Source organism: Periplaneta americana, chromosome 10 (genome assembly GCF_040183065.1).
Source record: "Periplaneta americana isolate PAMFEO1 chromosome 10, P.americana_PAMFEO1_priV1, whole genome shotgun sequence".
Lineage (NCBI taxonomy): Eukaryota > Metazoa > Arthropoda > Insecta > Blattodea > Blattidae > Periplaneta > Periplaneta americana.
The window spans coordinates 18,732,712-18,876,890 of NC_091126.1; the positions used below are offsets into that span (position 1 = coordinate 18,732,712).

Here is a 144,179-nt window from a genome sequence, read left to right on the forward strand (position 1 = left end):
GCCGGTTTTAGTTTTCATTTTAAAATCAGTGCATGTCAGATGTTCACTTGCGTAAAATGAAATTTCAGAGTACACTATAACACTGCTAGTCCAAAATTCCAGATTAATCCGAATATGGGGAGGGAGGAGAAAAAGGAGAGAAAGAAAGAAAGAAAGAAGAGGATGGAAAGAAAAGTATTTTAACTGATAATCAATTTAATGTTACAGTATTCAGAAACTCAAAATATATAATATAAACTACACCTTTATTACTAATGAATGAGTTAGTTTTGTTTTCTATACTGTTATGAGTAGTAGGTTATTTTACGACACTTTATCAATATCTTAGGTTATTTAGCATCTGAGTGAGATGAAGGTGATAATGCCGGTGAAATGAGTACGGGGTCCAGCACCGAAAGTTACCCAGCATTTGCTCGTATTGGGTTGAGGGAAAACCCCGGATAAAACCTCAATCAGGTAACTTGCCCTGACCGGGAATCAAACCCGGGCCACCTGGTTTCGCGGCCAGACGTGCTAGCCGTTACTCCACAGGTGTGGACTCTATACTGTTATGATAATGTCAACTTCTTCTGATGAACAGATAATCTTTATGAGATAAACCTCGAAACTGAACAAAGCGATGGATAGTTAAAGGTGGATGGGAAAAGAGTAAGGTATGCTTGCATTCCAGTATCCTGCTTAATCCTAACAGGCCCTGGTCACAATTAGTTAGAACTAGCAGGGTTGTACTGTACGTGTGGATATTAGCACTCTGCAATAATGTAATTCAAACGATAATTGAGTAAGTTTGTGCATAGTTCCGTGTAGCACATGGCATACAGTGTGTTTTGACTGTATGTACATAAAAAGATAGATTAAATTTTATAGTACGTGTGAAGTAATCATTTTGAGACGAATAACTATTTGAGAAAGAGAGATATATTATATAGACTATAACAGTGAACTTTGTAGAAACTTGCAAAATAGTCGAAAAAAGAAAAGTAAATGAGTAAATTTGTGCATAGTTCAGTACAGCACAAGGCATACAATGGGCTTTGACTCTATGTCCATAAAAAAAGGACAGTTAAAAGTTTATAATATGCGTGAAGTTAACATTTTGAGGCAAGTGAATAAAAAGGAGGGAGAAAAAAAAAAAAAAAAAAAAAAAAAAAAAAAAAAAAAAAAAGACACACACACACACAAACAGGGTGTGTGTGTGTGTGTGTGTGTGTGTGTGTGTGTGTGTGTGTGTGTGCATATATATATATATATATATATGCGTTATACAGGCTATACTAGTGAACTTCATAGAAACTCGCAAAATGGTCGAAGAAAAGTGGAAAAAATTGTTCTCCCCACCTAGTGACATTAAAAACACACATTGACATTTTACTGCATTTGGGACACACGGACTGCAAGAGACCTATCTGAGCTGCTGTAGCATATTGGTCTGAGTGCAACCACTTATTTTATGCAAGAATATGCCGTTGAACAAACAGAAGATTAATAAATGACTGAAATTTGTGAAGTCTTTGGCGGTTACAGTGTGAGTCATGGTTTGTGGCCTCTGACGTTATCTGATTTGGGACACCTGTTTTTTTTTTAATATGGGAGAGAAGGTTAAAGACAAAGTAAAGAGTGTTTGTAGCACGAAAACACAATTTCATTCTTTATGAAATGTGAAATGTTTGGTACTCCTTATTGTTTTCTCATGTTAAAAGTCCTGGTAGTAGTTTAATAATTAACTTTATTTCGTAAGTGAATGAAAGAGGTTTTTCGAGTAATGTCTTTAATTTTTCCATATTCTCATTTTGAAACAGGCTGATGAAGAAAGATAGTATCTAATATTTACTGTATAATACCGGTAATACTTTAAGACACATTCAGAGTCGTTTCATTCAATTACAGCTGAGTATAACGTGGCTGTGACAAATTCAATGGCGTCCCTTCACTTTCAGTGCTGTATTCCCCTTCTGTTTTAGCTAATTCCATAAGTGCCATGGCACCCATCCATTTTAAATTATCTTCTGGCTGAAAATTATTTCCTGTTTCTGAGGGCCAAGAACCATACCTGTCTAGCGAGCTATTTTCTTCTGATGAGGGCTCAGAATCACCTTCCTTGTGAGCCAACATAAGTACAGTTGGTCTTGTCATATTGGCGTCTTTATCTGTTGAAGCTGAAGGAGTATCTATAGATGATAGCACTGCATAAGACACCGAATCTACACTGCTGCAGTCTACCTCATCTCTATCGTTCCATTGTAAAGGTTGGGCCAATTCCTGTTTCTCTCCCCAAAGTGACTGATCCTGACATGCTTCTCGTAGCCACCTCTTCTTAGGTTGTTCTTGACGGTAGGCATCAAGCTTCTTATGCTTCCACAGGTCATCCATATCTGACGTGGGATTAGGGGACAACTGTTCTTGCTTGACATTTGTTGAAATCTCATTGCCTGACAATGGCTGTTGCCAGCTTTTAACAGAACTGGAAGAATGGGATTTTCTGGGTGATTTGTGAACATTTTCCTGTTGTTCCATTTCATTTACCAAGCCTTTTCGGATTTTTGATTTTTTGGCTGGGGTTGGAGGAACAGAATCATTCTCTAATTCACACTTTCTTGATTTCGTTTTTCTTTCTGGTTTCTTAGATGGAGTTCTTTCTTCACGATCTTTTCTGTACCTGTAAGTAATACTTTCAAGTAAGAAATACACAATGGAATATCGAAGTAAGTGAATGATTATTAATGAATTTAAATACTATTATAGTCACAATCATGCCATGGTATGAAAGAAAAATTTCACAACCTCGAGCGGGAATCGAACCTGCGACTTCCTGTTCTCCGGTCAGGTGCTCTACCACTGAGCTATCGAGTTCGACTCACACCAAAGGCTTGGAATTATCCTTTCATACTGGCAACTCTGTTATAGAGTACTGTCCATAGCGTCTGATATAGTCAGCACTGCTTATGGGTGAGAAGAAACTTTACAAAGTACAACTTTACAAAGAAAGTAAAGTTTCTTCTCACCCATAAGCAGTGCTGACTAGATCAGATGCTATGAACAGTACTCTATAACAGAGTCGCCAGTATGAAAGGATAATTCCAAGCCTTTGGCATGAGTCGAACTCGATAGCTCAGTGGTAGAGCGCCTGGCCGGAGAACAGGAAGTCGCAGGTTCGATTCCCGCTCGAGGTTGTAAAATTTTTCTTTCATACCATGGCATGATTGTGACTATAATAGTATTTAAATTCATTAATATGTCACATGAACGGACGTATACACGTCATCCAACATCGTAAGATGAATGATTATTATTTTCTGCCTAAGCTTCAAGTTTCCCTTATTCTCACCCTTGTCAATTTATTTATACACTGCTTTACACTATTGAGGGTTTATTCTGATGGTCGTTGTTGAATCATGATTATTAGTCATTGTAACATTTCACTGTATCAGATTTTTGCTCTTCATCTGGGATAATCTAAAAGATATTCATTACTTGTGTACATAGCACTGGCACTGTCTCAAAGGTCAGTTAACCAAACCAGTTTTTTAAGACAAACTATTACCACAGAGGTCTACTTACAAATCTTCAGTCATATTGTGGATCAGTTAAAAAATGAGGAACTCAAAGATAAATTTAATTTTCTTGGAAACCATATAACCTCAAGAAATCTTTGGCTGCTTTTTTCATATGGGACATATTTAAATGGAAAGTAAACGAAAAATTGTGCAATTGCAAACATCATTTTTTTTTTATTTCATTTATTGTGTTCCACAGATCTTACATCAGCATTTTAGCTTTAAGATGTGAAACAAGTCAAAAGTTACACTATTTTTAAGCTAGTTATTTAACAACACTGTATTTAGCATCGATGGAGTTGGTGATAGCAAGATGTTATTTGGCAAGAAAAAGCAAAGGATTCGCTACAGAATATCTGACACTTGCCTTACAGTATGGGAAAACCTAGGAATATACCCAACTAGGTAAACAACCCAGGAAGGAAAGAAACCTAAGTGTGAGCACAGCTCTGATCAGCATGCAATCGCCTCTGCCAACTGAGCTACACCAGTAGGTCTATAAGGAAACTATACTCGACGAGATTGCATCCATTAGAGAAGACACTTCACAAATAGTGCATTATGCAACGAGCCTATAATGATAGTAATTAAGAAGCGAGTATAAATGTTTATGAAACGAGCGCAAGTGAGTTTCATAATTTTCATACGAGCTTCTTAATTACCATTATAGGCGAGTTTCATACGACTTTTTATGCTCGACCATATTTCTAACTTGAAATTATTCAGATGTATACATTTTATTTGTATCTGACAAGATCTGAAGTGACCTTGTTCTAGGTCGTGAATTGTGAGATGTGCGCAGACGCGAAAGTATTGATTTTTTTCCGAGGAACAATAATGTCATTGACCTTGATGTAATCCCATTAAACTTGATATAGCTAACCTTGATTATTGAATTCGACATTGAAAAACGAGATGACAAATTGAATTTATTTGAATATTATTTACAATTAACGCTAATTATTATAGTAACAGAACATAACCTTCTGCGACAGTATTGGATTTCAGCTTCCGTGACTTTTCGCTAATTCTCTTTCGATTGCATATCCGAGAATAATCAATACTTGCGGTTTTATAACGGTACAAAGCTGACTTGTCATTGGCTGAACACCTGTACTTTAATGAGTAGGTGTACTTTAATGACATGCATTAAAGGACTGCTACCAGGTGTATAATTACTACATTTCGGCACGGTCGAGCATAAAAAATATTTGGAATGCAGCACTGGGAAGCATTTGAATATCGAAGGGGACCACTTTTAGCATAAGAGCGAGAAATTTTTACAAGATTCTACATATGTTTACATACATTTTCATAGCTAACTGAACATATGTAATGAATTTATTGTGAAAAGTCTGGGACCTCTAGCAACATTACCTGACAATGAAATATTTAAGGAATTAGACAGAGACTACTAAAAAATTAAATTTTCATACAAAACTGTCGAATTAAAATTGTCATAAGCAACAATTTTATGTTTGGTACTATTAAAAGTATTCGGTGTACTTTTAAAGAATCAGATTAAAACAAATCAATGATGTGGCAGTTCAATCTGTAACACATATTTGTTGCATCATTGTAGAAATTAGTCCATTAACTATGGTAGCATTACTCTTTAGTCATCTGAGACGTAGATTTCAGAAATTCGATTAAACCAGATGCATTAAAAACTGTTGAAATCAAACATACCTCTCTAACCAGCGAAGGACATCACTGGACTGTTCTGGGTTGGAGGCAACAGGGCGCAAAACGAAATCATCACTACGACGCAGTGTTGCCAAAGGATGATCTGGACAATGTCTATTTGCATGTGTAAAGCGCATGCTGCACCTGCAAAATAAAATGATATGCAAATAAATGACAAATATAAAATAAACACTCACACAATTAATGTCATTTTAAAATAATATTATGGCACTAGATAGAATACAGTGCCATTCCCTGGTTAACTCGGATTGTCATAGTGCTTTGGCTCACTGGCTAATGCATGTGCTGTCTCGCATGTTTTGTTGTTGTTTTATAATGCCAGACGTTTGACAATAAAGTCATTTGACCTCTTGCACTCCAATACTTTTCAAAGATATTGTCATGGTCAGCCACTGAAGCACAGATTTTGAGGTGTTCTGAATCCATTTCTTGATCTGGATTGCACAATGGACAGTTAGGGAACTGATACATTCCAATTCTATGCAGATACTTGGCCGAACAGTCATGGCCTGTTGCCAATCTAAATGCAGCTGAAGACGATTTGCGTGGTAAATCGGGAATCAACTGTGGATTATGATGCAGAGAGTTCCATTTTTTCCCTTGAGATTGTGTTGTCAAATTTTGTTTGTTGAAGTCTAAGTATGTAGATTTAATAAATCTTTTCACAGAGTAATAGGTAGATTTAGTAACAGGTCTGTAAGAAGCAGTGCTGCCCTTCATTGCTAAAGCATCCGCATTCTCTTTTTCCAGGATTCCACAATGTGATGGTATCCATTGGAATACAATTCTTTTATTGAGTGTTATTGAGAGAGCATTTTAGTTATTTCTGCTGTTTGAGATGAAGGTGTGTATCTAGAGACTATTGATAGAATACCTGCTTTGGAGTCTGATAATATAACTGCATTTTTCAATTTATTGATGTGGCACGTATAGTCTGGAAATAATTAACCGAACTATATGATGTCTTCGCATCCTTCTGATGAATTTGAAATTACTTATCAGCCTATCCCGAGGTTTTAATTAGTGAAGTGAAATCTGGTTCTCCATCGTAAGTTGCAATTTGTAATAAATATTGATCTGTCAATCGGGAACATGCTTTACATTTAACGTGTTTCATTTTTTTTAAACTGCTCACATATATGTCGAGCCGAACATTGAAATAAACCTAGCACAAAATGACCTGAGGAGTGGATATTTTGAATTGTGGATACATTTAAATATATATAATTCACGTCGATTTTCACACCTACTCTTATTAAACGTATCACATTGTAGACATGTCACCTCCATGTAGTTTTGACTTGATTTTTCTCATGTCTACAGTGTAGGAGTTTGTAAACAGAGAGAAATTACTTCCCATGATCTTAAAATCTGTTTTCTACAAATTCCAACCTCAGTTTTCCGAACATATACTTTTATGTTCTCTTCTGAAATGTCCAATCCACTTAGGGTCATTAAACATGAAAAATAAAAAAAGCTTCTCTTCACTAGCATGTTTTCCAAACACCAATCGTAAGAACGAAAAATATAATCACATAATACATATCCACGCGCAAATTAAGTTACATGATGGGATGTATCAGTGAGGACCCCCAAATCTGTTATCCATTTTTCATTTGCCAATTCTGGAGGGAGTATGTATGATGTGTATGTACTCTGGCTGTCCTACATGCAGTGAGTGTGGGTGGAGGGATGCAGTATTGAACCTCCCTCTGGAACTGCCCCTGAATAACTATGACGTACACTGTGGCTTGCCACATGAAATACCGACCGCTGAAGTAAAGAAGTTAATTAGTTAGTGGGGTTTAAAAAGGGTGCATCAGCATCTATGGCTATTTGCGCCCTTATCTAAAATTCTTTACAGAACAGAGACATAATACAATAATGAGAATGCTTAAAAGAACTAAAAAACGTTGTCACGATTAAAAAAAGAGGTACACAAATGCAGTTTCAACAGGGTGATGCATATAATATTATAAAAATCTCAGACCTTAACTAGTATTTAAAAAGAGACAATAAATTAACAATACAAATGCTACCATAAATAAATTATCTGGCGTATTTCTAAAATACTCGGATGTAAAAGGTCCAAATGTCAAGTTTGTTAAAAAACTTATATGTAAAGGGTCCGGAGGATAATTAAAACGGGTCAATAAAAAAACTAAATCACTCTGTCAAGTCCAGTACTCGATAAAAATCTCAGGACTGCATTTGTACAATTAAAATAATTTCCAAGAGCGTCACGAAGAGTCGCCCGAATTCCATATTGCCGACAGACACGGTCGTACTTTCTACAATGCAATAAAAAATGTTCCACCGTGAGTGGAACATGGCATAGATCACACTCTGGCTGAAGCTCGCCACGTAGCAGATTGCCATGTGTCAGATGACAGTGGCCAATCCTCAACCGGGTGAGTAAAACTTCGTGTCGTGACGCTCTTGTGGACGAATCCCAAACTCGAACAGTATTCTTTATTCTTCGTAATTTGTTTTCCTCTTGTGCAGACCATTCGAAGTAAAGAATAAAGTGGGACCTGTCTGCATAAGGTAGGATGCGCGGAATTGTCTGTATGCCAGCATACGGCCACTCACCGCCCACCAACATATTTTGTTAGATAGAGGTTGGGATGGGACTGGTCTGTATAGGAACTCTCTGTATATCAGACTACAAACTTCGTCAGAAGGGAAAAGGAAATTAATTTATAAGCTTTTAAATGACAAATGTAAACAGTAAAAGTGGACTGCAAATTTACAGTATATTAAGCCTACTTTATTCTTCAAGCGAATGTGATTTCAACCAATTTTACCTAAGCTCCTGCACTAGTGTTACGACACGAGTCTCAATTCATATTTGCTACCAACTTCATGATGCAGTGCAGCATCCCACAAAATGAATTACCAAACAGAAGGGGGGCGGGAGGGAAGTAAAGGTACGATCACACGTCGCTATTTTTGCAGAGCTGCAGTACAAAAAACTGCGCAACTCTTGTACTGCGATGTGTGAACAACGGTGCAACCCGAAAAGTAGCGGCTGCCGAACCTGTTGCCCGCTACTTTTCCATGCTGCGCGCAACTTAAAAGTAGTGACGTGTGAACAGGGTTCTCAGGGTTGCAGCCGCAGCATTTTTGATATCGGTTTTGTTGAAACTTTTGCTGTGGTTGCAACCAGTGTTACCACCCAAATGTGTCAATGATACTTTTATTGTTTGGATATATTTTAATGTTAAATGTGATGAAAATAAATTATTTGTAACAGTTATTAAATACACAACACAGTCTGAGCATAATTGGTGACGATATAATTCATTTTTTAAATTTTCCATAGTGCACTTCTAAACAGGAGGGTTGCCAACATTGATTACGTGAATATACTGTTGATTATCATTTAAGTATATAGGAGTTTCTAAAAGCTTTATAGTAAAAATAATATCAATTTCTGAATACTAGATACGACAGAAAAGCAAATAATGGATAAGGAAGCTTTAGCATGACTTTCTTAATAATGCGAACATAACCACAAAATGTATATTGAGAAGTCAACACGGAGATGGGAACCTGCAGCATGACTGCGGCTGCAAAAGTAGCACCTTGCATGTGAACAGACTCGCAACCTCCAGTTGCAACTTTTGCAGCACTCGGGTTGCACAGCACGAAAAGTAGCATGCAGCGCGCTACTTTTGGCTTACGTGTGAACACGACACGCAACTTTTGCAGCTGCAGTATAAAAGTAGCACTGCAAAAGTAGCGACGTGTGACCGTACCTTAAGCCTCTGAACCAAATGTCGACACAAGTATTTTCGACTCAGTTTTGGACAAGAAATGAAGTTGTGGTGTTACTTTGCAGCAAACCATTATGTATAATTATACGTACCCTTGTTCTGAACACACAAAAGGTTTTTCGCCAGTGTGAAGTCGCTGATGTGTCTTCAATTGTCCACTCTGTGTGAATGCTTTTGTACATCCAGGATAATCACACATATATGGCCGCTCCCCTGTACAGTAAAAATTAACTTAGATAATATGATTGTCACTACTATTTTACAATATCAAATCACTGACACACCTTGTCATGTCACAACATGGAAAATTAAATTTTTCTATCAATTACTGAATAATAAGAATTTTATAAACAATTGTTTAAAGAATTACATACTGGTACTAATAAAGTGTGATTTTGTTGTTCTACTGTATTTTCAATATTAGGTATCACTATTATTGACTTTACACAAGTAAGGCCAAATTCAACAGTGTTCATAAATGAGATATTAAGCATACAAGGAAATAATTTATTACAGTTGTATGAACACTTTTTGTAAAATTAAATTAAAATTAATATAATCAGTTAAAAACCAGACATGTTTCGGAGGAATGCTCCTCCATCTTCAGTGGCAATACCACGACGCTGGTACAGATGTTCGACCGCGTATTGTGGCTTAAAGGAGTCTGTCGTGGTATTGCCACTGAAGATGGAGGAGCATTCCTCCGAAACATGTCTGGTTTTTAACTGATTATATTAATTTTAATTTAATTTTACAAAAAGTGTTCATACAACTGTAATAAATTATTTCCTTGTATGCTTAATAAGGTATCACTATAGTTAGCTGATTTTATGTTAATCAATTTAATTTACATGCTTAGGATTGGTTCAAGGCTTTACACTCGTGTTTGCTTGGCATAATTTGCTGTAACAAGACCGATATTTTGATAATTTGACCAGAGTCTGGTTGCCTTATGTGCTCAGAACTCTGCTGGCTATAATTCTTTCACCCACAATAACAATGGCAGTAACAATAATAACAACAATTTTGAGTATAAGTTTCTTCACCCTATCTCAACATACTTTTGTAGAAGGCAAAATCTCTGAACTGTAACTCCTGTTTATACCTAATTTCCTACAAGACCTATAAGAAATTACTTAGAACAGCACCTGTAACTCAGTCGCTCAGAATCTTTTCATCCTTGACTGTCTAACGGTTCAAATGCTAACTACTGAACTTGAAGTTCGAAGGATTCAAATCCAGCCATCAGTGGTGGATTTTAAGGCAGTAAGTTAGAGTTCACACAAGCATTTGGTTTCATGCATGACCTATAAAATCCTTACCATATATACCTCTGGGCGGGAAATAAAACAGAGAGGCCTATGTTGTAAATTTACAATACTTAAAGAATTCTCTTCCTGGTGGCTCCAGGCAAATAGTCGGCAACTTCTAGCCTATGTTGAATTTCAATGCTGAAAGGCTTCTGCGGTTAAAAACATCAAACAAACAAACGAACCTCCACAACCACGCTTCCCACTTCTACCTGTACTTCGCCTTGAGGAGTCGATTGACAACTTTAAGAGTTATATGACCAAAATATTTCAATGATTTTACAAGTCAAAGTGTAGATTTACAGTGTGAATATAATAAGAAAAATAAGTTCTCTTTAAGAGTTTCTACACAGGTGACAAAAACTGAGCCCAAGGTATTATGAGACATGTCCATATGCTCTAATATAGTCGTCCTTTTTGGCCTAGAGGTTACCTTGCTATTGCATCTTCATTTCACGGGTCAAACTTGGCATGGGGTCGATTACAAAGGAGTGATACAAATTCTTTGAAGAACTTCCTGTTGAAGGGAAGTAAATCCAGAGATCTTCCATGATAGATATGTGGCTTGTAAAATAACCATGATTCTAGCAAAATTACTGTGCAGTCTTTCCTCACTTCAACAATTACCAGTACGACTGCAGCAGATGTCTTTTCACGATGTTTAGTAAAATAGTAGAGATAGCTGATGGGCAAAGCTAAAATAAAGTAGAATAGCAGGATGCACGGGACCTAAAGGATTTACATTTAAAGTCATATAGATTTAAGCTGTCATTGTGATAGCATTATCTAAGATTTTCAGGTTTTCCGCAGTTTCACATATTCATGGTTTCTGCATACAGCAGTGTAAAACACATAAAAATGTATCAACATGTCTCTTGAGAACTACAGGAAAGATAGGTCACTGTTCATTAATAGTATCAACTCTCAATTGTAAATGAACTCAACTTAAGATCCATACTTACAATTGAGGGATTCGGGAGTAAAACATGGTAAGTGACACGTTAATGTTAGGTAGGTAAGCATTTATACATGCAACAGTTTGTATAGTTACAAAGAAAGTAAAATCTGCATACTTCTGCCGTCTGTTGAGATGTTGGAAAACTAACTACTGCATTAGATGCAGAATGTAAGATATCATATTATACACTACATATCTCATTTTTGACCAAAATGTCAGTTACCATGTTTTACGCCCGAGTCCTCAATTATTAATTCCCTATAAAAATTATCCTTTATATAATATTGTATTATTTCGACACTAACACTACATATTGTCAAATTCATTTCTGTATTATTATTGACCCTATGTTCACGGTAAAGTGTCAATGAGCAGGACTAGTTCAGTTCAAAAGGTAGTTTTGTTTTAAATTTCTTTGGCTATAAAAATGTTATGTTTTATTTAACGACGCTCGCAACTGCAGAGGTTATATCAGCGTCGCCGGATGTGCCGGAATTTTGTCCCGCAGGAGTTCTTTTACATGCCAGTAAATCTACTGACATGAGCCTGTCGCATTTAAGCACACTTAAATGCCATCGACCTGGCCCGGGATCGAACCCGCAACCTTGGGCATAGAAGGCCAGCTCTTTGGCTATATATGCTAGTAATATTTTATTTATGAGTATATTACTTTTTACAAAATGCATCTAAGATTTGCTGATGATATGAAGTTGTTACTAAGAGATATGCAACTGGAGATAAATGACAACTGTCAGCAGTGTGAGATGAAGATAAATGCAAATAAGACGAAGACCATGGTTATCGGAAGGAAAATACGGTAAAGGATGTAAATATGCGAATCCAATATGAACAAGTGGACAGATTCAAATACATGGGGTGTACTATTACCAGTGGCGTGCATTCCATAGAAGCAAGGTAAGAAGTGTATATCCTGGATTTATGAGAGAGAGAGAGAGAGAGGATGAAATAAACGTATTATTTTTGTACAGTATATTGTTGCTATCCTGAGTTGCAGCGAGTGTCCTCGATTGGGTCAGCGTTCATTATAAGTGGGATATAACAGTGTTTTGTCATTACAGTAATGGTGATTTCTCGGAGCTGTAATTTTGGAACTGTAATCACAATTGGAAATGGTGACAAAATCACAGGTCTTCAAATCACACCCCATCACTAGTGTCCATGCTATTTTTTTTTGGTATTCCTGAGTACTATCACCACCCATCGAGCACTGCACATCTGGTTATTGGCAGACAGACAGATCATTCCAAACTCGATACAAAGAACACTTTAAAGCAATAACCAGAGAACACAATATATCTACATATGCCGAACACGTAACTAATGCTAACCACACATACAATAACATAAATACAGACTGGAAATCCTACACATACAACCCAAAAACTCAACACACTAGAACGATATGAAATATACAGACACACTAAAACACACCCTAATGAAATTCTCAACACACAGATCAATTTCAGAACACACACACTATTTGACGCAACTCTTCATCACACGAACGCACTCACACAACAGGCAGCGAAGTTGAGATGGCGCCGAGACACAGAAGGCTCTGAGGATGGTGTCAAGTAGCACCGAAACAGGTGTAAGCCGCACATGCTTTAATTAACACGATTAAGATCGCCATTTAATCAAGAAAAATTAAGAAATGAAGCCATGCTCGAAAGAGTGAGTAAAAAAGAATAATGCTGAAAATGATCAGGAAGAGAAAAAGAAATTGACTGAGTCACTGGCTAAGACGAAACTGCCTAAAGAAGGATTCACTGAAAGGAACGATGAACGGGAAATAAGTTTGGGGCATTAAAGTATTAGATGACAGACAACATTAAGATATGGATCATATGTGAAGACTGAGAGAAAAGTGGAAAAGAGAGGAGATTAGAGATACTGAATTTGCAGTGAAGGACCTGCCTTTCGGCAAATGAATGAATGAATTTGTATATTGTGCCTTTATCAAGCACTGATGAAATTGGTAACAGGAGATAGTGTTTTGGCGAGATGAGCCTGAGGAATGGCCAAGAAATTACATGAAATTCACGTCAATTGAAGTGGAATTTGAACCCACGTCACAGTACAGCCTCGGGACTTAAGTGTGACTCGCCAATACCACGTTTGTGCCTCAAGCATTAGCGTGCTGTTCTTCCATCCAGGTGGTCGGGGTTCGATCCCCGGCCAGGTTGTGAAGGATTTTGTGATGGACAAAGCAGTAGTTACAGAGGCTTTCTCTCAGGATGCTCCCATTTCCGCCAGTCATTCTATCAACACTTCACCTTCCCCTCATTTCAGCTATCATCTGCAATTGTTAAAAATAAGTTGGGGTGAATGCTACCCAGGCCACCTATAGTCATTGCATACTTAAATAGGGCGCACAATGGGTAAGAACAAGTCTAAGTGCAAGGAAATGTACCAGCTCCTGAAAAGCCAAGCAAGACCACTTGGTTTCCTAGACAATATACAGAACCATAACAATATTTTGATTTAGAGCAGCTAAAAATCTTTTCTTCTTTCTCTCATAACCAAATAAGGATATGTTTCAATATGGAACATGACCACTTCTATTTAAACTTTTAAATGTCATGTAATATATACACTATTCTTCAAACTTGATATACTCAGTACAAGCTTCAAGCAGTGCTTTTTTCCTCTCCTTCCTCTAACAAATGAGCATTGATCAATAATAGGCTAATAGTAAGGTTTTTATATAGGCCTACGTCTTTTCTTCAATAATTTTTCGACACATTTAAATGAAGGGGATTTACAAGTGGTGGATAAAGCATCAAATAAACAGTGTACCGACTTTTAAGTGGTGGTTAAAGCAGTTAACAGTACCCATGCAAAATAATAAATAATAACAATTACATCTCAAATATGTGAGGATATGGCTTGTATACTTAAACATATAAATTTGAGCCCTCAATATGATTATGGAAATCATATAAGATTCAAAAACATGAATTAAAGCTGTTGTTAAGTCAATACTTTTAAATTCAATACGGAAAACTTGTAAGGACATATTTTACTTCAGAATGTCTTAAATGAGATTTCCCTTTTTAACTTACTTATTATTGAAATTAATATTTTTCCAATTATTGTAATATACAGTATAATTAACATTTGTCACCTCACATCAAAATAGACTCTCATTTGAAGTAAAATTTGTATCTTATTTCTACTCTCTGGAGTATCAATCCTTTAAGTATGAAAATAAACACACTTGAGAAAATTAATAGGCCCTCTATCACATTAGGTTTATTGGCCAATAAAGATGTGAAAATCGTACGAGGAGAAAAAGTTAATGTCAGATTTCACTGTATGCTCAGTGCATTAAAATTTAACTTTACTTAATTCAGTCTAAGACATTCTATATTTATTGTATGCATTTTTGTAAATTACATTTAGTCATAGTTCCTAATAAAAATACAGCAATTTGTCTTGTTCACCTAATCTAAACTAGCCTAAGGAGCGGGATAGGATGTAGAGCGGACTCTAGCAGTGCACAGCCCAGCTGTACATATGCGAGTGGGAGAAGAAAAAAATGTATGCACTGTAGAAGAATGGCAAGAGTAGTGGAGAACAGGTGGCAAGAGAGAGACAATAATATTTCCTTCGGATATCAAAGAAAACGCATGATGACCCTTACTTAAGCAGTTTCTGTCGTGTATAAAGATGTGGTATTCATAGCTTTCATTTTGCATTAAATAATAAAACAAAGGATGCTACAAAGTGTCAAAATTTGTATTCGGATAGCCCATGCAGTTCAAAGTATAGAGGTATAGTATTTGATAAGCTTTCGAAGTTACCAGCAGATGCATTAACACACTCAATTCTTCCACACAGTTTTTCATGAAATGCACTATTTACTAAAGGATTACTAATTTACATACCCCCTTCCCCCCCCCTACCTTCGTATATAATCTTTTGTGACAACTGCTAACAGTCAAAAGTCTTTGTTACTTTCAAAACTATGTCCTTTATTCTATAATGGTTATATTAACAGTCTTTCAATTAGACATAATGAATTGCACCCAAAGTTCAGACAAAAAATGTTGCAGAAAAATGTAAATTACCTTTTAAATATGTATTATTTGCGAACTCAAAACCTATTAAAATATTATAACTTACAAATATTTTCACTACGGTTTATAATTGGCATTGACAACATCCACCAACCAATGCCCAAATAATACTCCACACATAACCCATTGTAGATACATACCTGTATGTGTCCTGAGATGAGCCTGCAAGGACTTCTCTCTTGGAAACACTCGATTACAAAATCTACATTTAATTGCACTCGGGGAGGTGGAACCTTCTACCATTAAATTCGTAATTGCATCAGCTCTTGGTCTGCCTCTTTTGCTTTCATGTCTTACGGCAAATTCAGGTGAGCTGCAGGCACTACTCGGACTGAGCTCCATTTTCTGTGATTCTTCTGTCCAATTCCACGGATATAACATGCTATCGTTTGTAGACGGAGTTCTATGCAGTTGAGATACTATATCTTCACTCGATTTTAAACGTTTTGGAGTTTGAAGTTCCATATTTTCTTTATAAATTAGACACCTACCCTACACTTATCAAACACTCTGTTTCCATGCAGTACTTCATCCAACGTTGTTACCGCCAATACATGTTTACAAATTTACGCGCCCTTTCTGCAGAAATATTATTGGGCAAAACATCAATGTGGGAGGTATACCAGGACAGATCTTCTGCTGCGTACATTATTTGACTCTAGTAAAATTCAAGTTTAATAATTGCTTTAATATCTCTTTATATATTTAAATCGAACTACTAATTCCAGCAGCTTTATTTTATTGCAGTTTAATTGTCATTTAAAAAGGCATTTAATACAGTCCGGTTTCCCGCCAATACTTATACGATATTTGTGAATCATGAGGTACGGGGATCACATATATCATATCATGTAACATTTCATATAAGGACAACATTAATAATTTAAAGTGAAGAAAATAAGTAGATATTTTTTAAGTTTTCATTTTATTTCAATTATTTTGAAATGTAAACTATCTTGATTTTTATTGCTAGGTAAATAACATACCAAACACTACATGAGGCGCCAATATGTATTATTTGAATTTTAAACCTCGTGGGATAACCGTCGTAGTGAACGGGCGCCATATTGAGATTGAATGTCGAGTTTAGTAACGGGCTCGTAGTAGCCAAATTCTTTATCCGCTGACATCCTCATAAATAGGAGGATTTAGTAAAGATGGAAAACTCATACGGAATCGGCGTAACAAATCGCTACGCATTATTCCTTGATGACGCTGAAGATCCGTTGGAAGCGTTGAAAATACAAGAGGAAGAAAAGGAAGCGAAAAAGAAAACGAAGCTTTCTGAGAAAGAAAACAAGGGGAAGACTGAACCGAAGGGGAAAACTGCCCAGGTAGCACGTAAAGGAATAAAGGAAACCCAAAATGTCAAGACTTTGGAATCTGGAAAGTCTAAAGAAGGTATAGTGTTCCAATATTATAATGAAGGTAGAGTGTATAGCATTAAATGGAATGTCACTTGTTCGTAGATAATTACTGTGCCTGTGGATATTATCGAAGGTAAATATAATTGCGTTGCATGAAATGATTATTGATCTATTATATGAATTAGGAAGTAACTAGAATTTGTGTATGTATAGGTATCCATTCTTATATACATGTGTAATGTATATGTATATGTGCGCGCACTGTGCACTCCACATGGCCGCCCGTTTTATACTGAACTATTGATAGAATGTTGTGAATTCAAGTTTGAAAGTGAAGGTAATCGAAATACTTTGTTGGAGCAAAAGGAATTGGTATCAAAAACTCTGTATCCAACTAATACATTTAATTGCATTGAAGACTTCGCTGTATGAGAAATTGGACTTGTGTTGAAAGGTAAGTTATGTTTCACGAGAGTCTGTACTGCATGAAATAAAGTAGATATAAGAAGTTTGTACGTTGATATAAGTTCATTTGGTGTGACGGGAAACTAGTGAACAGATAGTTCTGGTGATTCGGAAGTGAAAATCGTTGAATTTATAAGGGATGTTTTCTGGAGACGGAGTATATGCAAGGCATAACAAAAGCCTAAACTAACCAAACCCGTCTTGTCGCAGATTCATATTATGCAAGGTGTGTAAGTGGAGTACGAACCGAGAACTCCCTTTGAGCTAGTTAAAGGCAGGAAACTAGTGCACAGGTAGTTCAGATGGTTTCGGGATGAATATCGTTGAATTTATCCAATTTATCTGTGGAGAGGGAGTTCGTATATGCAAGGCATAACAAGATCCTGAACCAACAAAACCTAACCTAACCTGTTAAAAGTTCGTATATGTAAGATGTATAAGCGTATGAAGGAAACTACCTCTGCGCTAGTTTAGCCAAAAACTTTTTGGAGTGTGCTGTATTCATCCTGTTCAGAATATTTCTATTTTGAATGAAGATTTAAAATGTGTTGTGTGCTTCGAAAATTTTGAAATTTATCTCAATTTTATCGTACCACGTGCAGATTCGTCTGTCAACATTTGTGTTTTGGTTGTTTCAGTATTGTAAACAATACATTACCTGATCTCGCTATAGGTTTTATACAACTTGAACATATAAATGTAAAAACTATAATAAATTAACGGGCCACTTTATTGGTGGAAATTAATAATATGAGCGTAATTTTTAAATTGCGATCTCATCAAATTTATGAGTAAACAATTCAAATTTTGGTAATTGTATACTTGCAAAGTTTGAGTAATCCAAATATGTTTGCACTGGAACGTTTTCCTCCCTCCCTCCCTCCACTGATTTTCCACAGTTTTGAAATAAGATTTGTGAAGCCAGTTTTCTAACTGTAATATATAACCTGTCCACACCTGTAGCGTAACGGTTAGCGCGTCTGACCGCAAACCAGGTGGCCCGAGTTAGAGTCCCGGTTGGGAAAGTTATCTGGTTGAGTTTTTTTTTTCCGGGGTTTTCCCTCAACCCAATATGAGCAAATGTTGGGTAATTATCCGTGCTGGACCCCGGATTCATTTCACCGGTATCACCTTCATTCTATTGAGATGCTAAATAACCTGAGATGTTGATTGCAGCGTCGTAAAATTATATAACCTTTGAATTTGTGTAATATGTGGAGACTGGCGAGACTAAATCAGAATTGCAATCCAAATATTAATTACCTATGTTCAGTCCCAGATTTTCAGGACTTAGTTTGGCCAGACATGAATATGGGTGAACACAATTTACCTGTGATAGCGGTATGCCTAGGTTTGGGATAAGGTTGGGTTTGGTGAGGGGTTAGATAAGTGATGAATAACATGGATGTGTAGAAATTATTACTAATGGAAACATTTCAGTGGGACCACATCTTAAGAAAATATTTCTTTCCAGCGAAAAAACTTTTCCTTTTGAGTCATTTACCTATCGAGGGCATCATGCCAGAAGGGTGTATGAACAAAATTGCAAGTTTACATTAGAGCCATTTAAATATAGAATAATTTTTCCTATTGTCTACTTAACAGGGTACTTGATTATTTCTCATTCCCATTGTAATTCTCAAATTATTGTTTTCGAACATAAACGAGTTCCATTAAAGTATTTCACTAATGCTGCATGTGTTAATATGACGTTCTGGTATGACGCCCTCGATATTTACTGCCATTTTGTCACGTGAATCGAATATAGTTTCTCCAATGCAATGGAAATTTGTTATGCAACTGAACATCTGCTGATTTCCAACGTGTATTTAGTGTGTGTATATGTATGACGAACTGTAATTACATAAATTAAAAAAAAAAATTATCTACATTCAATTCGTATTGCGAAATTAAATGAATGCTTAAACTGCAGATATATTAAGACTTTTTTTTTTTTTTTTTTTTTTTTTTTAAGAAATTGGGTTCTGCAACATGACAAACTCCTGCAGTCTGCATTAAGTATTAACATTTGTGACTATTTTCTTTTGTGAAGTCTTTAGTAAAAACTATACTCTTTGTTTCCTTGGGATTCAGATTCATTGGATTTAGGGGTTTATGTTATTAAATCTTTGGGAGGAGGGAAAATTATGCAATCCATATCTATCCCTATAATCTGAAAGAATGAGAAGTACCATAAACCTAGCGATAAGTGTGTGTCCACGAAAATGCACTCTGACATATTTAATCACAGAATATTTGTTATACTGTTAAAATAACCACTTGTGTACGAAAACTATTACACAGATTAATTGTAATAAATTTGGAAACAGGAAGACAGTATTTGGTTGATTTTAGTCATATTTTAAATCTTAGGCGTGTTTTATTCAAAAAAAAAAATGAAGAAATGTAGGCTGTAGTGCCAGAGATTTATGCATTATTACTTTTCTTTTCAATAGTAGTCTGGTTAAAAGATCATGTAACACGAAACTAAATTGCTTAAAAAAAAAAGTAGTAGTAACCTATAAGAAAGGAGTTTTACATTTTACATCAAGACTTGATATGAAAAGGTGAAGTTGCTGAACATCTCCCAAACAAAGAGCACTTGGTTTACTGCACATTATTTAACTCTAAAAATAAATATGTTGGGATAATTCATTGGTCGTCTACATAAGTGAAGAGTTGGTAGTGGTTGTAGCGATATTCGTGAAAGATCAGCTGTACTTCATTATAAAAATTGAAAAAGAGATAGGCGATGTGTTTGCCACTGCAGTGCAGTTTTGGGCCATTCTTGGATATCTCCCCACATCACATATGGGACTGAAGTCTGATTTGTTTCGTGGGTTAGATTGGTTAAATGAGGGGATAGCTAAGTGACATGAAGCTGAGGTATGGGAGAGGGTTAGTGATTGAGTTATGGGGATATATATGACGTGAGGCCAAGAAATGTGAAAAGTTTTCAATAATTTAAGTTTTCTGTTCCGTGTGTAGTGTAGGGGGAGATCGAAGTTTCACCCAGTTTTGAGTCTGAAATATGATACTCTTCACAATTTTCGATGATTGTGTTTCAGTGCCAAGTTTCTGGGTTTTAAGTGAAAATATTTCTGTGCAGAAGCATTTTTTCCTTCAAAATCTTTTTGAGAATGAATGTTCGTTTTATGTCTTTGGGCGGTGATATGGGTATAAAATTAGTTTGGCATATCCATAATATACTACATGGGTGCATTGAAATTAATTTGGTACAGCCATGTGGTAGTCCCATTGGTTACATAAATTTTTTCACATGTTACAGGGAGTATGTTAAATAAAAGTGAATCATCTTTACTGATATAAGCATCCCATAGTTCAAAATTATTTTTCCATTATTCGTATCTGTTAAATGTTTTATAAAAAACTCCCTTTCCATGCTAAACACAAAATGTTAAAAAGCAGATTAAGCAATTTTGGGATGCCTAAAATAATAATAATAATAATAAAAAAAAACTTCTGCACAGTGCAAAATAAGTTAAAATTTGTGTAGTTTTTCATAGAATAAGCAGTTTATAATTAATTAATTTTACTTTTGCAGTAGGTTGAGTCCTGTTTCAGAATTTTCTAAAAATTACATGTCATATTAGACCCCAAGTTAAGTGAAATTTAAGATAGTCCTTAAGTTCTAATTTTTAAGATACTTTCGAAGCTAGGATAATATTACAGTATGTGGAATAGATTGGTGTTATTTAAAAATTCTGAATAAGAAAATATCTTTATGCATTTTTCCAAGTTTCATGATGTACAATGCAAAGTGTGATTGTAAGTTTTCTGTAATGATTTGTCATCGGACGAGTATATGCATGCTGTAGAGAAATGAGTTCATAGTAAGTATGTAAGACTAAGTGTAGATTTTTTTTGCTTTTCCAAATTATGAAATGTGAATTGCATGGATTGTTCCGTGAATGAATATTTATGTTGACTGCAGTTAGGCAAATTATAAGTATTATTCAGCTCTGAAAAGTATAAAAATGCCTAACTGAAAGTTACATCTAAAGGCATCTTTACACTGAAGCAACCGTAGGCAATCACGCAGCATGCAACATGATCGTTTGCTCACTTTGACTAGAGCAGCAGCAGTCGCATATGGCTTGCAGCTCCTATCTGCCGGTTGCTTCAGTTTGCAAGCTTATCCACTGCTGTTGGGTTCAGTATTCGTTGCATGCAGCATGGTGAGTTAGGATACAAATAAAACAAAGCTTCTAATTGAAGAATACCACGAAAAACATATTCTGTGGGATTTACGAGATCTCAGTTACAAAGATAATAGAAAGGAGGTTAAGTTATGGAAAGAAATAATTTAAAGTTCGATTGTTCGGTAAAGGAAGTCAAAGAGAAAGTAAAGAACTTAAGAACGACCTTTCACAGATACAGGAAGAAAAAAATAGCAGGTCAGCTCAGGGTGATCATTGGGTGCATTTCACTTCACTGTGTTTTCTTCTTGAGGTTGACGTGCAAAGAAAGGGACTTTCAACTGGTGAGAATATTGATTCTGAGGTAAGTGTTTGTATTTAGTTTACATAAAACCACTACATCAGTGACCAATGCACTTTTACGTAAAATGAAGGTAATAGGATACCTGTTACTAAAGAAGTGCAATATCAGTAAAATAATAGAGGCGGTTTGGTTATTCATATTTCTTTTACACAATTTGAGCAACGAACGTTTTTCAGAAATACTTTAACCTTTAGCACAGTTCAGTTTTATTCCAAATTTCATAGGGTAAACACATCTAAAAATCATTTCTTGCCTTGGGACACTTCACTTGACACGAAGTAGGCTTTAAACTCATCCCCGACAACATTTGTTGTTTCTTTTGGTCATCAAGGAAGTCGAAGGTAGAATGCCTGTGTATCCTTGAGTTATATTTTGCCACTCCCCAGGAACAATTATTCCATCCTGTCTTTCACAGTCGAAACTTTCTGGAGAGAGAGAGAGCCTTCTTGACCCACTAATTTTTTTGAGAAAGCTATGTAAATACAAGAGACTATAACCATTTTTGTGTTCTCTACATTTAAAATTAATAGTTTTTGGAATACACAAAACGCCGAATACATTATGTGAAATGTGTTTTCGATAATCTGGCGACCATGGCAGGGCAATGTCTGTAATTTTACAGTGCTAAAAAAATGTTGCATATTGCAAGTATACATGGTATATATTATGCTATGTTAATCATGCTCACATATGATTTGCTCTTGGTACAATTTAAGAAAGGTATATGGAATGCGTGCTGGTTCGAGTCCTCATGGAGGAAGAAATCTTCTCATGAAATTTTGGTCAGTGTATGGGACTGGTGCCCACCCAGCATCGTGATGCACTTGGGGAGCTACGATAGGTAGCAAATTCCAATTGTGAAAGCCAGCTATAATGGCTAGGGGAAACATTGTGCTAACCATACGATACTTCCAGTCTGGTTGGATGATTGTCCACCTCTGCTTCAGCATGTGAACGTGAGGCCAGCAGCTGACTGGTCAGTCTGGGACTTTCAAGGGTTGTGGCACCATGATTATTATTATGATGTTGCTTTGAACTGAGCAAGGCTTTGTCGACAGGCAGGGTTGGCTCAGCCTGTCGTTTTTATCAAATTCACCTGTACACTTAGCAAGAGTGAATACAGTGTTCAGTGCACAGTAAACATGGCAAAAATGCTTATTTTTGTTGTGGACTGGTTTGGAATTGTGACTTTACTGCAAGAAGGCATGCGATAAGTGGACAATGGCAGGGATGTTCACATAGAATAACCAACAGGCAGGACCAGTATATGTTTGGCTTTTGGCCTGTCATAAGCTGAACGCCACAGCGACCACTTTGCATCCTGATTTGTTCAGGGCTATTGGAGTGTTTCAACACAATGGACTGCAGTCAAGGAGACCCTTGTGGAAAGCTCCACTCAAACCACAACACAGGACAGCATGTGTAAGATGGGCAACAAATCATAGAGATTGGTGCTGGGAATAATGGAATTGTACACTGTTTCCTGATTAAGTCTTCCATAAGCTTGCATCCATACAACAAAAGTATTAACGTTTGGAGGAAACCTTATGAAAGAGTTAGTGATTCTGTGATACTGGAATGTCATCATCACATTGGAAGCTCCATGTTTTGGGGTGGGATCATGTTTGGTCGATGTACATCCCTAATTCCCATACAGTGCAAAATGTCTGCTCAGGTATACAGAGATAAGATTCTCGAAACTGTGGTTGCAGGTTTTGCTGATAATGTGGATGAAGGCTTTATGCTAGTGGATGATAATGCTCGTCCCCATAGAGCAGAACTGTTAAGATTGTCTGGAAAGACATGGCATTCACAGAATGGAGTTCAGCATAGTCTCTGAATATGAACTGTGTTGAACATGCCAGGGAACAATTGAAGGCTATATTTGATAATGGAAAACCCTCCTGTTAATTGCCAGCAACTGATTGAATTTGCCCCAGAATGATCTGGTGACTGCACACTGATTGAATTTGCCCCAGAATGATCTGGTGACTGCACACTGTCTTGTTCAAGCATGTCTCTGAGCTCGTGGTGGCCATATGTCCTATTGAAGTTCCAGGAAAATGGAAATGAACTGTAAGAAGTGTTTTTTTTTTCTTTTATACAACATTCAGGTTTTCAGTTTTATGCTGTGTTTTTCCGTTTGCTTAAAGTGGTAAGTTAGAAGATTTTTCTTGTATTTTTGGATGTCCTTTGTAACTTGTAGTGTAATGACAGTACTGACTGCAGAAACTACAGTCAATTACAATATGTAGTACTTTTTTTGAGCACTGTATAATCTGGAATCTTATGTCCAAACAAAGATGAGAGTAAGATTTCATTAGGTTCTCACTGATGGCGGAAGCATCATCTGCTTGAATGACATATGGTTGTTGTACTTCTCTTCCTGGTAGAGGTTCGGGATAAAGTAGATTCAGTGTTCTCATCTCCATTTTTTAAAGAAAGTTGTCTCCCGAAATATACTGCCATCTGAGATTTTACCCTTGCATCCTGCATTAGCAAATGTGAAGCAGTAGTTGGCGTCGCAAATAGCTATTAAAACAATACTAAAAGTTCCCTTGTAATTAAGGTACATATTTCCGGAATTTGCAGGATTCTGCATAATGACATGTTTCCCATTGACCAATTCAACGCAGTGGGGAAAATTCCAGGCCACATTAAACACACTAGCAATTTCCCTCCAGCCATTTTCTATGTTAGTCATTTGAAATATTTATGCATATCAATTAATTGTCGAGGATGTTCATTTTTCATTGTTCCTCCTTTTTATAGAATGAGGACATGGTAGACCAAGAAGTAGGCCTAAATGATAGTGGAACAACTGGACAAGTATCAGTGTTCTCCAGAGACTCGAAATGAAGATGTGCTGCATCAAACAGTCAACTTCACGAGCAGCAGATAGGCAATTTGTGATACCTGCTTCAAAGGATAGAAAGCATGGCACTGATAGAGTTGAAGAGAACAGAAGAGCTCAAGAAGCCTATGAAATTCTCAAAATGACTTCCAAGTGTGGCGAATTTTCTATATATGGAGAACACGTGGGAAGTGAACTTAGAAAACTGTGACTGCACAGACCTTTGTAAAACATCATATAAAAATATATATTTTATTTGCTGTGACAATGGGGAAATTTGATGTGCTGCTATCCACACACACACGTCCTCTTGGTCTTCCCACTCCAGTCAAAGTTCTCCTTGACCTTCCCTGCCCATACCCCATCCCCTGCTCCAACCTCGTCTGTCACCTTGCACTCTGCCTTCTATTCAAAGCTATCCAGGCCCTCGTGCATCTCCATCAATCAGCTCTTCATTTCCTCAAAGTGAAATAGTTTCTTCTGGAATGCTAGAGAAAACATTAGAACGGTATCCAGAACCAAGACTAAACCTAATTTTAGGTTTGATATGGTTACTTTGGTTACTAACAGTTGGATTATTGAAGGATATTTTTTCATTAAAAATTTTGTTACTAATATTCTTGTATATTTAAACCAATGACCTTTATTTCACAAGAATAAAGTATTTACCTCAGTAAAATGTACTTACCTTTATGTAGTCCTTCAAAGCTTGACTAATGGCTTCACAGACCTTGGGGATAAAAAGTGATATCGCAGAGTCAGATATTCTGAACAGATACATCAGTGAACAGTATGAATCTCCTGTAACTTCAATGTGCAATGCAGTTTCACTTCAGCTGTTACACCATCTTGATAATTGGTATCAGATTTGGAATGAGCTACCCTGTTCAGAAGGTAAAATCGAAGTCCTCTTTGCTATTTATGGTAAAATTTCTGAACAGGTAAGCATCATCAGCAAGAAGTTTATTGAATACATTGCGAGGTAATAGCACTATTTATGAAAATCTGCCTGCACCACATCTTTCTCTGAATACGTTTTCTCCTATTCAAAAGGAGGTAGGCAGCAGAAACAACTGTCTGCACTGACATTTCTGCACAAACTCGCACTGGACATAAATGGGTTGGCAGTATGCTGCAACGATTGCTCCCAACAGCATGCTGTGTGGCAACATGAGTGGCAATGAATGATCTCGTGCTGTAGGCAACTAGGTTGTTACAAGTTTCCTCAGTGTGAAGACCTCTTTAGCCATAGGACAGTTCAGTTGAACTTTATTCTTTCTGAAAAGTAATATTCGAGTCATCGAAATAAATATTTCTCAACTGTACATATACATAAGTGTTGTGCTCATGGACAGGTTTTTCACTGCAAACCCAACATTCTTAAATCTTTCCTATTTTCTGCCTTCCTCTTAGTCTCTGCATATGATCCACATATTAGCTTAATGTCTATCATCTGATATCTTCTGCCCTGAATTCTTCCGTTCACCATTCCTTCCAGTGTATCCTTTAGTAGGCAGTTTCTTCTCAACCAGTGATCCAACCAATTCCTTTTTCTCTTCCTGATCAGTTTCAGCATCATTCTTCACCCAATCTTTCCAACAACTTCATTTCTTATTCTGTTTGCCCACTTCACACGCTCCATTCTTCTCCATATCCACATTTCAAATGCTTTACTTTGTCGTAATGTCCATGTTTCTGCCCCTACAATGCCACATTCCACAGAAAACACTTCACTAGTCTCTTAGTTCTTTTTCCAGAGGTCTGCAGAAGATGCTTCTTTTTCTGTTAAAAGCTTCCTTTGCCACTGCTATCCTTCTTTTGACTACCTGACTGGAGCTCATGTTACTGCTTATAGTACATCCCAAGTATTTGAAGCTGTTCACTTGCTCTGCTCCCTCATTTGAAATTCTCAACTGTATGGTCTAAAAGAATTCATGGGTCAAGTACTCTGTAATATTTAGATTTTTCGTGCCTCAAGTACTCTAATATTTTGTCTCACCGTGAAAGTTCTTTGGTCTTGCCTTGTAATTGCAACATTTTGAAGTGTTACTTGTTAAATTTATTTTTGTGCTCCAGTTTTTTTAATATTGCTTCATACTGTACTAAAAAGTTCATTTGTAACTGGACCACATTGTTATCAGCATAGATGATAATTCCATTGTTTATAGTTTCTTAACAAGATCTTTAATTGTGCATTTAAGTGATTCTGGGTGTCCAGGAAACTATCTTTGGAACTTTCCCAATTTTGTAGTGTACTTGACATAAATCGTACATAAATTTCCATTCTAAATTTTAATGAAATATAACTACAGTTTTCGCGCTATGAGAGGCAGAGAATTGTTCTAGGCAAGGCCATGAGAATCTGTGGTGCATGCACATAGTATTGTTAATTGTATTCCACGGCTCCCCTCTGCCCCACCTATAATATTTTTTCTGCCATTTTGTTATGCGACAACTGTAAATGAATAGAGGGACTACAACTAATGTTCAGACCTTTCATTTGCAAAAATATCACGGATTAATGTTCTCATGCAGGAACATGAACAGAAATTGATGTGCCAGTTGCCAATGAGGGACTATGTGCTTTAGCAAGTCATTAAGTGCTGGAAAAGAGATTACACCGAAAATTAATGTAATTGCTAATCCTATTTCAGCTCCTCCACTGACAATTCCCAATATTTTTGCTTTAAGAAAAGAGAAAAATGATAGTAGTTAATGCTTTAGTGGGGTTTCATTTGAGTTTATATATTTTTACAGTACAGATATTGCTGTTAACTTTGCTGAAGAGTATTAGTGTCCTTGGAGTGCTGTATATACAGACCCTTCAAATAAATGTTCATCTGTGAGTATGTGGCTGCATATGGTAGCTGGAAGCATGCTGTTTGCCGACAGTCTGATATTCATAGTCTTTAAAGTGTATATTTTGCTCATGCAAACAATTAGTATAACCACCTACTTTTGTAATAAATGATGTTGAAAATGATGTCCTTGTGCTCACACATCTCTTTCAGCTTTTAAGAGAATTTGCGTTAGCACACATTAGTTTTCCTCAAATTACATATTCCCTTATGACCCTATCTTCAAAAATTTCCTCAATTATTGCAAAGTGAGTTTCATGCACTGTAGTGGAATCTTGTTGGAAAAAATGCCTGCATACATTAAATGTCCAGATAATTGGGGGGTCTACTGTCACATTAACCATAAAGTGAGAAAAATGTCTGTTACGAAAAGGGTCGTTCCTAGAATTAGTCAGTGCGGCATTGGCTGGTGCAGTGTCACATCTATAAAGTTTAGGAAATAACAACAAATGGTGGGTATTGCTTAAAAAAGCATGAAATTTCACTGATCAGAATTGTGGCATAGCTTCCTCTTGCAGTGGACCTCTCAATTCTTCTGTGATTGTTATCCCTGTGGCTCTATGCATTAACGGTATTTAAAAAGGCTCTGTGCATTAACGGTATTTAAAAAGGCTTATGCATTAACGGTATTTAAAAAAAAATATAGGTCCCATAATTCTGTATGTATTCAGTTCGAACCATACATCAATTTTTTGGTCATGGAATTATATTTCGTGTTCAAGATTGGGTTTTTTCTGCACTCAGTATTTATTTTGTGTTGCGACATGACTATATAAATAAAACCACGCTTCATCCTTGAAAAAAAATTAAATATGGATCAATAGAGCCATTATTAACACAATTTAACACAAATGTGGGAATTTACTCTACTCTTATTACTTGGCTGCAATTCCTGAACAAATCATCTTATACAATTTTATTTTTAAAAGTTTGGTGACATTTATAGCTGAGTTTTGCAAAATTCCTATTTTCTGTTCAGTTTTCCACAGAGATTTCTTTGTTCTTCCTAACCTTTCTCCAGTTTACTCGAGTTTGTCCTGAGTAAGGACATGGATATTTACTCTCGGTTTCTTATTGTAAACAGGTTCAGTTTCTCTAAACCTATTCACAAGATTATGAACAGAACATCTGTGAGGTACAGAAACACCAGCGAATTTGTCTATAAATCACTATAATTTGTCTACATGAGTTTGTTTTCACATAGGAATCCTACATGAAAATTCTGTGTTCTAAAATCTACTGAGTTTCTGGCATTATAACAGCACTAACACAGGACTCTAAAATGCTTGGTTTCACAATGTATCTACCACCTTAATAAACCTGTATGCCACACAGGCAAATTTTCGACCTAACACTGAAGGTCATAGTAACTGATTAGAGGCAGATGCTTCTCGGCTCACACTGCCTGTGCTTCAGTGGATGAACGTCCATTTGAAGGTTCTGTAATTATATTACGAAGTTCTGTAGAATTTTTTTCCTTTTGTTTTACTACACGTATTTTTCTTGGTCACTTCTTTTGCTTTTCTAAGATTAACAGTGTGTTGTTTAAAATGTAGATTTATAAGTTCAAAATGATATGACTAACTTTTCAGATTTATTGCGGTTTTTTCCTTTGTAAACAGCTCAGAAAGTAACTTTCATGCTCTAAGAACTCTTAAGTTCAATTCTGTCTGAAATTTTTGTTGTAGTAGTGATTTCTATATTTTGTATAGTGCAGTGGTCTGGAAATACTAGTCAGTGAGATAGAGATACTGTATTTCAATGATTTCGCGAAATTTATATTCTCTAAAATAAAAATTATAATATATTAACTTGACAGGTTGTGCATGGTGCTTTTAATGTGTTGCCCTTTATCTGTGCTTTTATAATTTTTTACTTCTATTTTACGACGTTTTGGACCATAATTGCTTTTAATTTATTTTTCCTTTTATTTTATTTTCTATAAATGCAAAGAAAATATATGAATTTGTTTTTTCACTTTAGTGGGTTATTTTACGATACTGTATCAACATCTCAGGTTTTTTAGCGTCTGAATGAAGTTAAGGTGATAATGCCGGTGAAACGAATCCAGGTTCCAGTACCGATAATTACCCAGCATTTGCTCATATTAGGTTGAGGGGAAAACCTCGGAGAAAACCTCAGCCAGGTAACTTGCCCCGACTGGGATTAGAACCTGGGCCACCTGGTTTCGCGTCCAGATCTGCTAGTTGTTACTCCATAGGTGTGGACGAATTTATGTTACAAAAGTAATTTATTTTATAATAAATTTCAAAAGAATACACTAATGTGATTTTCAGAGCATGCATCATGTTTGCTTTCTTCTATGTTACCTTCCTTATCGGATCCAAACTGCACTTTGCATGGAAACAACTGGCGATGAATAGCATCTGTCTACTTGTTTCATAATTCACAGAATTATTTTCTTCTCGTTCTTTGCTATTAATTAGTCTCCTTATGTATTCTGCTTCTTCCTCGTACATTTCGATACATTTACTGCACTACACTGCTTACAATATATACTAAATACAATAATAACTGATAAAGAGATTGATTTCTATGGTAGTATTAGCTTAGCTTGCTAACCCCAAAATTCTGACTGAAAGTATTCCCATTACAAAATGGAGCTTTGTGTTGCTATTGTTGTAAATTGATATCCAGGTGTTTTAACTCTCTACTATGTATAAGAATATCTGTTTACAAAGTCACAGAATGTGCTGCAATAATGGAAAGAATGTATAATCAAATTTAAAATCTTTGTTAATAAATTGTCAAAGTTCGCACATGGTGGAGATGACCAGATTTATTCAACAAGAGTTTACACCAAACCCAGATCAATAATGGTGCTTATTTTTATTGTTTCACACCCTAAGACGAGTAGGGAAGAGGTACTGAAGATTGCAACAACCAATAAAAGGGAAATATTGTGTAATTCAACCAAATGGATCAAAAAAATCATGTGCGACCTCTGTTGGGTTAATAATGCAGGAATATATTTTCAAAATTTTGTAATAAAACATATCTTACTGATACAAAATGTGTCTATGTGATCATGGCATGACATACAGTGTAATGGCTAGGTGTAGCCTAGTGAAAGGGATGTATTCATTGTCACTTCATTTCTAGTATTCTTAAATTTATTTCTAAGACGTACATAAAGCTTAAACAGTGTAGAGTGTTGAAGCTACTGATTGTCATTTGTACCTTTGCAGGCACAGACTGCGGCTTGTGAAATTTAATTATGAAGTTATTCAGTGACAAGAAGTCAGAATTAAAAAAAAAAAAAACTTTTGAATATTAGAATCACAGATAAAGTATGAAAGAGAATTTGTTTTCATTGACATTCAATTCATACCTGTTGAGTGGGCTAACATTTGCTTAAAGGAAGGTGCATATGACACTCATCAGATTCAACCTAAAAAAGAAACTTAAGTACTCAACAATATAAAGGGAAACATAATATACTGGTTCAAAAAACTCCTATCTCAAAGAAGGATGAAATTTAAGTATGGAGAACAGGAATCTAATTATAAACAAACCAAAATAGGACTACCACAGGAGTTTCAAGTCCAGTCGTATTAAAATATATATCACAGTGACTCAATCATTATCATAACAAAATTGTGTTCAAATGTATGCAGATGATGTAGTTATATGGACAATGGCAAAAAGATTGAACAAATATCACAAAGAGGAACTTCAAAACCCCATAAATGAAACTCTGAAACAAATACAAATATGGGCAACAACTTCATGAAAGAACACTCAAGACCTAACAATACTTCTCATTAAAATATACCAAAGAAAAATATTAACCAACATGGACATACCCAAGCGATGAAAGCAGATACAAGATAGATTACATACTGGTACAGGAAAGATTCCGAAATTGATAAAAAAAATGTGAAGACTTTACCAGGAGCAGATATTACCTCAGATCATGTCCTCCTGATAAGCAAAGTAGATATTTGTGTGAAGAAAAGAGGAAGACAAGTGACGATATTGAACATGGAAAAACTAAATAATGAAGAGGAAAGAAGAAAATTTGAAGGATATTTTCAAGACAAAGCAGTTGGATTAGAATCCACACCTGAGAATAGCAATGAGTACTGGACTCATTTAAAAAGCTGTATACGTACAACAGCAGAAGAAACAATAGGTTACACAGAAGGTGTGAGAATTAAGAAACCTTGGGTCACAGGGAAAGTGTTGGAGAAGATGGAGGAAAGGAGAAAATAGAAAAATATCAACACAGAAGAAGGTAAAAGAAACTACAGGGAACTTAATAACGAACTAAGAAGAGAAACTGATAAGGCAAAAGAAGACTGGATGAAAGAGAAATGTAAAGAAATAGAGGATCTAGAGAGAAGAGGAAGATATGATGTACCATGAAGTAAAATGTTTGGACTTGACAAATAATAAAAGCAAATCCATATGGTTGATAGAGGACGAAATCGGAAATGAAATAACAGACAGACCAGGACTACTGAACAGATGGACGAAATATGTAGAAGAGATGTATGAGACATGGAATTGTCCAGATGACTTTGCTATAGAAGATGAAGCAGATGTATCAGAAGACGAAAAAGGATTTCCTATTTTAAGGGAAGAAGTTGAACTAGCGCTTGGGGAAATGAAGAATGGAAAAGCAAGAGGAGTTGATGGAATCACCATTGAACTAGTGAAATGCTTGGGTGAAGACTAGAAGGAAATTCTATCATTATGCAACAAAATATATGAGAAAGGTGACTGGCCTGAAGATTTTATGGAGACAGTGTTGCTTCCAATACCGAAGAAAAAGAATCCCAAGAAATGTAACGAATTCAGGACTATCAGTCTGATATCACACTCGGCAAAAATTCTTCTGCGAATACTGAATTGATATTTATATTCTAAGATGGAAGAACAATTGGAAGAAGAGCAGTTTGGCTTCAGGAAGGGAAAAGGTATGAGAGATTCAATTCGACTGCTACAAACTATCTGTGAAAGATACCTAGAAAAGAATAAAGAAGTGTTTATAGTATTTGTGGGCCTAGAAAAGGCGTTTGACAGAGTGGATTGGAATAAACTGATGGGGATTCTAAAGAAAATTGGCGTGGATTGGAAAGAGAGGAGGCTGTTCAGTAAACTTTGTATGAAACGAGTCGGTCAGAATATGAGAAGGAAGTGAAATAGGGAGAGGAGTACGACAAGGATGCCCTTTATCATCTACCCTGTTGGAGGATTTAGTGAAGAACTGTTTTCAGAACATGGGGGGAGTGATAGTACGAGGAAGAAGAATAAAGTGTATAAGATTTTCTGATATGGCATTGTTAGCAGAAATGATACTAAGGGATATACTACTGGAGCTAAATGGGAGCTATGAGCACATGGGATGAAGATAAATGGCAACAATTCGAAGACCATGGTCATAGGAAGAGAAATAAAGAAGGTAAACTTGAGAATTCTAAATGAGGCAGTAGAGCAAGTGGACAGCTTCAGATACTTGGAGTGTACTATAAGCAGTAACACGAGCTGGTGCCAGGAAGTGAAAAGGATAGCAATGGCAAAGGAACTTTTAATAGAAAAAGCATCAGTGGACCTCTGGAAAAAGAACTAAGGACGAGTCTAGTGAAGTGGTTTGTGTGGAGTGTAGCGCTATATGGGACAGAAACATGGACATTAAGACGAAGTGAAGAAAAGAGATTATGAATTGTGGATATGGAGAAGAATGGAGCTTGTGAAATGGACAGACAGAATAAGAAACTAAGCTGTGTTGTAAAGAGTGGGTGAAGAAAGAATGATGCTGAAATTGATCAGGAAGAGAAAAGGGAATTGGCTGGGTCACTGGTTCAGAAGAAACTCCCTACTGAAAGATGCACTGGAAGGAATGGTAAAAGGGAGAAGAAGATATCAAGTAACAGACATTAAGATATATTGATCATATGTGGAGACTGAGTGGAAGGCAGAAAATAGGAAAGACTGGAGAATGCTGGGTTTGCATTGAAAGACCTCCCCTTGGGCAGAACACTATGAATGAATGAATGGACAGCATATTGGAGAAAGCAATAACATTAGATACTTGGATATGAAGCTGGCCAACAAATCATAGAACGAGCACATTAAAAAAAAATTACTATACTCGAATGTCTGGTGGGGGGTGGGGGTGGGGTGGCTACATCGTTAGTCAAAACATTTGTCAAATACGCAATAACTTGTAGTGCTCAAATATTAATACACAATAGCAAAAGACAGTAAAGTTGATAAATAAGTGAAAATAAACAATGCCAAGGGGATTTAATTTGAGTGGCAATGAAAGCAACCCCAATAACAACCATGCAGATATACAATTGGAACTGTAGGTTTTAAAATCAATAAATATGGGAGAAAATAAGACAATAAAATTCAGATATTAGAAGATTAAAATGTCATGAAAAATCAAAATGCCCACAGCAACTGAGAACCCAATAATAATGATCAGCCCACTGAACTACAACATTCATAGTTATTACAATTCAAGAAAATAAAAAAATACCCTTTTACAATTGTTTTCCATTCAAACCATTGAGACAAGATAACCAGAAAAGAAATGGTGCCACATTTACACAAATGAATCTCTAATGTGCACAGAAGATGAAGCAAGAGGTGGAGTATTTTCTGAAGATTTTTCACATTACATCTGTATCGGCAAAAATAAATCTGTCTTCTAAGGAGACATTAAAGAATTGAAGTAGCCATCAGGAGTGTTAAGAGGCCAAAAAAGATTCTTAATAGATTCATAGGCAACTGTACAGGCTATAACATGCCAGAAAGTTTAGAAATACAGGAAAGAAGAAGGGTCATATGATGCCTTCAGCAGGCATAAATAGCCTTCCAGTGGATCCTATGACGTGCACGTCTATGGTAATGAAAATGCAGGCACCCTAGCAGAGAAAGACACAAGAATACAACAGAAATCAGAACATAGACCTAACACAAATAGTCTGATACGGAGGTTACAAACAATGGATATACCTTACAATCAAAATCTGAAAATCGATATCAGTATACAAAACAAGTGAGCCAGTTAGCAAGAAGAGGCAAGGCAGCAACGAAACAAGAAGCAGTGGCGTATTTCAGGATGTACACTGGACATGAATGCCTTCCAAAACACTTAAAAAGAATATGGATCCTGAACTCTGACCTATGAATGCTATGCAAAGACAACTGCACTCTGGATGCTGACCACCTCCCACACTGCAGTGGATTATACTCTACCAAACTTACAGAATGATGCTTTTGGGGAGCTAGAAGGAGAATCGAATATTGCCAACAACTGGGCCATTAGAAGAATAATAAACATTTGAACTGACAGTAAATTATACTTTGTTTTGCAAGTGGACTCATTCAGACACACTTTCTAAGAAATCATAAGCATATGAATTGGTACTTGTTGAAGGGTTCATACAAAATCTTGAGAAAAAAAAAACTACGAAACAGTGTTATTGTTTTGTGTAGATGACAGTGATAGTGGAATAAAATTAATATCACCTGATTTAAAAAAAATCTAGCAATGAGCAGGACTCATACACGGTCCTCTACTTTCATTATCTACAGCAGTGTAACTTTTGTTTTGTATGTAGTCAAACATACCATTGAGTTACCACATCGACAAGCCTTTGCTAATATCTTTTCCACATATATATGTAATGAAATTTGCAGGCACCTGGAAAATGATTTGTTGTTAAGTTCATGTATTTGGAAGTTTTGTGAGATATTAGTAGGTATCAGTATCTCAGGTTATTTAGTGTCTGAATGAAATAACGATAATGCTGGTGAAATGAGTCTGGGGTCCAGCACTGATAGTTACCCAGCATTTGTTCAGATTGGGTTGAGATGTGAGATATCTTAATTAGAAATGGATAAGGGCAGAACAGGGTTAGGTTCTTGCTGAAGGCTGGGAGGGAAAACCGTAAGTGGAAAAGATAGTATGATGCAAAATATCGGTACAGATATACAGCATGGCTGCTATGATATTTTAAGCATGCAATTTTATCTTTTCCATGAGTACATACTATTTACATGTTTAATCATAACTACCTCCATAGGGTGCATCAGAAAGAACGGATGGATTTCACAGGGCAAGAAAATTGTAAGGATTCATCAAATCAAAAATTTATTGTTATCAACAGATTCACCAATACATGCAGTTTATTTATGGTATACATCATCCATATGATGTCCTTGGCTTTCGATACAGGCATCGAGGCGTTTTCTGAAGTTCGCCATCACTTTCACAGTCATAGTTGGTGGGATTGCCGCAATTTCTTCACGAATCGCCATCCTCAGTTCGTCCAGTATATGGGGTTACTTACGCCTTCAAATGGTCCCAAAGAAAGAACTCGCAGGGCGCGAGATCTTACCGTAACCTTGGACAATTTCAGTGCAATAGCATGTTTGCGGGCTGATCGTTTGGTGGCCGGACAACCTACTGTCTGTCTCCCCATTTGCAGGTGTACACGCGCTCCGTGGTCGTCCAGGTGATTTCTTCTTTAATGTTGAACCTGTGGTACGAAATGAAGCCGCCCACCCCAAAATTGTATTCCGAGTTGGAATCCTAGCATGACATCCGATGTCAAAATGAGTTCTGAGTGGCGATCAAAGACTCTTCATTTTTCAAAAATGTCTTTGCGATGAAAGCACGTTGTACATCAGACCAACACCATGTTCTCAACTGAAACTGCATTCTCTCGCTGACCCAACAGTGGTGGTCCCCCTCACTCTATCCCTCCCCTCGCTGCGTATCGATAGTTTGAAATCCATCCGTTCTTTCTGACGCACCCTGTACTTCAGGTTCACACATGCAATCTAAAACCACCTTTTTAAAACATATTTTTGACAATAACTGAAATGAATAGGTAATCTGAAGCACTTCCGTAATAAACCTGTAGAATAAAGGAGACTCAGTTTGACTGGTCTCTCTGTGGTGCAAGTGTAACATCATGCCCTAACCATGGAAACTGATAGGAAAAACTAATTCGGCCCATACTCATTCACATCCTTTCTCACTGAATTTTCACACAGCTGTAAGGTACATTCCCTGTGTTATATACATTACCTTATCAAAAGTATTGGTGTTGAATTGAAGCCTACAGAGAGGCGTGTGCGTGCGCGTGGTTTTTTTTATACTAGTAAATTCTGAACAATTAGCAAAGATGTGTGCATTGGAATGAATACATGGTAAATGTCTTAGGAGCAGCTTACTTGAGCCAAGAATATCAGCATGCTGTTCCTAGATAAAGAAGGGACAATTCCTTTGGCATATTGACTTAGAGATTAGCAGGGACATTTCGTTTAGCACACTGACTAGAGATTAACCAGGGTTGGAATTTATGCTATTGTATGTGAAAGTTTGGTTCTTGGTAAAGATTGAAGGCAATAATTTACTTATATTGTTTCAACACATTTTTGTAAAATTTTGTTACTATTAAGAGTTTATTGTTTGATTATTTAAATTGTCTGCTTGTCCTGAATGCCATTACTGTGCTTCGATTTAAGAGTAAAAATGTTTGCACATATGTCGTTAAACTTTGAAAATAAAAAGTTGTATATTTTGTTACAGTGCCAACTGCCACAGACAAAAAAGAGAATCAAGGCATGTATTACTCAGTTCTCCTGTACTTTAATGAGTATGGTGTGCTCAGTGTATTGCGTGTAAATGTGTTTTTTTTTTAACTAACATCACTAATTTGAAGTTAATGAAAGAATATACGTGCTTGTTTTTTAATGTGAAAGACTTGATTGGTTTGTTTCTTTGTCTTGTTATAAATTATAGCAGGATTTATTTGTTTAATTCCTGCTTTAAAAACGTAACTACATATATATTTCCTTCTTTTTAGTCATAAGTAAAAGATTTCGAGTTTACATAAAGGCATTTATTGGACTTTTTCATACAGACGGGAACTACCTGCCAAATACTTATATGGCTGCATCCTCTCTAGTTCAATCCAGAGTGATGGTATAGGGTCTTACAGAATTAAATGCATACAGTCAACTACAGAATTACATAGGGGGGAAATGCATTTAATAAGATCTGAAAACTTATGTTAAGCGATGTCTGTTATACTTCTTCCTGGTTCATCTAGAGTTATATTGGCATAGTTGTCACTATCGTCACCACCATATGGAATATGAGCTGAAAATTACTCTGAATAATTTCAAGGGAAAAATTGTTCCGAGGCCGGGTATCGATCCCGGGACCTCTGGTTGAACGTACCAGCGCTCTACCAACTGAGCTACCTGGGAACTCTACCCGACACAGTCTCAACTTTTCCCTTCATATCCACACAACTCGCGTGGGCTGACGAAATGCCAGAGACCCACATCGAGTGCACACAATCTCTGTGTGACTTGGAATTGTGGTTTTCTGTTAACGTACACTGTGATGTATATATTATGCAAATCTAGTCTTTCAGGTAAAGCTCTGTAAAGCAGATTTGAATAACCAACCAGAGGTCCCGGGATCGATACCCGGCCCCGGAACAATTTTTCCCTTGAAATTATTCAAATCTGCTTTACAGGGAGCTTTACCTGAAAGACTAGATTTGCATAAAAATTACTCTACTTGGGTACAGTTGAGAAAGCATGGTTTACTTTACAAATTTCAATCTTTATCTAATAATGCTTAAAGGAGGGAAGTGGTCACCTATTGAACTGCATGCCAAGCATTATTTACATGCAAGTTAATCTTACAGTTATCAAGAGAGAGACTGTACTTAAATTTGTTTCGTCTTTAAACTTTCACTTCTGTCAGAACACCATTTAAACTTGGAATATATTTTTAACGAGAGCACTATTCTTTATAAAATGAAGAGAATCAAACACAGAAATTAATTATAAATAATTACAACAACCAACAGCATGGTACAAACAGATTGAGCAATAAGACAATAGTACTATATTTTGGCATAGCCAGTGTTACTCCAACTTAAGAATTCCAGGTACCATAAAATGGGGTGAATAGGGGCGAATTTTTACTATTTTCTATTTCTTTGTGCCAAAGAGTAAATATAATAAGTATGTTTATTTGTTCACTCATTTTACATACGAACATAAACACTATTATATTTACTGTCACAAAGCAGTAAAAAGAATTGTAAAAATTCGTCACTATTCACATTTTACAGTATAAGAAAGGACATGAGCAACCATTAAATGACATTGGACTGCTAATCTGACTGCTTAAAAACATTTGGCAGGTGGTTTCTGTCGATATGAAAAATAAAGTGTAAGCTAGCTCTCACACTGAAGCAACATGCAGCTGGCAATATGCAACATCGTTGATTTTGATCTCTTTGCATTGTAATAGGTGTAGTGTCTCACACTGAAGCAACATGATACTGACTTTGCGAAAAGGTTGCATTCCATGAGCACTGGTTATAAAGCAGGCATGTAGAGAAGCAATATTAATTGCTATATTAGAACAATATTTCTTGAAGTGGTGTTGACTTGTGAAAATTTCGAGCTTCAGACTCTGAAAACATCTGCTACAACAATCTAGAAATGTCTCAAGATTCCACCAACAATATCAAATTTTGAATTTTTGTGGAATTTGTAGAAAAATACCCATGTATTTATGATACATATTCTAGAACTACAGTCAGGACTATCGAAAAAGGTGGAAAAGAGGAAGTTGAAGCACCAAGTAGCCTTGTGAAAGCAGAAAACATAGAAAAGCATGAGAAATTAAGCAAAAAAAAATTATGTAAAATTACAGAAAGGCAGATGTAATAGACATGTGTAGAATAGCATGAAATTTTGTAGCTTTAGAGATGATTTCTTGTTTAGAAGTGGATATAATTTAGCGAGTCCTATGTAGGCCAGCTTGTTTGTTGTTGATGTGGGATTTCCATGAGTGATTTAAGTGCACTCCAAGATATTTCTCATCTTCACCCTTTGGTTTCCATGGCATTACTTTGGTTGCAAGATTTATGCATGGAGGACACAAAGTAAATATCATTGCTTCACATTTCTTGTAGTTCAGTGCAATGCGCAAATTTCCAAGCCAAGGGCATATGTTCATGTGAAGTTTTTGAAACTTGAAAATTGTTATGTAAAACAATTCCAGTGATTGTGCGAGTTTTGTCTTTTCTGCTATGAAATACTTCTAGCTTTCTCAGGAGTGTCAGAATTATGTGATTGTATTGGTCCAAAAGTTCAGAAAGCAGCATTACTTGTGCATTTAAAGATTAAAATTTATCTTAGCATTAATAGTAGGCTTGAAGTATAGGAGAACAGGACTATAACTCCAATGTATTTTATTGAATTTGGTGACGTCTGACAGTGTTGTGAAGAGAGGAAATGGCTATCTGTCAAAAACTGGGGTTCATGATTGAATGAAGTGCCTTGATGTGTGTTGATTTCGGTTAGTTCAATTACTGATTGACCTGTGTTGGGGGAAGTGAAAGTGAGAGTGTGGAATATCTGAATAGGGAAAATAGGTCTGCAGTTCGGGTTTCTTACAGGAAGATGAAAAAGGAACTAATGAAAAGAATGTAATTACTCCAGCTGTTGACCTCAAGCTAGGTCCTAAACCCCTGGATGGTTAACCACAGATGGTGGTTAGTGCTTACAACTCTAATTTTCAACCATAGTAAGAGAGGAAGCAAACCTCTGATATTGAGAAATTTAGCTGGTGTTTAAAAGTATGATTGCGACCCTAGGGTGGGGGGGAGGGAGACAAAGGAAAAGGTGTGGTCCACGGCAATCTTAGCTTTGAAGGAATTTGAGGTACAGTAGCATGCAAATTAATCTGAAGGACATACTGAGTATATTTAACTAAAAGTGCAAGATAAAATGAATGTTTAACGTACCTTAGTAATTTATGTGGCCTCCTTTGTTTGTAATTATATGATTGACACAATCTGGTATGGATTCCACTAAATTTTCACTTTTTTTTTTTTTTTTTTTTTTTTTTTTCTCCATTTCTTCATTGCGAAATGAAACTTAAATGAGGGAACAAATGATTTTTTTCTTTTGATAAGTCTAGTTTTGCCATTCTCCTTTTACAAATTGACCATAAGTTCTCACGTTGATACAGGGTGAGTTACCTGACTAGCAGAGTACGTGGGTATTATTCTGGTTGAACTTGGTAGTCTTTCAAGATATACAGTATGATAGTCAGTGTATGACATGTTGCCAGATCTTGTTGAAACACAGCATTGTCACCCAGAAAGAATTTGTGCAACTTCAGTAAGATTCTAATTTCCAATATGCAAATATACTTGTTACTATTCGTCATTACCTTGTTACGAATTAATGATCCTTTACTGACGTAATGCAGTGGTCATGAACCTCGAAATGAAATTCATCAGAAAAAAGTATCTTCTTTCAGTCATTCACTGTCCAGTTTCTATGTAATTTTGCCCATATTAAGCGGTTTTTTTTTTTGCACATATCGGAGAGTAGCAGTTGCTTTATAATGGCTTACGAGCCTTTTGCCCAACTTCCAAAAATCTATGACACACTGTTGTACTGTGAATGGCTATCCCTCTTCTGATGGATTAAGTCAACAGCAGATAGTCTAGGACAAGGATAGGCACTATGTTTCCGGGTGTACACTGTATACATCACCCCTTCAGTTCTCCCCCCATGAACATTCTACCTGTCTGCATGTACGTACAGTAAGCAGAGGTTGAACTCTGTACCATAATGTTCTAATCAGGGATGTGTTAAGTGGTGGTATATGGGGAATGAATTGTGGATTTCGTTTTAATTTCCAAGATGCATGATGACAAGACTGTTTTGTTATGAATAAAGGTAAACTTCAGTGGATCAACTGTTCAGTTCAGATTTATATATAACATCATATGGCACTTTGATCTTCATAAGGATTTTGGCAAACATGAACTTGTAGGTAAGAGTTTAAAATAGGATTGTTTGAAATAGTTTATATTAATAAAATGGTTGCATGCAATAAAGCAATGTTGTTTTAATTTAACTTGTTGTGATGGTTCAAATAGAAAGTTTTCAAGAATGTACAAAAATAATTTAATGGAAAAGCAAGCCACAATCACTACTACTTGAAAATGTAGTCTGATTTATCGCAGTTCAAACATAGGTGTGTCATAGAAGAGAATAAAACCCATTTTCAGATGTCAAGTAAAACCGGCAAGGAAATGAATTATTACCTAATTACAAGTCTCCTAACTTTCGTAATTTCACAGCTGAGCTGCAGACAATCTTTGAAAGCATGTATGTCTGCGAATTTTTTTCTTAAATGAACCTGATGAAAAATATTGCACGTGTAACAGTCTATCTCATAACTACTTTACGTGTATGTGGTAATATTATTTGTCCTAACATAGACAGACTCGTCCTGACCAAACTCTAGATAATCTAGTTTTTATATGTGGTTATGAGTGCTAAGCCATAGTGACCACATGAATACCTATATTACGTATTTAAATTGATTTGAAATATTTAATGTAATGGCATGTCACATTAGTTTTGCACATCCCTGAGCAGAAGAGAAGCCAAGTTCATGTACAGTAGTAGTTACCCATTGATGCAAACACAGCTGCTACGTCCGAAATATTGTGGAAGGAGTGAATTCGATCATTTTTACCTCTCCCTTATGCCTATGCCTGGTCCAGGATATGTTCACTGTGGTTTCTTTTTACTAGGATCTAGCAATGAGGACTGATTAGGTGTCTTGCATCCAGTTAGGCTGATAGTGCTTGGAATAGTGAGAAAGTTGGATGACCAGTGACAATTTGGCAAAAGAGATGACATATAGTGATGAGAAGTGACATTCTTTAACAGTGCGGTAGATTTTGTTTTTTGGAATATTCTAAAATAAATTAACGATTACATATGCCATTAAAAATTCTAAAAATTGATTGTGGATGCAGGAATAATGTTCTTAATATTTTTACATAAAATATCATTTCCGCCAGTAAGCTTATATTAATATGTTACCTCAATGGCAGCTAGTTGGCTCAGTTGGTAGAGTAACAGACTAAGGACTGGAAGATCTCGAGTTCAATACTGGGTGGTGTTGGAGTGGTGATTTCTCTACTGCCAAAACTGCCCTGTCCTATAAAATTGTTGGTCTGGGTATAGCGTTAGCCTTCTGTGCTCGAGGTTGTGGGTTAGATCCCTGCCCAGGTCGATGGCATTTATACTTTTTTTGAAAGATGGGACATGACAGGGGCGTTGCAATTGGAAAAACAACCAAATGTTACATAGCGTGGTAGGCCTGTTGGTATGGTAACAACGGTTGAGTTGCCAAACTTACAGTTCCCATGTGGTGAGAGCTTATAGCTCTCTTAGCGATATTTATTGTGCACACAATGTTGGCATTGGTATGTTTCGTCTTTGATTCTCTGTCGACTTTTCTATTGTTTTCTTACCTTCGCATCAATTGTCAATGAATGTTTTAACGTCCACCACCTTAATGACAATTGCTAGCTTCCATCAGCTGGCAGTGTGGTAGTACATATTGGCAACATGGCACTGTAGTTCCAAGCTCGGCCGCTTAACTGTCGTGTCCCATCTTTCAAAAAAACAAGTATAAGTGTAATTTTGGCATGCCGGTGACACTGATATAACCTCGCCAGTTGCGAGCATTGTTAAATAAACATCCCCCCCCCCCCTATAAAATTTATTATTGGGTCTCTCCTAGAGATTGAAAGGCAATTCAGAATGTGGTGCTGGCCATATTTCCTCCTAATGCTGAGGTCATGTAAGCATGCAGCCCTACCTCCTTGCTGCATTGTACCTAAGTACAGGAAACCTTTACTTTACTGAAATACACATATTTTTGAATATGTCACTGAAATTTATTTATCATTTAATCATTGTGTAAATATTCAGATGGTTCAGGTCTGAGTAATGTTTCATTTGTGTAGTTCTAACACATTAAACAATTTTCTTTGGGTTATGTTTTGTGACAGCATTGCATGTGACTTGTTATGCTCTAGAATCAACGTAAATGAGATGTTGACATTGCATGAGACATTGTTACACATGGTAAATTTTCATTGTAATAGGTTCATTTTGGATACATGTATAGAAATATGCTTCATAATTTTCTTTGTGGTTATTTATGCTATGTGATAATGTAGCATAGTAACCACATAATTTATGGATTGGTTTATGATCTTAACCTTCATAATTTTAATTTTTACCAGTCATAATATACAGAGTGTTACTATGCTGGTCGGTCCCAGGTAGTAATGTTCTGTTGGCTTAATGACTGTAGTGCGGAACCCCTTCCTGAGGAAGGTAAGGGAGTTGGATCAGTCTGCATAGGGCAGCCTGCACTGAATTGTTTGTATGTCGGTATACGTTCAGTCTCCGCCCATCAACAGATTTTGTTAGGTAGAAGCTGGAGTGGGGCTGGTTTTCATAGGAACTGTCTGTATTAAGGCAAATAACATTCTGTAAGATTCAGTATATTTTCTTTATGAATTCTGCTGTAAAAATCTGTAGGTAATATAATATAGCAATTTACGGAAGTACAAAACATTCAAGTTCTTTTACTTAGGCCCGTATTCACCAATGTCTGTAACAATTTTATCCCGGTTTTTTAGCTAAGGAAACTTTGATTATAGCTACATTTGTATTCACCAACAAAATTTTCGTGGTTAATTGGAATTCTCTGTTTAAAACATTACCGGAGATCAGTTGGTCGATAAAATAGGAAACGCTGAGAGAGGAGGAATATGGTCAAGAATACAAAAAAAAAAAACAGGTCGTCCTAGGTGGCTAAAAGAACGTGCTATCTACTTTCAGGACTACAATGACACTGATTTTGTAACACATTTTGGATTATCTAAAAATGTCAGCTTTATTAGACATCCATGATAGAACATAACCTGGAATTTACAACAAATAGGTAAGATGAATACTCTACAATACCTATTGCTTGTACCAGAGAGAGGCAGTGAAAAGTTACCACACTATGCAGGGGATATCGGGGGAACTGATTGCCCGCAAATCATTTGACAACTCTAGGGGCCTGTTTCATAAAAGTAATAAATTAATACTACTAGTAAAAAAGGTAATAACATTAAGTAATGTTATTACTGTTCTGTTTCATAAAAGTATTAGTTAATATTATTTTTTTAGTGTAAACACAATATTACTGAAATAAATAATATTAGTAAAGTGTTTCATAAAGCAGCAAAGGAAACGAAATTTATTAATACTACTAGCGTTAGTTCCATGAGTGTATTTTAACTAATTTCATAATTGGTAAAAAGTAAATGCAGTGTAGGATTCGATTTTGAAGATAAAACAATGGAAACATTTGAAATGAATAATTCTGACTCAAATAGTGACGTCTCTTCAAGCTCTCTTTCATTCCTTTTCCCCATTTTAAAAAGTATCAGAGACAAAATGAAAGACCATCTCTTCATACTTACAAATGACTTTCACAGGTAATAATGCGGAACTTTCCTGAAACAGGAAGACTTAATTTTCGCTAAATGTACAAGTAATATGTAATGCTAATATGGAATTTAGCGACATAGTGGCTAGATGGCCAGGCAGTAGTCATTATAGTACCATTTTCAATAATTGTGTACGAACCGGGTTTGAACAGGGAACCTACAGGGATTCAGCGTTACTAGTAGAGGCAGGCTACCCCTGTAGATCTTACCTAATGCCTCGTCTGGATATAGTTCATACACCGGCAGAGAATCTATAATGAATTGCAAATCGGTTCAAGAAATGTAATTGAATTTTTGACTTATGGAAGCGAAGATTTCCGGTTCTTGCTTTGGGGATGAATGTGACATTAAATCATATATTTGCCATAACTGCTGCAGCAGTATTGCATAATATTCTTCGTCGAGCTGGAGAAGAATTACCTCAGGATGATCCACATCTACGGTTGCTTGCACCATGGACTGAACTGTTAGGAGAAGGGCAGCTTGATAGATGACTAGATCAACAGAATATATCTCGCTGTGGCAATCTAGTGAGAAAAACAGTAATTGATACCTACTTTAGAAGTTTCCTACCACAGCATTTTACATTAATAAAAGGTCTTACATAAATATTGTTTATTTTTCTTACACATAGTTGTTTATTACAAAACAGGAAATAATTTGCTTTTTTTTTCATATTTTTTTATATACTAAAACAATGAAATTAATAATAATAAGCACAATTCATTATAATAATTTTAATTGCTTAATATTTCAGTTTTTATTTTTTCTTGTTTGAGTAGTTCATTATCTCTTTCAAGTTTTACTCTTTCAGTTTCCAGTTCTTATTTTTTCTGCTGTAGTCTGAGAGAGTGAAGCTCCTTGTTTCACAAGTGTTCTTGTGTTAAGTTGAAGGAGCTGTAACACTGACACTGGCTGAGTCGTCATAGACAATTTCACTTGTAGCTTCAGTGGAGCAGTTTTTTATGGCTCGAACATCAGTGCTATTGGCGGCTCTACTGCAGCTTACAGTCACAGTCGGTTGTAGTGCTGGATGCTTTGGAGTCTTGAGCATATTTGGTGTATATTGATCCCCATTTGAATGGCGTTGAATGAATCTCAAAATTTTATTACTAATGTCCCCGGATCTTTCTGCCAGCACAGTTGCATCTCTATATCTATCTGCAATATCTAATGGTTCACTGCCACCATCATATGGGTTTTTCAGTCCCTCTACCGAAGGCCGAATAAGTTCTATTATCCTTTCAAGGATAGGATCATTTGTAATAATCTTACTTGTGCCCCCACCTGTTTTCAGTGCTTTCATCTTAATTTCCGCTGATGCCTTTGTAGAAGTCTTCTTTAAATTTTCCTAAACATTTTTCAAGTTTATAGCATCCCGAACAGGCCTGTTTCATTGAGAATTAAAACTAATTGAAATTGTTTGCCGCTGTTCATTTTTCATTTGAGTTTAAGCATCTTTTTTTATTTTCTATCACATTTATGTTTTCTGACACCAAATCCAATAATTCCTTCTCTTGAAATGTCATATTAGGTTTCTTTCTATGTTTCTGATCAACACTGGCTATAACTTACAGTAGATAAACTATTTTCACACATATATGTATGTGTGTGTATATATGTATATGTATGTATATATATGTATGTATATATATATATATATATATATATATATATATATATATATATATATATATATATACATACACACACACACATACATACATACTCATAAACTTGTTTATTTTTATAATGAATTTATAGTTTCTGTGGCGCTAGTCCATTGTTTTCCTCCATTTTTCTGTGCTTTGTCAAGAAAAATTTAACTATCAAATGCATCTGAAACGAAAACTTAGTTTTAGAAAACCAGGATAATAAATTGTGTGGTGAATACAGAACTCGGCATTATCAGAGATAATATTACCAGAGTTTTAGAGATTTGAGATAATAGCAAATGTTACTGGTGTTGGTGAATACGGTCCTTAATTTTCATAACTTTTGCAGTTGCGTATATTAAATTGTTCTGATTCTTTTATAGTGTGGTTAAAAATGTGGGTGTTTATTTAATATTGTAATGAATATAACTTCAGTGATGCATAATTGTCCCCTAATGTTGTCTAGAAATTAAGAACACAAATCTTTGAAATGCATATTGACTGATGTATTGGTTGAGTTCTTGTAAAATGTGTAATAATTGATTACTTGATAGTATGAAATGTGCAAGAGTTTAGTTTTCAATGTAAATTCAGCAGTGTACTTCAATTGAAATGAAAGCTATAATAAAATTCTACTGCACATGTTAATTTCAGATAACAAAAAGACAACTCCACGATCTGCTACTGAACGCAGTGAGCGGAATGTAAAGTTTGCGACAGAGAGCCGCGAAGAAAGAAACAACAGACGTAATCGCGAGGATAGGCCCTCAGCTGCCCCTGCAGACTATAATAGGTAATGTATTTTTCAGTGTTGGTGTGAAGTTTTCTTTCCAATTCTCACATTTACATAGTGTGTTCCTTCACTCACTATGCATTATAAAACCTTGCATTCACAGATTACGGGCACTTTTTTTTTAATTGACAATTAACACATTGGTTTTCCACAATTGTTTTCTGAAGAAAGACCAGTAAATTGTGGACTACATCAACCAGAGATTGTTTCCTTCTGCTGATGACTCTTATTTTTGTGATATTACTGATTTCTGTACAGACAGTGTAAAATGTTCCAATATCAATTTACAGTATACAGTACATAGTTGGTAGTTTTCACTTGACTAGAATAAGTTACTTCAGTCCCTTGTTTTGTGAATGATATGTATACTCCTTAAATTTTGTTTTTCCATTGTTTGATGGAACATTTGCAAAAAGAAAAATTCAACCTATATACTTGACGATAAATATGTTGTCTCAGGAAACAAAAGAAACCTCAAAATATTTCGAAGCATTTAATGATATAATTGAAAGAGTATTATTGTGTGCAAACTAGAGTTGTGCGTAACCGGTTATGAAAGATAGAAAAGACATATTGCTACTGGACACCTGGCGCTATAGACGGTATGTGAAGCTCTTGCATCTCGCGGAGTGGTCCAATGTTCGGTTTAACGAATGTCTGAGTCTCACTCTGGTGGATGGCTCTGGATCATGAAAGACTAATATTGAGCCATTGAGGAGTTCCAAGAATTGTTGCAAAGATGCGATTAACATCGTGTACCTTTCAGTTGATATTCCCTCCTCTCTCTTCATTCATTCAGGAATCCAGCTATTGCAACAGCATGCATTATGAAGCTATAATCATTAGACTTTAGAGTGCTTTTTGTTAACTGAGGTAGCCAATGTATTTTGAGTTTAACATGTCCCCCTCCCTAAGTCTTACCTCTCTCTGCTCTTAGATGGAGACTGGATCACGCCCCCTTCTCCTGCGGCCTCTAAGGGAGTCTGGTTAATGTCCCCTGGCATCCTTGAGAGTTCCAGTGTTGTACAGAGATATTTTGATTTATTCATTCTTTTTTCACTGACAAGTCATTTTGACTCTGATATAAAGGGTATAATGAACATGATAGCATTAAAAGTGGTATTATATTGACAAGCTTTTACTATATTTAGAAGAATGATCTGCTTTGTGAATTTCATAAATTTTATACATATTACGTGTTTATGGTTTCAGATGTATGTGATTTATTGCAAAACATCTGTTGCATCAATTGTGAAACAACTTTCTTTGTGCAGAGAACCAAGGGACCGTGATGGCGCAAGATCTGATAGTGACATTCGTCAAAGAGGACGTGGCTCTGGAAGGGGTCTTGGCAGAGGAGGTCGTGGCAGCAGAGGTAGTGGCCGTGGTGGCTATGATAGTCGTGGCAAAAGAGAGTTCGACCGCCAGTCTGGATCTGATAAGACGTAAGTGAAATTAATCATTGTTACGTAATGTTATTGACAATAATGCAAATATGTTTTAGGTAATGTTAGTGGTTGACCTAGAAGCATATTTTTATGAGAAGAACATTTAATTTCTTAAAAATAAGAGTATTGTATGAACTGAGTGTACGTCTTGTGTTTAATTGATATTGTAATCTTTACTAAATTAAATTATATTTGGGGGAAAAAGTAGTATGGTTAAATGGTGAACTTGTAATATTTGAGCTAAATTCCTCTGTGTTTTTAATTTAAACCAGTGTTGATAAGGTCAAGCCTATGAATGAGTAGCACTTGTAGCACAGGAGAAACTGAGGGAAGATCGAGGCTACACATGGAAACATATGACTAGCACAGTCCAAGATGTGGTGGTGCCCGAATGTGGTAAATTTAAATGATACTACTGTTCCAAGAAATATGTCAATCGAAAGTCACTTCAAATTTTAAAGCATTCTAATATTTATAATGTTAGGAGTAAAAGAAACAAACCTCACTGCATTGGGCTACCAATGGAGTTTGATTTTTGCAAAACACTGGGAATATGTCCGCCATTCTCTTAACTTAGAGCACTGTCCTTCTACCAAACCAAGCTTAGCATTTTGCAGATAATAATAATAATAATAATAATAATCTTAATCATGATCATAATCCATGGCTATACAGCCCCCTAAGGGCCCAGACTGACCAGCCAGCTGCAGGCCTCATTAGGTTCACTTTTTGCAGATATCTTGGAATATTCCCAATTTCTTGTGCATTGGCGTCTGTCTTTTGCTGTAGGGTTACTAGTGGGTATACCACAAAAACACATTCCATGAGGTAATATTACAGACAACTTTAGTATTACTAGAATAGTTAATGCCTTAATCAACAAAATAACTGTGGAAATGCGAACATCATAATTGAAAACCTGTCTGCCCAACATAGTGACGTTTTTGTTTATTTTACCTCAAATATTAAATTTATAAAGCTTTGAAGTGACTTGAATGACCTTATCCCTAATCAGATATTTAACTACATCATTATGTTTGTATTTGAATGCTATATGCTGTGTATGAAAAGTGTTGATTTTATTATCAAATACATAATCCATATTACACGTGTTCAGATAACTGCCTCTCTCTTAAATTTTTGGTCTAATACTTCATAAATTACGATTATTCTTGGAAATTTGTCCAGACATATTTTAACTAACCATTACTTATTTTTCTTCCTAAGGCCGTTGACTGTTATGGAAACAAGTAATTACTTGTAATTTAACACAGCTCGATTTTTCAAACCTTCATTTTTTTTTTTTCAACACAAGTGAACAATGAAAAATGTTATCTTTTGAAATGTTCTTCTCTTGGTACTGTTTATTTTGAAGAGATTTTCTCTATCTCCTTTGCAGTAGTGTTTCTCGTTATACAGATGAAATCACACTTTGTTTCTGAAAACCAAACCTTTTGTTTCTGAAAACCAAATCTCTTTAGCAACACTAACCATACAATTTTCAATGTAATCCCTATCCCTAAATGGATGACATCCTGGTACTACCATGTATAATGTGACATAACTAGCCTTGAGAATCTTCTCTGATGAAGATTTATTACTATTGTCCTGCAAATAGAACATATCTGATGTAGTTTGTTGTGTAGATGTTTTGCATTAAAACTGTATCAACTATTCAAATGTAAATATTAAAGCATTTCGTTGATATCTTTCAAACATTCGACCTTCAATTGTTCTGATAGAACACTTACTCCATTAACTACAATATTTTCATAGTCCAAGGCATAGACTTTTTTATGTTAAACTCCTGACTTATGGGATTAGCATAACAAGCATTTTACATGATTACCAAAATTTTGACAATTCCCACTTCTGGATTGAAATTACTTGCTGAGCTACTCACATTAAAAAGTTCTGATTTTTAGTATTATAATCCAGCTATTACGTTAGTATTGTCTTTTATGCAGCAAAATATTAAAAAAATTCAAGCAAGTTTTGAGAAATTCGGATTTCCCTCCCACCGGTTTCATGTATATGAAGTAATGCCATTAATAACTTGGAACCAGACTATGTTAATACCTGTAATGAGGTTGTAAGTATTGAATTTAACTGCGATCTGTAAAATTTAATAATCTGCTAACATACAATGAACATATCTCAGACTGCAATACATTGAAAGTATAGCTGAATAAAAAGTTCATACCTTCTACATAAATTTGTTTTATACATTTATATGACATAAGATTTCTTTGTATTGGACTTAAAAACATTGCTCAAAACTTGGAGTTTATTTTCACCTCTCATGACAAATTTGGCTATTAATCTGGAGAGTTTCCTTGGTTTGTTCTCATTTTGTCTATTTATACATGTGATACATTTGACTGCAGATGGAATTAGGTTAAACTTCTTACTTCTGTTGGAAATAAGTGGTTTCATGTTGTATGTCAATATGACAAAGCTGTGAAGAAGCATAAAACAAAAGTAATGAACAATTGGAATTTAATAGTTCTGTTTTTCCCTTTCAGCACCATCATCTTTATCTATTTATTTTAAATCTAATTCAGGAAAATATAATTGTGGAAGTCATTACTTTATGTAAAAAAATACTTTTTTTATAAGAGCAAGTGAGATTTTCACTACAGTTAACGTTCTCAGTTCTTGATGCTTATTACAGTTACTATTCTATTTCGCATGAGAGGGAAGGGTTGAGATGGAGGGAACTAAAATTGGGGGAGCAACCACTTTAAATCATGTTTTTCTGTGGAAGACATCTCTATTGACTTGTTCATACTACTCGAGAGTGTAGTCTCACCTAACCTGACAAAATAAACTAATTAGGAAATATGTTACTGCTGATACACTTTGTTTGGTAATGACCTGGTTTAGAGACCGTATATCATCTGATAGACTTGTTTCCTCCTTCACCAGATATGAACTCTATTGAAAACGTTTGAGAAGTGAAGAAAAACATAGGAAAATTGCGCAGGAATACTCTTACAAGTCAAACCACAAAAGATCCTTGGAAACTCCTGAAATTATTCAGCTTCACATCTTCGGTAACCTAGGCGCTTCCCATCATATATACCGCAGAGGATACAGGTTCTCATACAAGTAGAGGGATAGCGTATCTCTTTCTTAATTGGTTATTTTTATTCTTCACTGTTTTGTTTCTTCGGAGAAAGGGTTATTTTCATTTTAGGAGAAACACATTTAAGTGGTCAATCATACCTACACTTCTGTTTACTGTACTTATTGTAATACAACTGTTATGGAAAATAATTTTATTACCATAGTTTATATTTAATTACAAGGGGAATAACTGTTCAATTTGCAAAAGAAATTTCAAAATATTTGGAACCATTTAAATATATAATTGAAAAAATTTTATTGCCTGCAAATGCTAAAGCAAGCATAGGTTCATTCAATATTATTACCGATTCGGTGATTGTGTTTAGTGTTATACAGTATATAAGTATCAAAGTTCCGTTTCAATTGCTGACAAGCATATGCTTCTGCCTTCAGCTGTGACAGTGCTACAGTTGTAAGAGGTGACAAACGGTGAGAAAGCATAAATGCTATTCTCGAATTCCATTCAAGTCACAACAGTTCGGCGACACTTGAGAACAAATTTCCATAAAGATTCGCCTAAAGGCCAATTAGTTTTTGCAATATTATGACTGGTCCAAAAAGGGGCTTCAAGAACTGAAATGGCTGCAAATATCGGACATATGACTGACGAAGAATATGAAATATCAATATAATATGTTATATATTATTATAACATACAGCTATATGTTTTATTATTTCTTATATTGTTTTATCATTTATGAAATTTGACTTTCAAACGTTGTCAACATTCCCTGTGAAGAATATAGGTAAAGAAAACATACAGAAACTCCAATATGAACTCAAGAATGGTAAACAGTATCACTTCAGTATTGCCATTATTAAAACAATAGAGCCCACACCTGTGGAGTAACGGCTAGCACGGCTGGCCGTGAAACTAGGTGGCCCGGGTTCGATTCCCGGTAGGGGCAAGTTACCTGGTTGAGGTTTTTCCGGGGTTTTCCCTCAACCCAATATGAGCAAATGCTGGATAACTTTCGGTGTTGGACCCCGGACTCATTTCACCGGCATTATCACCTTCATCTCATTCAGACGCTAAATAACCTAAGATGTTGATAAAGCGTCGTAAAATAACCTACTAAAATAAAAAAATAAAACAATAGAACTGAATTGTTTACAATGGTAACATATTTTAATGTTGTAGTTAAACATAGTTGTAAAAGCTATAAATAAGATATAAATGCAGATGGTTGTATTAACAAACAGTAGTGTTGTCTGGGGGGCAGGTTGAGAGGTTGAGCTATTTACTAAACATTCAATCGACTTCCAGGCGATGTCACCATTTGATACTTGTGTGTAAATGGTGTATATAGAAACGTATTATGGTAAATTTGAATGTAAAAAATTAGTCTAACGGAGATTCGAACCAACTACAACCAATGCTATCTGGTTTAGACCCATGCTTAAGCCACCTACGCTACAATGGCTCATACTTTAATCCTACGTATTGTAAGGTATTATGTAGCTTTCTCGTTCATCTTCATTCTGATAAATATTGTATCCTGTTTTGATAGATTTAGTATTTATCAATGTTATTGCTATTTCACTCTTCAGAGGCCCTGATGCAGCTAGAATCAACCCTTCATTTTATTTTATAACATTTTAGAACAAAATACAGCACATTTACACGGTTTGTGTCATCTTGTGAACTGAAGTTTCAAGGAGACGGGCATGCACACTGTTGTGTTTCTGGAATCTAGACATTTATCATTGGCCCATTCTTTTTGAACCTTATTGTACCTGCCATATTGCTCGCATTGTCAAATGATTGACCCCTGCATAATTGAATGTCTAAATCATATTTACTTAATAATATTAATGCGCTAGCTAATTCTTCTGATTTGTGCTCTGAATTTGAGAAAAAACAGATAAATCTTTCAGCAGGAAATCCATCTTTTGATAAATACCTTATAACAAAAGACAGCTGATCTACATGTGTAATGTTGGAGATGGAATCTAATGTGGTGGAAAAATATTTAGTTTTCTTCACTTCATCTACAATATACTTCACCACTCTTTCTGCCAGAATAGATATAAACTGTTCACATCTTTGAAAAGATATGTGCTCCCTTTTCCTTTATTTTAAGTTTCTCTGAAAATCAGTATATTGCCTGCATGATTTTCTAAAATCACATTCACTGTCCATATTTTGTGCAGCATGACTTCATTTAGCAATATGATCATGAAGGAATTTATTCAGTTTGCACAATCATTAGAAATTGGATCACTATCACCATTCACTCTATATGCGTCATTTGGATCAACTGAATTAATTGATTTCACGTCATTATTACTGTTTTTAATATCGAAAACTCCTGACTCGGATAAACTACACGCACCATTATTTTTGGTGCTGTTTGCCACATTACTACACTCTGACGTATCTGGACTCGAATTGGAACAAGCTGGCTGTGATTGTTTTTTAAATAGCATATCTATTTTTGCACTCTCACATTTTCCTTCTTTGTTTCTGGTATCGAGAACCACTTAGCTTTTTCCTACTGTTACTCATTATAGTGAATATTGAAATATAAATCATCTAGGTACAAAGCAACTGGACTCTTTACCATTTCAAATTAAACTGAACTGCCAATCATCAGGCTGCTACAGTGGCTGGTGGTATTTTCTTTGAATTGAAATCTGGATGGGCATTATTGAGTGTTGATACTGGAAGTGCTATGATCGCATTGTGACAGTATTATTGAAAACTGCCCTTTTTTTACGTTGGCAGACCATTCATTAAATTTGAACTGATTGTTGCCAATGTTATTCATGTCCTTTTCATTGTGCGTCGAAGTTCATGTACTCTTTTAGATACGGTAGTTATGAATAAAAGAAAGTTAACAATAATAACTGAAAAACCACCCCTTCAAATCTGCCGCCCTAGGCAGCTGTCTAGTCTGCCTAGGCCTAAAATACGCCCCTGCCTGTGTATAATGTAGTGTCTATACCAGGCATGTCAAGGTCATGGCAGAGGTTAGGAAACTGCTGTCAGATTTCGCTTTGCATGCACTATGGTTTCAATAAGGGTAACACTCTGAAACTAAACCACAAACAACTATCAGCTATTATGAAAGTCCGAAGTGTTTAAACGGAGTGTGCAGCATATTAGTTTAAATAACTCTCTCCAATATTTAAATCTGTAGATATTGTGATAGTGCTGCCATCATAGTAACTATCAAAATAGTTACGGTTTACATGATGACAGTACGATAGTTGCTATTATGACAATAACTTTCACGATTTACTGGCGCAATGTAAACTAGGCTTAAATTTTGCTTTTCTTTTCGCTGTAGAGAATGAAACTGCTTCCCATTCTCTACATTGATCAGTTGTGTGCTAGTGTTACCATTTCTTTATGAACTCTTTGTGTAGTAATACCTTTATTTCTGTTCTCTTTATTCTAATAGATCGGCCATTTCATTACCTAACAATCACACAGAAGATGTAATCAATTGTATCCATTAGTTTTATGTACCGGTACCATTGTTAAACTCTAGAGTGTAACTGTGAAAATTTCATATGAGGAGAATAGGACGTAACAGACTTGACATAGTAGACTTGATATATTTCAGAGATACAAACGTCGGTAAAAGAATCATTTCTGGTTGCTTTTTTATATCTTAACGTGTGTTAATTTCAGTACCTAATTCATGTTACTAAATTGGTTTTTCAATGCTTGCGTTTTGTGTGTTCACAGCTAAGCATGATAGGTTTTAAGTGTGTTCAGGAATTTTAAAAGTAGATTGTAGCTATAGAAAATGGATAAGATGTTACTCTTATCTTGATATTCCAGAAGTTACACTTTCTTTAAATAATAAATTTCTATCTTGTAAGTCAAATTTGATGCACATTTTTAGACTTTGATCTAAACGAATGTAAGAGAAGTCTTTCTATTTTAGGAAACTTCCTTTGCTTAAAAGATTATAGTATAGAGGCAGTAATAGGTGGTGATAAAGTGTGATGTTTATTTTTCATATGCAGTGTATATTTTTTATGTATATCTGTTTATGTCCAGAACACTTTAGGCTATGTTCTGTACAATACGAGCTTGAATTAAACACTAGTATATTGTGTACTTCTAAAGCACTTCTAATCATGAGAACTTTCACTCTTGTATCGAAGCATTTACACAGAATATGTTTCCAATTTTAATGATAAATTTAATTATGTGGATTAGGCGTATGTTGTACTATTTTTCAAATTTCATTAAGATTTTCAACATTACTTCACTTGCACTTCTTACTGGAACTAAAGTACAGATAATTGTAATCCAGAATAGTCGTCCTAATTACAGTGGTGTGAAGCCGATTGACAAGCGTGAAGGTGGTGGAGCTCACAACTGGGGGAATCATAGGGATGATATTGAGTGAGTATATTTTTTTTTTATCTGATGGTAAATTCTAATTTCAAGACTACTGAGGAAGTAATTTTCAGTTACTCATAATGGCATGCAACATGAAACCACATTTTACTAGATACTCTTAGTTATGTCACAGCAAAACTTGATTTTATTCAGTTGTGATAACAAATCTGTTTCTGAATTGTAACATTTGTAGATAATGTACTAAGATATTGTATAGTTGCAATATGTCTTCAAATGTGTAAATTTACATACTAATGCCTTGGTTGTGCTTGAATACTCAAATTAATTCTCTTTTAGTGTTTGGGTTATCATTTATTCTTCATAATATATTAACATTTCAGTTACTTGAGTCTTGTTCTCTAACAAATTTAATTGTACATAATATAGAATTACACATTTAATGATTTATAGTAATTTAACTAGTAATTTGTGGAACATATATGAAATAATTCTAATAATTAACATGTTTATTTTATTGCTTTAAAAATGAATTACGTAAGAGGTTTATTGTTACGCACATTTATAGAGAAAATGTGTACCTACCAATATCATGGAGGAGGAGACATTATAGTGGACCCAGCTACATTTTTGTTTTCACTTAATGTATGTTACAGGTGTCTTTGCTTTATAATTATACTGGGAAATATATAAAGGTTGTGATTGACACTGCGTTGGTGAATTCTCATGGGTGGAGGCTTGGTGTTATCTTGACCAATAAATAATTTGGCAAAAACGTATTACGGCGAACGCCAGTAGGGGAAGTTATCCCCACCCGCGCCACTCGGCACCTCGCTCGTATGCTCTCTCTCTACTGTCTCTCTCTACTATATGTCCCGCTTCGATGGATCACTGCCTACCACATTGTAATACGCATTAGACAACTGTCCACAACGCAATACGCATTAGACAACTGTCCACAACATGTACTGACACAACATAACACAATGTAATGTGGTTTTCATTAAACAACACTCACCTGTTAACTTTGCACGTCCTCGAAGTAACACAATAGTCTTTTTTTTTCCCACAGGTTGGACACTTGTAATAAGTACACGTCTTCGGTACAGATCATCACTACACGTGGTTACGTCTGTACACGAAGTTGGACACGGACACAATGAAGTGTTAACACTTATGCCACCCCCTTAGTCAACCCCTACCAAGCGACATTCACAAGCCCACCAATTTCTACCAATGCTATTCGGTCATTGTCCCCTTCTACAATACGTTATGGCAGTTACCTTAAACATAAATAGATTCATTTTCCCTTCTAACGCCAACTCGCCTCAGTAGCCGAGAGGTCTAAAGCGTGAACAAAAAGCGTGCGTTTAGGTTTAGTTACGAACTTTCTCGGATTGAATCTCCCTTTGTGCGAAGTCGTAAGAAAAAAAAAGAGAGAGGCATGAAGCAAGGAACAGAGAGGAAGAGAGAGACTGACAGAACGAAGTTCCTCTTTTGCTTCGTAGATGCCATTACTCTTTTTGTTCCACTTTCCTACACTAGATGTCACCCCACTCTAAACCCCTATTTCCACTCTTTCCCGCTATGGTGTGTGGTGAGCTTGTAGGGGAAAAGTGGAAAGGGGACGTGGGCGGAGCTTTGCGTTCGCCTTATTACGTTTTTCCCAATAATTCATGCATGACCTGTTACGATGTAAGTGGGTTATGAAGTGTTATTGCGCAAGATATCTCAAGCCTCCTTCATGTGAGTTAGCCCACGCAGTGTCAGTACAGCCTTACATATTTTCCAGTATAGATTCCGTGCCCTTTATCGTCTTGCTTCAAGCACTGTATTCTTAGGGTGTCTGTGTTTTTTTTTTGTAGTGTTTGTCATCGTTGCTGTTGCACACTGTGCGGTTTTTTTAAAGCGAAACATGAAGCCCTGCAGCAAGACTTCTTTTATTACATTTGCTTTACCTTTGCTACAGCAACTGTGCAGCAAATCCAAACACTGCCCTACGAGTTTGCTGCATGATTCATCATGGCGGAATGCGTATTTTGGTCTGCCGCAACGTTTATCATTATTAAAATCGTCTAGTAATAATAATTTCATGTCATTATCACGTAAGTCGAAAATATGTAACATGTTCGGTTCTTTTAAGTTTAAATTTATTACTGCAGTAATTGTTGCCAATATTAACTGTCTACCATTTTACAGTCAGCTGGACGAATTGCGTTTTTTTCGACCCTCTTTTTTTGCTGCAGCAAGGCATGAAGTACTTTAAAAAGAACGCACAGACAGTATGCTTAATGGGTGTAATTTCTTACATTAATAGATTAACATAAGGTTTTTTTTTGCCACAGTATATATTACTACTGAAAAAGTAATAATTCTGTATATTGTACTCTCTCATTGCATGGTTTATTAAAAAATATATATAATACTGTGTAATAGTGGAATTTTCCCAGATTTTTCCTTGATTACGGAAAACTGGTTTTGACATGTTGTTTGTCACTGCATGATACTGTCTCTCTTTTTCCTCTCTGTTGATAGCGATTTCTCCTAAGCTGTTGGACAGATTTTGTTCCTAATATTTATCTACAAATCAACTCATTTGGGAATGATGCAGATGAAATATAACAATGTTGATAAATATTGTTTTCATTTGAAATAAAATGCAAAATGGCTTCTAGAACCCGGATTTCCTTGCAGATGGGTGTTTTTATATAAACTGGTTGCACTTCTCAAACTTAGCAAATATTCATTTTATGACTTATCGATTCTGAATAACCTTACTTTTTCCGTGCATGTTTGGGGCTTTTTTTGGGAGCAAATTCATGCATAATACATATTTTGAAGATTTTAGATTCAATAGCACATATTTTCATTTTTTATTGCATATTATGGCCTTTTATGTATTTAGTTCATATATTACATTAAATTGGATAATATTGCCTTCTATGAATGTTGCTTTGTAAAATCTGGTATTTCCATGTTATTTGTATAATTAGAAAATAGTAAATAAAAGAAAGCAATAATAGCACTCTCAAGTTTGTTTCCATCATAATTGCCTTTTTCTTGTACAACAAACTGCCATTTATAATAATGTGACATGTCCAATTACACCCTGACATATTCTCTTTTTTTTTTAAGAAAATGTAAAGAGCATAACTAATGTCGCAAGGAGCAGCAGACTCAAGTATATACAGTGAATGTAAGAAGTGAACGTACATGTAGTAATTGTAAATATATATTTAATTTTACCACTACTATTAATGAAGAAAAATTCGTTCTGACACTGGGGATCATCAGCTTGGCACGCTGAGTGCTCTTACCCTTCATATACTGCTATGGCTATGAATGTCCTTAAACCACTGAAAGGAGTCCAGTCGGACCCCAGGCCAAAATTATTAAGACTACCATGATATTTTACATTTAACTTAGAACATTTACAATCATTTTAAAATAAAATTTTGAATACCATAACACTTTTAAATTGCCATGAAGCTCCAAATTAGTGGTTTTTGTGGATACTTTACAGCAGTGGTTGTCAGCACTCGCTGAAATGTGCAAAGGGTACGTGGTGCTGTCCCGTGTGCACTGTCGTGCAACAGGGAGAGATAGAGAGCATACTCTCTAGCAGCTACGGAGTGCACTCTAGTGCACTGGATCTTCTACTGAAGTTTAATGCCTACTAACTCATCAGATCTGGAATTGATTTTTGACTTTGAAAACTTTATTTGTTCTTAAATGTGATTAATTCCAATACATGTACAATTTTTCGAATAATTTTCTTAACAATTGCTCTGCATTACCTAAGTACATGTGTTTATACTTTTATAAGCATTGGGATGACTATGTATGTGTGCACAGGTGTACAGGAATATTTTGCAGTAGTGGTGCACACACTTACGTAAAACACTGCACTTTTTGTGTATGTCGGAAAGCATGTTTACCTAATTATTGGTATCGCATGTACTTCTGTGCTGGCTATGGATAAACTGTAATTCAGATCTGGTGCTCTGATTTAGAATGTTGAACTTTGCAATCAAATCTTAATCTTAAATTGATAGGTTACCAAATTTCTCTTACTTCTGGTTGTGGTATTGAATTAGTTTTGTTTTAAAACTAAATTTATTGCTCGAAGTAATTTGACTTCTGTAGTGGAACTCTTCTTTCACTATTCTGTCCTCCTTCCTCATCCCTCTCCTTCACTTACCATTGTAGGAGGAACAAAGAAATTACATTGAGAAAATTTTGAAACAAACTTTACTGCAATTATTAATTTGGTAGAATGTTCCATATTGAAAATTATATTTTAGGAATTGAATCTACACTTTTTAGTCAGACTTCAGCAAAATTTGTTTCTAGTTGGTAACACGATGTCTCGTAAATTTATTTGAAAGGAACTCTGCTTTAGTTGGAGAGACAGTAGCTACAAAATAGTGATTACACTGGTCGGCATCAATTTTCTCCCTGCTGAAATTTTGATAATTTCGACAGTACTGAGTACGGATGTGATAAAATTCTCACATCACCCACAGTTTTTGAAGGGAAGAGTGTTATATCTTTATATTTAAAATGCATTTAAATCAATATAACCTATACACTTGCAAACTTGTTACATTTAAAGTATAATACTGAAATTAATGTACTATACACTTTTTATTATGTAACATTTGAAGATTATATTTCGTAACATTATTAGAAGATTATATTTCTTTTTATGTTCTTCAGTAAAGTTGTTTTCGTATTTAAGTAATATTTTAAAATATGGGCTCAGATGAGAATTGTTGCTGGAGATTACTTCACCTATCTGGACTGCCATAAGGTGTAAATAATTTGAAAGTGTTCTTTTTACAGCAAAGTGATTCCTAAGTGTAATCTGTGGGGATGTGACTCCAAAAGCACAAAGAAAGCCTCTATTACAATTACTCCATCCAATGTAAGGTTGGTGATCAAGAAAAAGTGTTGTCCCCAAAACATTGTTGCTGTTAATGTTCGAGAACACTGACTGGCTGATTGAAAATTACACTTAAAGCAATGTTTTTTTGCTATCCCCATGGAATGGCGGATACCTTGCGATTATATGACTGCTACATTTGTTTAACGAAAATCAGTGGTTTCTCCGGAAAATAGACACAAAATAGTTTATGTGGATCTTTGTTTTGTGCACAGACCTATCTCGCATGATAAATCAATGCTTGTGCTGTAAATGCCCCAAGAATATCATATGGAATGTGAACCACAGTCTCGAAAAATTTCACCCGAAGCTGGACCAAATTCATCTTCAAGAGATGAAGATATTTCAATGTCGGATATCAGAGAGCCACATTTAATAGTCCAATCTGAGTTAAATGACTTAGAGAATTGGATCTTCTCAAAATGAAGGCACTGTTACTTTGGTCGAGACTCCAACAGTGGAATCTACTTGAAAAGAATGTGAAAGTTTTATTATATAGGAAGAGGCAATCTGGAAATGCAAACTGTTTTTCTATGGATGAGGATTAGTTTATTGCAGTGATGTCCATAGCCTGATGGAAGAAATTCAGATTGACTGTACCCCTGAAGAGTGGAGACTTTTCGAAAGTTAGGCTCAAGGCAGATTCACTACCTAATGGAAATAAATATCCTCCATTGTCTCTTGTTTATGCAGCACAGATGAAACATCACATATTAAAAAATTAATTAATATAAAACATGAAAATGCGTAGAATGTCTGTGCTGATCTGAAAGTAGTGGCAGTGGTTCCTGGGATACAAGGAGGTTGCACAAAATATTCTCTCTTTTGTGAATGTGATAGCCTTGCGAGGAAGACTCACTATAATGTAAAAGAATGGCCATTCCTAAATGAAATAGTTCCAGCAGAGAAGAATATGGTGCATAAACTTCTAATCAACCTCACAAAAGTCTTCTTGCCTCCATTACATATAAAATAAGGCTCTTGAAAGCAATGAGAAAAGATAATGAAGGATTTTCCTTTCTCAAAAATTCCCATTCATCAGCGAGGCCAGGATATAAAAGGGCATATTTGTTGGTCCTCATATAAATAAACTTTCGGGATCCTGAATTCAGATTCAAACTAAATACAGTGGGGAAAAAAAGAGCCTGGGATGCCTTTGAAAACACTTGCAGAAACTGCCTTGGAAACAGAAAATCACAAAACTACAGGGAGAATATTGAGTTTGTTTCTTCATACCATGCCATGAGGTGCAATATATCTTTGAAATTGAATTTTCTGCAGTCGTATGGATTTATTTTTTGATATGGAAGCTGTCTCTGACAAACTGGAAATGGAGAACGATTTCATTAAAATATTTCACGAATGGAGAAGATATACGGTGGCAAATGGAATCAATTTCTTGGCTGATTTCTGCTGGACACTGGTGTGCAAGAGACATCATTCGAGCAACACAAGGAACAGAGGATGACAAAGTAGGCTTATTTACATCATGTTTTGCAATTGAATTTTCATATGAGACTGTAGTTTCATATTTTATAATTGCCATATTCACTTCGAAAATAACTTTGCCTTTTTACACATGAAAATGCCTAAATTATTCTAATTCTTTTCCCCAGGAATTTGTGGGTGATGGAAAAATTTTTGTAACAAGTTCGAATTCAGCAGACCTAAATCTATATAATTACCATAAATTTTGTTGGAGGAGAGAACATTTTTTTGCAGGCCAGTGTCACTTGCAGGCAACAGTTTTCTTCGAATTTGTTGTTTAAGTGGAAAATGGTGCTGAGGTATGCTTTCTGTTCGTGATGTGAAAATAAAAGAATTCTGTCTGCACTTTGCACAACTTTTCAGGAGAGAGGCTTTAAGTTCGAAATAAAAAATACTTGCCATTTTTAGTTCAACTCTCTTGAAATTTTGTCATGTGCTTTCATTAAGGGAGGACAGTCTGTAATAATATTTTCATAATCAAAGTTCTACTATATCACCATTGCTGAAATGATAATTTTTATAGTATTTTCTGTCTTCCCAAAACATCAATTTTAACATAAAATTTGTCTGCAACCTTCTTTTTACTAATCTTACATTTCAAAGAATAATTCCTTATTGAAGGAAAGGTGCAATATGTTGAATCATTTCTAGTTTTCAGGGTGCCTTACAATTTACCACATAAAATTCTGTATCTTCAAAATTTAACCTGAATCCCACATTAAAAATAGTATTCTCAGCTCAGTTGGTAGAGCAGCTGGCTACGGACTGGAAGGTCCGGGGTTCGATCCCAGGTGGTGACAGGATTTTTTCTCGTTGCCAAACTTTCAGAACAGCCCCGAGGTTTACTCAGCCTCCTATAAAATTGAGTAGCTGGTCCTTCCCGGGGGTAAAAGGCGGTCAGAGTGTGGTGCTGACCACACCACCTCATTCTAGTGCCGAGGTCATGGAAAGCATGGTGCTCTACCTCCATGCCCCCCAAGTGCCTTCATAGCATGTTACGGGGATACCTTTACCTTTTTTTACCTTTTATGCTCTTTTCCGAACGTTAACAGTTTAACTTTCTTGAATTAGAAATATTTGCTGGTATTGTGATAATCTTTAAAAATCTTCAGACACGAAGTGCATCACTTTGAGGATGTATTTATTTACACTCTGTAGCAGCCAAACAAATGAAATTGATGACCAGGTTCACACACACACACTTTTTCAATCTGTGAATGAACACTGTCAACTCTTGAATAAAAGTGTGACTTGGTGTAGATTTTTAATTGTTACAGTTTCAAGATTTGGGTACTGATTAATTAATTTCATCATTGCTAGTGACATAATAATGAGAAAATCACATTAGCTGTTCATCACTATAATATGTAAGATGAGTGTACCAACCTGACTGCAATAAAATAGACTTGACATAAAGTACATGAGATGAGACATAATATTCTGAAAATAAGCATACTAAATATAAATTAACATTTTTGATACTGAAGAGCATACAGCGATAAAAAACATTGTCTTTCTGATAAGTTGTTACAGTACTTAGTTTCAGTAGCAGATGGTGAAAAAGCTGTAATGCCTGTGTAATGTAGATATAACTTTTTTTTCGAAATTGAAAGCTCTTTTGGACTTGAAGTCTCTTTCACCTATCTCTGCATAAGAAACCAAATTAGTTTTGAACATAAACATTACTGTAGGAGATAAATGGAAGTCTCAGCTATAGGATTTGATATACAACTTAATTTCGATGAAAAGTGTAGATAGAACTTTTTTATTGTCATATCACGATTTGAAAGCTGTTCAAGAAATAGGGCAATAATAACATAAGCCTGCACTTAATCCTAGGAACAAGGAATTCGAGTAATGCCTAATTTCTTAACAGCAGAAGAATGTCGAAGAAAACATGTGCACAATATAGTTTAGATTTCGGTGAAGGGGACCATGAGTGATAATCTAAGAATCTGTTTTAGGGAACTGAATACAAGTCACTCATCTGAAGACCAGCATGACTGGGTTGTTGAAAAACCAGGAGAAGATCATCAACCACCTGCAGAGTCTGGTGATGTCAAGTATGTTTTTTTTTTTCTGTTGATGTATATGTTGTCCACCGCTATGGATTAATGGTTAGCATGCCTGACCATGAAACTAGCGGGCCCGGGTTCAAATCCTGGTTGGGACAAGTTACCTGGTTGGGGGTTTTTTCCGAGGTTTTCCCCCCTCAACCACTGGTAACTTTCGGCGTTGAACCTCGGATTTATTTCGCCGCCTTTTATTTCAACTTCTTGTATCATCTACAATAGTTTCAAGTCCAGCAGACTTGATGCTATGGTTTACCTACAGATATAAACTGTACGGGGAGCTGCATATGATCCCAGGGAGTTGGAAGGGCTTCCACAGCGAACTGCGACAGACCAGGGATCTGGTAGTTCTATGTAGCTCACGGTATCTGTGGTGCTGCAATCTTCAGGTCAATGTAGGATGCAGCATGACGTAATAGTGATTTGCGAACAGATGTCATTGATCTGAGGAGGCTGCGGACAACGGGTAGACTCCGTCAGACCTGGATCCCATAGCTGAATCAATAAGATGGCACTGTATAATGATGAATGATTTATGGAGTAATGGTGGAATGCTGGTAGGGGAAATTGGAGTACCCCGTGAAAACCTACCACAAAACAGTCTTTGGCCACCACAAATTCTAGTTGGACCCACTGGGATTCGAACCCAGGTTACCAGCATGGAAAGTCGATGCTCTAGCTGTTTGGCTAATATTGTGGTTTTGTTGATGCAATATGGGTTTTGATAAAATTTGCGGAGTTAGTATTTATTGGTGAACTAAATCGTACTTAATGTAAGAGTCATTCCATGTCAAACTAGACAAGCTTTTGACCTTGTGTTTTCAAAATTGATTGAAACTTTTTGTACGCCTTTTTGCGGTAAATAAAAGATACCCATATACTTTTTGCTCCGACCAAACTTCATTGTTTTGGAATTTATACAACAGAAATTATCGAAAAAGCATGTGCACCAATATAATTTAAATGTTCGTTTCTCCCATTATGTTTCTCGTACGAAATCGAGATTAATCTCAAATAGGTAAAAAAATCATGCTTTTAGGCTGTATATTTACTTCTTATTTGTCTGTATTATCCCTAATTATTAAATAAAGATTCATTTTTTAATGTTAGCACAGATGGAGTACCAATTTTAAAATATCGGCATATTCTCCGTTTAATTCTCTTGAATTGTACAAAATTTCAGTGGGCGAAAGTAATAAATTACTAAACAAATGCGCGCATAGCTCTCAATGCAGATTGCCAGCGTGCTATTCCAAGAAGCAAAACTTCTTGTAACGGTACTCCAAGAAGTACTCCTGAGCTATACCTGTGGAATTTATTGTACAATATAGATTATTTTAGCTCTCTCTCAAAAGTCGTTCCAATTCATAAAATAAATTTATTTATAAAAAATGAACCTGTGAAAAGTTTCAAACACGTGGGAAGCCATGCCAAACACCGCATTTTATAAGCGGTTTTTTTTATGATATGAAAGAAAGGTCGGTATTCATAAGTTTACTGACATATATGTGGGACAACATACAAATTGTCAAATTAAATCTAATTATTTAGCTCGCAACAAGTTGACAGTCTTTTGCAGACTTCTGCTCCAATATTTCATGAGACGACCATGGTTGCATTGTTCATATCATTATATAATTGTTTCGAAGTTCTCTGTCCTACCATGGCAAACACTTTGTATTATTTACTTTATTTAATTTGTATAGAACTATGATTTTGTAGTTTTGTTTGTACACTGATAAGATATATATATAATGTTATATATAGCAAGATTCCCATTAGTTCCAATTAATTGGTGTTTATAATGATGTGAACAGAGGCGACCTTTATGTAGGAGAGTAGGTATAATCCACAGAAAATTCTGTTAAAACAAATTTGGTGTTGGAAATTGTGTAAACTACCAATATATGTAACATATATATATGTTACATATTGAATAAAAAGCTGATTTTCAAACGGATTTCTGTTGATCAGGGATACTGCTACAATTCGGTACAACAGGACGTCAAATTACCCTTTTGTGAGAACTCTTGAAATGAAGACAAGAAAATCTTTTGACTTCCAAACAGTTGAAGGAAAAGTTGTCATTTGCAAGTGGAGTGATGAGTGTCGTTACTGAACGTCAAATTCCATGCGTGTGAACCCACTGCAAAGTGTTTCTAGATATTTGAGCCAAGAGGAAACGAAAACCGAAATTTTTCAGCCAAGAAATAATATATTCATCTGCAACAAAACTACGTGTAGATCAGAAAATCTTGTGTAGACATGACTGAGGAAAATGCATGGCTTCTTCACAAGAGTCTATATGGAAAGCTGGACTGTCTGGCATTCAGAGAATGGATTGTTACTGCTCTCAAAGGCAAAATGTTCAACAAAAATCAGACATCACGAATGGAACATGCAGATTCGGGATAAGATAGGCTTGATCATTTGGTAGTCCCACAGGACTGTCAAAGCAGGTGTCATTAAAAGACAAAACAATGCCTTCCGAGGGTTGGACCTTGGATGGATCCGTACACTTGGACACTCTTTGTGCGCCTATATATGTGACGAATATCGAGATGGATAGGTGACCTGGGTCACATTCTTGAATCCGATACTAACAGGTGGACCATTCTGCTTCAGTCCCTGACAGAGGTCCTGTTTTGCAAACGAGTAACCTCATAAGCCCCAGAGCTCGAAGCTCCAATCATCGAAAACCCATACTACCCCAGCCCATTTTTACTATTGGAGATGTTAGATGAAATGAAAGGGAGGTGGAAAGTGTTGGTGGAGTGAAAGTGGAAAATGGCAGTACCCCAAGGAAAAACAGTCTCCTAGTCTGCTTTGCCCACAACAAATTCCATCATGACCTGGCTGTAGATTGAACTTGGTCTGCGTGAATGAAATTTCAGCGACCTAGCACTTACCCAGACTAGGCGTGATATTGGCGTACATGTCAACTGTGTTGTATATAACACTAATATGCAATAAATATATAGAACTTCATTCTATCAGGCATATAATTATGTTTTCAGTTTATTTATGTCATTATGATTAGTTTATTCCATTTCAAGTTATAATATTGCACAATTTCATTTCAATTTATGTAATGAACACAGAATTCTCATCATATTTTTTACTTTGTTAGTTTCAGGAACATTTCAGAAAGAAAGTACAATGTGTGTTTACAGCATAAGGTAATTTGTTTATATTACAACATTGGTCATTATCTAATTACATTGTTGCATTATATTATTTTAGCTTTTATTTACAGCTGGTTATTCATATGTTTGTCCTATTGTCTGTGTACTGTTCTTATGCTTTCCCGTATAAGCTACCGACCTATATGTAGGACACCATATTTTATTTCAGAAACCAATGCTGTGATTACCTGATGAGTGACAAAAACATTTACATTTGATAATTTTACAAGAATATGATATAATTCGTCGTAAAAAAAGTTTCAGGCTTTGATTATAAATGATTCGATAAACAAGTTATTCTTGCACTTGTAAATTGTTTTGATTTTCGAATATTTTATAAGAGTAGACGTTTTAATAACTGTTCATTTGAAGGCAGCTTTCTACCGATAATTTTATTACTTTTATGTAGAATTAAACATGTATTCTTACAACGTTTGTCTCTTAATGCAGTCCCAAGTATTACACAATTTCGTAATGCAAATAACTTTGTGTCTCTCTTATCAGAATCGAGAGTTCATAGGATAACATCCACATGGGTCTTGAACCAAATGGAGACTGGTGTGGTGAGGGGTGATGCGAGTGCGCATATGAGAGTATCAGAGATCTAGATATGCATGATATTGCTGTTTATGGATAATTTTGACACTCTCTGAAATAAAATCAGGAGATGTCGATTTAATTCAGTATTCCCAGAAAGCATTTGAAACAGAAATGATGGATGTAGTCAATTATGAACAAAGTGCCAACCAAACTAATTTAGAAATTTTGCAGTCTTCAGTTGAGAAAATTGTAGATAAACTTTCGATCAAGTTAGAAGCCCTAGCTCAAGCAACAAGCTGCGTTTCTGGTGGAGAAGAAAAGATGATGAATGTCTGTTAATTTTTGGCTTATCAGAAAATTATTCCTGCTTTATTCAAGGATCAGTACAAGGTATATTGAAATATAAATCAGACCACACTACTACTGTCATTTCTTTGAAAGACAAAAGCGAATTTAAAAAAAAAAAACAAGTTTTGAATCTGTGTTTTCACGAAGATGATTTCGGTGAAAGTGCTGAATGACAGTATTTTGGGACTTCTCAAGAAGATGGTCCTTGTCTGGGATTGGCGGCACCACCAAACAGATTGGCAACAAGAGCAAGCCTTCAGCGTCTTCAAATTCCATTATGACAAAGAAAATTGTTTGTGTCCTGAAAAGATTTTTAGTGGATTTAATTCTGTGTTCATGATAAATAATGGACATGGAAACGAATGTGACGTGATGCATTCTCGATAAGAGAAGACAAAACCTACAAGTGGCACGAGAACACTACATGCTTTTGTACAGGTGTCAAAATCTTAAGCATTAGTTAAATACTATTCTTTGTCCCACGAAAGTAGATTGTGTATTTTTTTATTCACTAAGTACACTTTAGTTCTCCAGTTCTATGCATTTTGTCTTAATTTTTGTGGAATTTTGTATTGTGCTTAAAATAATACATTTCTTCATTTCATATTATTATCATTAATATAGCACGTTGCAGTCCTGCAATGATGCTCCTAATTTGCAGTCAGCACTAGGTTGGGTAAGCTAATTTATTGGAAATGCATTTATGTATCTCCCACTCTGAAGTTTTCCGTACATATAGGATTGAATCTAGGAAATGCAGTGATACTTCTAGATTTCGAAAAATGAGTGCTAACTTCATAAAAATGTCTTTGAAAAAATAAAATTTCGAGAAATATAAGCCATTAATTTTCATGTGATCTTAGAATATGTATGATAAATATCATTTTTATAACTTTAACATAAGTCAAATTTAGATTAATGTTGCTAGTTAGGGACAAAGATATTACTTTTCATATGTAACAGTGTGCACTCTATTATGTAAGTTCTTAGTTCTATTAAGTGCGAAGATTATTGAGTTTTACCGAAACTGAAAATACACATACGTTATATTAATGCATTCAGTGGTATAAATAATTTTCATAAAAATTCAAAACATTAAGGTTAAATTTCTTTTAAATTTGTCTGGTTTGAAATGGAATGACTCATATGCCTGTGTTGATAGGGAGAGCGATGCATCAGGTGTTGGTACGACTGATACATCAGAATTAGAGATCACTCCACCTCTTGAGGAAGAGCCTCGAGAACTGACTTTGGATGAGTATAAAGCCATGAGAGGTAACCGTCAGAAACCAACTTACAACTTGCGTAAAGCTGGTGAAGGCGAGGACCTTACTCAGTGGAAGAAGATGTATGCTTTGAAGAAAAAAGAGGGTGAAGAGGAAGAAGAGGAGGAGGAGGTCAGTTTTAACCGTAAATTTTTTGTGTGATATGTAGCTTTTCAATACAAATTTAAATGCAGTCAAAATGATAACAGTTTTCCTTTACACATATTCTGTAACCTTTGTGACTTTCCAATTTGTTTGCAATGCGTTAATAGAGTTTCTTAAAGGACTGCACTGAGTTCATGTCCAAATCTTCCCTCAGCCTACGCACGTAAGTAGATGAGATATCCACAGCAGATAAAATTACCTGTCCATACTAACTGTAAGGAAGTGAAAACTTCGAATGTTTTAATAGTCTTAAGAAGCAGTGATGTGGATGGAGTTGGATCAGTTGAATTGGCTTCTTCAGCGAATCATCGCAGTAAGGCACACACAGGGAGTGGACACGGATGTTGCCTCATAGATATATTTCCAAACTTTCCTTCTACTCTTATATGCCTGCCTGTCCACCTGCCTGTTATCCAGCTGTTTGCCATTGGTGTGATGGAAGGGGATTACAGTTAGTTGCAACGTTACACACTGCCCTGTACCTTCAGCATGCTTTACTAGAGTCCACGGCAATTCGGAAGGCGGGTTGGCTGCTAGCATTTGCATCGAGAGAGAGAGAGAGAGATAGAGAGAGCAAGGCAGCGTACAACATTGCCACATCGTACTTCACGCACATGCAATACAAATAGCGCAGGAGAGAATTTAAATTATCAAAAGGCAATAATGACCTTAGCCATTGATTACTGTAAGCATGACACCAAAACAAACCCTCTTTCCTTCACTAACAATATTCTTCGCACGTTTCTCAATCCCACACCACATCCTTCTGCAGTCGTTTCTTGCACGTTGGCAACGTTGCTGCCAGCATCAAGATGGCCAGCAGTGTTCTGCTCGTTAACGTTTTCATAATAATTATACACCTTAAACACTATTTTCCGTGCCTGCTTGTGTAATACTTGTGTTTTTACAGTCTCTTCTTCCATTTATTTACCTTACATACACATAGTAAATGTTAGTTTTACTTATTCAATGTATTGAAACACTCGCACATGAACAAACGAACTCAGGAAGTGCTTGTTATAGACTGATTCTGATTGGTTCTACTGTACAAGCTTGTGACGTCACATACCAGAAATGCTATGGCGCATATAGAAGCTAACCTCCTTCTGAAATGACGTCTAGTCTAGAGATGTCAAAAGTCGAATCTTTCTCCATGGCCACTGTATGTATTCTTTAAATTACATTTATGATACGACTTGAATTATTATTCCCATGGAAGTAGTTTGTCGGAAATAACAGAACATTCACAACATTTCATGTTTACTTACGAATAAATATTTTGAATACGTACTTGCACACACTACTATAATGAACAACCAATGTACAGAGATGAAAGAAAATCTACTTTGATCTTATGGTACCTATGAGACAAGATCATGCACTCGCTGCTCAAACTGAGACTACTCAATTTTCCAGTAATCTTTTATTGGAACTTTAATGTCTTACCTTAGTGTTAATATGGGCAGGTAGTTATTTTATATTTGTGTATTTGTTCTGAGGTCAAAATTATGTGTCTGCGCATTTTGAAGGAAGGTTTTGACCTGAGCTCATCAGTGTGTCGTTTGTGAGTTTTGTGACAAACTCCAGATAAACATATATTTGTAATGAAAACGATCATCATAAAATTTGTATGATATGTTAAGCTATTGAACAATTTTTATGACAGGCAGAGTTGTGAAACAAATGCATGTACATATTTTTAACGTGGTGGTTTTGAAATGGGTATTACAAGAAGTTCAGAACTGTACTTGCTAGTATTCATATTTTCTTTTATGCACATGATTTTAAACACAGTATTTTCACAGTCTTATAGAGGTCATCTGTGCTTTTGATGCTAGACAGAAGAGTCATTACATCAGAATATATTTGAGTTGCAGGAATATGATGCGTCAGATTATCCTCAACGTGTAGGCCGGCAGAAGCATCTCTTGGACATTGACATCCATTTTGCTGATTCTCGTCGTGGAACTCGAGGACGTGGCCGTGGTGGACCTCGTGGAGGTGGTCGTGGTGGTCCACGTGGTGCAGGTGGCCCTCCACGTAATGGAGCTCCTGGTTCTCGAATGGGTGGTTCAGCTGATAATAGAGGCCCTGGTGTAAGTTCTGATGTTAATTATGACGACTTTCTGGTAAAAGCTTCATTCTAATGACATATAAAATTGCCTTTGGGTGTGGGACAGAGAGAAATATTTAAATTTATATCTAGAGTTTCAGTGCTAAAGTTGTACTCACACCGACTTGTTTATTGAAATTTCCTCAGTGAACACACTACTGTTGGGTTCAGAATAGGGAAATACGTTCACTGGACAGTGGGGGGGGGGAAGGGAGGAAGGGGGTTACAAAATTCCTACTTAGTGTTTGTCATATGAAATTAATCGTTGGATTTTACAATCAGTTGCAGAAATTAAATCTGAGAAAATATCTACTATAGAGGCTGTAAAATTTTGTAATAGTTCTATTTTCAGTCATATTTTAACCAAATTGAATATTTATTTTCAATCCATGCATGGTTATCAGTCAATCCTTAGTATCCCTAAACAATTCGGATAAAAATGCGAATTTTTAATACGCATTTTTATCCGAATTGTTTAGGGATACTGCGTATTAAAAATTCGCATTTTTTAATGAACAGTTCAATTTCACGTTTTGAGGATATCCTGTAACTACGCAATATCTTAGAACAAACTCACTTCGAGAACAGCAAGCAGAATCATATTTGAAATTTGCTTTGCAAAGAAACGCGCATTATTAAAACTGTTTAGATGCATGATTCTTATGGCACACAGAATGCTACTGATCGTAATGTTATCATGCCCTGTTTTCAGCTGTCCCTGGCCAGTTAGCCAAAATGCGTTAAAGTCCTGTGTATAGTGAACATTTAATTGTAAGCTCTGTATATCCATGTGGATCTCCATCTACCATTTTAAGGACACACACTATACAGGTCAAAACAAAATGTTTGAAGCAACATGAAAGAAAGTATTTGCATTGCAGGAAGAAATACTGCATTCTGTGTTTATTGAATGTGTTTTACCAAATTATGAAGTTCAAAAATTTCCATTTAAGGGAAAATTGACCTTTTTGCATGACTATAATATTGCAGTTCTTGTTTGGTTTAGTCCAGAGTTGGCTAAGTAGCTCAGTTGGTAAAGTAATTGTTTACAGATTGGAAGGATAGTTTATGAGGTGGTGGGATTTTTCTCACTGTCAAAATATCCAGGTTGAACCCAGGTTCCAATCGGCCTCATATGAAATTGAGTACCAAAACCCGGGCTTAAAAGGCAATGTGTTGTCAACCATATTATTATTCTAGTGCTGAGTTCATGAAAGTATGCATCTCTTATCTCCATACCTCCCACCATGTGCTTCCAGGATTTACCATTTTAATCCATTTATTAGAATACCTCGTTTTGTTAGATGTCTGGTTTCAAATGTTTTCAAAGAAAGTAACTTTTCTAGTAAAGAATATTCAGACCATATTTTTTTATGTTTCCCAAAAAAAAAAACACCTCTGAATAACAATTACTTTTCTGCCATTTCACTAAAGGTGTCTTAAGAAATTAACAAAATAAAATGGAACGAAATAGTACTTAATTTTCATCAAACTGTGTAATGTTCAGGCATTTAATTTCTTAGTTGTCTTGAGCTGAAATAATACTTCAGATATAACTACAGATTTGACAAGTGTCAGAGTATACAGATTTCAAAGAAATAAAAGCAAACATATTGATCGTTAACTAGTGACATTTGTATGTCTTGATAATAGTTTGTTGGAAGCAACTGTAACCTATTTTTGTTCCATTGATATGCCAGTGGTGAAGGCTTATGATCCTAATTCTGTTAGTATGCAAGATTCATCTCGTCTCTCAAACGAGTACACTTGTGTAGACTATAAAAGAATTATTGTAAATAATTATATAGATTTGCTTCCTATGATTTTGTGGAGTTATGGCATAGCCCTTCAAGTTACGGAAAGAGTCCTCCTTATAGCCCTTCATGTTGATTGTGAAGTCTGTAATTGTACATTGATTTTTTTTATTGTGCTATTTTAAAACTGTCTTTCTAATCTGTTTCAGTCACGTGATCGTGGTGACAGATTTGGAGAAAGGGGAGATAGATTTGATAGGGAGCGAGGTGACAGAGGAGATCGTGATACCTACCAACCACGTGGACCGAGGCAGAGTGCACCAAAAGTGGATGATGAGCATGACTTCCCATCTCTTGGTTAAACGGATCACCATGAGATGACAGTTAATGTTGTAAACCTCGGTACCCCTTCTGACATCAAGCTCCTCTAATACTTATTGTTGGAGAATTTTTTCCCTTGTACAATTTCTGGAAGTGGGGCTTCCAAAGTGTTTAGAATCAAATTTTCAGTCAAGAGGGAAGAAAGTTTTGTTCACTGTTGCGTGGGTAAGTTGGCTAGAATGGTAGGTGTGGCCACCTCAATTAGTTGCCAACTTGAAAGTGCTTACAGAAACTTCCACGCTCCTTCCCCTAGTCAGTCCTGTTAAAAGGATTATTGAATGTGGTAATAGTCTGATCCCTCCCACCCACCTCTCCAGTCCCTAGATACCTCAGTTTAGAAGAGTTTAGTAACAAATTTCTGGAATTTCAATTTTCGACTTCCCATGTGAGGAATTTTATTTTTATTTTTGCCGTGGTCCTACCACATTGATTGTGGTATGTACTGTACTACAAATATATTGTTGGCAGGTGACCACTACCCACCAGCCAATGACTTACTGCATAAAATAGATATGTAAAAATATCACATAGTATATTTATATTTACAACTATTTACAAACCATAGCATATTTCAAGCACTTTTACCATAAAAGATGTTAAGTCCGCAGGTTGAACTGACATAGACATAGGATCTCATTTTACAATTTTGTAAATTATGGGTGTCAACAGATTGTTAATGGTAGGGGAAAAAAAATAATGCATTTAAGTTAGTTTTATTGATCGACACATGTTTAAGGGCAACTAAGTTGGATTCCTGAAGTAGGGAATAATGATGCAGTCTTGCTGTTCAGGAGTTCAAAAGTGATTTGTGTTGCTCAAGATACACGAATAGAAGACTGTGCATAATGAGTTGTTTTGCGGCATAAAGACTCGCAATTCGTTATAAACACTGTAGTTTTGACAAATCCAGAAATTGTAAGCATTTTAAAGTTAATGATTTATAAATACCTTAGTCACCTATTTATCTGTGACATTGTGTTAATTTATATGTTACGAAAAGCATAGTTCAACGTTGCTGGGCAGTGCTGAATGCATGTAAAAGTTATTTTTTTGTTTGTTTTTTTTCCTTTAGTTTTTATTTGATTACAATGTTAGCATCTAAGGAAATTTTAGTTTTGTAACAATCGTGCGTTTATATGAGCCGTTGAAATGAAATTTAATCCCCAATGAAGTTGTAAATATTAACTTACTTGATTTTAATTTGAGCATTGTCACTGCTAAAATGTGAATAAAACTTGCTCCCCATTAATAGACTATCGAGAATTGAGCATTACAGAGAGGGGTGAGGCTCTTACAAGTTTGACTCGGTATAGTAGGATAGTAAGTTCGAATGAAATGTACTGTTGCATCCTTTCGTTGTGCACCGAATCCCGCGATTATTTATGTATAATATAGACTTGGAGTTGTTTCCTAATGCACCAGATCAGTTGCATATCTTTTATTTCTTCTTGTGAAATGAATTCTGGCTGTTAATGGATGCCATAATAAAGGGATGCCTACATCTGATGATTTGTATAAATATTGCAATTTAAATGGTGCCTTTGTTGAAACTACATGCTTTAAATTTTGTTCAGTAGAATGTTTCATATTTGGTTTTGTTTTCACAGTGCTGGTGTTTAATGTACCCTCGGTTTTTTTAACTCGTATCAGTCTATTATAATATTTCTCTGTTGATAAAGATTTGACAATTTGGCCCAAAGTTTCTCAGTTTTCTTTGTGTGAATGTGTGTGCGCATGTTGTGTGTTAATACAGGACCTATAATTTAGCACCTAAAAGAAGCCCTTCAAACATGCAGGACTTTTAAGTCTCAAATGCCAATGAATTTTAAAACACTAAAATCTGAAGTGCAGATTAGTGGAAGATTTTATATACAGTTACAGTGAAATCTCATTGAATATTTACATGTTTCATGTTTCTTTGTTGGTACTTTGTGAATTCGAAAGAAATAAAAGAAAATGAGGCGAGGATCAAGGAATATTGTTAACACAGAAATATCTTACATTTGATTTTTTTCTGCACAATTATTGATGAATTTAAAGTAATGCTTTAAAACTTGTGCCAAGAGTGTCTTTTAAATGTAAGATTTTTATGAAATAAGTAATTTCTATGGTCTGCATTGTGGAGCTCAATAAAGGCAAGTGCTGCACTATTGATTCATCATAGGCAGGTTGCTCAAGGAAGTGTGGGACATCTGAAGTAGGTTGGTGTTTAATTTGATTCCTGATTTCTTGTTAATGTTCTTAGGGTTATGTACTTGGCAGCCATTGTTTATTTCTGGGGGATTCATATTTTCTATATAAAATGTTTTAATACAGTGTGTAAAATACCATTAACTCTTCATAGATAGGCAGAAATGTTGGAAGTCCTTCCTGAGTGGTTTGCTTGAGACTGAAATTTATTTCAGTGCCACAGTCTCTCACAGAATTCAGATAGTGTGTATTGGGCTTGATTCATCTGTCAATAAATAATTTTCACATATTGGAAACAAAGTTATCCATTTGCTACAAATCATGGCATTATGAAATTTGTTGCTTCATCCTAAGAATGATATTTATAATTGATGTAAATTAGCTTGTGTGAATTCACAAAATCTGTGTACACTTTATACATTGTAAAATCGGTGTATGATTTGTCTTTGCCCTTCAGGTGTTAAGGATATTGAGCTCTGCCAATTTCTTTTACATGCTTCATGTCTTATATTTTCAAGATCTTTATCAGATGCATTATACCGTATTTTCTCGAATAAGCTGCGCAACCCACTTTTGAAAGATCAAAAAAAAAAAAAGTTACGAAAATAAAATTTCAGCAAATGTATTCACGACAAATTAAAAACAATTAAACACAAAGTACAGGTAACAATAAATTAATTAATTTTACCTTGCAGCAAGACATTTTAAACTCATCTTAAATGCATGCATGTATGTCGGTTGTCTGCTTAATCAGCTGTTTACATGATATCCTACAACATTAATATCATGTGTCATGATTTCCATGTTACTCTGCATGTTAGTTCATTTCAAATTTTTTTGCTGTAAGCAAAGAATCTCAATCTCGTACCTTTAGGGGTAGTGATGTTTTCAAAACAGACGGACAGGCTATACACTTATCACACTTGGATTTGATTCTGACATATGTACTGTTGCTAATCCAAACGCAATTTAATGTTAACAATTGAAATACCTGCATGGAAAATTAATGGCACGCACTTTCAACTTAGGAGTTGCATAGAAGGAAAATTGGGCATTGTTGCCAACTTCATTTCGAATAAGCTGCACACTCATGTGTTTTACTTTTATATATTGGGGAAAAAAATTGTGCGGAGTATTCGAGAAAATACGAAAAATACGACATTTGTCATAGAAAATTTTAAGGCAAGGTTACAAGGTTACAGTGAGGCTTACATTTGGTGTAATCTTAAGATTGTAGCAAATCCCCTCTCCATAACCTTCATGTGACCAATTAAGGAATTTTCTAACACACAATATCATTTACACAGAAACACTCAACCTTAGAATGCATTCCTTTTTGCGATTCTATTAGGCATATTTATAAACAAGTTCTTCAGTATCATTGTCACCCATCTGTTGGTGAATGTATGCATTTCAGCTAGTCGAATTTTGCCTGTAGAGAGCTGTCTCGAACTCTACTGAACTCTGGAACTCTCAAACTCTCCCGAACTGTATTGATAACTACTAAAAAAGGTAAAAGGTAAAGGTATCCCCGTAACATGCCATGAAGGCACTTGGGGGGCATGGAGGTAGAGCCCCATGCTTTCCATGACCTCGGCACTAGAATGAGGTGGTGTGGTCGGCACCACGCTCTGACCGCCTTTTACCCCCGGGAAAGACCCGGTACTCAATTTTATAGGAGGCTGAGTGAACCTCGGGGCCGTTCTGAAAGTTTGGTAACGAGAAAAAATCCTGTCACCACCTGGGATCGAACCCCGGACCTTTCAGTCCGTAGCCAGCTGCTCTACCAACTGACTAGTAGACCATAAATTCTGTTACAATGTTATTGCTTCATTACATGGGTAATTTTGTAAAGAATTTGATATCCTTTTAATATGGGTTACTTAAAAGTTTTCTCAACATTAAGCACCAATCACTATTCAAAATGGTCACCTTTGGCCTCTACACAGTCCCTAAGTCTCTGTGGCCACTTGTCAATTGCATTTCGGATAGTCTCAATTGGTAAATCCGCCACTGATTTCACCAAAGAAATTTTCAAGGTTGCGATAATATGGTGTCTCTTCTCGCAAGCGAGGCCAATCATCTGGAGTAATGAAATCTGGTACATTCCTCTGTAGCCATTCCTGGGAAAGCCTCACCTTGTGGGCTGGTGCTGAATCTTGCTGAAAGTGCCACTGCTGTTTTTGAATAAGGTATTGTTCAATGGCTTCACAATAGCCCTAACACTTTGTCCACATAGACTCTGGCCAATGTCTTGACCCCTTTTTCACAAAAATGGAGCTCACTGGTACTGTCGTAAGCCACTACCCACCAAATCATGACTGAAGAAGGGTGATGGGCCTGAATAATTTTTGGCACCCTTTCATGGGCTTCCTTAGAGAGCTTGTAGCGTAAACCCTGTCATTTTGGCGGTTGTAGAACTTGCTCAATATTGAATATCTTCTCATCAGTGAAGAGAATCTTTCTGTGGCCATTGTTCGCGTAATGCTGAAGGAGGAGTTTTGCTTTTAGGACCCTCTGTCCCTTTAGTTGTGTGTCCAGATAGTTTCCAGTACTCCTGCGGTAGGCTTTCATTCCTAGGTCACTTCTCAGCACATGAGACATCGACATTCTGGAAACGTTGAGTTCATGAGCTGTAACTGCCTGCTTTTGAACCAGATTTCTCTGGATACGAGCCGCTACTGCTTGGATCAGCTTTCTTGTCTGAGTCGACTGTGGCCGTTCTTGCCTTTGGCGATCATCAATTGTCCTGGTTTCAACGAATCTTTTGATGTTAAAGTGGATAAACATCCTGCTGATTTTCAATTTTTTAAGGATTGTTAAAATCTCAGAAGGTGATTTGCCTACCTTATGCAGGGCTATAACTGCGACCCTGTTTCATAAACATCCCACTCCATGTTGGAAATTTTAACTCCACACACTTTCACTTCTCAAGCTGAACTGACGAAACCACCCCTGTTGCTTTGCTGCATGGGGGGTTTATTACCCTCTAAACTGGTTGTACAGTATGCACCAAAACTTTATAACAGAATTTGTGGTAATACTGAGTATATAAGCTAGTTGGATCTCAGAATAAACTCAGTAGCAATGTGGAATTAAGGTGTGAAGGTCTCTAGCTGTAGCAAAATCTTGGTATGTTCTTAATGACCATTGGGATCTGTTTGTATAATAGTTACATTTATTTTGTCACTTACTATTCTACTTGTAAAAAATGGAAGCATGGTAACTGACTGGATCTTTGAAAAGACGAAGTTGTCCATGGCAGGAAACTGAAGATTCTCAGCAGGCATCATCTGTTAAGTGTTGCTTCTGAGTGTAGTACTTATTCCAGCATTAGTATATCTAGTTCTGTTATTCCTCAAGTACTGAAAAGATCTAAAAATGCGTAAGTAAAGGGATGATCTACTTTGGACCCCAAAAGCCATGTGTATTTTATGTTATATTATGGCTATTGGATTTATGAAGTCTGCTAATCTCAGTCGACATTTCGAGAGAAAAAACATTCACAGTACAAAAATAGATTTTTACGATTAAACTAGCATAGTTGGAGAAGAGTAAAAGAAAAAATGAAAAAAAAAAAAAGTTGGTGTAAGTGCTTGGGAGAATGCAAACTAGGCTTCTTATGGTACATAAATTATTGCTAAAGAAGGAATGGTTCATACTACAGGCGAGGAGGTGATTATTCCTGCTTGTGCAGCTATCTGTAAACGAGTACCTGTGAATGGGCATCTAGGGAAATCAACTAATTACCTCTTTTCAGCAACACAGTCAAATTAATATGTGATATGTCTGATGACAAAACACTCATTTCATGGATCCAGGCTTGCAACTTATTTTCATTGCAAATTGATGTAACCATGGATGTTACAAATTAAGTTATGCTAGTCTTTATACCAGGCCTGGCAAACTCATCTAGTAAACAGAGCAGTCAGTATATGAGTACCCGTGCTATGGAAATTGTAGTGAGAGAAGCTAAATGCTCTGAGAGCGGCTGCTTTATACCCTGTGTATGGGAAGAGAGTATTGTGGAGGACTTTTTTGTTTTCACCCCAGTAAGCTTCTACATACTACAGAAGAGTGCATTTTAGTACCTTGAATGATTTCTTTGTGGACAATTTCATTTCATGGAGGAAATGTGTGGGAATTTCAACAGATGGTGCTCCTGCTAGGTCAGGCTTAAAAAAATTGTTGCTCGAGTGACATTGGCACCTTATATGAAATGAACCCACTACTGTATTCGTGGAGAAGCTTTGGGTACCAAGAAGATTCCAGACCCATTAAACAAAGACTTGAAGTAGGCAAGATTAAAATTTTATAAAATCTCGAGCTTTGAATACCAGAATCGTCCTAAGATTATGTGAAGAAATGGTAAACCAATATAAACAGTTGTGTTGCATACAAAAGTGCACTGGTTGTCAAGGGGAAGGATATTGCTATAAAAACGCATGAAAATACCTCCAATAGATTATGAACTGTGGCTGGTTTTGTGCAATCATGCATGATGTGTAAACGTGTATCTAAATCTGCTACAGAACTACCCTAGAGTGTTGCATACATGTGTACAGCCATCCTGCCTGAAGGGTTAAGGCTCTGGTCAAGCCATTCTGAAGCTTATAGTCTCGGTAACTTTCCAACATTGGAGTCTAGTGATGAAGGATTATCAACAGAAGTTAACATATCACTGAACAACTGCGTGATTTAGAGATTATTTTCCTGCATCAGATCCTGAAAATTCGTGGATAAATGCTTTTGAACATGAGGGACAATTAATAATTCTATCCGAGGAGGAACAAGATGAACATGTTGAAGTGATTTTTGATTGTTCATTGAAGACATTTTTCAAACGGTGTACATTTGATTATGTCTGGGTAAAGGAAGTCTCTGATTATAAGAAAGTAGGTGAAAATGCTTTGAAATATCTAGTTCTATTTTGTTCCACATTTTTGTGAGCAAACATTTTCGATATTTTGTTATCTGAACAATAAATGTAGAAATCACCTCCATTTTGTTTCTGATTTAAGGTTTATTCATACTTTCTTAGTTTTCTGTCCAAAGGCAGGTCTTTCACTGCAAACCCAGTTTTTTTCCAATCTCCTATTTTCTGCCTTCCTGTTAATCTCCGTATATGATCCATGTATCTTAATGTTACATATCATGTGATATTGTCTGCACCGAACTTTTTCACCATTCCTTCCAGTACATCCTTAAGTAGGCAGTTTCTTATCAGTCAGTGACCCAACCAATTCCTTTTTCTCTTCCTGATCAGTTTCTGCATCATTCCTTCTTCAGTTACTATTTCCAACACAGCTTCGTTTCTTATTTTGTCCATTTCACATGCTCCATTCTTCTCCATATCCACATTTCAAATGCTTATAGTACATTCCAAGTATTTGAAGCCATCCACTTGCTCTATTGCCTCGTTTAGAATTCACAAGTGTACATTTATTTTTCTTTCTATGACCATGGTCTTCGCCTTGTTTGCATTTATCTTCATCCCATACTGCTCAGAGCTGTCATTTAGCTCCAGTAGCATATCTCTAAGTATCATTTCCTCTCCTGTTAACAATGTCATATCAGCAGCAAATCTTATGTGCTTTATTCTTTCTCCTACTATCACTCCTCCCATGTTCTGAAAACAGTTCTTCACTAAATCCTATAAGTAGATGTTGACTGGGGTAGGTGATAAAGGGCATCCTTGACGTACTCCTCTCCCTATTTCATTTCCTTCTGACATTTCTTCTATCCTGACTTTGACTTGTTTCATATCAAGCTTATGGAACAATCTCCTATCTTTTCAACCCACACCAAAGTCCGCAAATACTACATACACTTTTTTATTCTTCTGTGAGTATCTTTCACCGATTGTTCATTGCAGTCCAATTGCATCTCCTGTACCTTTTTCCTTCCTGAAGCTAAATTGCTCCTCTTCCAACTGTCCTTCCATTTAGAATATAAACGTCAATTCAGTATTCGCAGGAGAATCTTTGCTGAGTGTGATATCAGGCTGATAGTCCTGAACTCGTTACATTTCTTGGCATTATTTTTCTTCAGGATTGGAAGCAACACTGTCTCCGTAAATCTCCAGGCCATTTGCCTTACACATATATTTCATTGCATAATGATAGAATCTTCCTTTTCTCTCTAGATCTTCTATGTCTTTACATTTCTCTTCCTTCCAGTCTTCGTTGGCCTTACCAGTTTTTCTTCTTAGTTCGTTGTTAAGCTTCTTGTAGTTTCTCCTACCTTCTTCTGTGTTGATTTTTTTCCATTTTCTCCTTTTCTCAGTCTTCTCCAATATTTTCCCTGTGACCCAAGGTTTCATAATTCTCACAACTCTGTATCCTATTGCTTCTTCTGCTGTTTTATACAGCTTTTAGAGGAGTCCAGTACTCATTATTCTCAAGTGTGGATTCTAATGTAGCGGCTTTCTTTCATCTTTGTCTTCAGGTTTACCATGTTCAATTTCTTCGTCACCTGCCTTCCTTTATCTTATTCAGACGAATATCTACTTCGCCTATCAGCAGGACATGATTTGAGTTAATATCCACTCCTGGTGAAGTCTTTGCATTTTTTTAACAGTTTGCTTCTCGTTCCTGTACCAGTATATAGTCTGTCTGATATCTGCTTTCGTCCCTTGGACATGTTCATGTGTATCTTTGTGTATGTTGTTGGAATAATATATTTCCATCATTGGATTTCTTTTACAGAAATTCACCAAAGATTCTCCTCTGTCATTTCATTTTCCCAGTCCATATTTTTTAACTGTTCTTCCATCTTGTCCTACAACTGCATTCCAGTCGTCCATTAGGATTACGCATGCTCCTTTCTTCTCCTTCTCAACTATCTCTTCTATCTTGTCATAGCTTTCTTTCACTTCATCTTCTAATCCACTATGTGGCATGTAAACTTGCATTAGCATTAAATTAATTTTTTTTCCCTAGTAGTCTCACCATTATCTGGACATCTACATAATGCACTGATGTCACTATCTTTCACATGTGGTCCCAGTGATACACCAACACCATGACTTCCTTTGCACTCACAATTTGAATAAAACAACCTAAATTCATCACTCAACAATTCACTACTTTTTTCCCCACCTCATTTCTGATATTCCCATCACATCCACTCTGTTTCTTCTCATTTCTTCCTTCAATTTAAGATTAAAGGAAGGAAATATAGAACTAGATATTGAAGTAAAATTTCGAAACAAAAAGAGGCATGATTCTCACATGATATTTAATTGAAGTTACGAGCCTGTACTTATTAACTCTAATTTGTTATAAATAAAGGTTTCTGTTAATTCACTGTTTCATTTTTTATGTGACTATTAGAAAGTATGGGGTTTGTAGCAGACCTTCGAAAATAAGAGGAGGTCCACAGCTCTTAGCTCACAGGGAACCACTGATCTAACATCATGATCACAATAGTGAAAAGACTGTGCTAATGGGCATATTTTTTCTCTCACATGTTCAAGATGTTGCATATGATTCAATACTTTCCACTGCTCGGTATGGTGCGATATTTTAAGGTCTTTGCACCAGGTCATGTAGGTACAGCTGTCAAAAGAAAAAGTGGCTATCTCCGTTACAATTCAGAGACATGATGTTACATGTTGTTGGACCACGTCTGATATCTACAGTTATAATTAAAGCATTCTCCATGTTAATGTTGTAGGGTATTGGTAGTGTTTCAGGCTGATATTCTTGAGGTCATGCGTTCAAACACAACCTCATGCTTTTTATGTTTTTTGTTTTTAAGAGAGAGAGAGAGAGAAAATACAATTGCTGCTATCTCTTTTATGACTCTTTTTAGTAATTAAAATCAGGTTCATCAATTTATCATTATTTAGTATGGCTGCAAATGGAAAGAAAGGATTATATTCTCAACAAAATATCTTTCGTGACATAAACAAAACAAACTTACTGGTGTCTGTCTTAGAAAATTCAAACAAAACTTCAAAAAATAATACAGAAGGTCATGATTCAATATTTAGTCCATCTTCCATCTCGATCACATCTTGCAGTCGATTGGGCATGGAATCGACTAGCCTTTTCAGTTCTCAGTCACAGCATCCCAGGCATCCTGGATGAGCTTGCACAAATCATCAGGACATCTTGGAGGGAAATTGGGCCAATTTTTGCGCATATGCTTGTTTGTGTGTACCCCTGTAGCTCAGTCGGAAGAACAATGAGAGAATATAAATGATAACTTGAATATTATTTATATCATTAAAGAACGATAACAAAATATAAATGATTACTTTAATATTATTTATATTGCTAAAGAATTCTAACAAAATAAAATTATAACTTGAATATTATTTATAATGCTAAAGAATGATAACAGACTATGATAACTTCCATATTACAGTAGAGCATCAATTATCTGAATACCGATCAACCGAAACATTGGTTAACTGAAAGCAATCCAGTTGGCACATTTGAATTTGTGTGTACGTCATGTACAAGTTTAGCTAATGTTGTTTGCGAGATTTAGTGGCAAAAAATGAGTCTCAGCTCTGGAGCAAGAAAAAAAAGTTTGAACTTCTTTTCCTAAACTGTAGGCCACTTTAATGGCCGTTTTGTACTTTTGAAACTAGGCTAGTCAGTTTTCTGTGTTATTTGTAAGACGTGTGATACAAAATATATACTATATGTACAGTTTTGTGTTCAATATCCATGTTTCTTTGTTTCATACTGCTTCTATGGCATCGGTACAATTTTTTTGTTTTTGTAAATTATAGTTATCCGAACACACACCGTCCACAATTGTTTTGGATAATCCATGCTCTACTGTATTTATATCAATAAAGAATGATAATATAAATGATAACTGAATATTGTTTATATCCCTATAGAATGATAACAAAATAAAATGATATTTTGAATATTATTTATATTGCTAAAGAATGATAATAGAATATAAATGATAACATGAATATTATTTATAACGCCAAAGAACGATAACAGAATATAAAAGATGGCTTTAATATTATTTATATCGCTAAAGAATGATAACAATATAAATGATAAATTGAATATTATTTATAATGCTAAAAAATGATAAAATAAAATAACTTGAACAAGGCTCGAAGTCTCAACCTATGAATCATTAATAAGCGAACACATTACTGCTTCTCTACGAGATACAGATGTGAATGACTCCTGCTTACACATCTTGGTTCCGAAACTGCTTCTATAAGCGCATGCATCATGTAACATCACCATTATCCGAAGTGGACTTACAAAATACTCGCTGTTCACGAGTGTGGCCACTTTTTTTGTGTGTGGATGGCTGTACATTCAACATTTGAGAGCTACATATCAGCTCTCAGGAAAGACAGGAAAATGGAGGGGGCGATATGTATCTGTTGAATCCCTCTGTTAGCAAGAGCTGCTTTATGGTCCTGATAATGTATCCATTAGGTAAGTGCCAACTTTCCCTGCCTACACCGATGAAGCTGATAGTGTTAACACTATGCGACTTGCACTTTGACAGCAGTACATGTCTGAACAACTGGCCATTCAAACCTAATCATAATGTATATAAAGGCTCTTTTCACGTGTCAGAAGGATAGGTGGGATACATTCAAAAGGAGAAATTGTTAGGGGACAAGAGTCTGTCATTGTGTGTAAAGGATTTGTACTACAGTATGACCAGGGGATGAAGATTACGTAATTACTGCAAGTTTGGGCACAAATAATATTCTGCTGCACTGTGTTACGTTGTGTTTTCTATATTATTATCCATCAAACTTAACAGTGAAACTTTGTGAACAAATACACGTGTTGCAATATCTCACCATTGGCTGTCTTGTCACTAGGGCTATGAAACTACTTATCACAATACACATTTCGGTATATTTTATGTTCTATCATTTATTTTCAAATCTATGTAAAATATATTATATTTATATAATATGTTATATAATTGTAAATATACATATTTAAATTTCGTGATTTCATAAGATTACATTATTCACAAGCCACAACCTCTGATAACATTTGGTGGAAACACGCCTAAAAATTCTTGTAACCCATCCTACAGTTGTGACAGCAGAGAGAGAAACAATGGTAAAGCTCTAAGAGTGGAGAGGAAGCTGTTGTTTTTTTAATGTTTTCAATATTTTCCTTCAACTCTACACTTGTGGTAGCTTGTGCAAATTAACTCAAGTTTTGAATAGAAACCCTATTTCTGTAACATACTATGATACTCAGAAAGAATAAGTGCGTTGTTAAGATACGAGTGCATAGAATCCATTTGAGGGAAAGCCATTGATGATATATGCTGTGAACCAATCACGCTGCTTGAACATGGAGTGATGAAAACTGCAATATGTGAGGTTTCTTTCTTAAGCTGGATAGATAACTGTGCATAGTAAGACTTTTCGTAATTTTGATAGAAAAAGGCATGCATGAGAGAACCTGTAACAGAAGTTTAGAAGCCATTCCATGGTGGTTGAAGAATGAGCTAGAGACGAAAATGCGTCTACTCCGTAAGATTTCCATGTGCTGCCGCTCACATAACCTGCTTGGGTACTAGGCCATTATTCAACTACAGTGGATCAGCTTCTAGAAATTCCTGTCAACATAACACCAGAGGCCATAAACGGTTTGAAAAGAGAAGGTACCCATAAAATAAGACGGAAAGTTGAGGTATAATTGGAGGGGTGGAATCTGTATTAAATTGCAAAAAGAAAAAAATATATATATACATATATATGTATATAAAATAAAAATTAAAAATAAACAAAATTAATTTGCAGAATGTTACTAGGGTTGCTAATTTATCTATGCACGGAAGTTTAACCGGCCATCTCATTACTGTGTTAATCTGGAGTCTTAAGTTTCCTCCCCTGTCCTGAATTATAAATTGTACTTTAACGGTTTTTTGTGTGTGTGTGTGGTTTTTTTTTTTGCAAGCGTGCGTGCATGCACACACAATACTCCTGATTATTCGTCTCTTAGTGCTGTAATATAATTCGCAAGTTGCTGGAAGTATTATTTTTTTAACAGTTCAAAATGTTCATCCGTTTTCAAGTAAATTTTATGTTTATCTGACATGTATTTAGTTAACAAGATTGTTTGGAGACAATTTACTCTGATTCGATAGCCAATGTATAACTCAAGCTCTTATCTTGCACTTATTTCTCACCTGTAGTGCAATTGCTCCCAATCTTTGAGTATTAGAGGTCCCTTGAAGCTCATATTTTATTTTGGTCCACCCCCAAAAGTTTCGTATAATTTAATTTAGAATGGAATTCATGTTCTGTTGTTTAAAAATTTCCATAATGTTGTGAATGAAAGCTCCTTAACAAATTTTGGTTTTAGATTTTGAATATAATTTGAAAATACATAATATAATTTTTATGTTTTTATGTTTGCTATTAAAAATTGAACCAATTTTTCATATCTTTGCTGCAAAAAATTAAACCAGTTTTTTTTTTTTTTTTTTTTAGATAAGTTACAAGACTAACTCAATGCAAAGTTCACTTCTCTTTTGTTCTTCAATAATACTACAGCAGAAGATGTACTTAAACAAGTATGGTAGTGCAAGTGGCATTGTGTGTTGCATTGAAATCTGGGAAATATCAGGATATGTAGATGGTGCATGCAATCAAGATTGCAATGGAGTGTTTTAGGAAACGATTTTTAAGGTCGAATCAGAAGATAATTCTAATCAGCCTCTCTTCTTCTTCTTCTTCTTACTGGAAAACTATTATTGTCACCAAGGAAAGACTTTTTCATACAATTTTTTTTTATTTCTTTTTATTGCAGAATGTCTATTTTTAATGTCAGTGAAGATCTATGTTATAGTTCCAAAGATACAGAATCATTTTTTGTCAGAAAGTCACTGAGAGTGGGGAATAAATTTTCGATTGATAACTGTGCATGATCACAAGTTCAACTTCTTTATCATTGCTTCTATCTTATCGTGAACAGTGTACACTGGACCCTGGAGATTAGAAATTAAAACGTCTAAAAATATTTGATAGGTACACGTGACTTGTAAGCCAAGAGAAGTCGCTCAGGTGAACTCATTCTTGTTGTGTATATCTCAAAAGTTTGAAAAAAAAAAATCAGGGAACATGATTAAATTAAGCTTTGTTAAAATACCATTTGAAAATACATCTCGGTTCCATGGACCCCAATCAATTCACTCGCATGCTACAGGTTGGGAACTGCTGTATTGCATACACAGTAATGAGGGCACACAACACTTTCTGCTTTGACTTTTTTTTTTTTACAACAGCTGTATCAAGTGTCACATTGTCAACAGAGTCAACAGCAGTTGGCCGTACATTGATCTAGTGTTGGTTTGAAACATTTCAGATATGTTAAAACCACATTGTACTACAGTCAGATTGCAAGTTGCACATTGTAAAATGATCATAGCTCCGAAATGTTGGGTGATTGACATTGTGCAGAGACCCTAAAATCTCTGATCATGAAATGTTACAATTTGTGTCAAAAGATCTGGAGAAGTAATATATTCTTATTTGAGGCCCTTGTTCATCTATATCAGGTGTGCTCAAAATTGTAAAAGCTCCGATTACACGGATGATGCTGCACTGCATAACATGCACAGTGTACGGACTGGGTTCCACAACTACATTGCAGCACCGCCTGTGGCATAGTTCTTGTACTCTTACAAATACGGATAATAAACTGAATTTGAAAAAGGAAAGAGTATACACTGCAATATTCAGTTATTACATTATTTATTATATTTAATATAGTTATGATATAATAATATCATTTTCATATTCCACCATATAGTCTACATTGCGGTCTATTCAACATCTGCAGTCTTTTCTGCAAGTAATCGGGAATCTATTTCAAACGAATTTACTGCAATGTGCTAAAGATGCTCATCTGTTAATCGGGATCTATGTTTGGATATAGCAACCTTCATTCTCGAAAATAATTTTTCGCACACACATGTTGAGGCGAAGATAGCTAACATAGTGGCAATGAATAAGCTCATCTTGGAATATTTCGTTTTGTTCATTTTTTAAATAATTCTATGCTTATCAAGTCATATTCTCTGCATTTAGTTCTGAATTCTACGTTACTTAGTAAATCAATTAACTCGTCCTGGAACTGCACTCTCACCGACTGCACTAAATTTACTATGAAAGGATTAGCAAAAAGATTAATATCACTCTCCATACGTCTAAAATCACTAAATCTATGTTCTGTGAATTCACATTTGAACTGTTGCAGTACAGAGACATAATTAACTATATTTTGTTCAGGCACCATACATCTCTTTACAAGTTCACCATCCGTGAAGGGTTTTAGTGTCTTAGCTAATTCCCAACATACTCAACATACTACATAGGCTAACTTGCTCCAAAACATAGACTCTGAATTGTTCGACTTTCTTCAATGTTTGGCCTTTCATGAAGTGCTTTCAATTCTTGAAGCTGTAGTGCACGTTGCACCCCTGAAAAATTATTTTGTCAAAATATCTATTTCTGCTGGAATAAAATCACCACAATAACAATAATAATGGTAATAATAATAGGTATAATAATAATAATAATAATAATAATAATAATAATAATGTCATCATCATCATAGGCATAATAATAATAATAACGTTGGTATATGAAAATAGGCTATATTACAGAAAACAGCTTCCCTATCACTTCGGCATGTTCTGGATGGCAGAGCTTATAATGTAGTTTTATGTTGCTCAGTCATTTTCCTGATAGTACCTTACAACATAGTAAACACTTTACGTTTTCACTGAGCGTACAACAAAAATAGTTTTCCTCCCACACTGTATGGAATGATCGTTTGATTACAGAAGGTTTTGACTGTATCATTGTCCCCCACTGTTCGTATGTTTACTAAGTACTTGAACTGCCTTCTGCAGTCATCCGTCTAGCTTCGAACAAGGAACAGCACGCTCTACATTGGAAGGTTGTGATTACAGAACGTAATCGGGAGTCAGAGAATGAGCATACCTGATCTATTTGATACTATGGACCTAATCTTAGGAATTGATTATGTTCCTCTGATCATTCTGCATAGATATAACTTAACATATTTACATCCGAAGTTGAATAAATACAAAAAAACAATAGACAAGAAAGGCAGAAATTTATGCACTTCTAAGCTTTATATCTCCATCTAGTTAACAAGCATATTATGCGTGACTGAAGTCATCAGTTTCAAATAGATTCTCTTGTTACAGAAAATAATGTATAATTCTCTTTGTGAAGTACCTGGAAATGGATGTGATGACATAACACTAAATTTCTATATATTGTGCAATTAATCATCTAGTTGGATGTGGTTCAGGTTATGCTCGCTATCTAATTGGATTAGTAGCTGCATGGAAATTAATTTTTCTCATATGCGATTCCAAAGTAATGGTTGATATTCAGGAAGGGGCAATTTGACTCAGCAGAGATGAACGATCGTCCAACCAGCATGAGGGTAACAATGTTTGGCATTATGATCCCCCAGTTGTTTAAGGCAGCTTTTCTGACTGGATTTTGTTACTCCCTTCAGCTCCCAATTTTATCATGATGCTAAGTGGCCATCAGTTCCGTATACTAATTGAAATTTCATAAGAAAATTTCTTCCCTCATGAGGACTTAAACCAGCACTCATTCTGTATCATTAGTCTAAGACATGATTCCTTAGACCATGTGGATACGGCAAAGATGATCCAATATTCTACAGCAACTAAATTTGTATAGTGACAACTACTAACATAAAGAGAGTGACTGCTTCATGTCAACCAAAATTCAAGGCACTAAAGCCATAAGATAAGCAGCACTGATTTGAGATTTTGAACCATTTTTGTATTTAATGTGGCATGGTGTAGTTCAAGGGTAAGGAGCTGCCCTCCTGGTGGAGTCTTATTTGTGTGTGTGTTCGAATCCTGCTTGGGCTGAATGCATTGTTGGTTTTTCCCGAGTTTTCACTACCATGAATCCCACTGATGCTAGATAACATCCTAGTTGATACATCATTGTTAACCGTGGTACGGTATGATACTTGTTTGAATGTTCATTTCCTTTTAATAGTGAACAAAGTTGGTAGTGGCAGTTATGGAGGTGTTGATACATTAAAATACAGAGTGATATGATCAGTACATTGTGAAGTGCAGAATGCATCCTAAGCATAGATCAGTGATTACTATTGCAGAGTGGCACAATATACCGTAAGATTTTTTCGTGTGCATCTTCTCAGTAACAATATGTTTAGTGAATGTCCATGAGTGACGAAGAAGCAGTTGATAGAAAACAAAATACCAAGTGTATTAGAGATTCATTCATTCCGTCCAAGTTGGAAATAGCTGTCTTATTGTGTTACAATGTTACACCAGTGATATGACGTTTTCGAGTCTGGTAATTTTTTTTTTATTTCATTAGCATTTTCATCAAGGAGAATATAGTTTAAGTTTATAAACATATGAGAACATCACATTTCCCATTAATGCAGCTGATTTTGATTAGAAATAGAAATCCATGCTTGTTTGCTATTTCCCATGATAGCTGTAATCTGCTAACATGGTTATTGCTGCGTTTAACGGTTGTCTGTAAGCAATGAATTTTCTCATTTGTTTTCTAATCCAAGTTCAAAGACCTCAGTTTGGCTTTAAACAAATTGGAAGTCATCAATGATTTTTTGTTGGCAGTATCATATTGTGTACTGGCAGATTTTTTTTTTCTCTTAAAGCGTCTTGCATTCTTTGACTTTCCAGTCACAAACAATTTTCTCTTCTCAGTTCATCCACATTTGCAAAAACGTAAACTGAAATTCGATCTTTGGATAACTTGCCACAAACATGTTCCTCGCCTCTAAAATAAAATGCCCTGTTATACGTCAGTCTAAAGAACATTTCAACATTAACTGCATTAAAGACCAGTCTGAATACCCATCATGTATAGTAGATGAGGAGGCGAGACCTGGTTTGCGAGCTGTCAGATAGGGGAAAGAATGAGCTATCAAAAGAGAGTTTGTTTCATGGTGATTAATATACTAATCTACCGACACAAGTTCATCTCAGACTATAACATATCTTTCCTCTACATACTCATTGATGATATAGCCATGGCACATGATAGGGTCACAGGATATCTTGCCTCCTCTACTATACATGGGGCTACACTGGAGCAAGTCATTTCACTGTGTATACAACAGGCTTCACCAATCACTTTACATAATATAATGTTTTGATGCAACTTGAATCTGTCATTTCATTCAACACTACACACTAATTATTTATGTTAACTTCCTCGCAAATTCCTCGGGTTTTATAATGAAAGGAGAGAACTACATTGTCACTTCAGATTTGCTTAAATCACTTAAGCAATGGTTCATCTTCTATGTTATATAATATAGTTCAGGCTTTCTTAATACGTATTTTTTGATACATTAAGTTTAGATACACTAACAAGTTAGATTTTGTTTTCTACATTTGAGCTCTGGATTTAATCGGACAAAATTAACGATATATAAACTTTTTTCCTTCTGTTTTATATTTTTTTTATTTACTTTCACTTTTTCTTTGTTACTAAACATATTCCTTTTGAAGCAATGTCTGCTGTACTGCTGTAACTGAACTAGACAGGTACAGTATGTCAGTGGGTACCATATAAGATGGGGATGGGGGTAGGGAACATACGTGCATTCGCAGACACTACTGCTGAAGGACAAGTGTGTGTTGAGATATCAAAAATTAAGAATGACGATTAATGTACGAGATATATTTATGTACGAGGGGGATCCAGGAAATAACGACCGTTTTGTTGTAATAATTAAAAAAATATATATATTTATTTGAAAAAACAAAGTCTGTTGCATAACTGAAGCTTCCTTTACTTCTCTACATAATCACCACCTACATTTAAAGATTTGTCGTATCTGTTCACTAGCTTTAGAATTCCCGTTTATACTCCTCTGCCGCCAGTTCATTAAGCCAGGTGTTCACTGTCTTCTTCAACTCTTCATCACTTCCAAAACGCATACCACCCAGAAAGTCTTTCAGCTTAGTGAAAAGGTGAAAATCGCTAGGAGCAAGGTCTGGACTATAGGACGAATGATCAAAGATTTCCCAACCGAATTGATCCAGCAATTCTCGAGTTGAAGCAGCAGTGTGCGGGCGGGCATTGTCGTGAAGAAGCACAACTCCTCTCGAAAGCATTCCTCGCCTCTTGTTTTGGATGGCTCGCCGTAGTTTTCGTAAAGTCTCTCAATAACAATTTGCATTGATCGTAGTGCCTTTTGGCATGAAATCCAGCAAAGGAACACCTTTGCAATCCCAAAAGACAGTAACCATGACTTTTTGTGTTGAGAGAGTCTGTTTGAATTTTCTCGGTTTCTTGGGTGATGAGGGATGATGCCACTGACGTGATTGGCGCTTGGTCTCTGGGGTGTTGTGAGACACCCAGGTCTCATCACCAGTCACAATTTGATCAAGAAAGGCGTCTCCATCTGTGTGATATCACATCAAGAATGTCAATGCTGAGGCCATTCTCTGAGTTTTATGTTGGTCACTCAGTTGCCGTGGAACCCATTGTGCACAGATTTTGTGGTAGCCAAGATGTTGCGACACAATTTCACCAAGCAAAGAACGAGAAATGTCAGGAAAGGCAATATGCAATTTGTCGAGTGATGTGCGCCTGTCTTGCAAGATTCTGTCGTTCACTTTAGTCTTCAGGTCTTCTGTGATGAGTGATGGACGTCTGGGTCGAGTTTTATCGTGGACATTTGTTCGCTCATTGTTGAATATTTCGCACCATTTTCTCACATTTCTTTCATTCATTACAGTATCACCATACACTTCTTTCACTTGCCGGTAAATTTCTGCAGGTTTCAAATGTCGGGCATTCAAAAATCGAATCACACTCGTCACCTCACAGTCAGCGGGATTATCAATCACGTCGTTCATTTTGAAGTAACACAAAATGCACAATGGCGACTTGTTGCAACCAGTACTCACAACATTATGAGAACACATGTTAAGGAAGCCAGTTGACCTTCAAACAAGGAAGGGGAGTCAGCTGCGTGGCGGGTGTGCACGAACAATCGTTATTTCCTGGATTCCCCTCGTATGTTATCTTATGCAAGGCAGAAATGCATCTTCCTTATGAGGAATTAATTGGTTTAAAAGAATTTATGTCCTTGAGTGAATATGGCTTCAGAGGATTTCACCTACAACACTTGTTACAAAAGTATTTTCGCTCTCTCTGTTTTTGGTCATAATTATTATTATGGATACAGTAGTAAAATGTTTAGTGCATATAAGTTGTCGCCACACTATTGCAATTTTATTCAGTCTGTGTCATTTCATATGATCATAATCTGGCAACAAGATGTCTGTTTCTGACAGTTGAAGCCAACTGCACTTGAGGCTATAAATTCTACAGTAGCATAGAATGTTTGATGTAGACGAGATGCTATAGTAACGGATATTGTGTAACAAAGACTACAAATAACTTCCCTGCCATAGGACTTTGGATGTGGGCACACTGAGTTAAATTAATATAAAATGAGACTGGGGACATGAATGTTAAACAGCCTATACACACATTCATATACATAAATAATCCAGCTTACAGGAATAAATTTGCTTTCCATGAATATAATAGTTCATTTCATTTAAAATAACTGAAGGGATTCAGTGGATTTATCAGATATTCTTGTTACTTTGTTAGTGATTTTACTGTGTGTAGTAGTTGAAAGCATTTTTTTAATTAAGCTTAGAAAGGCATAGATGTGCCTTTTCACTTTCTGTGTGCTACATAAAATAGGTACTTCAATTTCATTATCATACTGTTTAGATTAGGATTCACAGTTATGTTTAAGCATATTTTTGATTAGCGAGGATTTGAAATAAGCACTCAATGCCACAATAACAGCTTTCAGTAATGCAGCATAATATTAAAATGCCTCCAGGATGTAATTGAAACTAGGTTTAATGAAAAGTTACATGTTACACATCAGGATCCTTCACAGATTATGTTTCTGCGATAAAGCACTGTGGAATATATTTAAATTTGAAAACCTAACTGAAAGTTTATTTTTTATATTACTTGCTGTTCTCATAAACAACTAACCCAGTTGTATATAGGAGCATTTAATTCTTGGAGAGGCATTCCGGACTTTTTTCATGTTGGTTTGTTGGAAGTAGTGGAGGGATTTTTATTTTGGAGATGCTTAGCTCTTTGATCGCTATGGGATTGGACTTAGTATACAATACAATTCAAGAGAGGCCTAAAAAATAGAAAAAAAATAGGTATGTTTTACATTAACGTGTTAGTCATAAGGTTTTAACAATAACCAATATTCAACTTTGAGAACTTTTAGTTTTCTATTTCACTACTCATTGTTAGGAACTGTATTTCTGTATTTTTTGGTGAAACGAGATGGACAATTTCAATGTTAAACATGCCACTATGTTGGTGAATATTTCGTGAAAAAAAGTTGTCAATTAAATGTGTTGTTACATATAAAACTTTTTGTTACTTTTCTCTTTGTTCTTATATACACATATCAGCAGCACCAAAATATAAACTGAGCATGATTTCTACATTGTCCACACGAAGATTTGTGCGACAGTCAGTATTTCCATGTATGTAATAAGGTCCCTCTTACTTTCCACATTATATGTAGGGGAACAGTTCACACCAAATTTACTGTGGTCTACTGCTAGTGTCGGCCTGAGTGGTGCAGTCAGTAGAGTACTAGTCTTCTGTGCCCGAGGTTGCAGGTTCGATCCTGGCCCAGATTGATGGTATTTAAGTGTGCTTAAATGCGACATACTCATGTCAGTAGATTTACTCGCATGTAAAAGAACTGCTTAAATGTGTCAGTAGATTTACTGTCATGTAAAAGAACTCCTGCAGGGCAAAATTCTGGCACATCAGCAGTGCTGATATAATCTCAGCAGTTGTGAGCGTCGTTAAATAAAACATAATAAAAAAAATTCCACTGCTAGTCCCCACAATACCTCTTTGCATCAAAATATAGCTTCTGGTACATAACATAGAGAAATTGATCTTTTTTCGAACGCTATAGATATAGTAAAAGTGAGTACACAATATCCATTGAGAAAATACAGAAATATTGGTGTTTCCATGCGATTGACAAGTTAACTGAAACAAAAGTCACAAACATGGTTTTTTAACAATATTGAATACAATTTTGGTGCACATTTCGTAGTTTTTGCAATAAAAGGTGTATATTTCATAGTTATTGATATATTTCGCACAATGATACAAATTTCTAGTTATTTCGAGAGTTTGTTTTGCCTAAATATGGTGTTGTAGGTATCTAGGAAGGTGGAAAATTTTGCATGTATCACTATTCCCAAAAAGTATGGGCCCTACTCATTGTTAATGAAGACATTTCGCCAAAGTCTGCTAACTAGTGCTTAGTCTGTTGAGGCTACACTTTTTCATTTGAACTGCACATTATTTGTACACTTTTTCTTCTAATTGTATTTTATTTCTGGTGGTGTGGAAGAGAAGGCCTGATGGCCTTAACTTTTCAGAATAAATAATAAATAAATTAGATGGACACACGTTTTGGGACTTTTATGGTGATCAGCATGTTGTCAGGCATCCACGTAAGGCAATGCAGGATGTCTCATTAACAGTGGACATTGCCATTAGCGTAGCTCAGTTTACTGAGGCACTTCGGCATGGGTTCGATTCCCACTTGGACTGATTACCTGGTTGAGTTTTTCCGAGGTTTTGCCCAAACATAAGGTGAATGTCAAGTAATCTATGGCGAATTGGCCTCATTTTGCCATCACTAATCTCATCGGCGCTAAATAACCGAGTAGTTGATACAGCATCGTTCAGTAACCAACTAAAAAAAATCAGTGGACATTGATCCATGCCGTAGGCAGAAGCTGAAGTCTTATGTTAGTAGTATTTTATTTAACGATGCTTTTCAAATGCAGAACTTATTTAGTGTCGAAATTTAATACGGGTGAAAAATGTATAATGAATTTTGCCTGGAGTCCTGTAGGGACAGATAATAATAATAATAATAATAATAATAATAATAATAATAATAATAATAATAATAATCTGTGGCATGACAGCCCATGAAGGGCAAAGGCCGACCAGCCAGCTGCTGATCTTGGTCTCACATCCACATGCCTCACCAAAGGTGAACGAACATCCAACCAGTATGGAGGTAATGTGTGGTCGTCAGCATGATGGTTCCCCCCCCCCCCCCACTGTTTTAGCTGGTTTTTGAAACTGGATTTCACTACCTAACATAGCTTCCCAATTATCATGATGCTGGGTGATCACTGGTCTAATACGCTGACTGAAATTTCTTCCCCCATGAGCAGGGTGGCCAGACATTTAAGTTTTACCAAGACAGTCCTGATATTTGGTACTTTGCCCCAGTGTCCCGAAAAGTTTTCTTGGGACGCGAAAATATTCCAGTTTCTTTATACTGGTGAAAATTTTGTGAGAGCAGTTTTATTCTCCCACAAAATGTAATGCAATTCACTGGAAGTATGTTGGCAATTATGTTTAGGTTCCAGAATTCATAGCAACCTTCAGAGCATGTTTGGATTGATTTGAAATTACATTAGAAAAGCAAAGCAGCTGTTTCATCTAATATGTTATTGTACATGACTTTAAAGTAAGAAAAACATAATTATAGAAAGAAAGTCACTTTTACTGATGCTTTTTTTTTTTCATTAAATGTGTGGAGTACATCAAGGATGGACCCAAAATAATGAGTTCAAATTATTTGAATGGATCACTCACTCTCAAGAAAAATTTCGTATAGCATGAAGTAGAAAAGTGTATAGACATTTTATCAGCAAAGTATAAAGCATTATTAGAAAAAGGCAATGAAAATTTGTTTGATGAGTTCACTCAATTAAAAGAACTGTGGACATTAATCTGAGTGAATGGAATGTGAAGAAAAAATCTGACTGATAGGTAGAACTGTGTTGTACAAAAGTGTAAAGACAACTTTGTTACTTTGGATATTATTTTATTATTTAATGAGTTTTTGATGTGTCTTCCAGGAGGAAGCAATGCAAGTCAGAAACGTGTTTTCAGCCTTATGAACATTTATTTGACTAATGAAAAGAACTGTGATTCCCTAAATTTAGTTAAAGCAACATTAATTATTGTTAAACTCACTTTAATCTTCTTGTGTTGACTTCGACACTTGGATGCAAAGTCAACATTAACTTTTTTCACAAATCCATAGTTGTAAGAAGTACGGTACATGCTACATACATGATTAAAGGGTTAAAAACTATTGTTTTTAAGATATGGTAAATTATATGTATTGCTGTTGTTGTCCTGACATTAAAATTATGAGAAAATTTAAAATTTATCCTAATTTCTTCTATCACAACAGTACCTATAAATTTGCAGTTGTAGTTGCTGAATTTTTGTTTGTAAAATTTATGTTCGATACCTCGCATCTAAGAAGTGCCCTGGTTTTTTACTTTCAAAATCTGGCCACCCTGCCCATGAGGACTTGAACCAATGCTTATTCTACATTGTGAGTCCAGCCATGTCTTAGAATGTGATGGTATGACTTAAGACCAGGGTACATTTACATGTCATAAACGTAAAACGCAGGTTTCCCAGTGTATTCGTAATTTTGCTTTAAGCTTATGTGGAATACTTTTTAGGCTGGATTTTATTCTAAAGGTTTAATTTTTTATTATAATTTGTCTAGGTTGCTATTATTTTTTTCTTTACTTTCACTGGAGGTAGCCATGCTAAAAACTTTATTCACAGTGTTGAAGCTATGTGCCTTAGTTTTTACGTATGTTGTACGTTTGTTTACATCAGACATTTTTGTTTATCACACAAAATTGCATACCAGTATATTTATTTTCACTGACCCACAGAGTATAAACGCTAAGCATTCCTGTCATTGCAATCATTAAACAACAGTATGAATACTTTTTTTGATATATATGGATGGTTGGGGAAAACATTGATTTCAGTGGCGGCTCCTGCATATTTCTTAAGAGGAGGAAAGAAATTAACAGCACTAAATGACACCTTCTTGAATGAAACATGCTACAAATTAGCCTACATGCATACATGTAAGACCAGGTAGTGTTGGGGTTGGCCTTCCCTTCTGTATAGCAATAATCTGTTCTTGTAAACTGAGTTTCCTAAATTGTCCAAAATATATTATGATTTCACTTCCATTCATTGTCTAATAATTGCACAAATTAACAATTACAAGGAAATTCACTACCTCGTAGCATTTTTCGAGCACACTACAGCATCACATGTGTTGGAAGAGACTAGCTACTAACTCGTAAACCCACCCACGTGGTCTGTGTTGCCACATTTACATTTTACAAGTTCAGTATCACATACTTTTGAAGAATGTCAGTTCTTGTAAAGTCACACTATCATTATTGTTCAAAGCTGCCGGTGGCCATGTTAAAAATGATGTAGTTTGGAGTACCTACTTTCAGTTTCAAATATATGTGTACAAAACTGACAATTTGGCTGTTGCCCTGTCTAGTAAACAATGAATAGAAGTGAATTTCAGAGGCCAACTACGTAAAACTACTTCCTCTTTGTTTTACATAAACCCGACTTTAACTTCCAAATATCCACGAAAGTTTCAAACTATGAATAGTAGCCTATATAAAGTGCAATGAATAATATTTTTGATTTATAATTAAAAAAAAAATTACATGGTCTCTTTCATAGCGCTGCGTTAAAACTGTTTTTTGTTGTGTCTCCTCCTAGATGTGTTATAGTCCGGTTGAATGCAACATCATTAGGTGGCAGCGATAGCAAGCTTGCTGCACGACTAGTCGGTTTTTATTTCCCGCCCATAACTGATTCAGAGGAGGATCTCCTCCCTCTCCGTTCATTTACTTACTTTAAAACTCTGCTTCTTTCTCTGGCCGCTAGTGTGCTGTTGTCTATGTGTGTTAACTGCAGTAGAGGAGGAATGGAGTGCCTTTCCTCTACACAGACAATCTCGCATGTTTCTCACAGTTTTCTACAGCACATGAGCGTGCGTCGTTTAAAACTCGATCAACCGAGTTTTTCTTATAGCTGTGAACTTAAAAATTATCGAATCTTCCTCGAATTTCAAGGCACATATTTTATTTGGTATTTACTTTCAAAAGAAGAAAAATGTGAGGAGGATGTTCCTCCCTTCCCTCCCCCAAGGAACCGCCACTGATTGATATGTTATACTGTAAGAAAAAAAATGGAAGCCAATAGACTAGCCATATCTTTTAGATGGTTTCTTCACAGTTTGGAAAACAAGTACAAAGTAATTGCTTCAGTTTTTTAGAAAAAAGATGCACTGCAAGTTACAGTGGGCAGCTTTGGGTTATGGAATTGCATTGAGGGGAGTTGGTCATTATCGCACGCAAAATAATGGTAAAAATAGCCTCTCTTCAAGCAGTCATAAATATAATACTATTTATCACAGCTCTTTCATTTTTTAGTGATATATGTATACACATTAAGCTTTGAAATGAAAAAGAATGGTTACTCTAGAGTAAATCTTTATCCTTAAATTAATTTTTTTAATTAAGCACAATTTTTTTATAAATCCACTACATGTCTGTAATTAGGTACATTCTATTCACTTATTATAGCACATATTGAATTGAAAATTTGACCACTTACTGCTAATAGATACTAAAACATACCCTACTAAAATTATTCATGTATCTATAATATTATGGGCATAGGGCTTATAGCAATCATCACCGTCAATAAATTAAAAAGGAATTGAAGATTAGTATAAGCCGTATGCCCATAATATTACAGATATTTTAATAATTTTAGTAGGGTATGTTTTAGTATCTATTAGCAGTAAGTGGCCAAAATTTTAATTCAATGTGTGCTATGATAAGTGAATAGAATGTACCTAATCACAGGTATGTAGTGAATTTATATAAAAAATATGATTAAATTCAAAAATTAATTTAAGGGTAAGATTTACACTAGATTAACTATTCTTCTTTCATTTTAAAGCTTAATGTGTATACATATATCACTAAAAGAATGAAAGAACTGTGATAAATAGTATTACAATTCCGACCGCTTGAAGATAGGCTATTTTTACCATTACTTTGCATGCGATAACGTCCAATTCCCCTTAAGTACCATAGAGAATTGCCAAGTAGACGAAGTTTAGCCGTGACTGGCCGTAGATATAGCCAGGGTAAAGCTCGTGAATAAGTGAATAATTTCTCATGGATTATAGGCAATTAATATTCCTTTCTCTAAATCCAAAATACGTATTCTGCCTACATATTTTTTCAAGATCTGTTTTAATATATAACTTGCTACATCACTTTTTAAAACTACATGCATTTTTTCCCAGGGAGGAAAGAATTCAATTTAAACAAATATTATGACTTGGATGTTTCTTGAGATTTCTCTGGGAGTTCAGTTCCCTTATGGCATCCCAACAAATCTACATAATTATCTTATCTCATCATGAATGTAACGTAGGCCTGCCATGGTGGATCCTGTGCAATGACTGTTGGTAAATTTGTCTATACAACTGGCTTCATATGGGTGAACGATAAACAGTCACTTACCCGCCATTAGAAAAAATATTTTGAGACTCTTGTCTGTGATGTCATTCTTTAATTAAGTCCATTACCATGCACTTCTTATCCTGTGAGGCATTGGACATGGAAATCGCACACATTTGTATACCTTATTTTATTTCATGGGGTGCAGTTTCATAGAAAAGACTTTGCCGACAGACCTTCTACTGCCCACTGCTAATTGGTTGTCATAAATAAATGTCTTCCTTACTGTGACGGAAATTTTGTAATCTTCATCTTATGATGTTTGGGTGACGTATATATGTCCGTTGATGTGACATATTAATATGTTAATATGTCACATCAACGGACGTATATACGTCACCCAAACATCGTAAGATGAAGATTACATTTGTAAAGTTTCTTTCCAGCCATAAGCAGTGCTGACTAAGATCAGACGCTATGGACAGTATTCTATAACAGAGTCGCCAGTATGAAAGGATAAATCCGAGCCTTTGGCGTGAGACGAACTCGATAGCTCAGTGGTAGAGCGCCTGACCGGAGAACAGGAAGTCGCAGGTTCGATTCCCGCTCGAGGTTGTGAAATTTTTCTTTCATACCATGGCATTCAGGAAATCTTGTCTTCTCCTGTTAGTAACCAATCACAACCTTCGTTCAGAAGAATTGACAGGCTCCCGTCAAATCCACGTGGAGGCAGAGTTGTCGCATATTTTCCGAATTCCAAGAATCCCGTCAGTTTCACTGCATAATTTCGAGGGTCACCAGGATGACTGTGGCAACTGTGCAATGTTGGGACGAGGGGACAGGATGGAATTGTCAGAGTTGTTTGTGTAGGAAGTCATAAAACTGTAAGTGAGTGTTCAAAGGAGCCACCGAACTGCATTCCTTGAAATAAAATAAGGTATACCCATACTTTTATTGTTTGAATAATGTGTACCTATAATTTGGGTAGTACAAATGTGACGAGATACAGTTAATTTTGTAATTTCTGTTAATTTAAAACTGAAAGAATGAACTCTTATCATTTTGGGAAATAGAACATTTTTATTTCTACACTATCCATATGAGTGACTCAATATAACATAAGACGTATTTAGGAATGACATTTCATATTCCTTTTATGCCTTCAAAGAAGTCATTGAGCTCAGTGATTTATATATATTGAACAGGTGTTTGAGCTGTTTATATTGTAAACTGGAAGGCTGTATAGTTAAAGTCACTAGAAAATTCATAAACTTAAAAAAGCCTGACAGCATCATTGATATCGGACAAACTGTCGCCATTTAATTGCGTCATTTTCCCCCTCCCCAATTAGTTTCATTAGTGAGCTCTTTGATTTTAAGAAGGTGCAGTTAGTGTCTACACTCATGATTGTTGTCCAGATTTAAGTTTGTAATGCAATGTAGAGGAAATGTTTGAAGTATATAAAAATTATTCCATTGTACATTAAATTTTAATATATAAGTGGTATTTAAGGTACCAGTAACTACATAATAATGACACTGTGACATTTTTTTTTTAGAAATTATGGAAGATTGTTTTATTACTGCTTCACTTATTAGTACACTTGACGTATTATATTGCAGAAGTTCGAGATTTTTATTATAATAATTTGCAGTGCTTCAGTTGATATATAATTTGAAGTATTTTTCATTTTTTTTATCAACATGAATTTAGACACTTGAATACTCTTGTGTGAGAAAAGAATACTGCAATTTGAGAATTATTACCGATAAAGAAAGACTGTTTGGTGCTACCATATGATATTACCGGTATATTTGTTTGTCACTGCACTCTAAATTTGAAATAATATTTGACCTTTTAAAATATAGAATACTAACAATAAATTGTACACCTTATGAGTTTTCATGTTTGTAATATAAAAAGTGATGAAAATGTGGTTGTGTATATATTTCTGTTCATAAACACATTCTGTAAATAGTACTTTACGAATACAGAACATTATTAAATCAAAAGCAATATGCTGAATTCACACCCACAAACCTATTTGCCAAATAATGTTGACATTGAATTTTTCATAAATGCAGTGATGCTAGTTTATGTTTTAAAATTTTCACAAAAAAAAAAAAAAGACTGTATTTAAATTCCCGTTTTAATTTGCGTGTTAGCTGGTAATGCTAGTGGAAGTGTTAATGCACTGTATAAGAAATTATACTATTAATAATGTGTAATTTTACAGCATTATACGAACTTCATTATTACGTGAAATCTGTTAAACAATACTTTACTGCCTCGCATTTAGTTTCGACAAATTGCAATTCCGTATGAATTCTAGTTTTGAAAACAGAGAAATGTTTCTGTAATAACTTCAGAAACTCTTGCCTCTATCTACAAGGCACTGTAGAACTCTTCGGTCACTATTTTCCAAATGCATTAAATGACAATCAAAAGAGAGTATTGTACTTTCTAAAACTAGTAGAAAGAAATAAAAGCTGGTCATATTTTTTTATTTACATTTAAAATTCAGATAAATTCAACAAAATGGTTTAAATATTTCATTACACAATGGTGGTGATATTCAATAACTATGTAAATTCAGTATTAAACTTTAATGGGAACAATTTCTTTGTTACATCTCTATTAAGAATAAAACTGTAATCTAAATATTTCAGGTAATGTTCACTTTTGGAAAAATAATTGAGGTTAACATTAAAATGAACCATCCTGAGATCGAAAATTGCATTTTTGAAATTTTTGCATGTTTGCATGTTTGTTGCCTTTTCACTTGTTAATGACTGAACAGATTTCTATGAAAATTGGTACCAGTATGCAAAATAAATTAGGTGCCACTTAAATTTGTAGGCTATATGGCATTCAAAATACTTCCTTTAAACGTAAATAAATCGAGATATCTCGCTTATTATTAATTTTTTAGGAGAATGTTGCATATCAAAAGTTGCATTAAAGAATGTTTCTGACAAGTTTTATTCTGTGCAAAATTTTGATAAGACTGATATTTAACGAGATATATGGGTTTTTAAGAGAGGAACAGAGATTAAGGATGTTTGAGAATAAGGTTCTTAGGAAAATATTTGGGGCTAAGAGGGATGATGTTACAGGAGAATGGAGAAAGTTACACAACGCAGAACTGCACGCATTGTATTCTTCAACTGACATAATTAGGAACATTCAATCGAGACATTTGAGAAGGACAGGGCATGTAGCACGTATGGGCGAATCCAGAAATGCATATATATAGTGTGTTAGTTGGGAGGCCGGAGGGAAAAAGACCTTTGGGGAGGCCAAGACGTAGATGGGAGGATAATATTAAAATGGATCTGAGGGAGGTGGGATGTGATGATAGAGACTGGATTAATCTTGCACAGGATAGGAACCGATGGTGGGCTTATGTGAGGGTGGTAATGAACCTGCGGGTTCCTTAAAAGCCATTTGTAAGTATTTATTTATTTATTTATATAATCTGACAGGATTAAGGCCATAAGGCCTTCTCTTCCACCCTACCAGATAACACCTATAAATACAAGAAAGAAATATAAACACTGATGAAAATAATATAAATTAAATTAAATTAAAGCCCTATAGAGGGTCAACAGGGTCAAAAGAACACTATTAAGCTCTCATCGAGCTAATACAAGGAAAAAAGAAAGAAAAACAGATATAGCAATGATGATAGTGATAACTGATAATAATAATAATAATAATAATAATAATAATAATAATAATAATATATAGTATATGAGTTTTAAAATAATAATGCGTTTTATGTTAGTGGTGCCTCAATCAGAATAATCTATACTAATAATAGAACTGTAACTTAATTTTTTCTGGTAGTTATTGCTTTTGCAAACATAATTGATGTTAACATGTATAATGAACTATCCTGAGACCGAAAATCAATTTTGTTTGTACGTTTGTATGATTGTTGGCTTTTCACTCGATAATATCTGAACAGATTTCTGTGAAAATTGGTATGCAAAATAAGTTACATCCCACTAAATACAGCTTTGAAAATTCAGTAAAACTTCACACTCATTGACATATAATCAGAAATACTGATAAACTGTCATATCACTCGCATCTCTAGAAGGGCATCTTTCCATGTGGGAATCGTTTTAATTTTGATTCGTCTTTTTCATCCCCTTCGTCGTCAGATGTGGCACCGGCATGATTTTCTATGATTTCATCTAATTAAAAAATTTCTAGAGTACCAATGCCCAATAGTCTACACAAATGTAGTTCTTCATTTGAACATCTCCCAGCTTTTCGCACGTATCAGCTCAATCCTGATCATCATCGGTTATAGCAAAGAGCAGAAAAGGGTGGAGGGGTCATTTTCAGAGACTGACCATTGGAACCCTACGAATTTAAACAAAAAATATGCTGTAATGACTGCAATAACAGAAAACATACAATACAAATGAACTTTAAAAAAAATCAAGTCCCTTACCTTATTAAAGCCAGCTTTTCTGAAGCTGTAAGCAATGGTATGAGCCGTGATTCCTTCCAACGCTGTGCTGATGCAACTCACAGCATCCAGAAGAGTGACAGGTTTCACTTGCCCAATGTCAGCATCTTGCAGATAATCATAAGATGATTTGCTTGTGATAAAAATTTGTTAGAGCTTTTTTTATATCTTGGACCATGGACTAGCTTGGTTGTTGTATATGATATTCTGATCTATCCTCGAGAGTGCTATAGCTCTCTAAAGACTAGGTATAATCGTCTGTCATTTTGGTTATTTTGTTGCCGGTTGCAGTAGCAGAGGAGGACAATACTTCCCACTCTGTTAAACATTTATCATGTCATAGCTCCTTTGATTGTTAGTCAGTCACGCTGTAATTTCTTTGATTAATAGCTCAATATCTAAGGAAAGTACAGAAAAAAAAAATTCGGAATGAAAATCTTCTTTGAAGAGTGAGAAAAAAATACTAACTTAGAAGTGATCTGTTCAAAATAGACATTTACAACTTCAAAAGTTGGTAAACGACAAACTTTTATTTTTCATTTTAGGTGGGGGGGGGGGGATCAAGTCGAGAAAAATGTTGGGAAAGAATGAGTAGCAGACGAGGACAATACTTCCCACTCTGTTGAACATTTATCATGTCATAGCTCCTTTGATTGTTAGTCAGTCGCGCTGTAATTTCTTTGATTAATAGCTCAATATCTAAGGAAAGCACAGAAAAAAAAATTCGGAATGAAAATCTTCTTTGAAGAGTGAGAAAAAAATACTAACTTAGAAGTGATCTGTTCAAAATAGACATTTACAACTTCAAAAGTTGGTAAACGACAAACTTTTATTTTTCATTTTAGGTGGGGGGGGGGGATCAAGTCGAGAAAAATGTTGGGAAAGAATGAGTAGCAGACGAGGACAATACTTCCCACTCTGTTAAACATTTATCATGTCATAGCTCCTTTGATTGTTAGTCAGTTGCGCTGTAATTTCTTTGATTAATAGCTCAATATCTAAGGAAAGCACAGAAAAAAAAATTCGGAATGAAAATCTTCTTTGAAGAGTGAGAAAAAAATACTAACTTAGAAGTTATCTGTTCAAAATAGACATTTACAACTTCAAAAGTTGGTAAACGACAAACTTTTATTTTTCATTTTAGGTGGGGGGGGGGGGGATCAAGTCGAGAAAAATGTTGGGAAAGAATGAGTAGCAGACGAGGACAATACTTCCCACTCTGTTAAACATTTATCATGTCATAGCTCCTTTGATTGTTAGTCAGTCGCGCTGTAATTTCTTTGATTAATAGCTCAATATCTAAGGAAAGCACAGATAAAAAAATTCGGAATGAAAATCTTCTTTGAAGAGTGAGAAAAAAATACTAACTTAGAAGTGATCTGTTCAAAATAGACATTTACAACTTCAAAAGTTGGTAAACGACAAACTTTTATTTTTCATTTTAGGTGGGGGGGGGGGGATCAAGTCGAGAAAAATGTTGGGAAAGAATGAGTAGCAGACGAGGACAATACTTCCCACTCTGTTAAACATTTATCATGTCATAGCTCCTTTGATTGTTAGTCAGTTGCGCTGTAATTTCTTTGATTAATAGCTCAATATCTAAGGAAAGCACAGAAAAAAAAAATTCGGAATGAAAATCTTCTTTGAAGAGTGAGAAAAAAATACTAACTTAGAAGTTATCTGTTCAAAATAGACATTTACAACTTCAAAAGTTGGTAAACGACAAACTTTTATTTTTCATTTTAGGTGGGGGGGGGGGGGGATCAAGTCGAGAAAAATGTTGGGAAAGAATGAGTAGCAGACGAGGACAATACTTCCCACTCTGTTAAACATTTATCATGTCATAGCTCCTTTGATTGTTAGTCAGTCGCGCTGTAATTTCTTTGATTAATAGCTCAATATCTAAGGAAAGCACAGAAAAAAAAATTCGGAATGAAAATCTTCTTTGAAGAGTGAGAAAAAATACTAACTTAGAAGTGATCTGTTCAAAATAGACATTTACAACTTCAAAAGTTGGTAAACGACAAACTTTTATTTTTCATTTTAGGTGAGGGGGGGGGGGGATCAAGTCGAGAAAAATGTTGGGAAAGAATGAAAACTACTTTTAAAAGTGGTCGCTACTTAAAATATACTGGTTGCCGAGTTACGGCGAGTTGAATGAGTGAGTGTTTTCTCTTGGTGGAGGACTCAAGACCCAACTATACTCACTCAACTTTCCCTGTCAAAAGAGAATGGGAATGGTGGCTTGTTATAGAAGTCTTCTCGCTGATTTCAAGTCTGTGTACAAAATATTTCCATTGTCCAAGGCTTTTGAGTTAATCATGAGTTTTAAAATTTAATTAAAATATTTTTATTACATAAATAATATCTTTTTTGATTAAACACAACTATGAGATACTTTGAAATTCAGAAGAATGAAAAGAATGTCATAATTTTATTGTGTTTAAATTTATTATTGCTGATATCACTGTTGTTGTTATTATGATTATTATTATTATTATTATTATTATTATTATTATTATTATTATTATTATTATCATCATCATCATTCTTATGGAATTTTGCTGTCTTGTTTCATTTTCCTTCTGTAGGAGAAGAGTCATTCCACTCCAAAACGAACAAGATTTGTTATTACTAGACTTCGTTGAATTGCCACACGCAGCATGCAATCAGGTTGTCGATGTACGGTAGTATAGAGGACGTCAGCGACCACCCAGTCTCGTAGTATAAGCAGTTCATATTAAGAGATGTGACCGGTCCAATAGATAGAGCAGCTACAGCTAATGTATAGGCCTATCTATGTAAGCACTTGTTTTTGCATTACTGTGGTTGGAATATATAGTCAAAGCTTAACATTTGTTCAGTCCAGACAAGAATTCAATCAAACATACTACAATGAGAGTTCCAAATAATTGCCCCTGGAATACCCTTATCCCCGCAGCCAGTCTTGACCCATTGGGGAACGTGGTTGGATGCTGTTAATTATTATGCAGAACATTACGGCAAAATAATGGAGATAACTGATGCATTGGATAGCACAGACAGTTCCGCTGTTGCTACTGTAAAATCATTGCCTTCTGAACAGCCATTGGAAGATATTCTGTTCATTGATTCTTATTTTAAAATCTTGTCCAAAAGCATCATCCTGTTAGAATCCTCTAAACTACAACTCTCAGAAGCCCTTAATATAGTTATAGATTTAATTTGTAATTCAGTAAATATAAAATATTCTTTGTTTCTCTATGATAAATTATCTAGCTTTAATTATTCAGGTAATCTTTTCGTACTTTGATTTTATTGTAATTGTAAATTTAATACTAATTGTAATATTGTTTGTAATTGTAATTGTAAATTTAATACTAATTGTAATTTTATTGTTGATATTGTAGTTGGAATCTCCTGGTAGAGGGGCAGAGAAGGCCTGACGGCCTTATCTCTACCAGGTTAAATAAATAAATACTGCTAATAGTGGATAAAGTATCACAAACCGTTATCCAAAATAACAATTCACTAATTTCAGAAAAAGTGAAATGTAAGTTGAGAAACATTATTGCTAAAAATTCTGCCTATTCACAACTTCGTATTATAAATGATGTACTATCAGGTCACGACAAGACATCTGAAGTTGGTGTACTAAAAAGTAGTGACTTTCCATTCTTGAAATATGTACGTATTACATCGTGTGATTGTTGAACGTACATTTTCCCAATATAAAAACTGTTTGAGTGACCATCGGAGGAGGTTACTTTGCAGTCGCTCAAAATGTACGTAACTCTTCACTGCAATGCACATATTCAAGAATGATGTGAGTATTTTGCATTAAATTTTAAGAGTTAATATATCTCACTACAAAATAATTGTGTATTTACATGTTTAGACATTTCCTACTTCAATGATCATTCATTATATTTCTTGAATGCAGGATACAGGTTTTATTGTAACCGCAGTATACTGCTCAGTGTTTACATCAGAGGCATACTCCATCCTTTTGCACGCTCCCTTGTCATACAGTCTATACCGCGTGCGCAGTAAACCTTGCGATTCTCGTGGCAATTCCACGAAGTCTAGTTATTACTATCTCCGATTTCTAAAGCCTTCTCAGACATATTTGACGCTTCATTTAGTATTGTACTGAGATGAAAGGTAAAAATATAATTATTACTATTGGGATTTATATGCAATAAATATATGTGGAAATATAAATGCATTTATTAACTTAAAGTGTAATATATGCACTGAAAAATGTATTTCGAGATTTACTCCTGGATAGTCATGAACTTTGAGATGAGCATAATATATTAGTGACCTTTCCTCAAATGACTGAGGGTTTGATTCCTACCCTGGGAACAGGTATTGTTTGAGTGTAGTGTAAGTGATTGAAGGGACATTGAAAATACTGACCAATACAGTAAATCGACAGCAAAATGAAGAACGAGAAATTTAAAAATAGGCCTACAAAAAATGTGCCATATATGCACCTATATGCTCCTATTGTTGAATTATGCACTAACCTCCGAAATATAAATTTATATGTACTAAAAATCTTTCATTTTCAGTTACCAATAGTATGAAACGAATGTATGTGCTGAGTGCAAAAAAATTAGCTTTATTTTAATTATATTTTTGGAACTTACCTACTTCTAACAGTTACAGAAAGTTTTAATTTAAGTATATCATTATCTAAATCCAAAGTTACGGTTTTTCAAGGAAAGTATCTAGTGAGATCTAAAATAGTATTAAACGATTATATAATAGAACCTTGGTTGCATCTCTTATGATGAAGGTAAAGATCTGGAGCAAAAATTATCAAGCTTTCAATGTGTGTGGAATTATTTACAGAACTCTGAAAAAGAAAGCTAGGAAAGATACTATGCTCAAATTTTATAGGGCTATGGCATTGCAACTTCTAATTTATGGCAGTGAGAGTTGGGCTCTGAATAGATCGAGGAAAAGAATAATTGAATCTGCAAAGATGAGATTTTTAAGACGAAGTGGGGGCTATACATTAAATGATCATATTTGTAACAACATTAGAAATTAATTTCATATTCATAACTCGCAACACAAAGTGCTGTAGATAAATCTAAACAAGAATGGTTTCAACATATAGAACGAATGGATTTCTCTAGATTTGTCAAACAAGCTCTACAATATGAACAAAAAGGTCGATGTATGGTTGGTTGACCTAGGCTACATTGGGAAAATAGTCTTCGAGACGGAACAGGCTTATAGCCTGTCCTTACGGTAGAAAAAAGAAGAAGAAAGTTAATGCAATAACTGAAAGACCCTGGATGTTCCAAAGTTTTAGTAAAGAATTTTGAAGTCAGCATGAAAAAAATATATAGGAATAAACCTTTCCTTCTTCTTTATCAAACAAATAATTTAACCAACATAGATGTTAATTATGTACTGCTGTCCACACCTGTGGAGTAACGGTCAGCTCGTCTGACCGCGAAACCAGGTGGCCCAGGTTCGAATCCCGGTCGGGGCAAGTTACCTGGTTGAGGTTTATTCCAGGGTTTTCCCTCAACCCAATACGAGCAAATGCTGGGTAACTTTCGGTGCTGAACCCCGGACTCATTTCACCGGCATTATCACCTTCATATCATTCAGAAGCTAAATAACCCAGATGTTGATACAGCATCGTAAAATAATCCAATAAAATAAAAAAAAATATGTACTGCTAATGGAAATATTTTAATTAAAATTCAAAACTCACGATTAATTCAAAAGCCTTAGCAATGGAAAGATTTTGTAAAAGTTTTGAAATCAACACGAAGACTTCCATAAGAAGCTACCAGTCTTTCTCTTTTAACAAACAAAAGTTTGCATCGTGAGTGCCAACTGAAAATACTCGTTCAGTTCGCCATAACTCGGAAACCACTAAAGATTTTGTGTAGCACCCACTTTTAAAAGTAATTTCTATTCTTTATCGATATTTCTCTTGCTTTGATCCCCCATCTAAAGTGAAAAATAAAAGTTTGCCGCTTACTAATTTTTGAATGTGTAAATGCCTTTTCTGAAGAGACTTTTTTGATGTTAATATTTTTTTTCTCATTTTTCAAAAATGATTTTTATTTCGATTTTTTTTCTGTTTTCTTTCAACATTGACCTATCAATCATAAAAGTTGGCGGCATGATTGATTGACATGATAAATGTTAACGGAGTGGGAAATATTGTCCTCGTCTGCTACTGCATTTGGCAACGAAAAAAACCAAAACATCAGAAGATTATACCCACTAATATAGAGCCATGGAGAGGCAAGTATAGTCAAGGTCAGACACTGCTAGTCATGTTAGGCAAGTTTCAATTCCACATTTTTAGGATGTGATAAATTACCACTCATCCATAAATGGGGTTGGTTCTTATAAACACACTACAGTTTTTTTTTTCACATTCTTAAACAATGTGATTTAGCAGATTTTCCCACCATGACTAATGGAAGCTTTTGAGACCCATCAGAATTTGCTGCAACGAGCACTCTTACTGTCTCCTTAATGAATTTTCCCCATGACACTTTTTTTCCTGGAAAACACACAATTTACCTGGCATAAGCTTGAAGAACAATCCATATTGAAGATATGACGGGGTTGGTATTTCGAAATCAGTTTAGGAAGCACATTTCGCCACTCAATAACGTCGTTTTCACTGACAGATTCTGACTCACGAGGAATTTTGCTAGTAAATGAGTCCATGGCTGTTTAATATCTTTCGAAATACGAGTAGCCTACTTGTTCATCAACGTCATAGGAGCTGCTCAGTGTGATTTTCATTAAAAAAAAAATCAATGTTCTGAGAGATGGCAGTATTCGTCAAGAGAAAGAAAAAAGTATAACAAACATGGGTTATAAAATAAAATTTTGTACGAAACAACAGCTTTGAAATTGGTACTGGTATTGTCAGAACAGCATATCTTATTATGCAAGCTCTTTGCTTGTTTCTTATTGTGTACAGTGTCATATCAGAAATGCAAAAGGGTAACACCGTGTGATTCCCTAAGACATAAGTTAGAAGGATGTGTTACAATGAACGGAAATCACATTGACCATCTCCTATGATGTTGATGAACAAGTACTCGTATCTTAGAAGATATTAAATTAGGACGCATGTTTATTAGACTTTTTTTTTGGCATGTTTTGATGAATACAAAATAATAATGCTTTTAACACTCTGTATAAAAATAGTTATGGATACCTTAGCAACGAGTGTTTATTGTGTTAAACTATGCAAGAACAGTGTCGTATGTGGAATGTCAGCTTGCTTTTATACAGAAATTTCCCGACGTACATGTTCCCAATAAATCGACGATATGCAGATTACTAGAAAAATTGAGAGAGACTGGATCCGTGTTAAACATAAAACTAGAAAATCAAGCGTTCTAATCGAGGAAAAATTAGACGAGATAGGAGCGACCTTAGAAAGAGGTCCGAGAAAATCGTTGCCTCATTTAGCATTTTAGTGATAGTGATTTCAACAATTTTGGCAGCCGAAATTCGTCGAGTGTTTAATAACGTGTTCAAAAGTTGCCAGGCTTCTCTAGCAGCAGAGGGACTTCATTCTGAGCAATTTCTGTAAATAAAGGTAAGCTTACTCTAGTCACATTACTTCCTAGTTTACGCACAACTCAGGGAAGACAAGCCGGGCCATGACGTGGCAACTGTGTTAGGCATATACTGCAGACGTGCAATGGGAGATGTGGGCAGGCGATGGCGTCATACGTGATAAACTCTGTATAACACTGCAATACAGTAGAATTATACCAGTATGGATAATTCTAATGTGATATTATTTAAAAAACCGAGAAAACTGTACTACTAATATTTTTGTTGTTTGGATCAAGCCCTGGAACTTTTGATAGTCATATGGTGAGCATCGGCAAAGCAACACATGATCACTGCAAGACTAGAAACGTCAGTTTTTATGGAAGAGGAATCAATTTTCTTATTTCTGTCAGGAATCGAACCAGGATCTGCTAGTTTTGTACTTACAAATGCTGCCACTTGATCCACAATGTAGAACATGTTTTGTTTTTGTTTTTTTTAAATTATATGATAAATTATTGTCACTCCTATTTTTGTCAAGTTATCCTTCATGTGAAAGTAGTGTACCAAATCCCACATTATATAGATAGTAAATCTCTGACAAAAATCGTTGCCGTGAGTCTAATTCCGAATTCACAATTGAGTCTGAAATGGATTGTAGAATTGAATGTTTCTGTAGTTTTAGGAGTGTGTTTAAATTTTAAGGTTGTGTACTCACAGTAAGCGCCACCACAAAATTGTTTTAATTTAAAATACACAAGACTTATTCCAAAAACTTTGACATCTGATTATAAATATCGATTCCTCGCAGGCAAAATAGATCACACAACACAATTTTGAAGCTTAGATAGGTCAGTTTATTTCTATACCTACATATAATAAACAGCACCTATCCCAAAACACTAGATTGTAGCTTCTGTTTGTTATTTCTGGAGATCTTGGTTTTGAGACCAAGGATTGCATTTTATGCCAGAACTTCGTTAGCTCTCCGTCCACTTTTATTGCTGAGTTGGTACGTAAATACAAACCTTACTTGTTGCGATATAAAAAAAAAAAAAAAAAAAACTTTGTACTGTTTCTTACATTTGTATACTAAATATTTTTATATTCTGTTAACACTGCAGTATTGTTAATGGCCACAACATTAATAGGGACATCTGTAGTCTGATCGTAATGTAAATTTGCACAAGTGTGTTACAAATACATCGTAATCTAGTGATGACACATAATTCGTTATATTGTCAGATATGGTTCATTGTCACCTTATTTACGAGTTGGAGTTGTTAAGGTCGACAGAGTTGATATGAATAGTTAGGGCTGACGGTTTTATTGTAAGTGTAAAGTATTTCTGAAGTTACTCTTATAATCCACATTTCATAAACAGTTCGAAATATTAAGGCCTGCATGAAACATGACAGAAAATAATGAATTTGTTCAATGGCATCACGAAATAAGTTTAGCAGCAAATATAATGGTGGATGGATTGTAAGAATAATGCTTGAACCTCGCCTGAATGTAAGATGAATTTTCATCTTATGGATACTGTAGGGATTTAATTTGGGTGTATGACAGTTTTTTTATTTCTCCAGTGAACATCTAAACATATATGGACACATTTGAAATTATTAATTTAATTGTGACTGCAACTGTATCCCTAAAACAGTAATATAAGGTGAAATTCTTTCTTAACTTTTAAAAACGTAACTTTCTGGATATACATTGTTACATTACAAACAAAAGTTTAATCCTCCTGCTACCAAGGTTTTTCACAACTCACTACTACCAAGGGCTGTAATACAATTTCCCCCATTAAAATCATATAGCCTACGTACCGATATTTGTTAAGCATTTGGAATATAAACAATTTATGTATTATTGACTACAGGTTGACATAAAATATAAAATAATAATCCTATTTTTAAAAATACAGTCTGATTCAAAAGTCCATTTTGTTGAAAATGTATACCAAAATTAATGAACTTGAGATATGTTACTTGTGACTCTATGAGATAACATGTACAATACGGTGAATTTAAGCTTGCCTCTCTTTCAATTCAAGACAAACTCCTCAGTGCTATATAGTTTTGACATGGTGGAAAACACATTTAAAAGCAATGTAAGTTACAATACTGTAATATCAATTGGAAATCATTTCAGAATTCTTGAAATGTAAATACTCGAATGCCATATATTATGCAAACATGAGCATCTCAAAAACATTTGTTTATAATAAAATAAAATTCAATTTTTTTTAAGTTCTAAAAATAAATAAATAAAAATGTACACCTAATAAAACAAATTATAGTTCTTTGTTGAAATCCATTATCTACACTACTACAATGAGCACCTCGAAAAAAGGCTCCACTAACAAAATCAATTTTAGAAAAACCATAACACAGAAAAAAAATAAAATAAAAATTTGGGAACAGAAGATTATGGTAATATAAATAACAATATAAAAATTCTCATAAATAACATTGAATAAAATAATTTGGAAGCAGACAAATTCAGAAATGAAGAAAATTCAGTATAGATTGAATTGTATATCATGGAATTTTCATGATGCAGACTACCAAGAGGGGTAACAAGATCACCCCACATGATTAATGTGAATTATATCTTAAAGTAGATTAATTATTTATGTTATATTTAATTCAAACTGTTAGTAGACATATAACAAACAAATACATGGAATTTCAAAAAGAAATATGGAGAAAAATGAAAATAATATGAAAAAATCATCAGTGGGATAATCATATTACCTCTCTTGGTAGCAGGAGGGTTAAATTATTTCCTAATTGTGTGTGTGAAATAAATTTGTGAGAATATTTATATAGATATACTTCTAGTAATTACAGGTAAACATGTGCTGAGTTCGTGTTTAGGAACACTTTGGACAGATTTGACATGACTGTGTTTAGTTCCGAGTGAGTTTGCTGCTGAGTTATCTACATTTTTGAGAATCTACATTTTGGCAAGGAAGATATTATTTCTCACATTTCAAAGCTCTCCACTTATAGTATTTGTAGCTTCTCTGGTTGCAGTTGCGAAGAAAAGTTAATCAGGACCAGCACATGAGTACTCTTCTTAATATCTATGAAAAGGTGGTCAGCGTGGCTGACCCAGTTTTCCTGAAAACTCGCTAAGCACTCCCAAAACTTTCCAGTTATACGCATATTCGAAATAATGTTATAACTACATGTAGCAGCCTGGTAATCTTAATGTTAATGAAATTTTAAAGTCTCAAACAAGAAAGCCGAAGAGTGTTGGCAGATGGAGGAGGCACGTTTTCTAGTCTACAATTAGCTTTTCAGTAAATATTTTATTTCTGAACATTATATAAAGTACCTAATGAGCAATTCCTGGCATTTTTATGCTGGCTTGAAACTTGTAATTTTTAATGGCTGCAATGGGTATACAAATTTTAAAGCGTCCTCTCACTTATTGAGGCATAAATATTATTTTAAACTGTGATTTAGAGATTCTGTGTTGTTTTCATGTCATGATACTTTGTTGTGTTTGTTTGCGATTTACCAGTTTTCTCTTCTGTTTGATAATGATTCTAAATTGCGTTTTTGTATTGAGTGTGTATTTTAAATTTAATGTTTTCTAAATGATTGTAACAACACGCCCTTTAAATATAACACAAAATCCTACCAACTGTTTTCTAAATAATATGTTCGAACTATAACTTCACCTAACCTTCATTGAGTCCGTGGTATACTCATGTAGTATATTTTGCATCAGCGAACATGTGGTACCGGTATTCAGTTCTGTTGCGCCTTAATATTGGTTTGTGTGGTGATTAATAAAGAAGCAATTATTTTGCATGTTTTGTGATTACATAATATAAGAAATGATGTATGTGCAAACTCAGCCTTGCCTCGTATATATTTTTTATACTAGTGACTTGCAGAAGGTTTACTATTGGAAGCTAATGGAAGTAAAAATGCATTTAATCATTACGTAGGTAGGCCTACACATTCTATCAATTTACTTCTATTAGCATAGTCGTAACTGAAAAAGAAATGGGTCCCTTCAGAAGAAAGGTCCCTTGTATTAATACGCCATTGACAAAATAGAAGAACTAAGAATATATAGTACAAACAAAATGCATTTAGAAATAAATGCCCAAATAAACACTGAACTTTTCACAGAAATGAGATTTCATTGTACATTGAAATTGATATGTAATTACTGTTGTTTTTTTAGAGGAGCAATGATTTCTGGATTGAAAGAAATGTATTACTACGAGGGATATTAAATTTGAAAGAACTGACGAACTTTCTTTTCTTCTAGATTGGTTAGAGATATGTACTTACATGTTTAATTCATGTTTGAAGGCTGTAAAAACTTATTGCTCTACATTACTATATTGCTTTGTCTTCAGGGTTGATACTGTGTATGTTGCATATATTATATTAGCTATTGTATGGGAAAGTTTTCATGGTAGTCTTTCTCAATTATTCATGATTAGGTAGAGGACCTTGCATCAGTTTTCTTTTATAAATTAATTAATTGCAGTACCACGCATTTGTCATACTGGTATATTTTGCTCTGGTGCAAACTTAATACCACAAAATATATTAGTTATAAACGAACAATATTAAATCCCTGCTTCAGTGGAATTGTTATTTACCATACCTTTGTTCTACTGAATGTTCTACTGAGGGTTGTAGGTACACGAGTTAATATTTATATTCAATTTGAAATAGGTACTTGGACAAAATATTATTTAAATCTTAATTTCTTTCGCAATATTTCCTATTAAATGCCAACTTTTAATGTACCGGTACAATATTATATATCTTGCTGTCCTAAGGATAATGCAGATTAGAATATTGATCAATTAGTACAGATCAAATTTACTTACACATAGTGAATTAGGTATTTTGTTGTGACATCGATATCAAATATTTACCCTTTCTTATATAGAATACTTCATTCATTCATAGTGTTCTGTCTAAGAATAGACCTTTCACTGCAAATCCAGCTTTCTCCTATTTTTCCTATTTTCTGACTTCCTCTTTGTCTCTGCATATAATAATAATAATAATAATAATAATAATAATAATAATAATAATAATAATAATAATAATAATAATAACATTAATAATAACAATAATAATAATAATAATAATAATAATAATAATCTATGGTGCTACAGCCCATGAAGGGCCAAGACCAACCAGCCGGTTGCTGGCCTCACGGCCACATGCTGAAGCAGAGGTGGACTATCATCCAACCAGAATGGAGGTATTGTGTGGTTAGCATGATGAGCCCCTCCAGCCATTATAGCTGGTTTGCGTAACCTGATTTCGCTACCTATTGTAGCTCCCCAAGTGCATCACAATGCTGGGTGGGCACCGATACACTGGCCGAAATTTCATGAGAAAATTTCTTCTTCCATGAGGACTCGAACCAGTGCGCATTCTGTAACGCGAGTCCAGGTGAAATGCCTTAGACCACGACGCTACAGCACGGGACTTGTCTCTGCATACGATCCATATACTGTATCTTAATGTCGTCTATCATCTGATATCTTCTTCTGCCCCGAACTCTTCTCCCATTCATCATTCCTTCCAGTGCATTCTTCTCCATATCCACATTTCAAATGCTTCTATTCACTTCTCGTACAATACTTAGTAGGAGAAAATTTTACACAAAACAGTCATATAAGACTTGAGACTATTTGACTGTAAAACATATACGATATAGGGCTACTACACAATAATCAAAGCACTGTATGTGGTAGATCTAGCAATTACACTAAATTCTTTTACTGCAGTGTGAAAATTCCCCTGTTAGTAACAATTTCTGTCTCGTGCTTTTGTTCATGGTATATATGCGCACATTCAGTGGTTCACAGTCAGAATGGTGCATCTTATGCTCATAAGTTAAACAGGAGCATATGAAAATAATTATAAAAATACAAAAGCATTCAATTGTTTATTTTTGTAATGAATGTGCTAGAATAAACAGAGGGAAGGAAGGAAATAGAAACCAGAAGTAATATGGATATAATTAATCAACATTTACGAATTAAGTACACACTAAAAAGAAGACAAAAAGAAACAATCTAGAAATGTAATACCTTTTTGGTGATCACTTATTTTCTCAATTTCTTTGAAACGATATGAAATGGATTCTACCAGATTTTTTCTGTGTTTGGGTCTACTTTTCCCATTCTCATTTTAAAGCCTAATTTTAGTCTTCTTCATTAGAAATCGAGTGTTTTGAAATTTATTTCTCTTGTTCAACCCAAATATTTTCTATGACATTTAAGTATGAGTTAAGTATAAGTTGGGTTATTCATTACTTTCAGACAGCTGTATAAACACCATTCCTTTAAGGCTATGGATCTGTGAAATTTCTAACTTCTACATTTTTACACCAATTAATCTGCAACTGTTACCAAATATTTCTTACAATGAGGATATGCAATACACAAATTTTGACTTTGATATTCCAAGTAGTTTATTTATAATTAATTTTTGGATTTTTTTAAATACTGAACTAGAATTGTCCCAATTTTCAGAGTTTATATAATTTTTCTTTAATTTTATATTTAACTTATTCCGGGTAGATGTGTGTAAAATGTGACACATTGTTTTCATATTTTTTCCAATTACTTTTTTGAGAAAAGAAAAATATTTACCCTTTCATTTGTTAATTTTTCAATTTTTAAAAACATATCACATCCTCAACACACGGTGATTTCAATATTTTCAATAGCAGAAGAAAGCACATGTGTCAGTTTACTTCACGTACTTTTATGGACATCTGTGCGAAATTTAACTGAGATTGGAGAAAAACTGCATTCATTAGAGCATTTTGAATGTTACAAAAATCATTTCCGGATGGCAGAGGTGTGTTCCAACAAGACCTGGCACCATGCCATACGCCTCGAAAAACTACAGAATTCTTCAACAAGAAGAATATTCAGGTACTCCCCTGGCCAGGCAACTCACCCGACATCAACCCCATTGAGAACTTGTGGTCAATTTGCAAAAGAAGAATGCAAAAAATGGATTGTTCTACAAAGGAGAAGATGATTTCTGCCCTCATTGGTGTATGGTTTCGCGATGAAGAAATGAAGAATATTTGTGGGAAATTAGTGGAATCCATGCCAAATAGTCTCAGAGCTGTTATTAGGAACAAGGGAGGCCACATAGATTACGAGTGTCAAACTACAACATGCATATACAGAACATTCTGTAGCTTAAAACGCCCAGCAACATATGTTGGACTTTCTTCTTTCTTCTTTTGTTGCTCTGCAGATATTTTGGTCAGTCTGAGTCTCTTACATGCTGACCTATGTGCTGCTTTGTTGGAGAATTCGCATTGAATTTGACGCTTGTCTCTTGCCTGGCTTAATTTCTTAGCACTGTCAATTATGTTCACCCCAGTCACACCTTCCTTCACTTTCACAGTTACTTCAGACCCCATATTGAATACACTAACTGTTGAAGTAGCTGCTATGTCAATCTTTTTCAAGGTTTCAAACACCTCTTTGGAAACTTTTTCCATACAAGACAAGCTATATGTTATATATAATCGATATCCTTTCTTCCTATACAGGTCCACCACACACATTTTTCTCCTACATAACAGCGAGAAATATGAATTGAATGAAAAGTAAAATTAGTTAGAATGAAGGAAAAAGTTTGTCAGAATGACAGCAGAGTGTCATTTTAAAGGGCTGCAGCTCCACACACGGGCTGGCCCCTTTAAATTCGTCTTGGGGGACTTCAAAGTGCCATAGGATCAAAATAAGCACAGATTTAAAAAACTGAAACATTATTCTATTTTTTAGAGTTAAAATACAAAATTTCCATTTTTTAATGTTTTTTTTTCGTTATTTCACTGGTTCAGATTCTTAAATTTTTTTGTGTAATTTTTTTGTGAATGTAAATTTGTCTTGGATCTATAGTTTTTCACCCTTTACTTCAAGGATTTTTAAGTACATTAATCACATCTCGTCATTATACCTTCAATAAATGAAATATTCCCACACTTTATCCTGTCATACATTCTCACATCATCACATTACTACAGCCACTTTTAACAGTCGCACGGAAATTTTATTGGACTTCCATCTTACCGAAATATTTTATACTTGCTTTTATCAATATTCAAAATTCATTTATTAGTAGAAAAGACTGAGAACATTGTTGTCGCAAAATAGAATGATAAGAGCATTGTAACTATTGCTTCCAATTCAATTTACGTGAACCCAGTGCACACAGTTTCAAGATACTCTAGAAATTTGAAGAAAATATCAGTGAAATAGCCCAATATCATATATCAGTACAACAAAAATATGGGTGGACCAAAACATCAATCTGTACAAAACATCTACTAGAGGCAAGAAATGGTACTTCAGTTTGCATTGACTTAGCAGAACAAAATGCATGGCAGCTATACAAGATAAACTCCAACGAAAAACTCGATCATCTTGCATTTCGCAAACGTCTTGTCTTATCTGTTCTCGAATCTACTGCTCGACATGTACAATCAAGCGATAGACCAGCGGTCGTCAACTCACTACACTCTCGGGCTATTGTTTCTTACCCGCAGATGCATTTGTGGCTGCTGGCGGTATCCTCTCTACCTAATCCTGCTGCACTTACCCTTTACCCATTTCAGCGAGTGCTGACGACCACTGCGGTAGACCATCTCATCTAAGACTGAGCAAAAAGATTCAAGGCTTGCTGGAAGTAATCATTTTGTGGTATCTCAAGAAAAACAAACTCGATGCAGACAGTGTCACACAAAAACAACAATAATATGTATGAAGTGTGATGTTGGCGTACATGTAAAATGTTTTATCACGTATCACACACCATAAACATTCTCGAAAAATACAATAATCTTATTGTGTGTGAGTGATATTATAATTTTGTGTTAATTTGATGTATTGTTAAGCTAAACAATTTATATATGCTAGTGCTAAAACGACTTATGTCATATAATGATTTTGCTTGGGGATATGACTGACGTCCTATATATAGGACACTGAAAATCTCGGATACTAACAACATAAAAAATTTAAAAACAACTTACAATTAAATAATTCATACAAAAAAATCGTATTTTTTTAACAAAAAATAATTCAATCTTATCTGGGTTAATGCAATACAATATAAGCATATACTTTTAAGTAGGTACTTGGAAAAAGCTTGGTGTTCATCTATGCAAGTAAATAGAATGAGAGAATAATTTGAACTTGTTTAATCACTAACATGTGATTTTAAAAATTTATTACACAAATTCTGACAAGATAAAAAAAAAAATTTGCACTGTAAGACAAAGCAGAAATTAAATTTTACGATGAAATAATAACATACTGGATTATAACACATGAAACGTAACTTAGTGAAAATTATGATGTTCTTCTGTGGAATGAAATATTAATATGAAACTCACTTAATCACTAACTCGTCATTTTAAGCTCTCACTGCTCTCACTAACGTAAATCAAACAACTCTTACAATATAATATAATCATTTCACTTTTGATTTTACCACACATATTAATAATTAACGTTTATATAACTTTCAAGACAAGAGTTCATTAGCGATGCTAATTCTGAATATTATTCATAGTCCACAAAGGAGGTTCTTTCAGTTTCATCCCATTGCAGTGATCTTCATGTTTTCTTTTGTTTATACAGTTATTTCTCCATATTAAAAACTAACCTACATTTTTCTGAAAAACTGACTTGTATTTTTGCAGAAGATGGAAGTGATATAATTGTGCAGATTGAAGGGGCAATAAAATACATTAAAAGCCTAATTATGTGCATGGTTAATTAGAAAATTAAGCTGAAATTCTGCATAATTTGGCAACAACACATCGCCGACTCACCTATGAATACACAAATTATGTACTCATTTTGAATAGCTGCATTCCATCCTTTAGTCACACAGCAGGGTTGTCAGACTTCCTAATGACAGAAAATGTTACATGTGAAATTTTTTGTTTTAATTTGCAAAAAAACCAGTCATTTTATTGAAAAACTGCAAAGAGATCAATCATAGAGTAAAATAGTGTTAGCATTTAGGGAAAATATTTTTTCTGAGAATAGTATTCATTTGGGACGAATATGTTATTATAATATTTTGTTGTATTCTATCCAAAGAATAAGCTGTTAATCCAAACGACTCTGGATTTTTTTTCTTATCATTACAGAAATTGCTAAGGAATGATTTGTCCCTTTGCAGTTTTTAAGTAAAATGGGAGATTTTCTTGCAAATTAAATGAAAAGATCAACACATCATCATTTCTTGCCATCAGGAAGTATGACAACCTTACTGCTGTGACTAAGGGTGAGAATGCTGATATTCAGACTGAGTGCGTATGTGTATTCATAGGTGAGCCAGCAATGCGCTGTTGCTAAACTACAAAGAATTTCAGCCTAATTTTCTAATTAAATATGCACTTAGTTTTAAGCAGAATATGGAGAACTAAATTTGTAAGTAAACATACTGTACGGATATTTATATTATGAAAATAAACTACCAAATATTTTTGTGGAGAACATACATGATTACGCATAAAATGTAGTACTGAATAAGGAGAAATAACTGTATCAATATAGAACATTCAATGAAAATAATACTTTTCATTTAATATATTTTACTTCTCTCTTCGTTGCTTTTTCACAGGAGATTCACCAAATCTGGAATGTTGCAATGAAGGTGAAAAATATTTGGAATCAGATTGAGTAGTTTCTGAAGGAATGTCTTTTTGTGGACTGTTTTGATTGGAAGGGATATCATGTGACGAGGGGGGTGTGCAACTGGATAATGCCTGTCGTGGGATCCAAGTTACAGACAGTGATTCAGTTGGTGACACTCGATGGGAGCCTCTGTAAGGCTTTCTTGTTGGTGTGCAGGGGCAACTTGATGAAGACATTTTAAGTGGTGGCTCTGGAGGCTTCAGTGTTGGCGAGGCGAAACAACTTGAAGCCTTGCGCTCAGCAGTCAGGCTGCAGCACTGTGGTGTGTTAGGGAATGAAAGCTCACTGGGTGACATTGTCTGTGGTGAGTTAGGTACTGAAGATGTAGAATCTGTTGATGTCTCCTGAGATAATGTAGATGAGCAGCTTGGATATGTTTTTTCCATGATAGCCTCTTTAGCAATCAGCAAACTTCAGTAGGTAAGAATGATCCTGCAAGTGAGAATATTTATTGAAAATAGATGTGAAATAAAATAATTGCATAATCTATAAAATGTGTAGAACTAAGAGGGATCCAGAACAAAATCCTGTCGTCTGGGAAATATCTCCCTACTAACATGGCTTTAATTCAACTACAGTAATTCTGTTATCCTGGGCCTGCAGTCATCCTTTGGAAAGAGCAGCTCGAATTGGGATCAAGCTTGGAGAAATTATTAGGGATTTAAAGTCTAAGATTACTGTCAGGCAGTGGCGGCTGATTGACTGAGGCAAGTGAGGCCGGGCCTCAGTCACTTGGCTTAACTGAAATCAAATTTTGTGTTTTTATATAATATATTAGTTATTTGAATTAAGCATATATCGCTGTAGAAGCATTTGAAACCTCTGATGTATATAGACCTCTTTTGCAGTAAAATTTGTTCCTGAGGCCAGGATTGCTCGTGCCGGGTCTGGCTTGTGATGTATATAGACCTGTTTTACAGTAAAATTTGTTCCTGAGGCCAGAATCGTTTGTGCTGGGTCTGGCTTAATGCATTTCATGTCCTTTCGCGGGCTTTGAGTTTACGCTTAAAACGTTGTAGCTGAGGCACAATTCGGCTGGCCTGGTCAGGTTTCACTCATCCCATCCATGGGCCGGCCTCAAGGGTAGAGTGGGGTGGGAATAGCAGTGGTGACTTGTCTTCCTAACTAGGCCATAAATAACAAAATTCCAGCTCTTTGGCAGGCAGAAACCCACTCGATTCTCTCCCCTTATGTCTCAGTTTATGACATAAGCGAGGGTGTTGTACTATTGTACTTCGTAGTACGATAGTGAATCTGGGCCAATGTTGTTATGTATTTTGGGAAAATATAAACAGAAACACATGATAGAAATAATGCTGGTGCAGTTAATTCATTGTTAGAGTGTCCTTTTTCGAGAAGAAATAATATTAAAAGAAAGGAAATTTTAAATAAAGAGAGAGACTACCAAGATACCTACGACATCGCTGATAATTTTTCTGACACATAATCTTAAAACGCGAGTTTCTATTGCATCCTGGTATGGGCAACATAAATGGTTATGTGATAATGTGATACAAAATAAACTTCTCTTGGCCTTGTTTGTTGCTGCCAAAGGAAAAAAATAAAAAGAAAAGAAAGAAAGGGGAATTTCAACACATAATATGGGATGCTTCATCACACTGAAACAATCACTGAAACTCAGAGCATAACAGCTTATTTGGTGAGTGAAATTATTTTTCATTGATAGTAATAAGAATAGACTAATAATAATAATAATAATAATAATAATAATAATAATAATAATAATACAGTTATAATGATAATATAATAACAATAATAATTAATATCATAAACAAACATTTCCTATCGGAGGCACTTAAACTAGTTGCATCTGGCCTCACCGAGGATTTTGATCACCGGCCACTACTGCTGTCAGGTGTGCAATATAGCAGAGAAAGTTATTGAGTACGCAGTCAAATTCTTTCTGCAGGTTTTTTCCATAATATTATATTTTTTAATCAAATTTCTGCATCGAATAACGCCTGTAGGATTTTTTTAATTTTCGTGCGACAGTTAATTTTATATAACATTTATCACAGTGAAACTGAATAACCTTTTGATGTAAGCTGAAGCTGGGTTCGTAACAGCGTTGTGAAGTTGTTTTCATTCTATGTGGCCATTATTTTCATGAAGAAACCGGACCTGAAGTTGAAAGCTTCAATAAGTAAAATATTACAACTCCACTGCATGTAAGTTTACTCCTATTGCGTCCTAACCAATTTCTCTACAATCTTGAGGGTATGATAGCCAACCAGCAGGCCTAGTGAGTGAATCCACCAAGCAGTGCCATTCCATATAAGTATTGAAAAAATGTGACAGCTGTGCTATCCCTGTTCTTAGAGCACATGCCAGCCACTCTAAAACAATGTGGCAATTTCTTTTCATCTGAACTGTCACCCATCATATTGACCCAGTTAATATAAAAGTTTTGCATCAAACAAATGACAGGCTTTGTTAGGCCTTTGGTGGTGAAACATTCTGAATGATGTATTTAGGGTGGCACTCGCATTTCAAGAGGGGACATATGAAGGGTACACGGGAAAAACGATCAAGGCCCATCAAAAATCTAAATTGAGTTAATAATGCTATCTTATAGTGGAAAGGAAGTACTATCATGTGGTCTAGCTAGTAATAAGAAATCATCATGTCCACACCTGTGGAGTAACGGTCAGTGCGTCTGGCCGCGAAACCAGGTGGCCCGGGTTCGATTCCTGGTCGGGGCAAGTTACCTGGTTGAGGTTTTTTCCGGGGTTTTTCCTCAACCCAATATGAGCAAATGCTGGGTAACTTTCGGTGCTGGACCCCGGACTCATTTCACCAGCATTATCACCTTCATCTCATTCAGACACTAAATAACCTAAGATGTTGATAAAGCATCATAAAATAACCTACTAAAATAAGAAATCATCGTTATTGACATTCCACTACGTCAATTTCTATTAAATACACACATAACAAAGTATTAAGTGCTTAAACTTAAAATTCGTTTTTCTTGAAACTTTCTAAAATGGACCTTGATCGTTATTCCCATGTACCCTTCATATGTTGGCCGAAGATCATGACCGGATGCCAGCACATCAATGGAAATGTACATAGAAATAATTCCACAAGCCTTTGTGAGGACCATTGCCGAACTATAATTGAAATATGTGATATGGTTGTAATCAGTTACGAAGTTTACTATGATATCCCAGCGGCATTGTGAATTTAATTCCCAGGCTCTTGCCTTGAGCCAGAAGCTGCATGCAGCAGCAGCAGTCATAACAGAAGATGAGAGTTTAGTTTGTGGCTACCAATCTGGTAAATACAAATAGAATAAAATAATACATATAAAAAATTGAGTAAATAATAATGTTTAATACATTTGAGGACCGAATGAGCAGTAAGAACTCATATTTTGTTTTTCCTTTCTTATGAAATTCATTATACCACAACCTATACTACTTAAGTACCGAAGATTTGCAGAGTATGGCGTATGATCAGAAATTTTCTGAAAAAAAAAAAAGACATTCCTTGCTTTCCATGCCACACACAATCGGTCGAGAGACTGGTGAAGACAGTCATTTTTACTTGAGCTACAATTTGAAGTGAAAAAAGAGAGATGCTTTTATCAGGTTCACATTGGACACAAGAAAGAAACTTCAATTCTGTGAGAAGAAGGGAGATTATTTTTCTTGGAGAGCAAATTTACAATAAGAATGGAATAAACAAACAATAAAAACAAATAGTAGCATGTGGGTGGATGGATGGAATTCGTTAGCAGCCATCTCCCTGTGGTGAGTTCTGGGTTGATGTGGCCTGTGATATATTTGTACCTTTTATTTTGCATTCCTACCATCTCTTGGAACTTAAAAATAATACTCCTTTTCTTTTATCTGTCAGTAATAACAAATCATTGCAGTCTACATGAAGTGAAGACCTGCAAACATGCTTATGTTAGAAAAAATTAAGGTACAGTAATCAAAAAGAACCACTCTGCGGCTTGGTGAAAAGCACTTCTAGAAGGTCAAAATTTTTTGTTCGAATCGTTGGTATCATTATGCAACTTTTGCAAACTGTAAGTCTTTTTAATTTCAGGGGAAAAAACATCGGCCTTTTTCGATGTGTCATAATGTGTATATCACAAGGCGATCACTTCAAACAAAAGGTGGCCAGGTGTAAATAAGGAAAATCTTACTTGTTTTCAGGCAAAGTTTGTTACATTTTTTAATTAAACACAAGGTGTGTGTCTTTTCACCAAAGAAACCTCTGGGGCATGTATTGTGTCGACTGTCCTAGCTTGGAGGAAAGATGACAAAATGCAGCGTATTAAAATGAAAATTTTTCATTTATCATACAGTATGATTCTTATTCTTTTATTCTAGCTTTAATCTGTGATATGATTTGGACTCTTATTTCCAAGACTCAATAATTATCTGGAATAAAGAACCTACATCCTCTAAGGATAATGTCTCCTATTATAGGGGTGGTTTTTCCCCTGGCCTTCACACAGTGTTGGCCTATTATTGTTAGTGGTGGTGGTAGTTTATTTAGCAATGCTCTCAACTGCTTAGTTTACTCAGTGTGCACAGGTTTTGTCTAGCGCTATCTATCATGGACAGGTATACTTTTATATGCCATAAATCAGGACTTTACTTCCTTCTCGAATGTGGTCATGCTAAGAAACTTATAGCTCCTCAAATTCCATTCCGAAAACTCTTCGGGTCCAAGGATACCATGGCAACCACTAGACCAGTACAATTCCTCGACAGTAAATTTTATAACCCAGTGAATATATTTTCGTACAAGCTGTCCGTGGTTAAATTCCCGGCATGGAGGCATGGACAGTGGAACAGATTTGTCTTCCTTCGTTTGTCCCTTGCCACATGCTTCAGCAATGGGCGACCACACGATGGAATTGTAAGTTCGGAGATATCAAAGGAGGAGGTAAAACATGAGAAACAAAAGAAATTTTTTTTTTCTCATAAGGAATTACATTTAACGACCACACCGCACCAGAAAGTGTTTACGTTCGTAATCTTCAGCAATGACATGTCTCCATACACTGCACATGTTCGTTCATACAATAACTAAGCTGCATTAACTGATAATTGTTTCAAGGGCTGCAACTCTAAGGAGAACTGTTTTTATTGCAACTTATTCCGAAATTTCATAGGATAATTCAGGAATATTTTAATGGAAAATAATTGGACCTGAATGGAGTGCTTTTCTGATATTTCTCATTGACAGCGACTAAATTATTCAGATACACTTCCAGGCTAGAAACCAATGGAAGGGTATTGAGTTAAAATCCTCCTATGGTTCCATCAATCTGATATTCGTGGTACCGGTATTCATTGTTATTGCGTTATAATTAATATACCGGTATGTAGGGGAGGAAGGGGCAAGTTCATCATCAGCTCTAAATTCACAGAATGAACTTATGGTAGCCCTGTGCAAGGGTAGATACGTATAGTCTTAGCAGTCATCATTTGTGACGCGTGCATTCGTTTGTCTCAGCTAAAGAGAGAGTTTTACAAGAGATTTTCTGTTTTTGCACAATTTCATGTAAGTAAACTATTTTCTTTAAAACATTTTTGTTGCTGAATATGAAATACCACAATTTATTAAATTATTTTAGTGATAAAATCAGTTCTTAGCTACATTATTATTCTGTCCACATACTTGTGTCTAGCCTCTATGACGCGCAACAATTTATTTTCAAAAAATTATTCACTAGGGGTAAGTTCATCATCCCTGCCGAACTTGCCCCCACCTCCTTTCTTTTTATAGAAAAGTAAAGCAGTTTTTTTTATTGAGAATTAAACTCATATTTTAAGATGATTCTTTCTTTATTATTTTAGGTGGTTTTTCTAAACCCTAATAAAATGGTGAGGAATTACGTACGAAAAACGGTGGACAAGTATGATAAAAAAAGACCATACATAAGGCTGTCTTAGAACGTAAGACAGAAAATAAGAATCTTAATTCTGTATCAAGAAAATGTAACATTCCGAGGCCTACTCTTCAGTACCGTACTGGATGAAGGAATTTCTTCCAGCTCCAGGTGTCCAAAATAAAGGACGATTTAAACGAGTATTTTCTCCTTGTCAAGAAAGGGAATTATATGATCATGTGCCATGTGTATAAACAGTGGACTTATGAAGAGTGTTGTGACATTAAAAATATTCAAGATAACTTCATTTGTGTTATTTATAGGAATTAGAGAACGTTTCAGCTTATGACATATGATAGTTCTATGTCATTGGTTTCAACTGCCTGCATTTGGGGCAAATACTACAAGCAACGCATTTCCAATAAGGTTCACTATACTGTGGAGTAAAATGGAAATGTTCCTCTTAAAAATAAATGCGTTTCTAGTGCTCTGAACATACGTGGTTAGATACCACTGTACTAAGTGATGGAATATTTTTTCTCCCATATTTTTAACATTTTGGTTCAATGATAACACTTGTATTGTTTTCCTTATTGTCTGTTAGAAATATAATTAAAATTTAAGGTTCCTAATATGTGTAGAATTTTCCATATATGCAAAATTTCCTTAGCTTGATGAACTTGCCCCTTCTTCCCCTGATATTCGCTCATATATACGATAAGCCTATCAGTTTCATATTCAGTGTTTTTCATACGTAAAAATTGTGATGGTGTCAGTATATTATCTGGATCTAATATTCAGTTATTGTTTCAATAATTTACTTCAATTTGATATTTCGTAGGCTATATTTAAATAGTATGGTATTAAGTGTTGTTTTGTGTATTGTACCGTATTTGAAAAATGTCTTCATTAAACAAGGCTTTATGAAAAAGAATATTTACTTTATTGTTTATAACTAAGGAGTTTAAGATCTCGGTTGCGGTTCAAGTGGATCGAAAACCTATATAATTATAGATAATTTGGAACAAGAAATGTGATTGAAGTCCACTCACTAATAAATCCCACACAACTACACAAGGCACTCCTGTAGCCTACATAACCCAACTACATACAATTTACAAAATAATTGAGGACGTATTGAATTAATATTTCTCAATGTTGACTAAACAAATTACATCTAGATTAACTGAATTCGACTAAAAATCTTATATGAATTGTGAAATATAAATATTATATAAGAAATATAAAACATGTTAAGGAGTGCTAGTCGAACACTCAGAAGGGTTGTACGAATGAGAAATTGTAGTAAACCCCTTGCATTATGGATAATTAAAACGAATAAACAGAAAATCACGACTCATGATGTTTATACTTTCACCTTAATGCGTAAATTTATCTATGTGTAGGCCTAATATCTGATCAGGTTTTAACAGAAATATCAGTCCACACACGGCATTTCAGTAACGATTACGTGTCGGTGAAATCTTTTTACTGGCTCGTTTAAAATTATTATTTAATATACTTATAATATTTAGCCTACTGTACGGAATTATTTTCATCATTTGTTATTATTTACATTTAATTGCGTTCACTGGTATAAACGTACCGGTAACACTAAGCTTTGTGGTTTTCACGTCAGCAAATTTGTTTTCTGACGATTGAACGGCGAGTATTTTACAGACTTACCAATTAGCCGCCAGAGTACACTACTTATTCTCAGGCAATATATTTCTTACCGCAAGGAAGAATCGACACATTTACAAAGAAATGCCTTCATTCTTGAGTATTATTTTATTTATAAAGCATTTTTATACCTAGTTATTAGCGTTTGGCCTCTAATCTTCATAGATATAATGGATAACATTTTTTTTTCTCATTTGATATAGGTACTATAGGCATATTTAATGTAGGTATATTTGCCTTCATGAAAACGTAAAATGGCTGCCAAGACGAAAATATGGAATGAAATTAAAAAAGATACACACACAAAACCGGGTATATTAATGTAGGTATATTTGCCTTCATGAAAACGTAAAATGGCTGCCAAGACGAAAATATGAAATGAAATTAAAAAAGATACACACACAAAACCGGATATAAGCCTATTATAGCCACACGTTCAAAGTTATACCAACATTCAATGATTTTTGGAAATCTAACTTTACCAACTGATTGTTGCTCATGCAGTTTCAGTTTAAGCGCTGTTGTCACGTTCATTCCCCCCCCCCCCTTTCAGAATATGCTTATAATACGCACTAGTTAACTCTATTATACGTAATTAAATTAACAAGTAATAGACGCATATCAGAAATATACTTTTGGTGTTCTACCGTGTCCTGGAACTTGACATTTCCAATGTTTCGAGGCTACGTACAGGTTCCCCCATCAGGACAAAACAAATATGACTCTAATCCAGTAGGCCTACTTCACGGCCATGAGCGTGTACAATTTCGTCAATAGCAAATTCACTCTTAAGGTTGACTTTTTAAAATAATATTTGTAATAGCACTGCTTTTATGTGGACCGGATTCGAGATATTGAAATTATGTTGTGTCATAATATTCTGAGTATCGGTATTTCTTCTTTTCCGGCGGATATAGTAGAAACCCTGTATTTTAATCTGTATTGCCTAAAACGATAGCACAGTTTTTTTTATGAGGCAGACTTGCCAGTACATTTGTTTTGTCCGAAAAGAGTCCCGAAAATTGTATTTGTTCAGCATAAAGCAAATGAAGGCCGGGTTTATAATTGCTTGTATCTCTGCTGATAAAAAAAAAAACAAAACATTAGTGACTGTATGACCAGGAGTGTATTTCAGGCCTAGTGGGTCTGGTGGCCCCATGGTACTTTTTTTCGAGAACAGGGGTGCCAGGACACTTTCATCAAATTTTACATTTATAAAAAGTCATATTTTATTCATATTTAAAAAATTTCATAAAGAAATTAACTCCGCAGATCTAACAACCTCTAAAACTAGATTCGAGCCCATTCATTTTCGTCTCATTCATTCCCTCATAGTGTTCTGCCCAGGAGAAGGTCTTTCACAGCAAACCCAGCACTCTCCAATCTTTCCTATTTACTACCTTCCTCTTTGTGATTCATATACTGTATCTTAATGTCGTCAATCATCTGATATCTTCTTCTGCTCCGAACTCTTCTGCTGTTCACATTCCTTCCAGTGCATTCTTCAACAGGCAGTTTCTTCTCAGTCAGTGACCCAAACAATTCCTTTTCCTCTTCCTTATGAAGTTCAGCATCATTCTTTCTTCAGCCACTCTTTCCAACACAGCTTCATTTCTTATTCTGTCTGTCCACTTCACACGCTCCATTCTTCTCCATATCCACATTTCAAATGTTTCTATTCGCTTGTCTTCACTTCGTCGTAATGTCCATGTTTCTACCCTATACAATGCTACACTCCACACAAAGCACTGCACTAGACTCTTCCTTAGTTCTTTCTCCAGAGGTCTGCAGAAGATGCTCCTTTTTCTATTAAAAGCTTCCTTGACCATTGCTATTCTTCTTTTGACTTCTTGGCAGCTACCTTAGATGCTGTTCGTTCTAAAAAAGGATGCGACCATATAAGACCATACAAATCAAATCTACCACATAAAGGAAATATATGTCCTCAAAGACGGCTATTTTATACGACAAAAAAGAAAAGAGAGGAAAAGCTATGCCATGGCGAAACCTAATGATACAGCGATTGAGAACATCGCTGTTTCATTAATTCAAGAAAATTGATGTGACAGATCCGTTTAATAAACTTGTCTCCAATTTAATTGTATATACAGGGTGGAAGGTAAGGTAGTACATTAATTGTAGGATGTGATTCCTTGAAATATAACGAACAAAAAGTATAATACCATTTTGCTCGTTTTTGCGAGGTTTTTGAAGAAATAATACTTTTATGCCGATATTTCGACGCGAATTTTACGAATACTGTTTAAAATACGGTTTAATTTCATGTATAACAACGAAGAGAACGTTTATTATGTTCACGTTGCAGCAGTATTTTAATTAGGAAATTCACAGATTTCGAATTAATCGATTGAAGAAACATTGGAAACATTGATTGTCGGGTCACGTACAGAAGGTCTAAAAATCTGGCATCGCTGTCCGGACGGCAGACAGTTTGCCTAGTACTCGCAACTAATCAGCTGTGAACAGTGAAGAACTACTGGCCAGAGTTCGTCATAATTGGACTAGAAGATGTGAAAGCTGCACGCACGCTGATGGTGGACTTTTTGAACAGTACCTGTAAGATGTGAGTGGGATGTGGTTTACAGAATTTATTAGGCGCACTCTTTATTTCATTATTAACGCCCAAAATTAGTGATTCGTAGAACAACAAACTGTAATGTTAATTACAGCTTGTTCACAAAGTTACATCGGTTTTATTTTTTCATTAATTGGAACTGAAACTTCAATCCTAAGTGTTTTCACTAATTTGGACATAATTTCCTGATTTTCACCTTATTTCTTGTTATTGCTATACGTATTTTTTGCTTACATTAAAATTATTTTGCCATACTTTGTATTGAATTGTTACGGTCTTACTAATAAACCGTGTACAGTTTTTATACGAGACTTATGCAGAGTTGAGACAGAAAACGTTACTAATAAACCATGCATAAGCGATGGATGTATAAACAGTCTGCAACTATACAATGGGAATTGCTTTGCAGTAGTTGTATACACGAAACCAAAGGCACGAAACCCCTTGTTTAAACGTTGTATATAGAGAAAAAAAAATGGCCGCCTCTCTAACAGCTGTTCGTATCGACTGTCATTTTATGATGATGGATGCCTTGTAACCACAGAAGAACACACCAAAGAGCACAGAATAAGTAGAATAATATTGATGTAGCTTGTACTCTTTGACCAAAATATAGTGTGTAATCGATCAGAGCCAGTTGTACTATCGATACTTAACACGGCACACTAGAGCGCTCTACCGGATACAATAGAGAATCTCAGATATTCTATTACCTTTTGTAATGAAGTAATGACGAAACTATGACGTAGCTGCGTTAACAGTTATACTCGATGTATGTTGTGATTATTAGTAAGGAATTTACACACCACTTATAAACGAGCTACTCATTGTATAAGTATAAGACAGTTAAACGTCTGTATATAGAGTTTTTATTAGTAAGACCGTTAGTGTATTGCATTGTAAGTTGATAATTCTGCATTCATTGTTTAACTGCGCCCGGACACGTGCTATTTTGTCCATTCAGGTTATTAATTTACATTTTCTGACATTAAATTACACAAAATAAACAAATAACAGTTACGTCCATATCCGAAGTTTACGTAGGTCATTTATGTGCGAGGATTTATCCCCAGATTAGCTCGCGAAGTATTGCACCGAAGCTCAGTACATTTGTTTGCTGCCGTCCTCCTCTCACCTGCTGCAAGATACACGGTAAAAGGTAGTTGAACTTAACCCACCCCCTTCAAGTCGCTGACCGCATGGGGTGTGGGGTACTACTTATGCGGCGTTGAGACATCTTGCAATTGCCGTCAGCGCTTTCGAAACACTTGTAATTATCTCACTAGCCGTAAGACCTATATTTTTTTTTATTTGACAAAACTTACTCTAAATAATGAGTTCTATGGCTCCTGTCAATTAATGTACTACCTTATCTTCCACTCTGTATACTTGTGTAATCTTGTAGTAGTGTATTTTATTATGTAGTATCAAACTGAGTTAAGTGTTCATAGTATGTTTAAACGGTGCAGTGAAAATTTGAACTCAAATGGAATATCTTTAAATGACTTTTCATGGTACCGGAGAGGAGGAATCGAAACACCTGCAGTTAGGAATTGCATTATAGCCAAGTCCAGATTTGGTTAAATCAGGTACGTTCATGTTCGTGCCTTAAAACTACTACTCTGTATTTCACCCTGCCTTCATAATCATTATTATTGTTATTATTATTATTATTATTATTATTATTATTATTATTATTATTATTACTCGTATAACTCTTCTTTCACTCTGAGAATCTGCTTCCCCTATTCTCGCAGCTGCTACCCATGTCTTCTGTCTCACGCGCAGCCGGTAACAGGCATGACGCACGCTTGGAGCCTCAGTAATATGGCAGAAACTAGACAAGTTTCCCATGTTCGTAAAATCTTCAAATGTTCCGGTTAGAGATGGGTAAAAAAAACTGAAACAGTTTATTTACACTGCTCCAGTGATCACTTCAACGTTATAATACTATCCAGGTTTCACACGGCCTTCGTGCAACAGTAGTCTATGTAGGATCGCGCAATTTAATTGTACGAATCAAATTCCCTATTAAATATCCTAATTATTAGCTTTCCATTGTTGGAAAATATGCTCTTGGTGCCCTAACATAGTGTTAATTATTAATATACCGCGAAAAATATAATCGGCTAATGTCGTTATTAAACTCTCCTAGGATTATATGCATTATTTTTACTGAAATATATTTATTTTGTAATTGTAGTTGTTTACTGTAACTTTAACAGTAACCCACGAAAAATGACTTTCGTTGTCATAATACAATGAACAGCTGATTTATAGACGATTCAAGTGCTTTGAAACATGTTCCCAAAGCAGATGAGAGATTAAAACAGTTTAAACACTTGGTACTAGAGTTGGGTCGATTCGTGAACGAATCGTTCATTCGAACGACTAATAATAAAGAATCGTAAGAATCGATTCGTGGTATCAACGAATCGTCGTTCAAAAGAATCGTAACGAATCGTCGTTCAAACGAATCGTAACGAATCGTCATTCAAAAGAATATGAAGGAATCGGCATAGTATCGTAACCCACGATTCTATTCGTTGTTTGATGTAACCTGTCAACGGACATTTCCGAACCGTGTCGAATGCTCCCGAGCGAGAGTGAAATCAAAATATGTACTGCATTTGTTAAATATGGAAAATAATGAACACAAACCTGAAATTTGCATAGTTAAATAGAGATGTAATGCAAAAAATGTACTTCATAATAAGGTTCAGTTGATAAATTATAATTTAGAGACATTATCTTGGGTAATTTTGTAGACTAATGGAGTTCATACTGAATGGTTCCAGCCAATGAGAAAGAGACAATCCAATGTCTCGCCTCATATGCCATCTATGAGAGAGATGTAGAACGTTTTTGTTCTACGCGTGGTTTGCAAAGAATAGTTGGAATCGCAGACTGGGAAGAATCGTGAACTCGTTGACGATTCAAAAGAATAGTTGGAATCGCAGACTGAGAAGAATCGTGAACGAATCGTTAGAATCGATTCGTAATGTGCGATTTAATCGTTGGAATCGACTTCTGAAAAAGAATCGTGTTCCCCAACTCTACTTGGTACTGATCTAAATTTACATACATCCTTATGAAACTGTTTCTTAAAAAGAACAGCTTATTTTATCTTTAATTCCGATTACTGGTTGACATGGCTTACTGCTTGGCCTTGTCAACCCAAAAATTTTGCACTTCTTTCGTTGCTGAGTATCAGCTACGTTTAGTGCTCGTATGGTACACATACTGGCATTAAACCAAATGTAATATCAATCATCAAGACTGTTATAATATGCATTTAGTTTTAGTATACATGTTATATCTGTTCGACCTCTGTAATTAAGAAAACATCGCTTCTCGCTCGCGGGAACTAGCCATTATTATTTCCCTGGAAAGTATAACTGAATAAAGAAGCTCAGAAGCATACAGTTGTTTCAGTTTGTAGAATTTTTTCTCTAGCTTATGTTGTGGGAAGGAAACAAATACTTTACATTTGTAGTAAATAATAACTAATCGTGCTATACCGTTATATTCGATAAAGAAGACAGAGCCATCTATGATGTACTGTGTTGTACTTCATCTGTTAGTGATCCGGAAGTCCATGTTTTATTTTATTACTTTTGAGGCGGTGTAGATCATAGACAAATAAATAGACGTGAAAATGGATATAAAATAAAATTACTCTCTGTCTTTATATATATATAAAAGCAAATATATATATATGCAATACCTCGCGCCAAATTCCAAGACCACGGCAACTAAGACCATTGAAGGCGTTTGTGGAAGTGTTAGTGAGGGCAAACTCCGACCGGAAAAATCAGGAATGTGTTTGAAGTGTGGATAATTGATATGATAGGTGAGAAAAAAAGTACAACAACCCAGGCAAACACCGGGAGAGCCGAACACCGCCGAAAATACGGCCAGTTGGATACTGTGACTACCCAGGATGCCGGAAGCAGCAGTGCAAAGCGACCTAGCGGAGCAGGAATTGCAACAACAGCTCCACCAACGACGGTGGTTCGGTCGAATGCGAAGGCTGCGAAAAGGGCGAACACAAGAAATGAATGAATGAATGAATGAATGAATGAATGAATGAATGAATGAATGAATGAATGTGTGTTTTTTGTTTTTGTTTTATTTCATCATACAACATGTCCCATTACACAGCGTAATACTACATGCCTTGGTTTTCTTATTAGGATGTTATAAATATTTTTCTTATTTATACAATATGCATGTGGTTAATGTTCGGAAAGTTTGGCCAGTTTTATAGTTCATATTCATAAATAATATTGTTGTAGTCAAGAAAATATATATAAACACATCCGTTATCTTATCATTTCATAAACACATCCGTTATCTTATCATTTGATAGCTCCAACTTATACCTTACTTTCTAATTACATTAAAAAAAAAAGCCATTTATAAATAGTATCAGCATATATACAAGCTGACCACTTATAAGGAAATAGCAGATATTATAGGAGGAGTCACTAAACAAATCTATTTGCCATGCAATAGCGATTGGCCCTTCACTGGCTGTAGCACCATGAATTTACTTTTACTTTTTACTTTTTAGTGAATGCTATATCCAAACTGGATGACTAAAGATCACCAATATTCACTATAGCTATAAGCAGAATTATTCCAACTAAGATCGTGTGCACACATAATGTTAAATAATGAAGAAGATAAATATGAGACAAAATTACAAATTGATTGCATGCTTTGCTAACGTTTTCTTCAAACTGTTGAACTATTTTTTCAGAGTCTGTTTCTGTGCTAGTCAGTCTACTCAGTGTGTGTGTGTGTGTGTGTGTGTGTGTGTGTGTGTGTGGGGGGGGGGTGTGGGGGTGGGGGTGTGGGGGTGAGTTTGGGTGTGTGTGTGTGGGTGTGGGGGTGGGGGTGGGGGTGAGTGTGTGTTTGTGTGTGTGTGGGTGTGGGGGGGTGGGAGTGAGTGTGGGTGTGTGTGTGTGTTTTTTTACAGAATATATTTCAACATGCCCCATTACATAGGTTATAATAGTACATATTTTGACATTTCTAAATATGTGTGTGTTTGTGTGTGCGTGCGTGCGTGCATAGAATTTAGTTCTGTTAGAATTTCTTAAGTGCAAGTTGTATAGATATCCTCTGTGGACCAAAATCATTCCATTCCTTTCACTTTATTTAATTTCTCCCTGATCACCCATTAGACCAAATTTATGAACAGCTGCAAATTTAAAACTGTTTACAAAATATAATTATTACCATATAACATGGATGTGGCTATGTGAGCATTGTTGCGTGAATGTTCCTAGGGTGAGGGTAAGAATGGAATATGTTGGGCGGATTATTTTTGGATTAATATTCTTGAATGAATTCTCTTGGGTGAAATATTTTGGGTGAATTGTCCCTTGTGTGAAATAATCATGGTTTAAATTCTGGAAATGAATGGTCGAAGTTCAAGGAGATTTTTTTTCTTCTCCTTTGAGACAGGATTGGGACCAGAGTATTTCTGAGGTGGTTTGAACTTGCTGTATTCTCTACCTGTACTTCATAGATTCACAGAGTGGAAAATGGAATTGTTATGAAACAGAGTGTCCCACTGTTTGCTTTCTCTTAGTGAAGCCACTTTATTTCTATCCAATTTACTTTCCCCCCTGCTTCATCAACCTTCCTCTTTTGAATTTCCTTCTTTAACAGAGCCGAGAATCCCAAAAAGTCTTCAGTTTCCATTTCCGTAACCAAGAGTGGTTTCTTCTTACCACACTGGCGAACCAATTGAATCCAGTCATGAGAGTGGTGAATGGGTGTATTGTATCGTTTTTTCTTCTTCTCAATGAGACTTTGGTCACCATCACATTCCATATGCTTATAGTCTGGGACAAAATACTTGTGGTCAATTATGTCGATTTCTTAATGACCATCATACACATAGCGACAACGTTGGTATTTTTATTTTGTTCTCCACAAGTATCTGAGTACATTGTCACGTGTGGACTGAGACTCATCAGATATAAAATCTGTGAGCGATTTATGATGTCAACTTCTGTTGGCTAGGTTGTGACCTAGTCAGCATGAATCATATACCATATTAGACGATTCAAATTTTTATTTGCGCTTGTTACAAGCAAAAAATAATGAGCTAGAAGTTCTTCAAAGTATTAAAAATGCCCAAAAAATGCCGAAAATTAAAGAAAACCTATGAGCTCCAAACTTCAAAAAAACGAAAAAAAAAATGCAATATAATAGCTGACCTCGATGTTAAACAGTAATTCAGAAGAAACGAGTACAAACTTCAGGTATTCCAATCGTGGATGCAAGGGGAATGCATGAACGTATGAACAGAACACCAGAACACATAAGAGACACAGCACGACAGCACTTGCTTTCAGTCAGTGGCGGCTCCTGCATATTTCTTAAGAGGAGGAAAGAAGTTAACAGCACGAAATGACACCTTCTTGAATGAAATATGCTACAAATCAGCCTACATGCATACTTGTAAGACCAGGTAGTGTTGGGGTTGGCCTTCCCTTCTGTATAGCAATAATCTGTTCTTGTAAACTGAATTTCCTAAATTGTCCAAAATATATTATGTTTTCACTTCCATTCATTGTTAAATAATTGCGCAAATTAACAATTAGGCCTACAAGGAAATTCACAACCTCGTAGCATTTTTCGAGCACACTACAGCATCACACGTGTTGGAAGAGACTAGCTACTTACTAAATCGTAACCGGAACCGTTTTACGGAAATGGAAATGGGAAATAATCTGAGGAAAGCGAGAACACTGCACCCACCCACGTGGTCTGTGTTGCCACATGTACATTTTACAAGTTCAGTATCACATGCTTTTGAAGAATGTCAGTTCTTGTAAAGTCATACTATCATTATTGTTCAAAGCTGCCGGTGGCCATGTTAAAAATGATGTAGTTTGGAGTACCTACTTTCAGTTTCAAATATATTTGTACAAAACTGACAACTTGGCTGTTGCCCTGTCTAGTAAACAATGAATAGAAGAGAATTTCAGGGGCCAACTACGTAGAACTACTTCCTCTTTGTTTGACATAAACCTGACTATAACTTTCAAATATCCACGAAAGTTTCAAACCATGAATAGTAGCCTATATAAAGTGCAATGAATAATATTTTTGATTTATAATTAAAAAAAAAGTTTACATGGTGTCTTTCATAGCGTTGCGTTAAAACTGTTTTTGTTGTGTCTCCTCCTAGATGTGTTATAGTCTGGTTGAATGCAGCATCATTAGGTGGCAGCGGTAGCAAGCTTGCTGCACGACCAGTCGGTTTCTATTTCCCGCCCATGACTGATTCAGAGGAGGATCTCCTCCCTCTCCGTTCATTTACTTGCTTTAAAACTCTGCTTCTTTCTCTGGCCACTAGTGTGCTGTTGTCTATGTGTGTTAACTGCAGTAGAGGAGGAATGGAGTGCCTTTCCTCTACACAGACAATCTCGCATGTTTCTCACAGTTTTCTACAGCACATGAGCGCGCATCGTTTAAAATTCGATCAACCGAGTTTTTCTTATTGCTGTGAACTTAAAAATGATCGAATCTTCCTCGAATTTCAAGCCACATATTTTATTTGGTATTTACTTTCAAAAGAAGAAAATGTGAGGAGGTCGTTCGTCCCTTCCCTCCCCCGAGGAACCGCCACTGCTTTCAGTCCCAACTTACGAAAGCCATTATTCAAGAAAATGTTCCCAAAAGAAATATTTGGCTTCTTATGTAACTCTTGCTGATTTATACAATGAATACAAAAATAAATATCCAGAGAAGTATGTCAAGTGCAAAATATATAAGAAGACGTTCCATGACTTAAATATGGCAATTAAATCACCCAGCAAAGACACTTGTCAAATTTGTAACTGATCGACCATGTCAATAAAAGTTTCGGAAGACAGTGCAACATTACAGAAAGAACACGAAGAGCATTGAGAAGGGGCAGAGAAGGCATATTCTGCGAAGTCTAAAGAGGACAGCACAAGAAAAACAATTTGCTTCGACATGCAGCAGATAATTTCTTTCATTACAATAATCTAATACTGGTAATACAATTGCAGTAGGTTAAGACAATAAGAAAAAAATTACAAAATAAAATACATGAGAAAATATACAATATACTGTAAAACAGAATAGCTTTGCAATATAGTGCGTTACATATAAAAATAATTAAAAAAAATTGTTACCCTTATCCAAGTAATCTTGAACACTACAATAATTTTTATCTGCGTTGGTTTGATAATGGATACTTATCAATCATCGTATCACCATGGTAATGGTATTCATTACCGCACTAAGTGCGGTAATCATTTACATATCACACTCAGTCAATGATCGTATCATGAACGCATTAAACACATTATTAAATAAACACAGATAAAATATTGTATGCATCTAGTGGGATGAGCATAATTACCCCTCTCGTGTAAATACAGAACTCGACTTAGGTCTCGTTCTTGCAAAACACATTCGAGCAATAATGATGCTCATATCCCACTAGTTGGATGAATAACCAGTGGCGATTTCTCTTAAGGAGCACAGGAGCAGTGCACCACCTCTTCAAATAATACATGTTTTTAAATTTATATCAATGAGCTGCAGTAGACTATGTGGGCGACATAATTCTTTATTATAATACTGTGTAAAAATAACACTGCACGTGTACTGGTCTTGTTGACGCCTGGGAATTACGTTTACCGCTCGACACTTGCGGCACACTGTTCCATTGGAGCATGCGCAGTAGTGCTGTTTCACTGGCAGGCTTTGGAGCATGGTAGGGAGGCAATACAATGTGCATAAGAGGGGTTAGGAGCACTTTCAGATGTGTTCTCAAGCTGTCTGCAGTAGTCGTTAGATCGTTACATCACAAATGTTACAATGAATAGTGTGCAAAATCTTTTAAATATGTAATTTTCTGTAAGACCTTTACACGAAAAGATCAAAATAAAGAAGATGGGTACACCTGCACATGAATTAAAATTACAAGTGGCGAAGCATAGTAATAGAGAAGAGAAAAGAAAATTGAACATTCGGACTTACGAAAAAGCAATATGCGGCTACAATATAAAAGACGCTGC

General features: G+C 35.4%; 2 protein-coding genes across 7 annotated transcripts; one reads left to right on the forward strand and one right to left on the reverse strand.

The window, feature by feature from the left end:
• Window positions 1-1,265: 1,265 nt before the first annotated feature.
• LOC138707513 (zinc finger protein 367-like) lies at window positions 1,266-16,391 on the reverse strand. Its single transcript, XM_069837040.1, has 4 exons — window positions 15,552-16,391; window positions 9,133-9,253; window positions 5,244-5,384; window positions 1,266-2,656 (listed from the first exon to the last, which is right to left on the reverse strand). The coding sequence occupies exons 1-4, from the start codon at window positions 15,874-15,876 to the stop codon at window positions 1,882-1,884; spliced, it is 1,362 nt and encodes a 453-aa protein (XP_069693141.1). The 5' UTR covers window positions 15,877-16,391; the 3' UTR covers window positions 1,266-1,881.
• A 51-nt stretch (window positions 16,392-16,442) lies between these two features.
• LOC138707511 (SERPINE1 mRNA-binding protein 1-like) lies at window positions 16,443-76,458 on the forward strand. Of its 6 annotated transcripts, none has more exons than XM_069837034.1 (9): window positions 16,443-16,812; window positions 37,057-37,089; window positions 47,200-47,338; window positions 48,613-48,783; window positions 56,195-56,281; window positions 64,634-64,732; window positions 69,977-70,211; window positions 72,122-72,340; window positions 74,321-76,458. In XM_069837034.1, exons 1-9 carry the CDS (start codon window positions 16,569-16,571, stop codon window positions 74,471-74,473), a joined length of 1,380 nt encoding a protein of 459 aa, XP_069693135.1. In that variant the 5' UTR covers window positions 16,443-16,568; the 3' UTR covers window positions 74,474-76,458. The 6 variants fall into 6 exon arrangements, with proteins under 6 accessions (XP_069693135.1, XP_069693138.1, XP_069693139.1 ...); XM_069837035.1 differs by having other exon boundaries at window positions 16,444-16,812; window positions 56,210-56,281; XM_069837037.1 differs by lacking the exon at window positions 56,195-56,281.
• The last annotated feature ends 67,721 nt before the right edge of the window (window positions 76,459-144,179 follow it).

Coding starts and splice junctions, on each gene's coding strand:
- LOC138707513 (XM_069837040.1), bottom strand. CDS start 15,876: ATGGAACTTCAAACTCCAAAACGTTTAAAATCGAGTGAAGATATAGTA. Junction 9,254..15,551: donor TCATCTCAGGACACATACAG/GTATGTATCTAC, acceptor TTTACTGTACAG/GGGAGCGGCCATATATGTGT. Junction 2,657..5,243: donor GTCCTTCGCTGGTTAGAGAG/GTATGTTTGATT, acceptor TATTACTTACAG/GTACAGAAAAGATCGTGAAG.
- LOC138707511 (XM_069837034.1), top strand. CDS start 16,569: ATGGAAAACTCATACGGAATCGGCGTAACAAATCGCTACGCATTATTC. Junction 56,282..64,633: donor AATCATAGGGATGATATTGA/GTGAGTATATTT, acceptor AATCTGTTTTAG/GGAACTGAATACAAGTCACT. Junction 72,341..74,320: donor CTGATAATAGAGGCCCTGGT/GTAAGTTCTGAT, acceptor AATCTGTTTCAG/TCACGTGATCGTGGTGACAG.